This window comes from Mirounga leonina, unplaced genomic scaffold (genome assembly GCF_011800145.1).
Source record: "Mirounga leonina isolate KUSES-001 unplaced genomic scaffold, KU_Mleo_1.0 Mir_197, whole genome shotgun sequence".
NCBI lineage: Eukaryota > Metazoa > Chordata > Mammalia > Carnivora > Phocidae > Mirounga > Mirounga leonina.
This window is the reverse complement of record NW_023270494.1, coordinates 10,061,081-10,190,087: the sequence shown is the minus strand read 5'-3', so window position 1 is coordinate 10,190,087 and position 129,007 is coordinate 10,061,081. Positions and strand designations below refer to the sequence as shown.

General features: G+C 40.3%; 2 protein-coding genes across 3 annotated transcripts; both read left to right on the top strand.

Moving 5' to 3' along the window:
- The first annotated feature begins 30,316 nt into the window (after positions 1-30,316).
- On the top strand, positions 30,317-89,062 carry KCNJ16 (potassium inwardly rectifying channel subfamily J member 16). The gene is made up of 2 exons (XM_035026151.1): positions 30,317-30,377; positions 87,670-89,062. The coding sequence occupies exon 2, from the start codon at positions 87,759-87,761 to the stop codon at positions 89,016-89,018; it is 1,260 nt and encodes a 419-aa protein (XP_034882042.1). The 5' UTR covers positions 30,317-30,377; positions 87,670-87,758; the 3' UTR covers positions 89,019-89,062.
- A 30,512-nt stretch (positions 89,063-119,574) lies between these two features.
- On the top strand, positions 119,575-128,179 carry KCNJ2 (potassium inwardly rectifying channel subfamily J member 2). 2 transcript variants are annotated; one of them, XM_035026148.1, is made up of 2 exons: positions 119,575-119,732; positions 124,685-128,179. In XM_035026148.1, the coding sequence occupies exon 2, from the start codon at positions 124,903-124,905 to the stop codon at positions 126,184-126,186; it is 1,284 nt and encodes a 427-aa protein (XP_034882039.1). In that variant the 5' UTR covers positions 119,575-119,732; positions 124,685-124,902; the 3' UTR covers positions 126,187-128,179. The 2 variants fall into 2 exon arrangements, with proteins under 2 accessions (XP_034882039.1, XP_034882040.1); XM_035026149.1 differs by lacking the exon at positions 119,575-119,732 and adding an exon at positions 124,332-124,345.
- Positions 128,180-129,007: the final 828 nt, after the last annotated feature.

The following is a 129,007-nucleotide window of genomic DNA, read 5'->3' as shown; positions in this document are numbered from 1 at the left end:
AAGAAAGAAAGAAAGAAAGAAAGAAAGAAAGAAAGAAAGAAAGAAAGGAAGGAAGGAAGGAAAGAAGGGAGGAGATGAGTGGTTACTTGGGGATGAGGCAGAAACAGGGATTAACTGTAAAGGGGCAAAGTGTTCTTATTGGGGTGATAGAAATGTTCTAAATTAGAATTACAGTGACAGATCCTCAACTGGGTACATTTACTAAAAATCATCAAATGATACACTTGAAATGGGGCTGAGGACCCAGTGGGTTTTCTGTGCAGGTGTTCTAATATGGTTTCAGTATGGAAAGGGAGGTTGCCCTCACATCTAGGCAAGAGACTTGCTGGGAGTTACTCCGTTCTGGGTCTCTCTGCCACCTGCTTCCAGTACGAAACATTTATGACCAGTAAAAACAGGAAGTAGGCCATTCCTGGAGCTCAGGTTTTATATTTTCCTGCCCCAAAGGACAACATAAAATCCATGTTAACCTTAGATTTTATATACTTCAGGTGTTCAAAACAGGGTACGGTGTGATGCAGGGAACTTGAAAGGGGGGCATTTGACCCCAGCATCCTGAAATCAGGTGTGGGCAGAAGGAAACAAGACACCTGGTAATTAAAGCAAACCCAAGGCCAGATGAATAATAAATACAACAGAGAAACAGGGAGAAGTGTTACCAGTGAGGGCCAGCAGTGGGTTTCAATGTGTAACCCGTCATACTTAATGGAAACTGCATATGTTAACATTCAGATGAAATCTGAAAGATTAAAATTGTTCTTCCTTTTCACTCTGCATTTATTACAGCAGCGACTTTGGGATCTCCTTATGATAGGTCAGTCTTAAAGCAGGAACACAGTTCATTTTCTTTAATATATAGACATGTGGGTATCATTTCTGCAGGACCCTCTGCTAGATGGAGGTATGCAGAAGAGTATTAAATGTCATTGTTCTTTTTAAGAATTTGCAGTTTAGTGGAAGATGTGAGCCAAGCTGATACATAGACAAATATCTGTAATAAAATGGGAGAGCAGGTGCCAACAGCCAGGGGAATGGTGAGTGGTAGTTCCTAAATGTCTATCAGTTAATGGTTCCTAGACTGGTTGCTTTGAAATTGTTTGGAAAATAACAGCTTTCCTAGCACTGACTCTAGCCCCTTGCTTCTTGGTGTGGTCTCAGCCTGGGCATTACCTGGACACTTGTTAGAAATGTAACACTTCCAGCCCCATCCTAGACCCACTGCATCAGAATCTGCATTTTTAATAAGCTCCTGGGGCCATTCATGTGCACATCAAAGTTGAGGAAGTGCTAGTCTGAGCTGTGGAATTAGACACTCCAGGCGTAGGATCCTGAGAACATGTGTTTTTGAAAAGCTCCCAGAAGGTTCTGGGATCTAATCATCCAGGGGAAGGCAGTGCTCACTGGAGACTTGGGGCATTGCAGAGGCCACATACATAAGTGGGCTGGAGATGGGTCTGGAGAGTCGGTGGGGAGTGGGGAGTGAACACAGTTCTGCATAAGGAAAGGGATGGGGGCAGTACTGATTGTTCCTTGGAAAGTGAACTCTCATGTGGCCTCCCTATCCTCTCTGTGCCCTTGTTTCTGCCTTCCTATAACTGTTTACACACACATATGCATCTATTTTCCTTTTTTTAAAGATTTTATTTACCTATTAGAGAGAGAGAGCACACACAAGTTGGGGGGGGCAGAGGAAGAAGTAGACTCCCCGCTGAGCAGGTAGCCCAATGCCGGGCTCCATCCAAGGACCTCGAGATCATGGCCTGAGCCGATGGCAGACATTTAACCAATTGAGCCACCCAGGAGCCCCACACATCTTTTTCTTAATGGAAGAAGAATTGTTCCTGTGCTGGGTTGCAGCAATCCTTCCAATTCCCCTTTGTTGATAGATTCCATTACCTCTGCTTTCCTCTAAGATCTTGCCCCAACAATGACCCCCTTCTTCCCATATCTTCAGCTTTTCCTTCTCTACAGTCTCCTTCCCCTCAGTTGTAAACATGAGCAAATTCATGCCATTCCAAACAAAACCCACCTTTGACCTCACATCTCCCTCCAGCTACCGCCTGTCACTCTCCTACCCTCCACAGCTTTGAGAAAATGAAAACTAAGTTTCTTTTGTTTGTTTGTTTTACAAAAAAGGGATACATACTCATTATGTAAAATTAGAAAATAAAATAGTCATAGAGAGAAAAGAGAAGGCATAACTATATCAATAACTAAAGATGATAATCAACATGGATGTACTTCTGACATATTTCTGTTCATAAAAGTATTTTAAAAGCATAAAATGTATCCTGAGTTCACACTATTTTATAATGTGAAGGTTACATTTCTTAATATTGTGCACCTTGATGATCATTCAATGACAATGCATTTTAATTTACAATGTCATCCTTAGTGGCTGTATAGGTTGTATAGCTGTATATTATCTTGAACTTACAAGGCATGTGTTTCTACCCATGCACCCTCTCCAACTCTTGCACATGCTTATAACAGTCTCCTTCTCCCAGCGCCACCTGCCAAAGGATGCTATGCACACCAGTGTTAGTATTCTTCACCTGGGTTTTTTTACTGCAAAAAAAAAGAATTTTAAAACAGACTTTCATAACTCATGGTAGAGGCACTAAAGATACTAGAAAGAAAAGATTTGTGCTCATGAGTCTTTCAGGGATCTGGAAAGATTTGTGCCACAATCGTGGGCAGTGTGTCCAAGGTCACCCTGACCAAGATTCCCAGGGTCAAGGTTAAAAGGGGAGTTCAAAAGGATCGGGCTTGTGTTCTGCACATTTTGGGTTAAATCCAGGGATTGAAGAGATGGAGAGATCTGGGATTCTATGATCTGAGAATAGAGGGGAACTGGGTTCTGTGTTCCCAAAGTCCCAGCCCTACCATGACGTGGAAGATGGAGCAGAAATGGAAGTGGTAATGCCCACGAAGCTTTCTATGACCCCAGACTGGTTTGGGAGGAGGGTCAGCTTTACCTGTGCTTTTATAAACGACATGGGGATTAGATAAGCAAGAAAATGCTGGAGAATGGAAAGGGTCTTGAGCCAGGGGCACATCCATCAGTGGCCACAGCAGCGAGTGGTATGATTACCCATCAGCTTTTGCATGTTACAGTCAGCCTCCATTCCTCTCGCTCTTCGCTTTGGGAGGCAGTATAGTTTAGGGTCTGGGCTATACTGTCCTACAGACCTTGGTTCAAATTTTGTCACTTACCAAACCTATGTGACTTTGGCCAAGTTACTTGAGCTCTCTAAGCTTGTTGTAAAAAAAAAAAAAAAAAAAAAAAATCTTATTTCACAGGATTTTTTAAGTGTGAATCAAATAATATATGGTTATTTTCCCTAACTCTATATAATAACTCATTAAATGGTAGCTATTGTTCTTTTATTGTTATTTACCCAATTGGCGAATGAGACTTGCAGATTCTATTTTCTAAACCTGCACTCTTCAAAATGGCGGCCACAAATGCATATGGCAGTTAAACACTGGAAATACAGTTTACCAAAATTGAGATGTGCCATAAATTTAAAATATTGGGTTTCAAAAAAGTACCAGAAAAAAAAAGAGAGAGAAGAATATAAACTGCCTCAGGAAAAATTTTATATTGATTTTCTGTCAAATATTTTTGGTATATCAGGTTACATATTCTTAAAATTAATTTCATTTGTTTGTCCTATTTTTTAAATGTGGGTACTAGAAGCTTTAAACTTACATATTTCTATTGTACAGTGTTCTCAACATTTCTCACTCCTGTTCCATACACCCACGGACCTTATCATTTTTCTTCTCTGTTATTGTAGTCATGTCCCACTGGCCTCTGTGTCTACTCCTTCTCCCCTCTGAACTTTCAAATCCACCATCTACACTGTTGCCCGGCTGATATTTCTAAAATGTTAGAAAACCTTTTTCCGCTACCGTAAGGATAAATCCAGTCTCCTCATTTTGGCATACAGAGCCCCTGGGGATCATGGTTTCTACCTCTCTAGACTTTCCTTGGACTGTTTCTCACTTTCCCCATGGGATCCAGCCACTCAAAGCTGTTCATGCTGCTATGCTTTGGACATTGTTTCCTTTTACCTGAAAGCAACTCTCTCACCCTGTCTACCCAAAGAATTCCTTCTTCGTCCTCAAGAAGCACCTTGTTAACTGTGTGAAGTCTCCCCCACCTCTTCTTTTAGGTTTGTTTACACGCCCCTCTCATTCTCCTTCTCAGTTACTCACTATTCTTTTTGGATTTCGGGTTTCTTAAGAACTGGGATTGTAATTTATTAACTGTCTGTATCTGCCATCGGTATCAGAATATCTGTAACATCTAAGTCTACAAAATATTTAAAGACAGGAAGGATAGATGGGGGGCTTATTTAAAAAAAATGAGCAAGCAAACCATAAAAACAACAACTAAACATTCAGTATTGTCCATTTGTATATGTCCACATCTATTTGAAAAAAGAACCATGTCTGAGACATACCAATTGCCTAAGTAAATAATATAACATCTTTCCCAAAGATGATGAGTGCATTTTGTATCAGAATAGTATTTGAATTCACAGCCAAGTTTGATTTTCCATTCCCTAGTTCAGCCAATGGAAACAATTATAAATAATATACACACCTCTTGAAACAGGCAATTCTTTAATAGATACTCTAGAACTTGACCAATTTACTCTTTGGCATGATCCTATCTTCTCTAAAAAAAACAAAAACAAAAACAAAAGAAACAGTGATTACTTATCCTTGTTTGAAGTTCTATTATTGTATGATTTCTACTATGAAACTTGCATGTGTGACTCTTTCTATAAGGCTCTGAGGTTATGCTCTTTGAGAGTTTGCAAGCCTCTTTCCTTCCGAGGTATTGTGTCCATAGATTGTCTCCTGTCTGACAGAAACCTGGCCTGGGAATTGGCCTTCCCCGTTGAGAAAGCATTGAAACTGCTATCAGGTGCTAATGATTTCTGAACCAGACAAAAACAATGGAGAGATGTGAACACGGATTTCTGTGCTGTCATCTCCTTCCTAGTGATTTATTAACTGGAAGGCACTGTTTGCTTTCAAAGGAGGAGCAGTTAGGGAAGGTCTACACTCATCTCTGCAATTTCTTAAGATCCTAAAAACAGATATAATAGTATACTGACCTAATTTTCCAGGCGAGGGTTACCCAATAGGTCAGTCAGCTAATTCCAGATTTTGATGTACTGTGAAAAAGTATGGTCATTGGATCAAGAAGTCAGCTGGGGGGAAGAGGGGGGTTGGCCTTTAAGGGGAAGATAGATGACAGATGACATCATCATTGGCAGTGACCTGGCTTGCCTCTGGGGACCAAAGTTTCATAAATTACCGCAGATTAATGTTTGTGCAACACGAGTTGTATAGAGGCAAAGAGATATGATGCACTTTGTAGGAATTACTAGTACTAGGAAAGAATTTACCACAAAAAAGATATTTCTGTTTAAGTGAGTCTAAAATCATAATACAGATGCATTCCATTTTAAAACTGACTATTGTGACATAAGGCACAGAACTTATGCCAGAACTTTTTGTGCCAGAACTTTATTATGATTAGCATCGTTATGGGTGATTAAATATTGTGCTAATAGATCAGAATAAATAGATCTTTTTAAGACTGCCAATTTCACTTTTAACCTGTCATTAAAAATTCTGTATAGGGGTGCCTGCGTGGCTCAGTCGGTTAAGAGTTGACCTTCAGCTCAGGTCGTGATCTCAGGGTCCTGGAATCGAGCCCCGCATCAGGTTCCCTGCTCAGCGGGGAGTCTGCTTCTCCCTCTCCCTCTGCTGCTCCCCCTGCTTGTGCTCTCTCTCTCAAAGAAATAAATAAAATCTATAAAAAAAATTCTGTATAAACATAACTTAATTGGCTGGCTACAATAAGCATCAGCAAACTTTTCCTATAAACGGCCATGTAATAAATATTTTAGGCATTGCAAGCCATACAGTTTCTGTAACAGTTGTTCACCTCTGTCCTTGTGTCCTGAAAGCAACCATGGACAATATGTAAATGAAAACATGGCTATGTTCCAATAAAACTTTATTGACAAAGGCAGGAAAAAATAAACAGGCAGTGGACTGGACTCAGGTCTCAGCAAGAGTTTGCTGATCCCTCTGTTATAGTATAATACAGTATACTATCTCCCAGATATACCTGAATTTACCCAACCACTTTCTTACTGCAGGGCACTGAGATTATTCCCCAAATCTCCTTACTCTAATAAAGAAATTTTAAGCAAATATCTCTGTGATTAAAACTTTCTTTTCATTTCCAAAATTGCCCTTAGAATAGATTCCTAGAAGTGGAATTTCTAGGTCAAAAGCTATAAATACTTTTAAGACTTCCTATTCTTTTGCCACTTGTGGGAAGTGTGATTTGGTGTGTCATCTCTGGAAAACAGTTTGGCAATGCTTAATTGATGCCTCCCCGAGATCTTACTAGTTCTAAATATGATCATTTGTAAAGAAAGGCGAAGATAGAAAGCTGCGTGGATTTTATGTTTAAAAGAAAAAGGTGGGAGGGAAGGTATCTTGGTGTATGAATCTGTGTGTGTGACTGATGACAGTTCAACTTTTTTTCAAGTTTACTATCCATTTGCTTTTATTCTTTTTTTTTAATATATTTTTTTAAAGATTTTATTTATTTGAGAGAGAGAATGAGAGAGAGAGAGAGAGAGAGCATGAGAAGGGGGAGGGTCAGAGGGAGAAGCAGACTCCCTGCTGCAGGGAGCCCGATGTGGGACTCGATCCCGGGACTCCAGGATCAGGACCTGAGCCGAAGGCAGTGGCTTAACCAACTGAGCCACCCAGGTGCCCAAGTCTTTTTTTTTTTTAAAGATTTTATTTATTTATTTGAGAGAGAGAGAATGAGAGAGAGAGAGGATGAGAGAGGGGAGAGTCAGAGGGAGAAGCAGACTCCCTGCCGAGCAGGGAGCCTGATGCGGGGCTCGATCCCGAGACTCCAGGATCATGACCTGAGCCGAAGGCAGTGGCTCAACCAACTGAGCCACCCAGGCGCCCCCATTTGCTTTTATTCTATTACAAAGTTTTCATTTATATCTTGGCCCATTTGTTGTTGTTGTTGTTGTTTTTTTCTCTCTCTCTCTCTCCATTTTATCTTTTCCTCTCCAATTTTATTTCCGTTAGATATATTTTAGGTGGTAAAATTCTAAGAGCCCAGGTTCTAGAACCCGACTGCCCAGATTCATACTCCGATCTGTCACTTCCTGGCTGTGTGACCTTACTAAGCCTTCCTATGCCTCAATTTCCATGGCTATAAAATGGAGTCAATAAGAGTATCTGCCTTATGTTGTTGCTCTGAGAAAAGAATGTAAAGCACTTTATCCATTGCCTAACACATAATAAATGTTCAGTGAATACCATGATAATTGAAGGCACTCTTCTTTCTTTAGATAAATGTTCATGATGCATCTAGTAATCAAATGCATTTTCTTTTCACTTCATTGTGGTTTAATTTTTAAAATTTCCCTCTGTGTTATTTGGCTGTAAGTTATGAAGACAGGCTCCAAGTTGATTGGTTTTCCAAATAGCTGGCCAATTATCCCAATTTTTTTTTTTTATTATTGAATAGTACATTCCTTCTTCATTAGTTTGTGCTGTGACCTTTAGCAAATATTTTGCTTTTTCCCATTTTAGTATCTGCCTCTGGCACACCTAGTGTCTTAAATTTATCTGTTGGTTTATTCTGGCTTCTTCACCATTGACTTAATTATTGTGACTTTATAACATTTTAACACCTGATAATGCAACTTATTTGCATTATTCTCATCAACCAGATTTTTTTTTCTTAGACATTCCCGTAAGTTTATTTTCCCAATTGCATTTTTAGCCATGTTGTCAATTTCCAACAAGGATTGCTGTTGAGTGAATTTGGATCAGAAGCACATGCTACTTGTGAATAACTTGAGAATTGACATTGTTATGATAACAATGATTCTTCCCATCCTGGAGCAGAATGTATATTCTCATTTATTCAATTTTTCTTTTGTATTTTTCCTCTTTTTTTAAGATTTTATTTATTTATGGGGCGCCTGGGTGGCTCAGTCATTAAGCGTCTGCCTTCGGCTCAGGTCACGATCCCAGAGTCCTGGGATGGAGCCCCACATCAGGCTCCCTGCTCAGCGGGAAGCCTGCTTCTCCCTCTCCCACTCCCCCTTCTTGTGTTCCCTCTCTCGCTGTGTCTCTCTGTCAAATAAATAAATAAAATCTTTAGGAAAAAAAAAATATTTTATTTTTTTATTTATTTTTGAGAGAGTGCATGCAAGGGGAGGGGCAGAGGGAAAGGGAAAGGGACAAGCAGACTCCTCACTGAGCACTGAGCAGAAGTGGGGCTCAATCTCATGTCCCTGAGATCATGACCTGAGCTGACATCAAGAGTCAGATGCTTGGCCAACTGAGCCACCCGGGCACCCCTCAACTTTTATATTTTTCAATGGAATTGTGCCACTCCCCATACCAGGTAAAAATAGATAGTTTATTTGTGTGCGAGGCATTGCTCTAAGGACTTCCCATGTATTAATATTTTTAACTCCTGAGATATAAGGGAGAGGTTTGTCATTATCCTCATTTAACAGTGGTGATACAGGAACATGGAGGATAAGTGATTTGTCCCTGATCACCCTAGGTCCAAAGTCAGAACCAGAGTCTGTCTCCAAAAGCCCATGTTCTTAGATTCTGTGGTACACTCATAATGTACATTAGGTGTTAAGAAAATTGTTAGATATAGTGGCCGTATGAATGAGATCATTTTTCCTCCAAAATATTCCTTTTAATTGGTTACTGCTAACATAGGAAAAATAATTGCCTATTATTGATAAACCCTTATAATCTATAAGCAAAAATCTGCTTTGAGAGACTTTTAAAAAAACCCAGAAAATGGGATGCAGGTTATGTTGCAAGCAAAAAAGAAAGTGAAAATTGAGATGTGTCCACTAATAAACTTGATTTGTTGTTGTATTTTTTTTTCCTGCAAATTGGGAAAAGAACAGTTTGAGTATTGCAGCAGAATAACCTGGGTATCATATAACACCCAGTGCACCATGCAGTATATGCCCTCCTTAATACCCATCACCGAAAACAATGAATTGTGGATCACTACATCAAAAACTAATGATGTATTGTATGGTGACTAAAATAACATAATAAAATACAAAAAAAATAAATAAATAAACCGTTAAAAAAATTAAAAAAAAAAAAGAATAACCTGGTTAGTGTGAGGGAAAAAAAAAACAACGCTGTTTTGAAAACAGAGTTTGAGAAACATGACCAGTGATAATTCTCTATGAAAAGGTCCATGGACACCCAAGAGAAGAAGTCTGAGTTTTCCTGCAAGTTAGCAGTCTCTTCTGTAGCTTCCTTGAGGTTTTTCACTCTGTTCTCCATGAGAAGAAATTAATACTACTGGCTTTTAAGTATTTCACTACGTCTACTAGAGTTTTTCATTCTCTCAATACCTTGTTTTCCTTGCTGAATGTTATGATATCTGTCTGTACCACTTTATGGACAAATTGGGCAACTGTATGCCCCCGCCCCAACGTATATGTATGCAGCTACACAGGAGTGAGGAAGTTGTAATCAACTGTTGTCCATCAAATAATAGGCTATTCAGAACAATTAAAATATCAACCATTTGGAGATAATCTTGCCAGAAAATTTCCTGACAATTTGTAATTGCTGCATGAATGTCACTCTCAGGGAAAGGAGACGATTTCTGATTTGAAATTAGAGCTTCAGAAGATAGCCAAAGAAACTATAAGAACATGGGACTTTCTAAAATTCAGGGTGATCCATTGGTCCATCGATCTCATTAATGGGTCAAGATTTCTCTCTCTGGTCCTGGCTGCTACCCTTATAGGTTAAGAGTGAAGTGGATTATGTTATATCCAGGAGCTACGATGAGAAAAACATGATACAGGCAAATCTAACAAGTCACCTTCCTTGGACTCCAGAAAATGTATGTGTGATTGTTTTGTTAAATATAAATCCATCAGCCAAATCAAATGGTACTTATTAATTGTTGTTGCTACTTCAGCTGTTCTGCTCGTTCTTCTTCTTCCTCATCTTTGCCCTATATAAAGTAGCTACCTTTCCCTATACATCCATCATTTTCTTCCTGCTTTTTGATTGGATTCCTTATCTTCTACTATATTCAACTTTTCTTGTACCACTTGTCTCTCCCTACTACAATGTAATATTCACAGAGCAGGGAGTGCATCTAATTTTTGGTATATTCCAGAGCCTAAAAGAGCATGGGACATATAGTAGATGCTTAATAAATATATGTTGGATGGATAATACAACATTGCTTAGAGATTAAGAGCAAATTACCTCTTTGTCTTTCAAGGTTGTTCTGAGTAGAGGGATCTGTGCTTAATTAGTATTTTGATGCATTAATTAACTCCAAAAATATTTTATTTGGGCCTCCTATATCCTAGGCACCCTGATAGGTTCTCTGAAAGATTTAGAGAAAGATAAAGCCATGAGTCTTGTAATGGCGATTTTTCTAGTCTATGAACAAAGACAAACCTGTAAAAATATGTTTACGTTATAATATGGTAGGTGTTAAAAACAAACAAACAAACAAAAACCTTAGGAACAAATAGTTGGCCTATAATTAGCAGCAATGTTATAAGGACAATCCCTCCAGAAGAGGTGGATGATTAAACCAAGCACAAAAATACGGATAGGAGTTTTCTAGGATTCTGAAATGGTGGAGGATTATTATGAGATTTGTCAGAGGTATGAGGGTGTGAAAAAACATAGTCTATTAGTCTCCATGAATCTGGGATTCTGGATAATCCTTACACATCAACCTATAAGTCAACCTGAGGCTCAAAGTGAACCACAGGCTCTCTACCAGTTCCACAGCTGTCCCCAGGTTGTGTTGGCAAAAGGGGTGTGAATCTCCAGAGAGAACCAATGATGAAGTGATAAGATGCTCTCAGGTTTTTCTCTAACACTTCTATCTAATAGGAGTTTCTCCTCAAATATTTGGTGACCATGTGGTTTGGCCCAAGAAAAGAACATTTATGAACACAGCATAATATTGGCATCAGAATGTCCTAGATATCTGGATCCTAAGGGACTGATTGGGCTGGACATCAAACCAAGATTCTGATAAAAGGAGATAACAGAGACTGGCCAAAGCAGGAAAGGTGCTTTGCTTAGCCTGAGTCAGAGGTATCAAGAGATGCTTAGGAAGCAGCTGACTCAAGAAGTTTTGAGCCCGTGAATAGGTAAGTCAAAACTTTAAACTTCTATTATTTGTAACAATAGTAAAGATTTTTTTTTTCCTATTCTATTAAGTGACAGCTGTTGGCTTTGGTCTAGATGCTTCTGTCATAAGTATATTGCCTTTAATATTGTCTCTAAAATGAATGTTAATAAGAATTGTTTAATGATTATTTTTATAATCATTTATTTAATGTTGGGCTATATTGTAATTAAAGATTGTTTTTGATTTTTTCATTCCACACGTTAGAAAACTGAGCCTCCGAGAGAGGATATGGTTTATCCGAGTAACACAATTGGTCAAGGTTTGTCAGGGGAACAAGCGTCCTGACTTCTAATTCGGTTTCCTTGCTAGAATATCTATGAATCAGGTTCATATTTTGATTTATTCTGGTGGTGAGGATACAGATTTCAAATCATATGCAGTTAAGTTTGAATTCTAAGTCCATTACTCCTTATCTGTGTGAATTTAGATAAATTACCTTAAATTCTGAGCCTCAGTTTTCTCATCTGTGAAGTGGGGGTTAGAAGTTAGGGAGATAAAAGAAATCATATTTGTTAGGTCTCTAGCCCAGGGCCTTTGTTGGTCCAGACAGTAAGTACATGTTAACTGATGTTATAAGTGCCTCAAATCACAGGTTGGGTTTTGCTCTGAAGAAGTAGTCTGATTGCAAAACTGCATTTTGGATTCTACAACCATAAATGGGAACTCTCTAAGTGAATTTCAGCTGAATTTCTGTCTTGAGGTTTTGACATAAACATTCATGTTCCCTTGTCATTTGAATGGCAAAGAAGACAGTAGAGTTAATTGCTTTTCAAAATCTAGTGATGCTTCTTCCCACTGTTGCAGATCATCAAAGAGTGATAACATGTATTGAGCTTCATGATCAGTAAGAGAATAAGATACACCTTTGAAACCATTACAATGAGATATTACTTCATACGTGTTAGGACATCCAATTACCAAACACACAAGAGATAACAAGTGTTGGCAAGGATGTGGGGAGGATGCAGGAACTCTTGTGTCTTATTAACGGGAATGTAAATTGGTATGTGCAATATGAAAATCAGTATGGTGGTCTAGGAATGCCTGGGTGGCTCAGTCGGTTAAGCGTCTGCCTTTGGGCTCAGGTCATGATCTCAGTGTCCTGGGATCGAGTCCTGCATCGGGCTCCCTGCTCAGCTTCTCCCTCTGCCTGCGCTCCCCCTGCTTGTGCTCTCTTTCTCTCTCTCTCTCTGACAGATAAATAAAATCTTGAAAAAAAAAAAAGAAAGAAAAAGGAAAGAAAGAAAGAAAGAAAGAAAGAAAGAAAGAAAGAAAGAAAGAAAGAAAGAAAGAAAGAAAGAAAGAAAGAAGGAAAAACAGTATAGTGGTCTCTCAAAAAATTAAAACTAGAATTACCATATAATCCAGCCATCCCACTTCTAGGTATATATCCAAAGGAATTGAAATTAGAATCTTGAAGAGCTAATACGCAACCCCCTGGAGTTTTTCTCTCTCAGACTCATCCACATGAGCCTCCAGCAAAGATCAGGAACAGTTTCGATTTTTCTACCCCAGCACTGGTTCCCATGGAGATTTCTGCTCTGGTAACTTGTGACTCCGTATTTCCTTGTACGTGTCTCCAATTTCAGTGGTAGCAATTTGTTCTGGCAGATCTGAGAAGAGTTGTTGATTTTTCAGCTTGATCAGTTTTTTATTTGTTGTTAGGATGGTGTGACAACTTTCAAGCTTCTTATATCCCAGACAAGACCCATTTGTTTTTTTAAACTAAAAATTTTATTATGCTTTAAACTGAGGGATACATACTTCTAGAAATACAGCACTATGATACAGGGGATATGTCTGATAATATTTTTAAATTACTGGACTTGGGAGCTTATTCTTTGATTCTAATCATTTTCAATGTTATCATCTGATAAAGGAGTTAATTCATCATGTTATTAGAGGCAGGTTCCCATATACATCTGTGCAGAGTAGATGATTTTAAATGGTTACTTCCTAAAGACAATGATGAAAGGAGGAAAGATACATTTGGAAAATAAAGGATTGTAGATAAGTTGACAGAAACAGAGCCTGAATATTCTACCTAAAAACTCCATATCATCCCTAGTTTTCAACCTAAATTTATTTGAATTAAAGTTCGAATGTTGTCTCCTCAAGAGACCCTTCATATGAGTTCTGGTAAATTTCCAATTATGTATCAACCTGCAGGGCTTACAATGAAAGGGGACTGCCCACAGTGCTGCTTTGCAACCCCATCTATTGCAAATGAGCTTTGCAAAAGGAACGAAAGGGACATGAGTGGAAGAGCATTTAAGGAATCAGAGCACAATACACCAACCCAAGTAAATGAGGTCTGTGGAGCTATCGTTTGTTTTTGGTAGATTTCCCATTACTAGCCTTTAGGTGATGGAAGCTATGATTTCTCCAAAGTCTCTCAGACAGTAACATCTTTTGTTTGGATATATTTGCATCCTAATATTGCAGGAGACCTGGTAACGTGCTGGTAAGAAACAGAGCTCAGGTTGTCCCCCTCTCTTAAACTTCTAAAATTATTTCTTACCTTGCAGAAGATTTCTGGAGTTGTAAGCCCTGGGATTCATGGCTCCCTCTCAGTCCATGAGACTCACTTACCTTGAGGCAAATACTGGACATATTTTCTTAAATGCAACACTTCAGTGGGAAGCCAGTGTATCAGTCTGGTGTTGCTTTTACCTTGCTGTAAGCAGATTTCTTCAGATTTGGGATGTTTCTCTTAAGTTTTCATTGCCGGACTTGCCAGGCCATGCATGTGCAGAAGCTAAAAAAACAAAACAAAACAAAACTCAAAAAAAAACCCCCAAACAACAACAACAACGTTTCTGTATTATTCTCACAGCCTTTTGGCAGTACTGTAGCCTTGATTTATAATTTGGCTATTAAATTTTCTTTTGTACTTGGAGAAAATTTTAAACGTGGCTTCATAGTGTCTCTCTACACCCAGTGGGGTCAAAAGACTTAAAAACAATTATGTAAGCTTCAAATGTGTGAAGGCCATTTCATTTTGGGGTTTTGTTTCTCTTTTCTAGCTGACTCTCTGGAAGGTCTGTTTCTTCTCCAGAGGCAAGTGTCTTGTTGCTGGATATCACATGCATAGAGGGGGAACTTTGAAACTGAATCTGTGGACTTCTCCTTCCTACCCCAAGCCCTCTGACCTCAGCTGCATTTTTCTTTCCCAGAAATTCCTGTGAAAATGGGAATGATGGACTTTGAAAATCTAGACCATCCAATTCAATCATTTTAATCCTACCACAAATCATGGCTGCAGTGGGGATGTTATTTAAGATATATTAGCCTATATTCTCAAGGAAATTTAGTCATTTATTAAAAAAAAAAAATTCTTCAAAGGTATCTAATCACTGTGAACAGCCATTGATTTACATGTCATTCTGTTTTTCTGTCTGAGTCCCAAGATCAACTTCACATGTCTTCAAAACACATTAGTTTTGAACAGGGTTGATAAAGAACAAAGGTCATTTTTAACAGGCTAGAAAATGTGGATTCTCGTAAGAGTGCAGCCATGCCAAAGTATGAAGCTGCATTTCTGGGTGAAAGAATCATTGAGGAACTGAGAGCAAGCTACAAAATGCAATCAAAGGCAAGCAGATTTGCTCTTAGCAAACAGGAAGCCTGCTGCCTTTCCTTTGTAGTAGTATGGGAGAAAGAGTAAATAAGATCAGACTGAGGAAGTAATCTGTATCTCATGGTGCCTACCTACTCTGTGATAAAGAGTAGTTGCAAAATAACATAAGCTATATTTTTCTTTAGGGCCAAGGCATTCATTGACATGAAGGACAACCAAAGGTCTTTTATTCACTCACTTTTATATTCATTTAAAAAGTCAATATGAAATTCCTACTATGAAGTTACCGTGGAGAGTTAGAGGGACCCAGGAGGGTGGGTGGCAGTAGCCAAAATGAGGAGAAGGCCTTGAGAAGTTCCCAGTATGATGGGGAAGGATGCTGTGCATATAAATAATCATAATTTGTAGTTACAAGTGTGATCATAATGCCTTGCACAATGGGTTATGGAAGGACACATTTAGCCTGGGAAGAGGGGAAGATTTATTGAAGATGCATGGGCCTCTAATAAGTCACTGGTAAAATACAGCTAGCTGTTCTAGACTTCAAACTTTCTCAATTAGACAAATAAACCAATCCATTTTCATACTACAGTTATGAATGGCTCTGCAAGCAAGTCAAGAGTAGGACTAAGCAGCTGAGACTTGAAATGCAAAAGCAGGAACGAGGAGGTGGTGTGGGGCTAATAATTTTCATGTTCAAGGGTCCCCTGAGTTTGGGTGTTCAAAGTTAATTAGGTGGTGTAACGGGGAGTAAGAGGCACCAAAAGCTTGCCCTTTGGAAATGGGCCCAGTAAACAAACCAACCGTCATATGCATTCATAACTTCGTCTTCTCGTTATGCTTCTTATGAAGTTTAAGTTGTGCTTAACGCCTCACGGGCTCCCGCTGTGTGTGTGCACATGTGTGTGTTACAATTCTGTCTAGACCTTAGCCAGGACTTTGGGAAGAGGATTAGAAGGGGTCATTGGGCAGAGGGAAGTGAAAAACAACAGGGAGAAGTTCATTTGAAAAGTAAAGGGAGAAAAAGGCCAGCTCTCCAGGGTAGAGCAGATTCTGTTTCCTTGTTCCTCCACGCTTGCTCCTTCCCCAGATTTGTATTGCTCGCTCCTGATGGCTTGTGGAACCCCCCTTCCTGGAATGTCATTGGTCCAAGTACTGTACATCCGTAGAGAACAAAATTGAAACGCAGCTGGAGTGAAACCAGAGTATACCTATGAAATGGTAGCTTGGGACGAAATTCTGTGTTTGGTTTTCTGACATGTTGCTCTGATGATCCTGAATAATAGATAATAGATTGTATAGACAGAAATTGTCAAAAAAAATTTATAAGTGGCTCTTGTGTGCTTTAATGGGTTAATATATGAGAGTCCTTTGTATTTTTTTTTTAATTTTATTTCATTATGTTATGTTAGTCACCATACAGAACATCATTAGTTTTTGATGTAGTGTTCCATGATTCATTGTTTACGTATAACACCCAGTGCTCCATGCAGGACGTGTCCTTAAAACCCATCACTGGGCTAACCCATCCCCCCCACCCTCCTTCCCTCTAAAACCCTCAGTTTGTTTCTAGGAGTCCGTCATCTCTCATGGTTCGTCTCCCCCTCCAATTTGCTCCCCTTCATTTGTATTTTTAAAACAAACTTGTTGTGTGGATTTCAAAATATTATAACTAAAGGCTAATTATAAAAATACTATCACTTCTTGGGGTGTCTGGGTGGCTCGGTTGGTTAAGGGTCCCACTCTTGACTTCAGCTCAAAATCATGATCTCAGGGTCTTGAGATCAAACCCCAGGTTGGCTCCATGCTGGGGGTGGAGCCTGCTTAGATTCTCTCTCCCTCTGCTTCTCCCCCCATCTCTGTCTCCCCATCTCTAAAAATAAAATGAAATAAAAAAAATAAATACTATCACTTCTTATTGAACTAAAATCATTATTTTGACTTGTAAATGTTAAGTGTGTGCCTTACTTTCAAGATGATAACAAGTTACTTTAATTGTTTACTTATTTATTTAAAAGTGTTTATTTTTTACTGTTAGGATTTTGACATTGCTAAGTCTTTAAGGTTTTCCACAATTGTGGCTGTTATTTTTGTTTAATGATTAGGAAAGTTGCCCCATGACCAGGCAAATCAGGTTTTCTATGGCAGTCTGCCTATGTACCTTTATATGCTTTTCAAAAAAGGCAATTCATTAAAAAGATAATCAAATTTTATTTATTTGGAAATAAACTCATAAATCAGAAACATATTCCCCTGGACCATATATCCTGATTTTTTTTCCACAAAATTTGGTCATTTTACCCATGATTATAATAACATGAAAGGGCATAGCTTGGAAAATAGAAAGTTAAAGGAAACTTTCTAGTGAGATTTAAAATGTGGACTGGATATCGTTTGAATGGAAGTGAGCCTCTGAGGGAAGTCACTAAAAAGGATTGTTAAACATTAAGTATAGTTAAGGACTGAATGAAGCTGGGTAACTCCTGTAGATTTTAAAGTGAGGGTGATCATACCCTGTTCAGCCTTATAATTCTTTGTCTTTACTGAGATTTTGTCAAATTCTTGAATTTCAACTTGCTCAGTATAATATTGAATGAAAATCCCATTAGGTTAATCCCATAGAACCAGTTTGCGACCTTCTCTTTCCACAATCCCATTGTGGTTTGGATGTTTAGAACATCCAGAAACTTGCAGATCAGTGTCGGTTTCAAGGGTTTAAGTAATTTCAGGAAATGAATGAAGTGCCCCATCTGACCTCCAGTATGTGTGCCAGGTGATTTCTCGTGACAACCTTGAAAATCACTTCTGTGACAATGTAAGCCCTATTCTACCAGTCAGAGGAAGACAAATATTTTTTATTATTTTTTATTTTTTTTAAAGATTTTATTTACTTGCGAGAGAGGGAATGAGAGACAGAGAGCACGAGAGGGAGGAGGGTCAGAGGGAGAAGCAGACTCCCTGCTGAGCAGGGAGCCCGATGTGGGACTCGATCCCGGGACTCCAGGATCATGACCTGAGCCGAAGGCAGTCGCTTAACCAACTGAGCCACTCAGGCGCCCGACAAATATTTTTTAATGAAGTCGTGAGAGTTCAAGGAAGAAAAGTGACTAACACAACAGTATTAGCCCACTCTTGGTGAAGATGAGTCCTGAAAAAAAGCTTGGAATGTGTTACTTCCCATTTACTTTTAAGAGAGTTGCAACATCCAGGACAGCTAACGGTTGGTCAATAGCTGGGTTCTGCCCATGTGCATTTTCCTTCTTTTTAAAATACCCAGAAGTGATCTGTTTTGATTCAAAAGGAAATTTCTCATTCGGATGAAAGAGACTGTCAAGTTCACTTCTACCCCAATGACCATATGCAAAAACCTGGGTATGGGAGGAAGGCCAGTGATGAGGAGACCCCAGGACCTTTACTCGAGATGTGACTTTGAGGTCAACTTTTTCAAGGCTCATATTTTTATTTGCAAAATAGGAGTGATAATTTTGTATTGACTCATGAGGTTATAAGGATTAAATAAGATAACACACTTGAAGTGCTTAACGTAGCACCTGACCTTTATAGCAAAGCCTACAACGGGAGAAAGCTGCTATAAATAGCTCAAGATGGTTGTTCCCCTGTGCGTTTTTCTCCCTGCACTGATTCTCTTTTAACGGGATGGCAGTAATGGATTTGTATCTCTTCTGGGGAAAAATAAGGACATACGGAACCAACCTAGTTTCTATTCCTTCGTCATGATACAAGCTTTTCCTCAGAAAATGCCTGGAACAAGAGCAATTCAAATGTATAATGAGAGGGTTCATTATTTATGAATAGCTATCTAATTAAGGTAAAGACCAAAAGAACCATGGCAAGATGTCTTACTCTTGTCCTTGGTTTGCTAGGCTTAGTGGTGAGTTCTCATTTTTAGAATTCATGTCATTAGGATAGGAGTAGTGTAATTGTGAGAACTAGCTCTGAAGGAGAGAATTCTGCTCGCTAGAGAATGGGTACACTGCCTTCCCAATAAAAGAAAGAGGACTTTCTGTGGCTCTATAGTGACTCAATTCTGTCCCTCTCTGATGTTGACTGAGGCTGGCTCGAAGTAAAGAGATACTAATTCCTTCCACACACAGCGCAGGTGCTGTTTTTTGAAAGTTGGATGGATGACAATGAATATTTTAACCTCCCTGTAACATGTAGTTGACACTTCTGTGATTTGGGGAATTTTGACCCGTCTTGGCATTGTTACCTTGCTGTACATGGCGCTTGTTCAAACAATTCTCGGCTTTCACTGAGCTTATGGTTTTCCATCTGGTTGTGTTGGAACAACTTCCTTTTGTCCACTGACCACACTAACAAAGAGTAAAGGGTCAGGAACAAAAATTACTAGGATCCAGGTGCCATATTGGATGTGTTTCTATAACAGGTCCTGCTTCATTTTTAGTAAGAGTATACATTTTTTCCATTGCTCTGGATACCTCTATCACTGTCCCATGGGACAAACGAAAGGGGCAGCCTCCCTGTATCGATTCTGTACTCTACTTGAAACCATTTGTACTCAAACGCAAAATACTTCCAACTCACTTCATCAAGAAACCACATTCTTTGTGGTGGAGGAAAATTCTATGCCTGAATGGCAATGTATGTATTCGTAGCTCCATTTTTCGAGATAGGCCTGATTAGCATATTATGATATGCCAGCAATATTACTGAATATCAGAATTACGTATCATGCAGTCAACTTTAAGGTGAAATGCTTTGGCTTATTTCATTCTAATCCATTAAATTAAAAACCATATGATAGTTGGGTTGCATGTTAAAAAGAAAGCAAAGGAGGATATGTCTAAAGCTTTAGCTTATTCTCATAGAACAGTAAATTACAATTAAAATATAGGAATGTGACAAAAACTTATCCAAGACCATTGGAATTTCTAGGCTGGAAAGAATCTCAGGTTCGACTCTTAGTCATCTTAACTTTGCAGATGAACAAATGAGACTAAAGGAGGCAAAGTGGCATCTCAAGGTCACAGATGAGTAAGTGCTGAAGTTGAGACCCCAAGCTAGATCTCTCAATTTTAAGACCGGTGTTCTTCAAACTGTGTGGTCAAGCTGTGTCTTCTCTTCAACATTATACAATTCAATTTTATGTGATTTAATAAATACTTATGATTTCCTATACCTAGTTAGTTCCTGCCATCTCATATGGATACCCTCTGAAACAAGTATCAACTGGTTGTTGAGATTTAATGAAATGATCCAGAATTTACCTTTTATTTTATTTCAGAAATCATCCACCCAAGAGTTCTGTTTGGTTTTTTTTTTAAGATTTTTATTTATAAGAGAGAGAGCACAAGCAGAGGGAGGAGAGAGGGAGAAGCAGACCCCTGCTGAGCAGGGAGCCCAATGTGGGGCTTGATCCCAGGACCCCAGGATCATGACCTGAGCTGAAGGCAGATGCTTAATCGATGGAGCCACCCAGGCGCCCCACCAAGAGTTCTATTTTTCTATCTTACAAATATATATATGCATTTATATATTATTATATATATTTACAATATATCTGGTTTATATATATGTATGTAATTTTTGAAATTTTTTCTAGGATAACTGAGTGATGGGAAAGGTCATGCGTCATAACCACCTATCATAAACATGTAGCCCAGAGATGAAATACCTGGTTTCCTCTATACACTTTCTTCTTCACAGAGGCTTGCTGGGAAATGGTTATTAGTAGAAGCTATTTTGCCCATTCCTGACTAATTTGAAGGAACTGGTAGCAATCTGCTTCCCATTAATTCATGATGCATGGAGATCGGTGCTCTCATAGCACAAGCTATGTCTGCATGTTCAGATGACTCAACAGTTTGACTTTGCCAAGTTGATTCATTAACCCGTTGTTTTATTGACACATGCAGAGTGCTGGCTATGCATCAAGGGCCCAAACTGTGTTCCCCAATCCCACTGGCATTTTCCTTTCATAGGCCCAAATGGAAGTACAGAAAACCAACAGTAGACTTGCACTGAGGAGTTAACCTGGCAATGGGACGAACCTATTTGAAAGAGAGGCACTGTCTCCAAATATGGTAACCAAATAAGGATAGAAAATCCACACTCTATCTGGACAAGTGGTAAAGTACCAGGGGACAAGCCAATAGGTCAGCGTATTTCAGGGAGTGGATTCAAGCAAATCATTCAAGATCATGGCATCTAAAACAGAGCTCAGAAGTGCTTGCATATTGCATGTATCAGTACCCGAAACAGTCTGAGTGAGGAAATTAGCAATTAACAACAGCATCTATGTCTAGTTAAAAAAGCAAAGAAAATAAATAGTAATCTAAAATAAAGAGTAAAAATCTGCTACAGTAGAAATGATGAGAAATCCTGGGTATATTTTCTGCACAACAGTTATATGCTATTTCTTTATCTTTTTCCTTTATACTCAAATAATGTCGACTTACATTGGGGCGTTTCAGTTGGCCATTCCCACAGCTAAACTCTTCTGTTTCTTGCCCTCTCTCCTGGAGGAACTAACTATACAGTACGTCACCCGTCACAAGCTTAGAAGAGATCTGACAGGAGTATTTTCGACTGATTACTATCCCTTGCTCTCCTCCAGTTACTGATACCTGAGCTGGGCCCCATGAGCTGGATTTGAGTCGAAGCTGCCGAGCTGGATAATTTGCACAATTCAGTTTCCTATGTCCATTCATCTGCAGCTCTCTCTCTTCTTTTTAAAACAAATCACCTGGGCGCCTGGGTGGCTCAGTTGGTTAAGTGACTGCCTTTGGCTCAGCTCATGATCCTGGAGTCCCTGGATCGAGTCCCGCATCGGGCTCCCTGCTCAGCAAGGAACCTGCTTCTCCCTCTGACCCTCCTCCCTCTCATGTGCTCTCTCTCTCTCGTTCTCTCTGTCTCAAATAAAAAAAAAAAATCTTTAAAACAAATCACCTTAGGCACTATTGCAGGCAGGTCCTGATGGCATACTCTAATAGCTCGGTTATGTTGGTAATTACAATCATATGAGAGACGTCTCCCATGTAGACTATGACAACAACAGCCCATAAAGGCAGGACATTGGTAATTTGAGTTCCCACTTTAAAAAGAATCTGATATTTTTTGTACATGTTTTCCTTCTGTGCTTAAAATTTCAGAATTTCATGAGCAATGTTGGAGAGTTGGGGTAGTTACACAACATTCAAATTTCAAGCTCTGATAATCTCTGATCTCTAGGAAAAAAAAAAAAAAGAAGTGACTCACCAGACTCACCAGCCATCTATGGTTTATGGAATTGTGTTGTGTTACTCTGAGAAAGCAAAACATATTGACTCCATAAAGGAAATGGAAACATTTGTCTTCAAAGAGATATAGGTAAGAGGGTTTAATACTGTCAGGGAAATCATGTTCCCTGTGTGAAACATCTGCTGATTTTCTTTTCACTCAAGAAAGCCAAAATTGATCTCACATGGTATCCCCATTTGGTGATTCAAGCAAAGTTGCCCCAAAAGGGCCTGGGATTGATTGATTGATATTTGCCTATTTGTATTCAAGAAAATTAAGAAACACATGTCCCTAAATGTGAAGAAGTTTAAAAAGTTCTCTAAGGTTTCTACTTTCCTTACAATGGCAAAGAAGTCCTGCTTAGCAAGCTTATTAGCATTGAGAATCCAACTCTTCTGTTTTGCTTTGCTTTTTTACAACTGTGATCCCAAGTCTCTTTCCTCTGTTTCTCATCTATCATCCTGTCTGATCAATACACGGCCTCTGTCCCTGGATGGCACAATTTTCTGTTGCTTTCTGCTTGTGTGTAGGCTTCGGGATAAAATAGCAAGAGATTGAGACTTTCCGTGAATCTTTCAAAACTCAGCTTTCTTTTGTTTCCAGAAGTCTGCATTCATTTGATTCTATAGAAGTGGTAGGATTTTCCCCTAGTTTTAATCTTGGCTCTCTGTTTCTGGTTTGACATAAACGAGGTCATCTTAAGTGGCTATAAAACTAATGCATATTATTAACACAAAACATTCTCAGGGGCACAGGAAGTTTTGAAAGTGACCTTTGGTACTGCTTGTCTTAACCAATTCCTCAGGAATCAATTTAATCACAGAAGGGATGTTTACAAGAAGATCTGCAATGTACATACGTGTGTGCATATTTTACAGGCTGTTGTCTTGGATTATTAGCATTAAAAACACGATGGAAAAGAGGCCAAACATGGTGTGGGTGTTCCTGTTATTTTATATTTACGTTGGATCCTTGTAAAATCTTTTCCAAAGAGTGAATAAGATTCCTAGACAGAAAAGATTCTGAACTCTGCACATTATTGAAAAACCAGATGAGATATAGTGAAAAGCATTTGCTTTGGATATTTTAAGTAAGTGGATTACTGTCACAGAATTGGAACAACACCAAAAAACCAAAACAGTAACAACAAAACCCAACTTTAAATGAAACAAGAAAAGGACATTTCAAGTATAAGAGATTGCTGGATAAACTTTCAGAATGTAGCAATAATAAGTTGATAGGTTATAGAATACTGTGATTGAGATCTGGCAGAAATAGAAGAATAAAAAAAAAACTGGATAGAAGATGGCAGAGGAGTTGGAAGGGTAATATAATCCAATCAATAAGGCACTCCATCATAGAAGAAGACAGGAAGCTCTTGATCAATGTCTTCAATTCTACCATAATTATGGTCCTCTATTCTGAGTAAGGGAACGGTATTATTGGGGCCAGCTAACAGAATTTGGAGGTAGAATGATATAATATGTCAACACAACACTGAACAGCTATCTGGAAATCTCCACAAAGATAAGAAAAACTTTAACTCTTCATTTGACTGGTTAGGCATTAAATAAGTGTAATCTGAGAATATGCAGTCAGTTCTGGGTAACACTTGTTCTGAAAATGTGAATTAGTTCCACGCACTTGATATACAAAGGAAAAATGTGAGCATAACATGTAATTTGAGCAAAGCTTTGTGTTTGCCTATATGTGATTTTGTGCTGAGGAAACACTAGGTGAATGAAAACAACTGTACCTACCGCACGTGAGTGGCACAGGAATACACAGAACCAATCCGCACTATCCTTGGACATCTCCCAGTCATTTTAGGGCCCCGCATGTGTTATGGGCTCATCCCCCCATCCCCGGTATTACAACTTTCCATCAGATTTCAGATAATCTTCCTTCCACCACTTTGCAATAAACTCATAAGCTATACACTCTTCTTCTGAGGCCCACGTCCACAAGTAAACCTCAGACCTTTCTCAAGGCAAAACACCTTGTTTTTTGTAGTATTTATACATTCCTTAATACTGACCAAGTGTAAAACTCTGCCATCCTTTCAATTAGCATCCTGTTTTTTTTTTTTTAACACATTACTGACAAAACTTTTGAGTATTATGGCCCCACCCTATTTTCCCTGTATGTCCTTTTTTTTCCTCCTAGATCATGCATAGCATGGTGGATTTTTAAGAACACTTACGTCATGTTATAGCAGAACTACTACACCAAAGAGGAGACCTTAGGGGTGATGGGGATGTGCCAGGACTCCATGCCCAGAAGGTACTGTTTCCTGTGAAATAGGATCTGTTCACTGCCCTCACTGCATTAGCAAGAAAATCTAAACATGTTACTTTGTCTTCATTTGCAAATTTGCCCTCTGATCACTTTATTCCTAATGCCCCTGTGGTTTCATTTACCTAGGATGAACCTACCAATTGGCAATGCCTCACATTCTGAGATGGGTTTTCCGAAGGCCAAATGGACCATTTTCTTGTCTTTTCAAAGAGAGCCACACAGGAAGCAAAACAAGAAATTCAACTTTTAAGCTGGGCTATTCATGGCCTTTGCTAAATCCTGGCAAAGAATCATGGTTTTTCATTACAATTCATCTCACTGATTTCCTAATGGAATGAACTGGCCTTTTCATTAAGGCCATAGGAGAGCGAAGTTGGGTGACCCAAGTCATTAAGTGTTGCTATCTGATGAGTGAAAAATGGATTACTTTTCAGTATGCATTTGGGGATCCCTGCGTTTTCTTTCACTGGGTTCTATTTTGTGAAAATTGGTTCAAGGGGAACGAGAAGGTCAATCTTGCCTATTCTGCCCTGCTAGAACAATGTATGCCTTTCTGCTCTGTGGGCAGGCGAAATAAAATAGATGGGTTCAGTAATTGGAAATGTAGTGCTAACATTCTTATTTCCTGTTTTTAAGAGAGCCTAGCCATCTCACCCGCTCAAGAACATTCTATTCCTGTAACCAACAGGAATGTTACTTCATTAGTTTCTTAGCTTTTCCATCAAAGCAGACACACGCTTTGTTGCACATATATGCACAGTGACAACTCTTTCTTCTATCAAGCCCCCCTTCATAGAGATATCAGTTTGCATAAGAGAGGAGAATAGATTCATTTAAACCCCATCTAGATTCACTATTAGGAATATAATGCTCTCTAACTCTGAGCTTATTAAAATACTCTGTGGATAAACAATGTAATTACATCTTTTCTGTAATGTGAGTGCAATTCACTGTAAAACATTCTGTGATTTATAATTTATTGAAATGAATAATTTGCTTATTTACTTTATACTTATTTACTACATTTACTTATTTGGGATAGTATTAGATATAATCTCACAAAGTATTATTTATCTTATGATTTATCTTCTGACTTATCAAAGCATCTTATGAAGGTCTGGTTTTATCTTATTATAGTCTTAGTCTATAACATACACTGAACTGTTTGCATATCCAATTCATTATATTATTAAATTTTAAATAAGAAAGAAATAGGGGTTAGGATTAGGATAAGATAGTATATAAGCCATTAGATACAATGTTCAAACATCTTTATTACAGGCAAACAATCTATCATCTAGGTATTTTGTATACATCGTACTAAATATTCAGATATTTTGTAATGTGTGTTTCTGTTGTGGGGGATAGAATGTATTAATACTTAGCAACCTGCTTTTGAAACTCATAGATCAGGAAAGGAGAAATTGTGAATACACTTTCTAGAGCAATTGTGTGCAGAGGTTTGTCTACACAGTTCTGCTAAGTTTTGGCTCCTTCATTCTTTGTCCTTGTGAATCAAAGCAATAGTTGAAATGTGAAATATGTTGCTTTCTAAGCTGGATTGTGATTTACAAGGTACCAAAATAACTGGGCATTATAAATATAGTCAGCCAATTTATTGTAGGAAAAAAACCATTCAAGCTGTATTTTATCTTCAAACAGCACTATAGAAATCCACAACCAAATGCAAGATTTCCAAACCAGTGAAATTTCAAAGTAACTCCTTCCAATTCAGCCTCAATTAGATCTCTATTTTATATAGCATTAGCAACCTGGAGAGATAGCAATGGGAAAAAGAGATCTACAGAAATGTACAGAAATTTTCCATTTTGAAGAGTAATAATTGCTGGGAATATTTACATGTGAGTAATAGCAAAAACTTTGAAGACTATAGAAGTGTGACTATAATTTTTTAGTGTCAAATCCAGCTCTAATAATGAAGCTAAAACTTCAAATGTCTCCTTTGACTTAAAAACAAAAACAAGGGGCGCCACGGTGGCTCAGTCGGTTAAGTGTCTGCCTTCGGTTCGGGTCATGATTTCGGGGTCCTGGGATCAAGCCCCACATCAGGCTCCCTGCTCAGTGGCGAGTCTGCTCCTCCCTCTCCCTCTGTGATCTCTCTCGCTCTTGTTCTCTCTCAAATAGATAAATATAATCTTAAAAAACATGTTGAATCAATCGGTCCTTTTGCCTTGATATAAACACACAATCTTTTGTTGATTCATTCATTCATTCATTCATTCATTCATTCATTAGGCATGTATTTATTGAGCACATTTTACAGTTGAGGTACTGTGTTAGGCACTGACTTTGCAGTGTAGAATAAAACAAAAGACATAATCCCTGTTCTTATTTATGAAGCTTCATTATAATATGGAACAATAAAATGTTATTTATCATCCAACTCTTACTGGCATGCTAGGAAACTAAGATGCGAAGAAATAAAGTGTCTTGACAAGGGTCATGTCTGTGGTTAGTTGTCAGTACAGAGGTAGAACCCAATTTCCTGACTTTTTCTCTAATAATGTTGCCCCTGCATTGGCTGCTTGTACTTACTTGCTGCCATTGGAAAATATTATTCTCATTAAGATGTAATGAATCTTCAGCAGAATTCCTCCCACGTACTCAAATAATGAAAACTGAGAATTATCTTTGGCTGTTTTCTCCCTTATTGCTTAGTTTTATCAACTGCTAAATAACATAAAACCATTTTTATTCCGTTTATGTTTGCCCAATTCTTGCTCGACTCACTAACTTCAGCTCTCATTAATAAATGACTCCTGATTCATTCCACCCCCTTTTTGTATGCACCCCTCCTCCCGCCCAATTGTCTCTTTCCACTTAGATTTGTGGGCAGATTCCCATTCTGACTCCAGCCTCCAGTGGCTCCTTGTTGCCTCCCACACCCAACACAACATCCTCAGTGGACAATGAAGCTCTTCCAGGGTCTGGCACCACCGTTTTCAACCTCTGCTTTATTTATATATTTTTTAAGATTTTATTTATTTATTTGAGAGAGAGAGAGAGCATGAGCAGGGGAAGGGGCAGAGGCAGAAGCAGGCTCCCTGCTGAGCAGGAAGCCTGATGCTGGGCTGTATCCCAGGACCCTGGGATCATGACCTGAGCTGAAGGCAGAGGCTTATCCGACTGAGCCACCCGGGCGCCCCTCAGCCTTTGCTTTATTAGAGTTGCCCCAAACCCACATCAACCTGCAACACTCTTGTTTCCCCCAAGAGTTTCTCTGTTCTGTCTTCGTTCATGTTTTTCTTTAGGTTCAGAATACATGTATAACCTTTCCTACCTCTTGAAACTTCATGAAATTACCACTTGCATGCCGCTTTTGGGGATCTCCACCAGTGGATTAAATTGTCCCTGCTTTGATCCCTTACCAGTTGGGTTTGTACTTCTTTTAAGCATTCCTATTACCTGAAATCCAGCAGTTTTGTTGTTGTTGTTTCCATACTTAATTGTAGTTTCCTACTAGACTAATAACTTCTTGAGGGCAGGCAGGCAGGGGACCATGTCTTATTCAAGTTCATAACTGTAGTGTTATGAACACTATATACACATTGCCTGTGCCTGGTGCTCAGTAAATGTGTGCTAAATCAAATTAATATATATTAATATATTAATATATTTATAATTAATTAGTTATATTAATTATATTATATAATTACGATTGTTATAATAACAAACATAATTATATAATGTAATTAATATAACTAATAATATATCTATATTAAAGTGTGTTAATTATGTATAAATATATATTTTAGACCTAAATCCTATTCTAACAGATAAAGATGCTTTCCTAGCTCCTTCCCTTCTGCCCTATTCTTTTTTCTCCTCCCTCCTTCCTTACCTTTCATTATAATTTAGTTGTATTTGCCTATTTTATTAGCTGACCGTATTTAGAACTAGAGATGCAAAAACTGATCTCTAGTTACTATAATCTGAAATGATTTTACTTTCATCTGGGGGCTGATAAAATTCAGTCTGGGGCTCTTTGTCGATATTGAATCAAGACAATATAATTGTTGGGGCACCTGGGTGGCTCAGTTGGTTAAGCGACTGCCTTCGGCTCAGGTCATGATCCTGGAGTCCCGGGATCGAGTCCCGCATCGGGGTCCCTGCTCGGCGTGGAGTCTGCTTCTCCCTCTGACCCTCCCCTCTCTCATACTCTCTCTATCTCATTCCCTCTCCCAAATAAATAAATAAAATCTAAAAAAAAAAAAAAAGACAATATAATTGTTAAACCAAGAAAAGATTTGCTCAGCTGATAGATACCTAGGCAGAAAGAAGTGGTTCAGATCTCTGGTTCTATAGCCAGACTGCCTGGGTTCATACCCTGGGGCCATTATTGACTAGGTGTAGGGCCTTAAGCAGATACTATAAGATGCCTGTGGCTTCCTCAGCTTACCCACTGGTTAAGTGAGAAAAATAAATGAGTTAATACATCAGAAGTGTCTAAAACAGTCCCTGCTACTAGTATGCCCTCAATAAATGTTTCTTATTGCTTTTATTTAGGTTCTAATTATTATTGCTTCAGTAAAAATATGCACTTGGAAATTTCAAAAACATTTTCAGAAAAAAATTTCAGAAAAACAGAGCAATGTTAAATGCTATTTATATAGAATTTAACGTGTTGCTGTAGACATCGTCTTAATTAAATTGTTTCATTTGAAATGATACCAGTTTACATGAATATATTTCTTTCACATTTTGTCCAAATCACCCACTTTAGGAAACTATAATTTCATCATGAAAAAAAAAATCATTCTTTGAGGGGCATCTGGGTGACTCAGTCGGTTGAGCGTCTGACTGTTGATTTCGGCTCAGGTCATGTTCTTGGGAGTCATGGGATCGAGCCCCCACCTCGGGCTTTGTGCTTAGCGGGGTGCCTGCTTGAGATTCTCTCTCTTCCTCTCCCTCTGCCCCTCCCCCTGCTCACGCAGGCATGTGTTCTCTTTCTCTCTCTCAAATAAATCTTAAAAAAAAAAAATCATTCGTTGGAATATCATGCATTGTCTTCTGAAAATGCTGAACTGGATTGTTTCTTAAGAAACAAATTCAAGTCGACTCTTTCCTTGGCTCTTTACTTTTTCTTCCACTTCTTATCATATACATTCTGGAAGGCTCAGAACATATTAAAATACACAGAGCCCTTTAGTATTTAAACAGAAAAGAAAGGAAGAGATGAATGGGGGAGGGAGGCAGGGAGAGAGGAAGGGAAGAAGGAAGGGATAGGGAAAGGGAAGAAGGGTGGGAAGAAGGAAGGAAAGATGGAAGGCAGGAAGGGAGGGGAGATGGTTGAGCAGAGACTTATTTCAGGAGTCAAAGTTGTAGTTCTCATTACAATATGAAGCATTTTGATGTGTGGTTTGAGGGACTCGCTGGGTGAACTTTATCTTTACAAAAGCAAAAATCCTGTTTGCATAAGCCAAAGAATCCCATTTCAGTTATATTCCCTTTGGAATTTCAAAAGCTCTCAAGTTCTCCCTCCTTCAATTACAAACATCAGTTCAGTGAGGTTTTTCATTGGCATAGAAGAAGTTAAAGGACAAGTGACTCTGGTAGACAAAACAAGAAGATATACAGACTCACTGGAAATGTCTAGATTTTGAAAAGTACCTGATGTGGAAAAAAATTGAAAGGGACATCGGAATGGAAAATTCCTTTGCTGGCTTCCTGTTCTCCTTCCTGCTAAGGTGGGATTAGTTACCAGCTGTCAAATGAAATATCACTTTTAATTCTTATTTTGGTGGAAGGAAAGCATTAGGGAAAAAAAAACGTCTTGGAAGGGAATGAGGCAACAAGAACCTTCCTTTCTGTAATTCATTCCTGAAGTTTGACAAGAGGACAAAAGGGCACAGGGAGAGAAGGACGGAATTCTGCCTCCAGTAGGAAAAGTGAGGAAGAAGTGAAATAACTATGCAGGTAAATGGGTCTCCCACAAGTATTTCCTAACGAAGTCATCAGTGTGGTAAGGAAGTTAGTTAGGGGCTTGGGGCTTGAAGTATTCAAGTAATTACCTCAAATCTTCCCTCAGATAGACAAAGACAGAATCAATAAAAGCAAAATTGTCTCTAAAATGAGGGTGTGTTTGCAAATCCAGTCAGCTGCCTTTGATGCAATTCTCATTCCCTCAGAAGGCATGCCTCCTTGAGGAGAGTGACTGCTTCTCAACATACAAGCACTTCTTGCACAAGATTAGGATTTAGCTAATGTTTGGGCACACCTTCAAATGTTGCATCACATCTGTGGCATGCTTGACAGTTTATAAAGCTCTCTCCCGGCATGGTTTCAGTTAATGCCCACAGCATGGTATCAACCATACCCATAAATGTGGGTGGGACTGGGGTACTGGGAAGCGGGGGAACTGGGAAGCCAGCGCACAGGCTCCCAAAGATTGGCTTGACTTGTATCTCCCGATTGTTAGGAATTCCAAGGTTAGGAATGCATTGTTACATTATGACAAGAGGTCCTTGACCAAGGTTAAAAAAACAAGAATCAAAATTGCTAATACAATTTGAATCTCAATTTTATCTTAAAATTATAGGGGAAAAGCATGCAAATCATTTTACCAAAGGACACTGAGGCTTGTGATTAATCTCTATTGTTTTCTTTGCACTCTTATTCATATTATATCCAATAAACATATAGAACTTTAATACCCGGGAGAGATTTTTAAAGGTATTCTTCCAATTTTTTTTTTCCCCTCTAGGAAGGATCATATAGCTTTTAACTTGTTTGCATGATTCAATATATGAGGCTTTTCTGATATGGTCACCTTCATCATTTTTATTTAAATCATTTGTTGAAATATGGTACATCATCTTATAACAATGCTGGACTGGATTGCTCCTTAAGAAAGCAAATTCAGATTAACTTTTTTCCCCCTTTTTCCTCTGCCTCTTATGTATATTCTGGAGGGCTTGGAACACAGTACATCAGACTCCTTCAAGTGAAATGAGACACAACAAAGAAAAATTTGAGAGCTGGAATGATGAAGAAAAAACAAAAAACAAAAAAACAAGAATGTAATCACCTTCTAGTAATTATTTATTTATTTTTTATTTATTTATTTTTTATTATTATGTTATGTTAATCACCATACATTACATCGTTAGTTTTTGATGTAGCATTCCACGATTCATTGTTTGCGTCTTCTAGTAATTATGATGTTGGGTAGAGTATCTGGGCAGCAAGAGGGTCTTCAGTGTCATGACAGGTGGGAAATGGACAAGGAATGATAAGGAAGCTCAGTAAGACCTTGGACTAAAGAAAGGAGTCCAGAGGAGTTAAAAAAAATAAATAAGTGTTTTGACCCCTCCAAATATGGCATACTTGTTTAAGAAAAGCATTCATTGCTTAACATCTACCATGTCACAGCTGTCTGCATGCTTTGTTAGATTCAAAGATGGTTAAGACTCAGTCAATCCTTATCCACCAGTATTTAAAATTCAGTAAATGAGGGGCCCCTGGGTGGCTCAGTCAGTTAAGCGTCTGCCTTGGGCTCAGGTCATGATCCCAGGATCCTGAGATCGAGTCCTGCGTCAGGCTCCCTGCTCAGCGGGAAGCCTGCTTCTCCCTCTCCCTCTGCCCCTCCTCCCTGCTCATGCTTGTGCGTGGCACCTTCTCTCTCAAATAAATAAATAATCTTAAAAAAAAATAAAATTCAGTAAATGAAATGAGATGTGCAACAAAGGACTGTAATATACAAATTGAAAGGGACAGTTTGTTCTTTCTTAAAATTATTTTCCATTTTAAAAAAAATTTTAAGGATTTTATTTATTTATTTGTCAGGGAGAGAGAGAGAGTGAGCGAGCACAAGCAGGGGGAGCAACAGGCGGAGGGAGAAGCGGGCTCCCTGTGGGACTTGATCTGGGATCCTGGGATCATGACCTGAGCTGAAGGCAGACGCTTAACCAACTGAGCCACCCAGCGTCCCTAAAATTATTTTTTAAATAAAATATAAGTTGATGTTTACAGTAGGCAGAGAAGGAGTTAGTAAAAGGAAACTTGAAAGAAAGATAGGATTTTTAAAAGATGTTTATCTCTTTACAGCAATTGTAGGTTTACAGTAAAATTGAGGGAAGATACAGATTTCCCATCTAGTCCCTGCCCCACTCATGCATAGCTTCCTCCATTACCAACACCACTTACCAGAGTGGTGCATTGTTTTTTATCAAGAAGGAACCTACATTGACATATCATAATCACCCCATATCCATAGCTTAACTTAGGGTTCATTCTTGGTGTTGTATATTCTATGAGTTCGGACAAATGCATAATGACATGTATCCTTCATTATAAAACCATACAGAGTATTTTCACTGCTCTAAAAGCTCTCTGTGCTCTCTGCCTATTCATCTGTTCATGCTACCCTCCCCCAAATCTTTTCACTGTCTCTATAGTTTCACCTTTTCCAGAATGTCATATAGTTGGAATCATCCAGTATGTAGCCTTTTCAGATTGGCTTCTTTCACTTAGTAATATGCATTTAAGATTCCTCCTTGCTTTAACCACAGTTTACTTATCCATTCACAGACTGAAGAACATCTTGGTTGGTTCCAAGTTTTGGCAACTGTGAATAGAGCTGCTCTAAATGCCAATGTGTAGGTTTTTGTGTGGGCAAAGTTTTTAACTCTTTTGGGTAAAGACCAAGGAGCATGATGGCTGGATTGTACAATAGAATGATAAGATTTTAGATTATAGAGTTGACTTGTGAGTTAACCATGTATTAATCATTAACCATAAAAGAAGAACATTATCACTGGAGAATAGTGAATTGTATGGGCTAGCTGGCATAGATGTTGGCAAACATTTTTCTGTAAAGGGCCAGATACTAAATATTTTAGTCTTTGAGGGCTGCATGGTCTCTCTTAAGGCTCCAAGGGCAACTGGACTCTACTACTCTAGAGTGAAAGCAGCCATTGACAGTATGTAAATGAGTAAGTGTGGCTATATTCCAATAAAACTTTATTTATGGACCTTGAAATTTGAATATCATATAATTTCCAAATGTCACAGAATCTTCTTCTTCTTTTAATTGTGCCCCCACCATTTAAACATGTAAAAATGATTTTTAGCTTGCAGGACTTACAAAAACAGGCATCAGGCTGAACAAACAAAAACACTTTTCCAGTGACAGAGCTAGAGTGATAATACCACCCTTCTACATAAGAAGTAGCCTCTTTGTATTATCTAACTCCTCTTTAGGCCATTACTGAAATCATTGAAGAGCAATCAAGTACAAATCATTGAAAAAGAGAATTATTTATCACTTAAAGGTTTTACACTTTATTAATGAATTCTTTCATCATCTTGTTGCCTGACAAATCTTAACACAAACTTGCCCCTTTGATTTGCCTTGGCATCTCTCTCTGTTTCGAGGAAGATTACAGTTCACCAAAGTTGACCTTCAGTGAAGTTAATTTTCAGTTAAGGTGGATTTAGGAGGCATAGACATGCAACAGAAAGCCAACACAGATACCGTTTTCATCTGGCTTTAGAAAGTGTTTTTCTACTTACATGTGAGCATGGGTGTGTCTGATGTTCTGGGAATTTACTTCAAACAAAGGAATGAAGCCACGCTGTGATTTTCTGACTCAGTTGGAGTTGGGAAACCATCCAATTTCTCTATCTTGCCTTCTGTCCTGCTCTTCTCTGCGGTCTTTTTTAGGCTGTGTTTAGATGTCTCATCTTCTCAGATCAATCCAAACACTCACCCAAACAAAGCTACCTTTCCTGAAATGGTCCTCGCAGAGTTGAGGGTGTTACGTGTATCGTGGTGTTCTTGTAAAAGTTCTTTCAGATGGAATGCTAACAAAGGGAGCTCAGCTTTCAAACAAGGAAGGAATCAAGCAAAGTGATAAAATACTCACTAAATGACCAAGTCAGACTTATTATGGATAAACCACAGGGTAAGTTGCCTTGATTAGTATGCACATGTCCTATTTTCCTGGTATTCAGATTTTTTTGCAGAAGAGGCAACTCCGTGTCCATCACCTCCCTAACATTTACTGGTAATTGAAAAGATAGCTCTTTTAGAGAGCGTTCAGACTCTTCTGCATGGTACTCTGTAGCAGGTTGAAAATCAGTGCTCCGATCAGAATGTCCAATCCTTAATGATAGCTAGCAGGTTGGGGACACTAATTATCTTCCTAAAGTAGGTCGTATTTATTATTATCATCCTCATTTTACAGATGAGGCAACTGGGATGCAGACAGCGTACATAGCTCCCAATATCACAATCCTAGTGAGCACTAACATGAAAATCGTATCTTGCTTCCTCAAGTGTTCATGCTTTTAAAAATGGAAACAAAACCCAAAAACCCCAAAATGGCAACCACGGTCAGAACCCAGAAATGACCCCCTAAATTTGGAGGGCTGACCAAACTGGATGGGGCCCCCTAGATCCCCAGCTACCAATGATCTTGGGAGTAAAAAAATATATGAATTCCTTGCCTGCACAGTTTTCCTTTTGGGATCTCCTGGGTACAGCTCCCCCAGGTTCTGAAGAGCTTGGGATTGTTATTTCTTTAGTTTCTTGTGGCTGCCTTTCACATTCTTCTGGAGCTTTCTCTTGACTCTACCATTTTAAAGCCACCTTCTCACTTATTCGATTTTCTGACTTCCGGTCCACTAGCTTGACCACATGACCACTCACCATTTCATTTCATCTCTTAGGACCTATTGCTGGGGCAGAGTAATTATCAGACTGCATATCCTGGATGTGAACCACAGTGTTGTGTTTTTATTAATCATTTCTGTCCTAAGCTCTGATCCTTGGGGTTCAGGGAGGGAGGACCCTCCAGTCTCCATCTCTGTCTTCCATTTATCAGGGCTTATTCAAAGATGCTAGGCTAGTTCCTTGAAACGGTGCTGCACAGGGTACCTAATCATTAGAGGCATGTTGAATAAAGGAATGAATGGATGCTTAGCTATTTCTAGCTGTCCTGTCTCAGTTTTCATTGGCATTGGATCTCAGCCCTCACTTGCTAAGAGGTAAACAAAGAGTTCTGGTAAAAAGGATTTCTTTGCATTGGGTAGGAGCATTTCCATAGGTCATCTCACCAACCCTGTTTATCAATATTTGTTGAACATATTTCTGGCCCAGGAAATCTTCCTCCTTTATTTCCCTGACCTGGTGAAAACTTAGTCAGGGTATGCTTGAATGCCCTTCACGCTGTACCTCCTCCAGAGGGACAGGGGTGGTGAGGTAACCTCTGTCTCAGCTGACCAGCTATCGCCTGCTTTATAAGATGCCAAGGGCTACCTATGTAGATTCTCAGGTGGGACTGTAGGAACAAACCTGTGTCAATGGTTAACTCAGGTTCTTGGTTTCTGGAGTTTTTCTTTCCTTTATTATTAACTAAAGAACATTTTTACCATTGCTCAGCTGGGAGCACCCAGCTCATAGAGCCTCTGTGGGGAGAGTGAATAAAGGTAAGCATTGCTCTATTTTTTTTATTATACAAAGTCATTCAGCCTATGCTTTGTTCATGCTGGCTTCTGTTTAAGGGGCAGCAATGTTTTGTACACAGCAATGTCAATTCAATGTTGAGTTAAAGGCAATTAAGATAATTTCCTATGCAAGTGTTTTAAGTAGAGTGTCATATTCCTTGAGTTCTTTTGAAACTTTGGTCAAAAGTATTCTCAAATTGGTCTTTACAGAGTTTATTAAACAGCTTTTACATGACACTATATATGTAGATATCTAAAAGTGACTTTATCGTATTCCATATTCAATACCAGATGGAGTATTCTATAATTTCTTTTGAAAGCAAATTATTGCATCCTGCATAAGTGTATAGACATTTATGGGTATATAGCTTCAAGCATTGAAATGTGCTTTTACACACACCTTCAAAAAACTTCAAGAAAAAATAGGTTAATTTTTTCTGAGAATTGTAAATAATGATATGAGATGAAATAAAAATATATGCGTTTATAAACTTATTTTAAAATGCTCCCCTTTTTTCTGGTTGTCTGTGTGAGGCCGTTTTTTTGTGTTTTTCAAGTAAGCTTTTTGCCCCTTGAACTCACAACCCTGAGATCAAGACTAGCATGCTTTACTGACTGAACCAGCCAGGTGCCCAGTTCTAGACTTATTTTGACATAAATTAGAAGTAGAGAATTTCATTCTGTTGTGTTCACTTTAATTTCTCTAAAGGTTTTTTTTTTCCTCGTGCAATAAAATCTTAGAAATTTTATTCTTAGGTATTTATTGAGACAAGTGTGGACATGTTGATCTTTGCCCTCTGGAAATTATTAATTCTCTATTGTATACAATTGAATTGTTTCTGTTGGCATTGGGTACAGGTGGTAACCGTGAACTTTTCTACAAACCAGGTGGATTTTGATCAAGTGCATTAAGCTCTTAGATGATCGTATGAACTGAAAGGTCCTTAGGAAAATAGACCTGGATGGAATATTTCTGCTGAGCATTAATGCCACAGCTAGGCAAGTGTCAGAGCCTTAGGAAGAAAGACTGGATTAATGTATCTTTGCCACTTTACTTTGGAAACTGTAGGCCAACCACTGTCTATTCAGATCTTAACCAGCAAAGTAACACAGGAGTCTAAACGACAGCTGTTTTGTAGAATGCCATTTAAGGAGTTCTTGAAATGAAGTTAAAAAGAAGTTTAAAAGTGAACAGGGTCCAGAGTTCACGTCCATTCAAATTAGCAGAGGGAGAGGGAGACAGAGAGAGAGAGAGACAAAGACAGAAGGAGGAAGATACAGTGAGGAACTGGAGCTAACTGGTAGAAGTAACTCCTGCTTAGGATTATTTTTAGAACATGAGAATAGTGGTAAATCCAAGACATTAGTCTCATTCAAAACAGGACCATGACCACATCTGACATTGGAAGAAAAGACTTGAGGAGGATACTATTTGAAATCATTTTCCTAAATAAGTATATTTTGACTTGCAAGAGAACAAGTGTTTTCAAGGATATTGGAAAACTATGTTTCTTCCATTTTATATATATTAGTGGTGAGTCCAAGTGAAGGCTTGGATATCAGTTAGTTGAAAATTAGGAATCGGCAAAAAGTGTAGTTTTAGGGAAGATGATAGACATATACAGGATATTTAGAGCAAATATTTGGTACCAAAACAACTCATATATTTAGGTAACCTTTTTTCAAATTTATAAAACCCATCATTTGAACAAACTGTCCAGCTTTTGTCCCATATGAATTTATTCTTAAGTATGAATAAAGTTACCTCCTTGTTCTAGGAATAGTGACCTCAAACCTAACTTTAGGAATAAAATGTGCATGCTTCTCATTACCACACAATACCCTACTTTTTCTAATCTGATGAATATCGAGAGTTAATAGGCTTGATACCAAGGGCAAAGAGGAAATGCCCCCGAAAGATCTCTCGTGTGTGGTCCTTGTGCGTGGATGTGGCTGAGAACATGTAGGTCACCAATACCCTCTTCCTATGAACCTGTGAGTGATGTCTTATCCATGGATATTGTTTTAACATACTTGGGAGCCTATCATCATAACTCTGTAACTCAGCATGACTGAAGCCTTAGCCCTCAAGAATCTACCTTGATTCTTTTTACCAAGTGATGGCTGGCATTGCTTTTCTTTTCTAGGCATACACAATTACTTACGTCACATTGATAAAAGCAGTTTTTCTAGCTGGAGGAAATTTTATTTGTTTTTTTCCACTAATAGATTTTTGGGGATAATGGGAAAGAAATAAGTTAATTTTTTTTTCAGGAGGGCAATGACCTATGTTTTGTTTGTGGAAAAGCAAAATCCAGAATTTTCCCTCTCTCTCTTTTTTCTTTTCTTTTTTTAAATTTGTTTTGTTTTTGTTTTTTTACCATCATGGTCTCAGCTCCTTAACCCCTGGTAAGACACTGACATTGAGATAATGGGTCATCCTGTCATTTCCCTGATTTAACTGGTAGTGCACTTAGCAAGAGACATTTTTTTTTCTGATTTATTCATTGATTGGTTCTCTCAGCAAATATTTATTAAGTGACAAAAAAGTCCTAAAGCCTGTGGGTTGCATGGGAGATAGCTTAATGGGTGAAACCACTTTCTTTGGGAATTTAAGACTAGTGAAGGAAGAAAAACAAATGATTTGTCAATGCATGATATATCATGTATTCAACAAATATTTATTGACTGACTACTCTGTGCCAGGCATTGATTAGACATATATTGATGAAAAGGACATATTAATGAAAAGAAAAAGACAAAAATTCCTGCCTTTATGAATCTTGCATTTTATAGTAGATGTTGGGGGAGTCTATCCAGAAGTAAAATTAAAAGCATGTTAGTGGTGATAAGCAGTATAGAGGAAAACACAATGGAGGAAGGAATTACTGGGGGTGGGGCTGGAGGAGTGAGAGCATTGTATTCGTTATCTATTGCTGTGTAACAAATTTCCCCAAAACTGTGTCTCAAAGCAAAAATTGTCATCTCCGGTTTCCTGGGTCAGGAATCCAGGCTGATGTGGGTCCTCTGGATCACATGCTGCAGTCAAAGTGTCCACTGGAACTAACCATCTGAAGCCTTGCATGGGGGAGGATTCCCTTCCAAGCTCAATCACATGGTACTTGGCAGGATTGGTTCCTTTGGGGCAGTTGGATTGGGGGTGGGCTCAGTTCTCCACTAGTTGTTGGCGAGAGTCCTTCCTCACTTCCTTGCCATGTGGGCCTTGCCATAAAATATCTCAAAACATGGCAGCTGGTTTCCATTAGAGCAAGAGGCAAGTAAACAAGACAGAGACAGTCTTTTTCAAACCTAATCTTAAAAGTGATGTCCCCTCACTTTGGCCAAATTCTATTCATTAGAAGTGAGTCACTTATTCCAGCCAACACTCAAGGGGAGGGGATTTCACAAGAACATGAACACCAGGAAACAGGGATCTTAGGGAACCATCTTCAAAGCTGTCTATCGCAGCTCTACATTTTTAAATAGGATTGTCAAAAGGGAGCTTCACTAAGTAGGTGATATTTGATTGAAGACTTGGAGGTGGTGAGGAAGTGAGCAATATGGATACCTTGGAGAAGCACAGTTCAGGTAGATGGAATAGTTGGGCAAGGCTCTGAGTGTCCCTGGCACGTTTGAGAAACAGCAAGGGGGATCAGTGTGGCTGAAGCAAAGTTGCAAGGGGAAGAGGAGTTGTAGATGAGGTCACGTGGATGTGCCAGGATTTTTTTTCCAGAATGGAGAGGATTCTGCAAGCTAAATGTCTCAGAGATGGTTTTTTTGAGACATTATGAAGGACCACGGGGAGGTATCAGTTTGAATAGGTAGAAAGACAGTGAGGAAGAGCATTGTAGATGGTAGAAGGTGATGTGGATGAAGAAAATACAGAAGTGGGGATGAGGGTAAAAGAAGACATGGCTCCTCTAGTTTGACCAATGGAAGAACAAGAAGGTATCTTAATGACCTGCTCACCAAATGAGACTTGTAAGGAGCACACAAATCTCATCACCATAGAAACCAGGTCTTCTTTGGCTGCTGTCAACAGACAGGGGGCTACAAAGCAAAACTAATTTTCTTGGGCAGTAAACAGTATTAGAAGGCTTTCTAGAAGGCTTTCTCCCAATGCCTCTCCTCTGGGGAGGATGTGATCTTCTCTCAGTTTTTAGCAAATAATGACCCAGCAGGTCGTCCATCAGTCTTAGCATCTTCAAAGAGCCCCTCTGTTGGAAACCATGGGAATAAGGGATCTAAATAAACAGTCCTTCTGAGATGCATTTTGTCTCAGCCATTCAGACTTTTGTATCAAAAATACTACAGATTGGGTGGCTTAAACAACAAACATTTAGTTCTCACAATCCTGGAGGCTGGAAGTTCAAGATACCAGTATATGTAGTGTTTGGTGAGACCCATTTTCTGGTTCACGGAGGGCCATTTTCTCAGTGGGAGGACACAAACATTTAGTCCATAGCATCTATTAGCGTTGAAATAAACTCAGATAGGTTGTTTTTGGTTAAGGTTGCTAGGCCCAAGAGCTCAGCTTCAGTGGGAGAAAAATGGCTTTGTCTACACTCTGAAATGCATTGCATTGAAGGATTCCTATGTGGAGACAGTTGCTCCCTGGTTTCTCAGCTGGCCAGCCTCAGAGGACTTGGGGGAGAGATATCATCATCCTTTAAGCCGTATGTGCCCTGAATTTTGTGGTTATTAAAATGTAAGGAGTGGGTGACTTTATTTTTTTATAGCTGCTTTTGCCTGAAAAGATGGGATCAACTATTTTCCTCCAGGGTTTTCTACTCCGAAACCAAGAATTCAGATGCAAAATGTATATTGCATTTTAAAGAGGCTTTTCACTATTAAATACAACTTTTTCTAGTTACCTTGGCTCCACATTCACTTTCTCTCAAAAATAGACCTGAAACTGTCCACAGATACAAAGGAAATTGGGGAAAAGTCAATCTGAGTAAGAAACAGCCCCAAAGTAGATTTACTTGACAATTCCAAATAAAGGTGATCTTCACCTTAAATATGGTCCAGAAATATCACCTCAATTCTTAGTTTTATTTTACTTACATGAGTATAGTTTAAAAGACTTCAAATGGTTACATATCTTCAGATTATATTCCACAAGATTTGTTCTTTTAACTTAAAAACAAACATTCAGCTATTTCTTTTCTTTTTTTTTTTTTTTTAAGAAAAAAGTATGTTCGAGGGAACATAACCAAAAGCATCTTTTATTATGGTGAATTTTAATTTTTCATTATATTCCATTTTAAATTAGAACCATGTTCCCATGCAATCAATAATCTTTTATTCAATCTGGATACAAAGATAACAAAAACTTGGTCCCTGCCCTCAGTCTGGCAGAAAAAAAGACAGGTCTGTACATAATTAAGGGCAATTCAATGGCCTAGGACCATGATAAAATAAGATAGGATTAGCACACCAACCCACTGAACTTTTTTCAGGAAAGAAATAGGGGGATAGCCTTCTTTGGGGTATGTGGGTGTTGTTCAGGATGGGCTTTTAGAATTCAGGAAGTTTAAACACTGAGATATTGTGTGTGTGTGTGTGTGTGTGTGTGTTTTAAGATTTATGTATTTATTTGAGAGAGAGAGAGAGCATGCATATGTGTGAGGGGAAGGGGAAGGATCAGAGGGAGAGAATCCTCAAGCAGAGCCCAGCCTGGGGCTCTAGCCCACTGAGATCACAACCTGAGACAAAACCAAGAGTAAGATGCTCAACCGACTGAGCAACCCAGGTGCCCCTGAGATACTGTTTTTACTATGAACTGTTTTACAAGATTTTTCATTGCCTTACATTTGCCATCTTCTTTCCCTTCGTTTGGTAACTGTATTAGTCAGGGTTCTCCAGAGAACCAGAGCTAATAGGATATATAGAAAAGGAGAGACAGAAAATGATTTATTCTAAAGAATCGGTCATGTGATTGTCAGAGAAGGCCAGTCTGAAATCTGTAGGTTAAGTGGCAGGTTGGAAATTAAAGTAAGAGTAGATATTGTAGTATTTTTTTTTAAAGATTTATTTATTTTTAGAGAGAGAACCCAAACGGGGAGAGGGGCAGAAGGAGAGGGAGAGAGAGAATCCTCAAGCAGAACTCCTTGTTGAGTGCAGAGCCTAATGCGGGACTGGATCCCAGGACCCTGAGATTACGACCCGAGCTGAAATCAAGAGTCAGACGCTTAACCGACCACCCAGGTGCCCTGAAATTGTAGTTTTGAGTCCAAAATTTGTGAGTTAGACCAGCAGGCAGGAAACTAGGCAGAGTTTCATATGTTGCAATCTTGAGGTAGAATTGCTTCTCCTTCGGGAAACTTCAATTTTGCTCTTAATACTTTCAACTGCTTGGATGTGGGCCACACGCATTTTGGAGGATCATCTGCTTTGCTGAAAGTGGACACATTGTAAGTGTTAATCACATCTAACAAATATCTTCACAAAACATCCAGAATGATGATTGGCCAAACAACTGGACATCATAGCTTAGCCACATTGTACATAAAATTAACCATCACAGTGACATAGAACATTTTCAACCCTGATTGTATTTTGTCATACAGACATTCTAAGTTTGAAGCGTCAGTTTCTATAAAAGAACTTAAGAACCATACTTTATTAGTTATTACATTTTTAATTCCACAAAATAGATATGCCTAAAAATATGATCATTTGGGTAGAGCAGTAGCCATTAATTTAATACAGCATTTTCAGTGCTATAGCTTTTTACCATGCAATTTGGCCAAAGAGAAAATAATTTCTCTTAATTAAGACAAAGAATGGGTTACTTTAAAAGGCATCCATGGTCCATCCTTCTAATGGCATTGTCTCCTCTTCCATTAACTTCACATTCTACACCATATTTTTCAGCTATTATATATTCTCTCCTATATTTGCATGCAGTTGATTTTTCATGAGTAGGAGTCCTGCTTCCAAATGACTTATGTTCATGGTAGTAACGATGTGCCAGGAACTATGAGAAGCCACAAGATAAACATGGTGTACATTTCAGAAGCATTAATTTAACTCCAGAATTTTGATTGAGAATAAGAGGAATTAATTTAACTGATAAGCAGTTTAAAGAATTATTTTTGTAGTTTAGGTGTTTTGAGATACATATCCAGAATTCAAAATGAGCATAGATTTTAAAAAAAAATCCTAAGACCAGAATACTTTGAGCTTCAGTCCAATCCTTTGTGTTATATTCTCAGATCCCCCTAGGATTTGGGGAAGGGATAAGGGTAACATACTCATTTCTCTTGTTGGTTTTTTTTTTTTTTTTCAGGTTTTTCATTTAATGGAAAATTTTGAGAAGTACTATTAAAGGATAATTTTTGTGAGACCAAATTCTTGGGTTAGGTTACTACTTGATTAGTTAGTTGGCTCTGCCCCAGAAAAATATCTACTCACCCACAAACTTGGCCAGTCTTTTCACGACTATGTACTCTTCACATCTCATGTGAGAATTTTCCAAACAATGGGTAATTCAGGACATTCTGTCTCTACTTTGGGAAAATAATCCAAAGTAACCTCACAAAACAAGGCACCTAGCATAATGGCTGGACCACAAAAATTGTTCAGTAGATCTCTGATTCAGGTCTCCCCTAGACAGAAGCCAGCACATCGAGTCTGCTGTGCAAGGGCAAAATAGCTCTCGCCAACTAGCACTTACCTGAAAGAAACACTGAGCCATCTTTGATGAGCTATTAGGTTATTAATTGACCTTCTAGTGTTCTGGTAATGTACTATTGAGTTCTATTTATAGATGGCACAGTAAAATCCTTCCCCGGACTTGCACCTAAAATTGAGAAGGTGCCAGAACATTAAAGACTATGAGCCATACACCAGGATCGTCACAGCAAGAAGCCTGTTCCTGTTGTGTGTTTAGCCTGCCTTTTATTTGGGTCAGAATTGAGCCAACTTGTGGGTGGTTAGATAACACTCAAGGAGAAAGTGATGTGACTAATTTGAGCAAAGTTACACATATTTAAATTTAGGCTTTGTGGGAATAGAAAGTGGTTCCATTTCCTTATGACTAAAGTTTTATTTAGCTGTGCTCGATAACAATATTGTGCTGATGATAAGATTGCACCATTTGCATCAGGAGTTGAAAGGCTAAAGAAACTAAGGAGAGCAAAATCACAAACAAGCAGACCTAAACAAAACCCAACAGAAGCAAAATGTACTGTGCTTTACACTCACAGGAGTTAAGCATGATGGAAACCAGGGCAATGTTTCCATGCATTATATAGCTATAGGCAGATTATTTTGTGTGTGTTTCCTCTGCATGATTGCATCAAATCATTCCTGTTCTTTGCTAGTGTAAACAGTGGACACCACTTCTCATTCAGCATGGAATTTGGTTATGATCTGCTGTAGCAGCTTGTGAAACAGAAGCACAGGAGTACAGACTGAGCAGAACTAGGAGGAAGTCCAGCATTGTGTCCTGTATGCAAGAGTTATTCAGAGTCACCATGCTTCTTTTTGTGTGGAAAGTAAGGGACTATACTAATGATATACAAGCAAATACCATGGTAATTGCTATACCATTAGTATAGGATTGTGGACATGGCTGTTGTAGGCATCGAAATCATGGCATTTGGTAACCCCATTGCCATTCAATGGATAGAACATTGTCATCTTCTACACTTTGGTTTCTTGAACAAATGGCACCTCCATTACTCTAAATCAGTGTGCAATGCTCATTGCACTGAGCACTAGGTATATAAAGATAAATCTATCAGTTGGTTGCCCCTGGGAAAGTCAAAACCTAGCAAAGGAAGACACAGGCAGAAAAACCAGCTGTGCCTGGGGACTTGAGGGAAGCTGAAAGAAAGAAGAAATGTCTGCCTGATTTATGAAGAACCTGACATGTTTGGAAGAATGTGAGGAGTTCTGAGGGGTTGGCACATAGAGTTTTCAGTGTGACGGTGAAGGTAGAATGGAAATAAATGGAATAGAAAACGTGGCTTTGACCTAAGCAGTAGCTGGCATGGGAAGGGTATTTATGGCGCCCACCCTTCTCCCCCAAATCACTGAGGACTATAGTCATTAAGACTGAACAAGTTCCCCGTTACTTGGGACTGGCTCTGGGAAAGGGGGAGGATTTAATAGGAGATGTGGAGAATGGAGAAGAGAGAGGATAAACTAATTAGTGATGCTTTCCTACTTTAGAGAGGACACTGGTTTCATTGCAAGGTAGGTTTTTTCAATAAAGAGCACTCTCTCTAATCTGAAGAGCTTGATAATTCCTTATCAGCGTTCTACTTTCTTCTGAAGTTGTCCATTTCCTTTGCCTTATTGTCCTAAACTGCATAGATGTTAACTTGGTGCCCACTCTGTTCATGGAGTAGGTGGACAGAATCTCTTTTTATATCTTAATGGTGGGTTTAAGGTGGAATTAGGAATTTACCCTACATACCAAGGGATGGGTAGATAGAAAGAGGCATCATGGTGCAGCGGTGCATTGGGCTCAACATCAGAAGTCTTCAATCTCACCATCTTTACACATTTGTTATTATTTGACAGTAGCTAGTTCTCTATCATCAGTTTCCTCATCTATAAAATAAATATGAATTCTCCTAATGGTTGTGCTTCTGTAATCAAACCTTGATAATTGAGCCTATTAAATATGTGTGTGTGCGTACATGCTTGTGTGTGTGTGTGTGAGTGTGTGTGTGTGTATTTTTCTGATGCTGGAGCCTGAAGCCACAAGGCAGGCAGTTGGAAAGACAGATGCATGTGAAGTGAAGGAAAGCAACAGATGAGAACCAGTGAAAATGATCTGGAAGCCATCAGGATGAAATGGAGCTCATATCCATCTCTCACAATGCTTGAGCCTCCAATTAGATAATGAGGGTGGCCAGCAGGAGAAGCTTGTACCTGCCATCATGTAATCAGGAGCCAAAGAAGCTGAAGGAAGAGAGTTACAGAAACTGTGGGGTGACCTGCTGTTCAGTGCCAATCACACGAGGCAGCAGATCAGTGACAACCTCTGTGAATGACCACAGAGCCTCATGCCCTATGCCAACCTTCTGACGTGAAAGGAATATGGCTTGCATCTTACAAATCTCATGCAAAATGTCTCCCAGTGGGTCCAGGCTAACCTGAACTATGAGGGGAATGGAATTCTGGAACATGTGGTCCCAGTTTAGCTAAATTAATACAATCCAAATCTACTACCCTTGACACCTGCCATTCAGAATATAGAACAAATGATTGAAACATAGTTCCTACCCCCAAATAGCTATCCTTGTGGTGGAAGAGAGTCTTAATTCACTCTGGTATACGTTGTAATGGAACTGCTTTGTCTCTTTTACAAGCAAAAAGTGAGATTAATGCACATGAATGAGCTTTGGAAGTGTTAAAGGTTTAATGGCTTTTCAGAGTCTCACTTTGGCTGTGTGATGTTAGATTACCTCTATGCTTAAAAGTGAACACTGGGAATGAATTCATTCTGGATATCTTAGTAAGTTTAGATCCCCTAGGCTTTGTCTTATTTCACGTAAGTAGTGTGGTGGTGCTGAATGGATAGCAACCAAATTTCTACACTAACCCAAATCCTTTCATTCATGAGATTATACCTGTTCCTTTAAGTCACCAACCATTTCCCCACAGAGACAACGTTTGTCCTGATTTAGCATAACTTATCCCTCTTTTAAGCTGAGAAAATGGGACACATTAAACCGATAGCTAAGTTCCTTGACTGTTCATTTTTAAAAAACCATTGAAGATTAGAAATGGCCTCAAAATGTTGTGCCAGATCTGTCCTGTGAAAACTCCTTTTTAATCAGCACCATCTTGCGTAGATTGTCTCTGCTATCACTTTATTAGATTGTGTTTGACTCACCCTTTCAACTTAGCCTTCTGTCTCATTTTTCTCTTCCTTCGATGCTGCCTCGTTAGGCAGATTTTGAGTCTTTCAGAGACTTCACATTTTCTCTGTATCTCAAGGATAGTGTCACAATGATGAGGTGGCCTCATTGTTTCCACAACCCAAACGTTCTGTTACTGAAGTCATGAATAGAAGATATTTTTGCCCAATCTTCTATGAATGATATGAGACTACATGGAGAAAGTTCTGAGATGTTTCCCCTACCAATAACGAAGGAATGTGTGTCGCTTGACTGCAGAAATAATATTTTCAATTTACTGATTGATTTTTGTTTTAAAAAAGACATGCTGTGCCCCATGGTAAGTGCTTCACAGATCTTAATCCTTCCATCCCTATGATGAACTTCATTTTTACAGATGAGGAAGCAAGGACGAAGGGGCCATGCAGTGTTTCGAAGATCACACAGCTTGTAAATGGCACAGCTGATTTTGGACCAGGCAGTCTTTGTCCCTGGTATCTGTTTTTAACTACTAATCTGTGCCCTCTAAAGAACCTCAGTTTTCCATAAATTCATAGCTGCATGATGATTAAGAATGCTAAATGATATTAACACATAATTTGGATTATACACCCAGCATTCAAGAAACCTTTGTACACAATACAAAGGGAAAGCATGAGAAATGCTCAGGCATTGAAATGATAAAATAGAATCAAACCCTACCAATGGGACCCAGCTCTCTACTCTGTAATTATTGACTTCTTTGAAGTATTCTCGTTTGCATGCAGGCATTAAAGTGTTCTTTCTCTGTGGCATTTAAAAAATAAAAACAAGCCAATCAGAAACAGAAAAGAAGATATCTGCACTCTAGTTAAGGGGCAGAACCCCAGCCACACCGATACAGGGCTTTGTCATTTTCATCAAAAGTGAATAAACACAAACAGAACTTTAACATCATAAATCAATAAGAATTTTGATTTGAGCAATATTTCATTGATGGGGGAAAATGCAGTCATTCTTTATGGTCCTAATGACATATGAAAGTCTGTTGGCTTTAATACCAAATATTGAACTAAGATCAAATAAGCCATTTGTTTGAGGGAAAAGACGGAGATAAAAGTAGAGCCCAGTGGGTCTTGACAAATTTCTTGGTTTAGAGCAAAAAGTCTCTCCTGCATTAATCTAATGTAAAATAGCCCTTTTTCTTTGTGCTAGTAAATATTAATTTTGCTAGAAGTTACTGTTCTTGATATGCAAATATTTACAATGAGAATTTTCATGGAGTAGGAAGAAGCAATCTTAGTCTTTACTCCTATATTAATACCAGTGAAGATTAACAATGATGAAGTCATTTATTGAAGAGCAAATCCTGTGTTTCATTGGTTTGGCCATGTAATACAAATGAAGTCAAATGTATATTTTCAAGAAAGAGCACCAGAGGGGCGCCTGGGTGGCTCAGTCGTTAAGCGTCTGCCTTAGCGTCTGTCCTGGGATCGAGCCCCACATCGAGCCCCACATCAGGCTCCCTGCTCTGCGGGAAGCCTGCTTCTCCCTTTCCCACCCCCCCACTTGTGTTCCCTCTCTTGCTGTCTCTCTCTTTCTCTGTCAAAATAAATAATAAAATATTTTTAAAAAAAAAGAAAGAGCACCAGACAAAAGCCAACCATCAACACAATAAAATTGTATTTTTTAAATAAAATATTTTCAGTATTCTATGAAAGAAAGAAAACTGTACTTCCTAAGAAAGCTGCTAACATAAACTTTTACTATTCAAAAGTAATTACATCAGATAATAAGAATCAAGTAACATAAATAAGCATAATAATCAAATAATTAAATAATTGCATGATGTATTAATAATTTTTCAGTATTCATCATAAGACCATCTCTTAAGGAAATATGGTGTTTACTTTTTAAGTTAAAAAAAATTAGAAAAAATTTGGCTGTTGCTACCCTTAAAACTGTTAGTGTATTCATCCTAAAGATCACTGAACTCCTGAAGGTTCTAATAAATTTCTTTGTTGTGTTTGGCATTTCCTTTTACGTAGTCTCAGCTTTTAAACTAAAGACCAGATCATTCATTGGCATGTTTTTGTTTTTCTGGTTTGGTTCACCTTTATTCTTTTTTTTTTTTTTCCTTTTTGATTCCTAATGAATATAACAAAACAACACTTCATTCCTAATGAACATAACAAAACAACAACACTTCAAAGCTTAGAAAATGCTTTGACAGCAATGATCACATTTTGTCTTCAGAACACCTTTGCAAGAGTAATGTAAATACTAGAGAATTCTTCGTATAGTGATGGAAATAGTAAGGATCAGGCAAATTAAGGGATGGGCTGGTACAGGGCCAGCAGGGGAACTCAGCCACTGGGGTTTGCCTCCAGATCATTTCTCTTTCATGTACTCCTGCTTTCTTGCCTCTTCCATCTCTGCACTGGAGAAATCTTAGGAGGATAACAGGTATCTTCTCAATGTGGTGTCAGCTTGCATTTCAATATCAGACAGACCTGGGTTTTAATCTAAACTCTGCCACGTGTGACTTGTAGTCGTTCTCAAAGTGTGGTCCAGGACTAGCAGCATCAGAATTGCCTGGGAACTTGTGCAAAATGCAAATTCTCAGGCTCCACCTCAGACCTACTGAATAAGCGGCTCTGGGGCTAGAGTCCAGCATCTGTCTTCCTCACGATCCCTCCAAGTGATTCTGATCGCTATGAAGGTTTGAAAACCAGTGGTCTAGACCAAAGCATGTCACCACTGCAGAAGTTCTGTTTTGTCTTCCAGTTGGGTCAATGGTAGCTCTTACAAATGTGACACGGCACGTGGTATACAGACACTTGAGAAATGTTGACATTCCCAGGGAACTGAATTTTATTGCACGAGTTAATTCCAACTCATTCAATAAATGTGAGAACAGAAGTGAAGTGATCACCCTTCTTGAATGCAGCATTTTCTCTAAACCTAGAAGAGACAACTATTTCTAACTTGTGGGTAAACTGGATGGTACTGTGGCTATGTCTGAAGTAGTTAGTAGCTGCCATTGAAAATAAATCCAAGGAAGCCAAGTGATTTTGGTTAAAAATCAGGGAGAGGCAGGGCTTGTCTTTGTCACTACCATTTTATTTGTTGTTTGTTTATGTGATTCTGGCAATTGCGTCACGATAGCTTTGTCCAAAGGCCAGATGTCATCCCATGGCTTGAATTACTTAAAATTTGTATATCGGGAGGCACCTGGGTGGCTTAGTCGATTCAGCGTCCAATTCTTGATTTCGGCTCAGGTCATGATCTCAGGGTTGTGAGAAGTGCCCCGAGCTCAACACTCGGTGGGGAGTCTACTTGAGATTCTCTCTCTCCCTCTGCCCCTCCCACAATTCAGCTCATGTTCCCTTGCTCTGTAAAAAAAAAAAAATATATATATATATATGTATATATATACACATACATATGTATACACATACACACACACACACACATACATATATATGGCTCAATAATTTAAAAGCCCTCAGTTCAAAAAAAAATCCATAAATTCAATTTTGAAACTCAATGAAAAAGTTTTTCAGCCTGTGTTCACCCAAATATATGAAAGTTGTCCTTAGGTAGCCATATGGAGTATGTAGATATGGACAGGCAAATTAAATCAATTTCTCTTGGATTTCCCTGTTTGTCCTCTTCCCGGACTTACAAAAGCAGAGAACACTCGTTAAAAACCTCCCGTGGGCAGGTGCTATGTTGTACGCTTGGAGATTATGGGGGAGCCAGGTAGGAGGTGTTCTTGAAATTGCGGTATTCAAGCCACATCAACTGGCCACCCAAGTTCTTGGTTTTAGATGGAATTAAGAGCCTCACATAATTTGTACATGGGTCTTAACTACCAGGAAGGGGGCAGCAGTAACTTGCTTTGAGTTTAAGTTCCTGAAGTTTGAAGAGAAACAACCACCCAAAGCCATGTTTTTTTGTTGCTTATTTTTCTCCATAGTTCCTAAAGGTGGGAATTCCTAACTTGGAGGGGGGGGGAGGCAGTGAGAAAAACAAAACAAAAAAAAACCCCAAAACCTAAAAAGCCCTTCTGTTCCTAAAGCGTGAAACTACAGGGTTTCCGTCACTGTGGTAGCCTATAATCAGAGGGCACGCTAATAAAGAAGCTTACCTTCCTGGGAAGAAGGGGAAATATTTAGCTATAAACTAGACTTACAAGGGCAGGTAACATTATTTCAGAAGGTTTCCCTATCTCTGTTTACCAACGCTGCGTGTCGATAAAAAGATTAAAAGCTAGTTACTCCAGTATTTACAGAGAACACAGGGCTCTGACTAACTCTGCTCAGAATCTCTAGTTACATCGCCCTGAGATGCTCCGCCAGCATTTCATGTCCTCATGGTAACTGCTCCCGTCGCTGGGTCCAGTGTTTGTGGCAAGGACATCTCGAAGGGGGAACCAGTGGTGGCCACTTCCATTCGGCCTCAGCTATCACCTTGCCCTGCAAAAAAAAAAAAAAAAAGCTACTCAGTCATTTGCTCAGCATTTATATTTTTAGGCTCTGCCTTGGATTTAATCACTTACTTCTCTCCCTGCCAAAGTATTTGTGCTGGTAAAACGGCCACGCAAGCCAGGCAGAACCTGCTGTTTCTGCTCCTGTCTGAAGGGTCAGCCATGGAAAGGTTGATCACGGTGATTTTATAGTTGAATGGTGTCATTGTTCTGGGTTTTTTGTGTTTCCCTTTAAAGAAAATTCTGAGACTTGAGAGCTCTAAGATAAGGGGGAAAGTCTACCTGAAAACACTGTGTGCCTTCTCACCAAGCTTTTGCTGGTAGAGAACAGATCATCTTTGTTACACTTTGGCTGCATGAAAATGCACACATTATTTGGGCAATTGAGGTTAATGAAAACACTTGGACGTCATTTTCCCAGGTCCTTTCCTTTTCTGGGCTGAATTGTGGACCTGATTTAGGTACGTAGTCCTACTTACAGATTGAATTGAATTCATTGGGAGACTTTGGCATATTCATAATGCTAAAGACATTTAAAAGTCCGTAGCTGTCGTTTTGAATTATCAAATTCTATAATCTCTCTCCAATAAGCTGTGACTCATCTACTTAGGTGACCAAGAATGTGTATTGTATAATTTTGCAAAGTTGGTCAAACACAATACCTGAGAAATGGAAGGGTCATTCATTACTAATTGCCTTGATTGCCAGAAATGTAACAAAAACCTTGTTCAGAAATATATATATATATATATATATTATACATTTTATATATATTTCTTTTTAGATAGAGAGAGCGTGCATGAGCAGGTGGGGGGGAGGGGCAGAGGGAGAGGGAGAGAGAATCTCAAGCAGACTCCCCACTGAGTGCAGAGTCTGACACGGGGCTCTACCCCACGCCCCTGAAATCATGACCTGCGCTGAAATCAAGAGTCGGACACTTAACCAACTGAGCCACCCAGGTGCCCCCAGAAATGTCCTTTAAGAGATATATGGCTACTAAAAAAAGAAAAAAAAAAAAGGAGGATTCAAAGTCCTTAGTCAAGCAGGTAAAAGCTTTGCCATTTGGGGCCCGACGACATAATGTTTTGGTGTTCTCAGCTACCACTTCTCTTTTATGAATCCAGGTTTCTCACTTTACAAAAATGCTGTGTTCTTTGCTCCTATCTGGAGAACGTTAAGTCTTCTCCCTTTTGACTCTTATTTATTCCAGCATGTCTCTCAAAGTTTTAGCCAAATCCACCTTTTGCATGACACCTTACAGAATGAATTCGAATTAAACCAACAAGGAGCCTGCCCTCCTTTGACTGTTTCCTCTTCTACTCACTTGACCTTCATCCATGACCCTTTTCCATTCATCTGACTATTAACCAAAGCAAAACTGAAATAAGAATACAATTCAAGTAGTCATTTTCTGTTTCTTATATCTTGTCTTCTAAATAGCTTACAAACTTCTTGTGGACTGACATTATGTCTTAGAAATCACAAATTTGAGGGTGCCTGGGTGGCTCAGTTGGTTAAGCGACTGCCTTCGGCTCAGGTCATGATCCCGGAGTCCCAGGATCGAGTCCCGCATCGGGCTCCCTGCTCGGCAGGGAGTCTGCTTCTCCCTCTGACCCTCCTCCCCCTCATGCTCTCTGTCTCTCATTCTCTCTGTCTCAAATAAATAAATAAAATCTTAAAAAAAAAAAAAAAAGAAATCACAAATTTGCAAACAACCTGTTACCTGCCTTGAATATAGGAAGCAGGGGAAGACCTAACAAATAGCAATCATTTATTTGAGGCAAAGAATAAAAATGTTAGGCTTAGAAATGCTATAGAATAGTATTTGCCTCTTGATAGGATACACTGTAAACAAGTTATGTTAAGTTAGTTATTTTTGGGGGGGCCCTCCTTCCCTGTAGTACCTCACCCTATCTCACACGCACACACGCACACACACACACACACACACACACCTCTTTCTGATGTTTTAATGTTATCTGTTCTTTCAGTTGCTGGCCTAGTTTTTTGTTATTACTCCAGATAGGTTTTCACTTTCTTGCTATTGCCCACATAGGGCTTTCTTTATAAGACACATAGGGACCCCTTTGCTTGATTTTAACCTATACTCTCAAATCATCCCGAACTATAGCATGAAGAGACACTTCTCTCTTATTTTACTCTCTCATGTAATACTTACATTTAATTTGAGACTTTTGGGTGCACAGATCTGTATAATGAATAATGTTAACATGTCTAATACTCTGGTGGCCTGGGTGAAAGTTTAATCTGAGGCAGGTGGGAAGGATGGTCACTTGCACTGCTTAAGCAGAACCTGATTCAGAGGCCAGGAAAACAGGTGTTCTACAATACCAAAAAATCTAAAATTTGGTCTGCATCATAAATAACAGAATGCTAAAGTGTCTATTTAAAAGCACACTTAGGTGAAGCAGAACAGGCTACTCATATTTTGGATTTAGTTTTTATTGTTTTATGAGTCTCAGTTTTCATATAGAATCAAAATTACTTAATGTCTTCCAAAAATATGCTTGCTCCCTTTAGCCTGTATATTCAAAATTATGGAATAAACTATTTAAGCAGCCTCACCACCCCCCTCCCATCCAGGAAATAGACAGTCAGCGATCTGTAGATATCAGGTAAAGTTGAAGAGCAGCTTTTTAAGATTTCCATCTCCTCTTGGGAATGTGGTATGTCACAACCAGAGAGTAAGCTCAATATCTAAACAAACTCAGAACCTGACTTCCATGGGGCAGCTGTTTCATAGTTGGAAATAATTGAACTACTTACTAGTCCATCGATGCAAAGGTAGTAGAAGATCCCTCAGAGACAAAGGAACAGATGGGAGAAAATTCTAGAAGGTGTAAAATAACCTTTCAAATGCAAGTATGGGTGTTGTATTAGTTTCCTCAGGCTGCTGTAACTGGGTGGTTTAAAACAAAAATTTATTCTCTCACAGTTTGGGAAGCCTAAAGTCTGAAATCAAGGTTACCCTCCCACCACAGCCTCTAGGGGAGGATCCTTCTTTGCCTCTTCATCTTCTGGTAGCCTGAGGCTCCTTGCTTGTGGCAAAACCACTCCAACCTCCACCTCTGTCTTCACATGTTATTCTTCCCTCTGGGTGGACGTTCCTTCTTCTTAGAAGGACACCAGTCATATCGGACAAGGGCCTACACTTGGCATTTGGGGCCCGTGACTGATTACATCTGCAAACACCCTATTTCCAAATAAGGTCACAGTCACAGGTACCAGAGGTGACGATTCCAAAATGTCTTTTTGGGAGGACACAGTCCAACCCATAACAGACAGTGATGGCAGAAAAACGAGAGACTCCACACTTTCCTCAGAAACACACAGAACACACCGAAATGACGGATAACCTTCCTTTCCTTTTCTTGCCATTCTTTCTGTTATTGTGCCTTTTGTTTACGTCGGCCATTATAAAATGGTTAGATAATATTAGATGGAAGCATTTATTTTTCTACTTACTGTTTTGGATCTTTCACCTTTTGAAGAGGCACAGCCCGACTGTTCTTTTGTAATTTGTGACAACTATCAGAATTTGATTTTTTCTTTTCGTCGTCAGTAAGCAGGCAGTCCTAATGCTGATAATGAACAAAATGGAAGAAGGTATTTCACAGAGAGGAAAGGAAAAGCCAAATAAAAAGGGGAAATAAAAGGAACAGTCAACTGTGGATTGAGGAAAGGTGAAAGACATGAAGTATTCTCAGAAATAGCCAGTAAACATGGAGAAAATAGCGATTAGGGTGTTGACGCAAAAACTCAGGACTCAGATTTTCTTCCATCGCTTCTCTTGCACCCCAGACGGCCGTGCGTTCTGAAGCTTCCTCTATATTTTCCAGATTTCCTAGCCTAAAGAGAAACAACAATAGTAACATTTGCATTTACTTCAGGCTTTGGAAAATCAAAGTGAAAATAAAAGTAACCTTCAAGTAGAGTCTGCATGGAATAGCTCAGCTCTTTTGGCTAAGCCTGTCTTTTGGTCCTTATTTTCAGGGTAGCAATTTGCAATATTTTCAAACAGTGGAGGGTGGGGGGGTGATAATATCAAATAAATCGTTCTGTGATAGAAAGCATCAGCAAGCTGAAAATCCTGTTGATTGGTGAGTGCTGGCATTTGTGACTTTGAGAGAGGTGCCGACAATTAGAAGAAGTGTGTACTGTATACACAGACACCATCTAGATTAAAAGATTGGGCTGGCAAAATATTCAAATCACCACATCCATCCAGTGCACTTTATTAGCCAATGATGTAAGAAGCCACAGAAATAGAGCCAGAAGAAAAGGTGGGGAAAATGGTAAAATACGTCTACCTTCCTTTTTGTGGCAAAACAAATTTGGTTTGGTAGATTCCACAAGGCTGAAATTTATTATACACTCCCCCCTCGACCACCAAGGTTTAAAATAATTTTGGACTGTTAAAATAGAGTCACACTTTAAAGTAAACACAAAGTGGGTAAAATGCCATGTGTCTGAGAACATATGTTATGCATCCAACATGCTAGAGTTTACCAGTCCTGAGAGATGATAGGAGCTATTGTTCTCAAGATCTTATACTGCAAGGTCATGCAATTTCTCCACAGAAAAACCATTATCATTGGGTATTTGTTACAATTTTTTTCACTGAGATTGGGGAGATTCAATTATAATTAAATCAGTCCAGCTTTAATATTTAGCTAGTAGATGATTAGATTTCTAAGAAAGCCAAGCTGTCCTAAAAAAAAAAAAAGAGTGATTAAATGCATTTTTTTGAGTCCTATAATGGAGGAGTATGAATACTTTATTTTGGGAGTTTTAATCACAAATGATCCAATTTACAGGTATTATATGGAGGCTATAGTTTCAAGAAGGATATTTTTGTTAAAGTAGCTGTCCCACATTTCATTTACCACCATATTGTGGTGCTTGTTTGGGGAGGCTGGATATACAAATGGATAATGGCCAAGACCATGATGACAGTAAAAGCTTGACCCATAGCCTTTATAACAAATAGCCAAGTGACAAAAGACAATTTTTGGAGCAATGAGCCCCAAATGGTCTAGACTTTGTCACTGACTTCCAACATCCCACTCTTTCCCCCTGCTTCTAACTTAGAACCAAACCGGAGAAAACAAAATATCCTTCCCAAACCAATCACAGAGACTGTCCTGCTTCTAGTTAACCTGATTCTACCTTCCCACGTCAGTAGCCTCTGATCATATCTTTAGCTTTCCCGTTTTCACTATAAAGCTTCCCTGATCCTTTGCCTTTCTTTGAGTCTCTGCCAAACACAAGTAATCAATCATGACTGACTCCCTTGCTATAGCAGACTGTGAATGGTACCCCCTGCTTGATTCTAATTTGGGTAGTCTTTGTTTATTTCTATAATATTTATTATAATCTCTATATAGAAACCTCTAAATGGCAAGATGAGCTATCCCCAATTCAGAAAATCATTTAGGACCATTGGATATTAAGTATAGTGCCAATAATCCAAAAGCCAGAAAAATTATTAGAATTGGTTCACATTTGGGTCAAGATTCCTTCAGCCTAGCTCAGATCTGTGATGATTTGGCATCTGTATTTCTCAGTCTTACTTCTAAGTCATTACAGCAAAAGTCTCTCTGCTTGTGAGTCTCTTGCATGCAGTCTGGCTCGTGTGCTTGTTTTCTCTGTGGAACTAGTCTGGTGTAATGGACACTTCCTGTGGTTCAAATTGGCTCTCTGTCTTTAAGAAGGTCGATTTTGCCTTGATTAGCTGAGAAGCATGTGGCTTTTAATATTACAGGATTTCATTTCTAATCCTGCCAATAAATTTCATTCCTCATGTGACTTGGAGGAGAGTCTTTTAACATACTTAAGTCTCAGTTGGCTTATTTAAGCATTGCTAATGATTTTAGCACCTAACCATATGGGTTGCTTAAGAATTAAAACAGAGGGCGCCTGGGTGGCTCAGTTGGTTGGGCGACTGCCTTCGGCTCAGGTCATGATCCTGGAGTCCCAGGATCGAGTCCCGCATCGGGCTCCCTGCTCGGCGGGGAGTCTGCTTCTCCCTCTGACCCTCCTCCCTCTCATGCTCTCTGTCTCTCATTCTCTCTCTCTCAAATAAATAAATAAAATCTTTAAAAAAAAAAAGAATTAAAACAGAATTTCCATAAAACAGTTACCAAAATCCCAATATGTAATACGTATTTAATAAGTGATAGCCATTATTATTGTATCAAAATAGATGTTCATATTTCCAATGAACAATCTTCTTTATATCTTATGTGACAACATAGAACATTTCTTTTTTTTTTAAGATTTATTGATTTATTTGAGAGAAAGAGTGTGAGTGAGAGGTGGGGGAGGGGCAGAGGGAGAGGAAGACCATCAGACTCCCCCCAGAGCAGGAAGCCTGATGTGGGGCTCGATCCCAGGACCCTGAGATCATGACCTAAGCTGAAATCAAGATTTGGATGCTTAATTGACTGAGCCACCCAGGGGCCGCAACACAGAATATTTCAAAGATTTGGAAATTGCTGGCAACTTGCTCAATTTTCCGATTGTCTTAGGTATCAGATAAGCACTGTTACAAGACAATTGTACATTACCTCATATGGAGAATGAAGGCATTTGTCTTCCCAATTCCGCTGATGTACACCTTCCGCTGTATTAAAAACCAAACTCTCGGAGCTGGACTGACTGGGCATGAGGCAATCAAGGATGTTTTCACTTTTGCCTTCTCAATGGCTTCTACTGGTTGAGCAGGTTACAGCTAGTAAGTTGGTTAAGATTTTTGGATATGAACTTTGCTTCTTAGAGTGTAGACAAAACCACGTTCAAAATCTGTTAACTCCGGAGGTGCCAGAAGGCACGCGGCACAGCTTGTAGAAGAAGGTAGCGCGTCCTCTCTTCTCTTCTACAGACTATTACAATCAAAGAAAGCTTCTGACATGGTGAAATATTCATTTTGCAGGCATGACATGGGCATGTTTAACTTCTGAATCAAACAAAGGAAAAATTCTTGGGCATTTTATGTGCATTTTTCTTAACATGATCATAGAATCAGAGTTAGCCATTTAATCCCAAACGAGACATGACCTCACTGGGGTTTGGTCCTTGACTAAATTTCAGAGTTCCTCACAGGGACAGTGTGGATTGCATTGCCTCTGTGCTCCTGTCTCCTCGCTGATGTTCCAGGGTTTGTTTGCGGTGGAGGTGTGGGAGGTCTCCAGCAAATGTTTTCAGAGCAAATACTTGTGGGGATTTTACTGTTTTTGTCACAGAAGCCACTTAGTAGTCAATCTGGAAACAAAGAATGGAATGAGTTACCCTGTTAAAATTCTTCAATCATGAAGCGTTTGTTATGTATGATGGGTTTCATTAGAAATTAGAGGAACAGGTCATCAGAGGGAAGTGGGATGACCTATGGGGAGAATCAGGAATGCTTTTTCACAATACATGTATGCAGTAGGTTCTTGATCAGATGTCGCTAAGTAAGGGGCCCTTGGTGCAGCCCCACATCACATATTTTTAACTTCCCTACAATGGCTATTTCAAATGTTTTCGATTCTCTTTAAATTTCTAATTCTGTCTCCTTGCCCCACTCTTCCTTTATTTAACCAGGGAATGAAATCAGAAACCTGTTGCCACCCAGCCTATAGGCTTGATCCCAGATGCATGCATTCTTTCCTTGGACTCATCCCTGACTGTTCCCTATCCCTCCACTATGCAGCTCCTCCTTTCCTTCCCTCCCTCCCCTATGGATTTCTGATTGTTGTAGGTTCAGACTCCCAAGGATCTCTCCGATCTGTTCCCTTTGCTTTATTCCTCTGGGTTATGCAATATCTTTCTTACTGCCTTCCCTATCAGATGTCTGGCCAATCCATTCCCACCACCACTGCCAGAATATCTTCTCTGAAATGCTAATCAGGGGCGCCTGGGTGGCTCAGTTGGTTAAGCGACTGCCTTCGGCTCAGGTCATGATCCTGGAGTCCTGGGATCGAGTCCCACATCAGGCTCCCTGCTCAGCAGGGAGTCTGCTTCTCACTCTGACCCTCCTCCCTCTCATGCTCTCTGTCTCTAATTCTCTCTCTCTCGCAAATAAATAAAATCTTAAAAAAAAAAAAAAAAGAAATGCTAATCAGATTGGCTTACTCCCTTGATCAAAACGCTTTAATTCTTCCTTAGAATAAGCAACATTCTTTAACCTGACTTAACTGGTACTGCTTACCACCCCAGCTCCATCTTTCTCATACTTCTCGCCATCCTTGATCCCATGATTAAGCCAAATAAGCATTTTTATTTTTCCTGCTAATGCGTATTCAGTGCTAACATAATTTGTCTCAACCAGTTGCATTCAGTATGAATAGAGTAAAGGTGTAAATTACACCATGGGGAAATGTGACTCACGAGTAACTACTGCAAAGTGGATTCACTAGAACAAAAACAAACATATCCATGGCTTTTAAGAAAGTAGGAGCCTATCCAAGACTGAAAAAGGCTAAACAAGAAAACAAATTTATTCATTGTGGAGGTGTTTTTTTGTTTTGTTGTTGTTTTTTAGAGGTGGGGGAGTGGCAAAGGGAGAGAGAGAATGTTAAGGAGGCTCCAGGCCCAGCACAGAGCCCAGTGCCGGGCTCGAATCCCACGGCCCTGAGAGCATGACCTGAGAGTCAGACGCTTAACCGACTGAGCCACCCAGGCGCCCCTCATTGTGGAATTTTAAGTTGAATATTTATAGTTTCCTTAATGCACGATAAGGACTCGATACATGCTTACTGAATTATATGGAAACATTTAAAACTTTAAATCATGTTTTGCAGTATCCCTCTTAACAAGCCAGCAGTTTTTAATCCAGTTTCTTTTCCATTCCATTAAAAAACCACACATACACATCTTAGTGGTACATATAATTAAGCTTAGTAGTATATAATAATTGCTTAGTGGTGTGTATAATTTAATGAGAATGTACCTTAATATATCAATTTTGCAGTTGATTTTATTTCCAGGACTTTATTTCCAGTGGAGATACCAATTTTTCTTTTCTGACCCAAATATTAGAAGCTAGAGGGTTTCTCTGGGACATGGTATACGTCCCCATTCATAGACACTTTGATGTTGAATTTCGATGGAATTAGACCTTTGAAGTTGAGTTTTGAGTGGAATCTGGACTGATTCTGGGCTGGTCAAACAACACCTCAGTAATTATGAATTAAAAATATATCACATGTTAAAAGAGACCTTCAGAGGAGAACAACCAGTACACTGAGCAGATATGAAAGCCTGCCTTATGATACAGTGCTCTGTGTGAGCAGCTCCTACCAGCCCAGGAGGGCCAGCAACCTCTTACCAACCTCACCTTTTGAGACATCACATTGGTCACTTGAAATCAGCCATGGTTAGAGCATTTATACTACAGAAATTGGTAAAGTCTGCCAGGCAGTCCTTTGTTTTCCTCAGAGAGCCCTATTAAAATTTGCCAGCACATCGTTGCTTATAAATAAGTTGATCAAATACCTCAGCAGTCCCGATTGACACCTGTTGTCTTAGTGACTCGTTTTAGCATTTGTCCCTATCCTTTATGCTTTCAAAAGTGACAAATTAAATACACACTGTGCAGATCAGGAATAGTTGGAGGCTTTGGAGATATTTCACTGGAAGAAGTGAAGACTGAGTTAGAAAGAAGCAACTAGAAGATTCTTATCTGACATTGTCTGAAGAACTTGCTGTTGGAAGTGGTACAAGACTTGTTTTTCAGACGCAGAGCATGAGGACAGGAAAGCCTTGTGAAAGCTAAGGGGAGACATTTTTATCTGAGTTTAAGAAAGGACTTCCTCATTGGTAGCATTGACTCATCCTAAAACAGGAACAGAACACCTGAGGGCTCAGTGGGGTCCTTGTCAATGACAATGCTCAGAGACAGAGGGCCAACTCTAGGGGATCTGGTAGAAAGACTCAAAAAATGATCTCTTGATGTGTTAATGCCCTCTTGAGGATTCATATTTTGAGTCGAATCCTCTACTGACAGTATTTGACTCAGGCAATTCTCGGGGTGGGGGTGTCTTTCCTTGGTAACATGTGTGTTTTGTAATTGGTACAACAACCAGCTGGGAAAATAATTCCTCCAAATTCAGGAAAAAAAAAATGACCCCAAACAGAAACCTTATTAAACCTCATGTCCAGTTGGAAAATTAACTATCACTAATTTGAGAGGAAATACATGCTCACCAGCTCACGTGGATTTATTTCTGATTCCAAAACTCTACTAGGATACTCTACTTTAGCACAGTTTAGCCAAAGAGAAAAAAATAAGTCAATGAGTTTCAAATAATTTTAGTATCAGAGGTAGCGGGAGAGACTGTCATAAGTAGCGGGAGGGGAACATACTGGTGAGTAACAAGGACTTCAAGCACTTTCTCTGTACCCTATGGTAGCCAGGGTTAGAATAAGAGGAAGCCCTTAGGCCAGCAAAAATGGCACCTATGAAGGTTGTTTGGGTCTATCTGAAGGCATTCAACAGGAAACAACATAAAATTGTCCACTGGATATGGAAAACCAAGTTAAAATAAACAATTCTCTCCCTTACCTGCTATATTGTCCTTACTATACTGTACCACGTAAAAGTCAGACTATTTTTTCCCTATCTCAGATGATGACTTTCCTGAATTAGTCAGTTAGATTATCACGTGGATTATCATAAGAATCGTTTGTAGGGGTTTCCTCCTAGACCAAAGCCTCTCATTTGCACACATCGAAGCTTACCTCAAATGATTCTGCCCATCCCTTCTGCTATGCGGGTTCCTCCAATGCTTTCCATATTTTGTTTGAATTCTTGACAACCAGAAACCTGTAGTCTCATCCACCAACTCACATGAATCTCTCTTCATAGTCTCCTAATGGGACTGTTACATAACAGCACAGAGATGGCAAATGTTATTGCCTGATATTTTTTAAGTGCCTCAAACATATTCATTAATTTACACCTGCTGAGAGCTACATGAGAGATACTTTTATTATCTGTTAGAGATGAGAGCACTGAGGCACAGAGTGCCTAATAAATAGCTAGAGACAGCTTCTAATCAACAGAGTGTTACAAATCTCAGCTCTTAATCAGTATGTTGCCTCTTATTGTGATGATAAGAAATTGAGCCAATCTTAATATGATTCTCTGAAAACCAGTGTTAGCACTAATCCTTCCATGGAAATGTGTTTTATCCTTGCCCATTCTCCTGAAGCCTACCTTTCTTCTTACAAACATATTCACAAGGTTTGCGAGGTTAAAAGTCGATGTTAAAAACACTGCATTCTTTTATATACATTTTACATATGTACCTTCTCCTTAAGGAATTCACATTTATTATATTTTGTGAAAGAAATTACATTCCCATGTTTTTTGAGTCTGTTATTCTGCTATAGATTCCATTAACTAAGAGCAAATCTCATCTACTCAGTTCTTTGATTCTCAACTGGGAGGTGATTTTTTCCCCCCAAGGGACATCTGACAATGTCTAGACTGTCACAGCGGGGGTTGGAGTCATATAGGCATCTAATGCACAAAGTTGAGGGATGTTGCTAAACACCTTATAAACACGGAACATCCTCCCACAATAAAGAATTACCTGGCTCAAATGTCAAGGCTGAAAACCCAGGTCTAGGGTATTCTGCACATTTAAAATGATACCGTTGGGCGCCTGGGTGGCTCAGTTGGTTAAGCGACTGCCTTCGGCTCAGGTCATAATCCCAGGATCCTGGGATTGAGTCCCGCATCAGGCTCCCCCTGCTCTCGGGGAGTCTGCTTCTCCCTCTCCCTCTGCTTGCCACTTCCCCTGCTTGTGCTCTCTCTCTCTCTGTCAAATAAATAAATAAAATCTTAAAAAAATAAAATAAAATGATTCTGTTGAGGACATTTTATGCACCTCCTCAGTGGTACTATAAAAGCTATATAAAACTATATGCATATAAAATTAAATTGATCATTATTAATATATCAGTCTGTCAGATCAAGTAGACTCAATTTATATGTCTTATATTTTATTCTCTCTTCTCAGAAGGCTGAATGGTTTATAAAGGACACAGATTCATAATTTAGTCTTAAAACAAATGTGACTCTTACAGAAAATGGTTATAATAGCAATGAATTCCATTCATTTTTTAAAGTTTTTATTTAAATTCCAGTTAGTTAACATACAGTCTAATATTAGCTTCAGGTGGACAATATAGTGATTCAACACGTGCATAGAACACCTGGTGCTCATCCCAGCAAGTGCCCTCCTTCATTCCCTTCACCTATTTCCCCGATCTCCCCACCCACCTCCCCTCTGGTAACTATTAGTCTGTTTTCTATAGTTAAGAGTCTGTTTCTTGGTTTGCCTCTCTCTTTTTTTTACCACCTTGTTCGTTTGTTTTCTTAAATTCATATGAGTGAGGGCGCCTGAGTGGCTCAGTTGGTTAAGCGACTGCCTTCGGCTCAGGTCATGATCCTGGAGTCCCGGGATCGAGTTCTGCATCTGGCTCCCTGCTGAGCGGGGGGGGGGTCTGCTTCTCCCTCTGCCCTCTTCCCTCTCGTGCTCTCTGTCTCTCATTCTCTCTCTCTCAAATAAATAAATAAAATCTTTAAAAAAAATTCATATGAGTGAAATCATATGGGATTTCTCTTTCTGTGACTGACTTATTTCACTTAGCATTATACTCTCTAGCTCCATCCATGTCATTGCAAAAGGCAAGACTTCATTCTTTTTTATGGCTGAGTAATATTCCATAGTGTATGTATACCACATCTTAGAAGAATGCTTTAATTTTTTTAAGACTTTATTTATTTATTTGACACACACAGATAGAAAGCACAAGCAGGGGGAATGGCAGTCAGAGGGAGAGGGAGAAGCAGGCTTCCCGCTGAGCAGGGGGCCCAATGCAGGGCTCCATTCCAGGACTCTGGGATCATGACCCAAACCAAAGGCAGACACTTAACCAACTGAGCCACCCAGGTGCCCTGTATTAATTTTTTTAAGAAAGAAGTTTTAAGCATAAACTATATACCAAGTAATGTTCTAGGTGAACAAATAGTCGAGGATGAAGCTATGATTAAGTTGTAGATCAATGTTAGGATTATTTTGATTAATGTTTACTGAAAGGTTATTAATGTGGGTTTTATATTTCCTATAGTTTATTTATATCATTTTACACAATTATAAAAACAGTTTTATTTAAGAAATTAAGTGAAGTATTTTACATAATGTAGGAAAACATAGGAGAGAAAAATATTGAAAGAACACAGGTGATTATTCACTTTTCACCCAGTTAGTTGAAACTGGTGGTTAATATTATATCATGCACAGAGCAGACCTAGTTGTTGATCTAATAATAGTATTGCATTCTCTCCCTATGATTTTGTAATGAAACCATGAGATCAAACAGGACACCTTCCTCAAGTCTCCCCAAAATACTTATTTGTAATGGAAAGGACACACAGGACTAATTGTAGGACATTTACTTTATTTAAAAATTAATAAGTTGGCAACATCTTAGGCGACAAATTATAATATCTCCCATATTAAAATAAAAGAAAGCAAAAACTCTCTCCCTGAAAAATAAATCCTTGCTGTTCTGTATATCCCTTTCCATCCATCAAGCACTTTTCTACTCCATTTGACAGAGAGCTCCCTACAAATGGGATACGTACGATCTGCAGTCCCTCCTACCCTGTTCCCACCTGTTCCTGGTCTCATCAACCATCTGACTCCAGGACACTATTTAGACATCTTTCATCAGTCACCAGTGACATCACACTGCCCCAACCAAAGATCAATTCTTAGTTCTCATCCTGACCCATCATTAATCTGTGACACAGATAATTCCCTTTTTCTTATTATACTTCCTTCACTTAATCCCACAACTCAAGGTTTTCTTTCTACTTCAAACAGTTCACTTTCTTGGTCCCCTTTGTAGGATCTTCCTCATCTTCCCAACCTCAGCTTGGGTTGCCCCAGAGCTTGATCACTGGAATCCCTTTCTTTTCTAACTATTTTCACTGACTCTCTGGTCTCACCCATGTCCATGATTTTATGAATGAATACATACTATATGTGTACTGATAACTTCTACTTCTGGACCTCTCCCCTCAATTCCAGGATAATATATTGTCTACCTGACATTTTCATTTGGTTGTCAGAGTGGATATCCAGTTACCACAAGAATATCTCAACTTCAAAATCCCTTCTCTCCTACTTCCATCATCTCAATAAATGGCACCAGCATTCCCTCAATTTCTGATAAATGTCCACATTTTCATGACCAGTTCGTTCCAAATTATAAGACTTCTCAATAGGTGAAGATGGACATTGAGTAAGAAATGCATTCCCTCCCTGGTCCCAGACTTAGAAGAAGCAAGACAACAAGCCAGAAAACAAAACCGGTTTCTCAGAAAAAGATTTAAGCTTTGTCTTCGGAACCACTACTGAGGTTGTCAGTGGTCATCTAGGGGCACACATTTTCTTGGAACACGAATGAAATGATGTTGGGCAAGATGCTGTTTGCCTTAGGTATAGGATTACATAGACAGGGTGTGTGTTTGCACGGAAAAATCTTTACAGCAACAATAGAGCACCGACGCCTAAGAACACACTTGGAAGAAGTTGTACGAGTCCTGGAGGTGTTAGCAAGAGAAAATCCAGCCTTCTGGAACAGTAAAAAGTTTAGGGGCCATTTGTGGCCTTTTGGCGATTTGGGGAGATCCTAGTTGTTGAATAAGCTCACAAAGGTCTGATCACAAGACAAAGATGTCGATGGGCGGGGAGGAAGGCTATTTCTTCTAGATGCTTGTTTTCTGTAAGCCACCATTGGCAAGACTGTCTACTATGTGTAGGCATGGGAACCAGTTAAAGAAAGTGTTGATTCACTAGAGTGAAGCTGAGAACGCACTGGCCTTTGTGTGTGATGAATGTGTCCGGAAAGGCAAAGAAGGACGAGATTCTCCTGTGGGGTTTCTCATCTCCATGGCGGAAGGTGCTGACGCTTCAGAGAGAGCAGGAAGGCGTAAAGAAGAAAGGAGCCTGAGACGTGTAGTTGCGGCGCTCTGAGGAGATGAAAAGGACACGGGGTTTTAGCCTGAACTTCCTTATCTGTAACTAAGGTAAGACTATGTAGTGGGTTACGCAGTGATCCAAGCCTCAACTAATTGCTTGCCTGATCTTGATCTCCTTCTTGCTTGCGTGTACGCCTGCTAAGAGGCACCTTGAGGGTGCTTCCTTTGGCTCTTTAATGCGGTACCGTCTATGGCTGGGAATAGTCTTTCTTTCTCTCATATAATCTCTGGGGAGTGCTGAACCGAACAGATCAAGAATGTGAGTGCCATTTATAGATCAGTTAAGGGAAGTAACATTCGGAGAGAGAGACTAAAAGCATGATGCCTTAGCCAGCTGAACATTACTTATTGACGTGGGGCAACATGGAAAAGGATGAGTCTTTTTTATCTCCTGTGGAAACAATCATTCGTAAGACCCTCTTTTTTGTAGGTCTCTGTCACTCTTCCAACTATTCCAAAGCGACAACAGAGTGGCATCGAGAATCTGAAAGGGTGTGTTAAAACACGCTGTCTTTGATTTGTAATTCATTGCGTCCTTACAACTAAAAATAGAGATGGAAATACTGGAAAGTCTTGCTAGAAAAAAAGCAGCTAGAAGTTAACTCCAGTAAATAATAAGCTTCTCGGGCAGTGAAGTCTGGTGAGGTAGAAAAGCACTGGGCTTTCTAACTTTTTTAAAGGCTTTCTTCGACTCCTTGTTGTCTTTCGATTTGCAATCTGAACTGTTGCTATGGAGCAAATAGCATCTGTTCCATTCCATGCCTTCGGCTTCCCACTTGGCCGGTGGAAGGAGCAGAGGCTGAGATAATGCAGCTCGTCTACCTGGAAATTCCAAGACTGCAGAGATGCATGGCCACGGCTTCAAACATAAATATGTCTTATGGATGAAACTCCTGAGGCTCTTTTTTTTAAAAGCCCCTTCCTGTGCTCTTTCTTTTATTTTTATGAGCCTTGACATAATGCTGAGAATTTAGAAGAAGCTGGGGATAATATCCCCAGGGGTTCTGAAAGCCCATAATCCTGCAGGTAGAGCCCAAATTGGCTGCTTATCAGAAGTGTGACCTTCCCAAGTTACTTAGCTTCTCTCTGCCTTTTGTTCGGACGCCTTTAATAATGCCTGTCTCTTAGATATCACTGAATCTCGTTCGATAGGGCATCTGGCACCAAGTGAGCACAAACTACGTGGAGACAATGGTTAATGGCTCCACGTTAGGAGGGAAACTGATGTAGACGTGATAGTGGGTTAATAGCTAAGCTCGGAGTAATATCTCAAATGACTTAACTCCAAGGAACGTACCCTCTGGTTCTCAGGCTTGAGAAAAGGCCAGCCAATTGCAATTTCATCATGAGGAAGGTAGACTACTGTTGCATTGTCCAAGGCAGTAGTCCTGGCAATTTACACCAGCCTCCACCTGCTTCTGACTTGGCTTTCTGACCAGTAGTATTGAACATTCAGACATCCGCATTCCAGCCCTGGGCCTCACCTCTTTGATGAGCCCAGTCTCTGCAGGCCAGCGATGGCAGGGGAGGTCAGGGAAGATACGTTGTGCCAGCATGGCGGGTAATGGAAGCCAACGAGAGAATGAGGGGTGTTCTTTGGTGTAGACCTAGTTTAATGAAGGCGAATCAGTCATTTCACATTTTGATCTCTTAAAATCAGAACAGCTGTCTCTCGCATGGTCACAGTAGCAGCTTCAAATCAGTGGGGGCAAAGTTCCTAGTTTGTCCGAGTGCTAAGCTTCGGGTGAAAACTACTGACATTTACGGGACACCTACTCGTTGACAATGCTCTCTGATTTAGTTCTCTGAATTACCCTTTTTGAAGGGATGGGGATCAAAGAGGTAAAATAACTACTCTGAATTCAGCTAGGTACATGGTGGAGATGAGATGTAAAGAGAAATCAGTCTGACTCCAAAAATCAAATCTAAAGGATGAAGGCAAAGGCACTCTTTTGTTTCCATTATATAAATAATATCTCTGGAATGATAGATTGTGATAGGCCCTTCTAAGACCAGACCATCAGAACCTGAATTTGGTTCACCTATAAGAGATGGTCTGCCCGGGGCGCCTGGGTGGCTCAGTCGCTTAAGCAACTGCCTTCGGCTCCGGTCGTGATCTCAGGGTCCTGGGATCGAGCCCCGCATCGGGCTCCCTGCTCCGCGGGAAGCCTGCTTCTCACTCTCCCACTCCCCTGCTTGTGTTCCCTCTCTCTCTGTCAAATAAATAAATAAAATCTTTAAAAAAAAAAAAGAGATGGTCTGCCCAACCTCACAGTGGGACTCAGGGGCATCCTGGAACACAAGATTGAACTGATCCAGAAGCATTTCCTGCCCTTGGAAACTTCCCTGTCAACCATTATCCTGGGTTTTCTCTAATTTTTTTTTTCTAAGAAAAATTCATGATCCAGGCAGAGGGTTTTTTGTTTGTTTGGTGTTTTTTGGTTTTGTTTGTTTTTAGTTTAGGGCATGCACAGAAATACAAAGTGAAAAGAAAACAGATCAGCTAAAATAAAGTCAGTGCAATGAACAAAAAACATGGGTCAGTATGATCTTTCCTATTGTTATGAAATATGACTGATAAGATTTAAAACAAATTAGAAGACTCAAGTGTTTTTACTTTAAGGAGACAATGAGGTCTTTCTGACACTTTATGTTTAATCCTCTTGGACAGTCTTTTACCACTATTCATCTCATAGATTTGGAGTAGATGCTATTTACTAATTAATGAAACATAACACAAAATCCTTAAATCTTTGTGAACAAAAGAGACTTTCAGAGTTACATAGTTGAAACCTCCTATCAAATTCAGGAAACATCTATATATTCTTCAAGCTGATCACCCAAATTCTGAGTAGAGAGTCCTAATCTTCACTCAGTTGTTAGAGATACTAACAATAAAATAGTCTTGATGCAGATATTAAATCTGCTTCCCTGTAAGCCCACACCCAGACCCTTGCCCCACCCTCTGTAACATCACACAGCCAACGCCTTTCTCTCTTGATGGATAGAAATGTCCCATCTCTGCATTCAAGCCGATGAACTCCTTGGGGCAGAGTCATGTGATGATCTCAGTACAACCAGTTCACAGTACAAGGGATATAGTTGGTACTCAGCAAAGGTTTTGAACACATGAGACTATATTTTCTTCGATGTTTTCTTCTTCTTCACTTCTTCCTATGTTCCACTTCGGACCATGATAGTGACTTCTCTTAAAAAGCAAGATACCCAGAGTTGAACATTACACTTCAGATATGAATTGTCTCCAATGGAACAAACTTTTATGACTTTCACTGGAAATTCTGTGTGGATGAAAAACTATTTTTGTTGAATTTTTGCCTTGATTTTCTGGGAAGATGTGTTTTTAAGCTCATTTAAGCTTTCCTAAGTGCTCACTTCTGGGCTTGAGACTGATCAGCTTTGAGGGAAATCATTTGCCTACATTTCCCTGCTGTGAATTATTCCGATCCCTAGAACTAAGGGCATTGACCCTACACACGTGCACTTCTGCTCCCGGTTTTGAGATGGGTCAATCCATAGAGCACCTAAGGGGTTCTAAAACACACCTTACGGGACTTAGCCTGTATCTCTTGCAGTTAGCTCTACTCTGACCCTGTGCCCAGTCATAGTGACTTTTTCCCCCCTGAAATCAGGTCCAGATACCCCCTTTCATCCTGGTTCTGTTTCTAATAGCTCCTCTTCTTAAGGTTTCAAACTTAAGTTGTGGAATGGTATGAATCTCTTGTAGTCTCCCCCCGCCCCAATATTTACTCTCTGTGTGACCCTGGATAGATCTACCAAACTAGTTCAGCTTCAATTCTGCATCCTTAACATGGGGATAATGCTGACAACTGGTTGCCAGAATTTGGAGAAAAATTAAACAGATACATGGACATACAGTGCCTGGCACTTAAGACGGGTTTCTTTTCAGGCTGAGGATTGTACCTGACCCTTACGCTTTCTCTGTCGGGAGCCCAGATCCTAAACCCCAGCTCCACACCGAGAGCCCTGTGACTTTGGGCTATCCCTCTTTAATGTGAATGCTTGCCTGCCCAAGTCCGAACTTGCTGCCTCTTCTCACTTCTCTTAAATTCCCCACCTCTGTGTGTTCCCTTCTTTGTTGTCCCTTGGCCTCTCCCTGGGTGGCTGTTAAGCTGATAAACTGTAATTCTTTTCTCTCTTTATTCTCCTCCTGCAGCTCAGCTGAAGTTGTGTTCTTCAGCAATTGCGTAGCTGGGCCTGCCTCCAAGCACAGCTAATGCCCCACTCCAGCAATCCTAAGTCCTTAGCTTTGACCTTAAGACTCTGGCCATTGTATTACCTATATCCACATATATCTGATTTGATACTTAGAAAGACATTGCTATCTTCTCCCTAAGTAAGTGCTCACAGCCATTTGGGGTGATCCTTTCCAAAGCTTCCCAGGCCCCCATCCTGAGAGCAAGAAGTTTTGACAGTGGTCCTCTATCACCAGCTGCTTGGTCAGCTTCTAGGTCAAGCCTAGAAGACTCAGAACATGCTGTCGTTCACCTACAGTGTTACAAGATACCTCTCCGGAGTGGAAGGCGCTACTTCCACCTAAAAATTCTGGCCTGTAATGGGCAATACGTTCTTTACTCTTGTGGAGTTTCTTTTGCCATGAAGATGGAATTGTGTTTTTTCCCATCCCAACCTTAGGTGGTTTTGCATTCTTTTATGAGATGGTCAGGTCGGGTCCCAAGAGCGCACAGCGTCGAGGCTCAGGAAAACACAGTTTATTATACTCACAGGCCCTCAAGACAGGAAGCTCAGCACTCAGCATAGGGCCACAAGGGAAAGACCCCAGGGTGGTCGGAAGACAGAAGACAGGAGTGAGGGGATGGTCGAAGCCATGACCTTTATAGGGATTTGTGTGGAGAAGGTAAGGCAGGACAGGATGCCTAGTTTAGTATTGGCTAGTTTAAATAATTTTGGTGGGCTTTGGGCTGTGGGAGTGGTCCTTAGCTCCTTGATACCTGGCCCTAGGATGACTAAGGCAGAAGAATATTGCCTCCTTGAGTGTATGGGCCAGATGGATGAGATAGGGCTCTGCATCAGTTATTATAATCAGAAGCATGTTCCAGCCAGGGTCCTTTGTTATCTCTAAGAATTTCCTAGCCCTAGGAGGGGCAGTCTCTTCCCACAGAATGTTGTGTTGTTTTGTTTTGTTTTCCTTTTTTAGGACGTCAAGATATCAAAATACACAGACAATTTAAAAATATTTACAATGCATAGATATTCTTTCATCACTGACTTGACCTGACAAATAGACTCTCCTCAGTCATTGGTTATGGCATGAATGTCTCTTTATTTTAATGTTGCTGGGCTGCCACTGACAAAAAGCCCCTTCTGTTTTGGGTCCCTCGTCCCTACACCCGCCTCCCCATATCTAATAATCACCATAATCATATGAGAAGGCAGATTTCCAAGTGTCCTCGAGGAGAGCAAGCCCAGGTTCTGTCTTCCCCAGTGGAAATGGCCTTTGCCTACTTAGAGGGATTCATAAACAATCTTGAGCATGTGTGGAGGGGAGGTGGGGGTGTTGATTTTCTAACTCATAGATCAGGAACCAGACTGACAGACACATACCCTCCTCTCCAGTGCTGAGTCTTTATGATTAGGACTGATCCCTCCATAAGAGTCAAGCTACTGGCTGCACAAGGAATTCATACCAAAATAAGTCTGTGTTCTTTGGATCCAAGCAGTAGGAAGCGTTATCCTTGCTGCTTTCCTCAGGATGCTCTGTGACATCATCCACACTAGATTGTTTTTCCCTTTGTGTTCAAACACTGGCTTCATTCCAAAGGGCGTCCAAAGCCAACAAGCCCACCCACTGGCGGTGTAATCTCACAGTTGGAAATATTCCTGTCCATGAAAAGGCAGCGCCCAATAAGCTTTCATTGACAGCATTCCCCAACACCCCCCCCACACCAGCTCTGAATTTCCTCTTTCCTTGCTGACACTTCTTAATGGTTCGATGAGGTGGGATTATCCTGCTTGATAGTCATTTATGCTCGTGTATCCTGGTGTGCACATCAAGGGCTGATCTTATCTGTAAAGTGGGTAGATATATGTCAGGAAAGCTTGAAAACAACCACAGATGCTGAAATATTTCCCTACAACTCTGGTGTTTGGACTTCCAGGAATAGCACACAATCTCCCTGATTCTAGAAGATCTGGCTCGAGCCTTATATACAAAAAAAACCATGTACATCCAAGAGCATGACATTAACCTTTATGCACCACTTATAATTTAGTTATGGAGACCTGGGCTGAGGCCTACTTCTTTAGTAGACAACTTCATCTCTCTAAGCCTTAGTTTGTTAATTTGCAAAGCATAAAGGATATAATAAAATTTGCTTTTCAGGATGGCTGTTAGGATGAAGGGAGCGTGACACAGCATTGAGACTCTGAAAGAAAAGATCCAGCTGGACTGAGGGGAAGATGTCACTAAAAGTAGAAGCAGGGAGCACACAGAGAAACTTTGATTAGCATCACAAATTGCCTATTGGCTGGAAACCGAGGTTGCACCACACTGAGCTCCTCGGTGGTGTTTTTTGACTTCCTGGCCATCATTGTTTAGATCATTGAGATTTTTATTAGTGCTGTTCTATTGAACTGACTGTAAAGTCTCCTTGGGGAAAGGGACTAGGGAAATACGCCTCCAGATGGGCAAGGTCACAAATCCCAATGTGTTGTTTCCATACAAAGAGTGCTCTTTGATTCAAATGACCAGGATAGAGGACATGAAGGGCACTGCTGAGGTGGGGAAGTGGAGATCAGTTTTGTTTGTTGGCACACGCATAGATCTTGTGTTGCCAAGACAAGCCTGGGACTAAGAACTTAAGAACCAAGTGGAAGTTCTGTGTTGGTGGTGCTGGAGAGGAAGGGGTGGGGCCTTTGGTTTTCACGAGATTTTAGTGCCATTTAGGCAATGATGAATGACTAATAGGACAAATATTCCCTCAGCCTATTATGTTCCCTTTCTTAAATGTTTGTGGATATGGAAGCTGGCACTGGCCTGTTCACAAGTTGTTGAAAATCTGCCGTTGAGGATTGGCTTGTAATTTTTTTTTTTTCAATGAGGGCATCCAATCTATGTCTCTATTGGAAAGTCACATGAAATTTGGAAGTTCAAATGCCAATGCTGTTTACATTTCTCAGTTAAAAAGCCAATATTTCTTCCTCTGCTCCTAAACTCTATGAATGGAAAAAACTATTTTAGTTCATAACATATTCTTTCCATTAAGATTTTAAACTTCGGCAGTACTGCCAAGACTCATCTATTGAATGAGTTTTTCATAAATGTTATCTATCAGACATGGGTGCAAAGTGGCATTTTTATGAAGTTGAAGCAAAAGGTGATTATATTACCAGAGAAAGCATTCGTTTCCATCCCGTCCTCCAATCAGTCTCAAATGAAGAGAGGCCATGTTGGCTACAGTTACAATTGTATGAATAATTTTTAATAAAATCAGTAGCTAAAAATTGTTGAATTTTCAAAACACATTGGAAACCTTCTTACATATAGCTATGCTGTGTACATTCTTGGCTAAGAATGAATTTAGATTTCGATGTGGGAAATCTATTTGTTCAAGCCAAGCACCACTTAAATTTCCATAGGCAGATTATCTGCTGGATGAATTAGCCCAAGAAATTAAAAATAAAAATTCCTAAACTGCCTTTTGCTCAACTGCCCAGAATGTTCCCCTTGATTACATCCTGCCTGTCTGATAGCTTGAATTCGCGGAACAGAAAAATCATTTTAATAGCCTGCAAAGTACAGAAATGGGGCATTCTTTCCAAAGCATATGATTTATTCCAAGCCAAATGCAAATTGATTTCTCATTGCTTTCCTCCTGTGACTTATCTATAGCACCATCTTCCTTCATTAGCCTAGAAAATCAAGAACTAACCAGAAAAGCAAAATGCTGGAGAAGCACCGTTGCACCTTAGATGCTGGGAAGGTCTCAAACCCAACCACCTTTCTTTTGGATTTACAGCATAATGCCACTTTATTATTCTACTATAGATACCTCTGTTCTTCAGCGGGTTGACAAGATGTCTGTGGTGTACTTGGCAAATGGAGGCTCCTCCAGGGCAGTAATAGTCTTCATAATGCTCAGTAATAGCCCTCACAATGCCTCAGATACAGTTGAATGTTAATCGAATTGAAGAATACACTAAGGTTGTTTCCACGATTTTTTTCTAGCTCATTACAGGCATTAATATAGTTTAGCTGAATGAAACAGTCTCTTTTATGATGAAGGTTTAAATATCTTAGCATAGGTGTCCCCATCTGCCCCACACTGAACTCCCTAGTGTCCATCAAGATAAATATACTGGGAATAGTATCACTTCTCTTTTTAAGAGATCTATTACTAATTTGGGTCACCTCTGTTTGCATAGGCATTCATAGATAATAGAATCAAACCTTCCAACTCAGGGTAGGATGATTCATTCTGCTTCTATAACACTGTAGTGGAGACAGAACTATAACTGGTGGAGAAAGTGTAAAAAACAAAATGCATGGAAATTCAAGAGTCTATCAAATACTCTAACTTCCATCAGCTACTTAAATCTTCTATTATCTGTGATAAATGGCAATGTTTTTTTGCCAAGTACCCTTGAAAAGGCACAGGCTAATAGAAAGCTAATCTCCTGTAATAGGCAACAGGGAGCTCAAGGTACTGCCCCAGTAGGCTACCTATCTGGATCTTCCCAGGGAGATCTTTTGTCTTACATTTTAAAGGCCTTTTCTCAATTTATCCGTATCCACAAGGGACAATGGAAATTGAGATAACAGCCAATAACAGTTGCTTTCTTTTCTTCCTCAAAGAAGATGTCCTGAGTTTTCATTTTGACAGCTTAATGTAGAAACTCGATCATTTAAAGGGTAAAGAAGTTATAGACACTATTCAGGGAGTTCCTGGTCCACTAGCAAATCATGTGTGTGAGTTCAGTGATTCCCAGATTGAATAGGCCAATCAGTAGATTCTCTGTGCCAAAAAGGTCAATTTGCAGGCAGTTTGCACAAAATGGGAAAATGCCAACAGAGAGACAGGACTGGGTTTTCTGTTGGAATGCCATAAATACCAAACTTAAAGAAGGTCAAAAGTCATGGCACATATGTTTTCCATAGATGACATTTGTTTTGGAATGCACACCTAGGTTCAATCAAAGCAGTTCCCAAACCAGACTATGTGGAAGCTACTAAAGGTCAGTCATAGGTAACCCGGTGTTTAATGACTGAGCCACCCAGGCGCCCCTGGTAACCTGGCATTTAGAAAGCAAGGTGGGTGACTAGAACATAATGACTCCTATTCTTAATGATACTTGTAGCTTTCCTGGGCAGATTTGCCATGTCTCCCTGAAGGTTATGTCCAGACAATTAGACTCTAGAAGGGAACTTTCAAACAGGTCTGGGAAATTACCAATCTAATAATTTATGGTTAAAGAAAATGGCAGCCTCTCTCTCTCTCTCTCTCTCTCTCTCTCTCATCATTTAGATCTATACTTGAATGGACTGTAGTCATAGCTAGAAGCACTGAAATTAAATATGTATTGAGTACCAGCACCGTGAAAGGAGATTTGGGAACACAACTTCATTTAATCTTCATGGCAATTGTATGATTTGCATTTTTCAGATGGGCAAATCATGGCTCAAAGAGGATAAGACACTTATGCACAAGTGCCTAGTCTCACTAATGATTAAGCAGATATCTGAACTCAATCTCAGTGTCTCAATTCTTGAAATGCTAAGATAGTAGATCTCTATCTTGAGGATATATAAGAATCAGCTGGGGCTGGGGAGAGGGGGAAGGGGATCAAAATGATTGAGGTGAAGTCCAAGGATCTGCAGGTGTAACGTTCTCCCCTAGGATTTTGCAAGCAGGTTGGTGGTAGACTACACTTTAAGAAACACTGCTTTGGGGGCGCCTGGGTGGCTCAGTCGTTAAGTGTCTGCCTTCGCTCAGGTCATGATCCCAGTGTCCTGGGATCGGGCCCCACATCGGGCTCCCTGCTCTGCGGGAAGCCTGCTTCTCCCTCTCCCACTCCCCCTGCTTGTGTTCCCTCTCTCGCTGTGTCTCTCTCTGTCAAATAAATAAAATCTAAAAAAAAAAAAAGAAAGAAAAGAAACACTGCTATGTTCTACTGCTTGCGGAGGTACCTTAATGAGGTTTTGGAGTTCATGAAAATGAATTATTAAGAACTGGCTAGGGCCATCTATTTAGGTAAATCTACATCATAAACATCTGACCGCCCTTCTTAAATCCACCCATTTCAAAGGACCATTTCCTTGGGTCTTAAAATCTAACAACATAGGCCTTAAAGTAGTAAAGTTGCAAAATAGCACAACTTTTAACATTTTCTTTCCAAAGTTATTGAAAATATTAAGATAAAAGAAAGATGCCTAAAACAGACTTTGGAATAGCCAGCCAAGAAATGAAGGTATTAACAGTTTAATATGTTTTGGAATGGGGAAGGGAGAAAAGCGGGCACTGAGAGGGAGGATTGCATTTGATGCCTGTTTAATTTTAACTTTGCTTTATGTATCCCTGATTTGTTACCAACTGCTTTCATGATTTCTGCAATTGGTCTCCAGTGGCCAAATCTGACCCGATTCCCTCTCCATCCCAACCCCCCCCCCTTGTTTTAAATGAGATCTGGTTTTACTTAGATGAATTAAATGTCACTATATTTGTTTCTGTGAATTGTTCCAGCAAAAATTACAGCATCAACGTCTGACTTTAAATGTCTGTAGGACTGTCTGCCTCTCTGGGCTGTTTATAGTTGCCTTTTAAAGGCCCTAATAAATGCTTTTAGATTGCTATTGGTTTGCTTTCCCTTTTGGAGCCTTAGAATTAGTACCAACTGAAATTACCTGCTTTTCTTCCTTTGCTAAAGCAATGCATGTTCCCTGTAAAATATAAATAAGCAAAGAGAAGAAAAAAGAAGAGCAAAAAATCATCATACCAGACAGAGAGGGCCACAATTAACATTTTGTTGTACAGCATTCAGTCTGTTATACCAAAAAAAAAAAAAAAAAAAAAAAAAAATCATGCAAGCTGTTTTACAGCTCTTTTTTTTTAGCCCTGTTTTATTTTTTCCACCGGATGATATATTTCACAATGTTTCTCATTCTACTCCATCACTTTTAATGGCAATATTAAAAGTACCGAGTAATATTATGATTGTACCATTATCTATGAAACAATCCCACATTTAGTAGATGGCTAGGCCAGGGCCAAAATTTGCTACTACGAATAGTTGTACAAATTAGCTATGTCGCTATGCTCATCCCTGATAATTTCTTTAGGATAAACTGACACAAATGGAGTGGCTGGATCAGAGGCTGTTGCAAACTCCTAGATGCCACTTCGTGCCATCTTACCTCCAGAAACAGCTCAAATTAAATAGCATAATATATATTATATTTGAACATATCTTTAAAATGACGATATAATTACATGCATCAGTGTTGGGAGAACCACACTTCTAATAATGCAATCGTTGCTTTAATAAACTTTACGAAATACTTCCTAGTGCCAAGATCATTTTTTTTTTTTTTTCCCAACTCCAGATTTCCGGAGTTCTGCAGCACAATTACGGGCATTAGCATAGTGAAATCTGCAGTCCTAGGGAAGCTGCTAGCCTGAAGTAAACAGTATGATATATATATTTTTTAACTATGTGTGAACTGGAAGCTAGGATGGGGAGAAGCAAGGTAAATGGAAGGAACTGAGAGCTGATGTTTGCAGAACCATCAGCATTGATGTTTTAACACTTCGAGGAATGCTGATGCTTTTACTAGGACTAAAATCTCCTTAAGGATGTATTAGTTCATTCCTTCAGTGTCTACTTAGTGAGTACCTGCACGTTATGTGTTACTCTGGCTGCTGGAGCTACAGTAGCAAAGAAGTCAAGGGGATCTTTTTTCATGAAGCTTACAACCTATTCCATGGGGCCATCCAGCCAACAAACAAGTCATCAACCAGTCGCGGCAAGCGTTTTGAAATGAAAGTCATGTTTACGATTCAGAAAATAAGGATGTGGGGGAGGATTTTCGTTTACCTCTTCTTCAGACATGGCCTCTCTGAAAAGGTGACATTGAAGAGGAGACTTCAGTGATGAGAAGAAGTCACGCAGGCAGAAAAGGAAGTACAAAGGCCCTGAGGCAGGAATGGGCTGGTGCGTTAGAGTGGAATTTAGCAGACTCTTTCTGTAAAGAGTCAGGTCATAAATATTTTGGCTTTGTGAATCACATTGTTTCTGTTGCAACCACTCAAGTCTTAAGTAAGTAGCTGCAGACAATTTTATAAATAATGGTCTGAATGTTGTGTTCCAATAAAACTTTATGAAAGTGACCAGTGAGCCAGATTTGGCCCTTAGACTATAATTTTTGGACCTTTGTGTTAGTGAATGAGGGAGACACAGTGATGCTAGAGAGTGAACAGTAGGAAGAAAAATGGTAGGAAGTAATTTCTAGAGGTGAGCAGAGGTCAGAGGTATCTGCTCTGTATACAATACAGATTATGCAAATTCCTCTAACTGCAATGGGAAGAGTGGGAAGATGCTGGAGGGTTTTAAGCAGGAGAGTGACATGTTTTGATTTTATTTTTAAAAAGGCAAGATAGAAGTATGACAAGGGCAGAACGAGAAAATCTCTTAGGGGTCCGTTGAATACGTGGGGGCTTTGACTACCAGGAGACATGATTAGATTTAAGATCTACTTTGAAGGTGAGCCCACAGGACTTGCTGCTGGTTTATGTGATGGTTGTAAGGGAGAGTGATTAGACCATACTCTTGCATCTGGGAGATATTTTTAAAATGCAAATGAAACTGAATTTTAACTGAATTTTCTCTGTTTCAAGCGATGAAAACTATCCCTGGGTAACACAAGCAGAAGAGAATATTATTGGAAAGGTAACAGGTAGCTTATAGCATCAAAGGAAGGATGAAAAGAGAAAGCCTGATATGAGCCAAAGCAGGGAGCAGCACGAAATGAAAATCTTATCTCAGGAACTGTCTCCCCAGGAGCTGTGACTTGTGCCCTTCTCAGGAGCCACTTAGATGCTCTGCCACACCAGTGACCTCCTGACTCCATGTAGTTGCCTGGAATAATAGGCTTTCGCATCCTTGCATCACTGCCTCAAGAAGCAGTCTTGTTTGTGAGGTTCTGATTGGTCACTCCAAGGTCATGTGACTCTGCTCCAGGTGCAGGTGAAGAAACATTCCGGTGATAAGTGGCTTCTTCCATTTCCACCGCATCATCCTAAACCTAGCCACCATCCTCTCTTACCTGATCATTGAAATGCCTTCCTGGGTTACTCCCCGCGTCAGCTTTTAAATTTCTCCAACCGATTTTCCACTGGATTGCCAGAGTGGTCTTTTGAAAAATGGAAATATTATGCTGTGCTCTTAGTGAAGGTACTTCAATTGCTTTTATTGCTCTTGGGAGAAAGACCCAAATCTTAAATTCTCACGCTAGGTCACTTATGCTCTGTCTCGAGCTCTCTTTCCAGCTTCGACCCCCCCCCCCCCCCCCCCGGCGCCTCCACTGCCTGAATTCAGTTCTTTGGAAAGCATGCCGTATGCATCCTTGAGTCACAGAGCCTTTGCAAATGCTGTTTATCTGCCTGGGAAACTCTTTTTCTCTTTCTTCCTATTTGGTTAACTTGTACTCATTTTACAGATTGTAGCTCAGACAGCCATCTCTTCCAGATTAGATAAAGACCCAGTATTATAAGCTATTGCAAGAAACAGAGGAGAAATATGTATTCAAGTTAAGGGTTAAACAGAGGCTATAAATAGGGACAGCTTGCAAGATGCTGGCCGTGGTACTCTTTTATATTATGCCATTCATTCTCTTCCAAAAGGTTTTGAAAGAGTCAACCATTGTCCCTATGTTTTATTTATTTTTTTAAAAGATTTTATTTATTTGAGAGAGAGTGAGAGAGAGCGAGAGCAAAAGAGAGAGCACACCCAAGGGGAAAGGCAGAGGGAGAAGCAGGCTCCCCACTGAGCAGGGAACCTGATGTGGGGCTCGATCCCAGGACCCTGGGATCATGACCTGAGCCGAAGGCAGACACTTAACTGACTGAGCCACCCAGGCGCCCTGTCCCTGTGTTTTAAATCAATAAAAGGAAGCTGAAAGATATTTGTAAGATGCAGCTGAGATGTGGTAGAACCATGACTAGAATCCAAGTCTTTGATCTCCATACTTTTGTCCTTTAACAACGCTAATGTAAGACCAACCATAATATGGAGCATGGATGGGACCCACGGTAGCAGGAGAAGGGTTATTTACATTTCAGGTTCGAGCTATCGCTCTGTATGAAAGTAGCAAGAGATGAGTTAGAAGGGTGTTACGGAGACCAGGTAAAACCAGGTTTTTACCTGATCAGGAAGGCCTGATTTCAGTGATTAAAATGCAGATGAGCTCCTGTAATGATAGGTTCTTGTGAGAACGAGGCCTTAAAAAAGCTTAGAACAAAGGGCCTAGCATCCAGAGTACACCTGTAAATAGCGAGAGCCTTAACAACTAGATAGTGACTGTGTCTCAAACAAGCAAAATAGGACGGAGAACAAGGCCCAAGTTGAGAACATGTTTACCAAAGGGCACAGGCAGGAGCAGTGACGAGCATGCTCTCACTTGAAGGTCAAGTCCTTCACCAAACGCTCTCTGATCACCCTGGCCAAAAGGCAGCCTCCCTCCTTGCTCCAGCCCTTCTCCACGTGGATGCTTCATTTTGACAGCCCTCAAAGGCACATTCCACAGAAGCAAGACTCTTACTAATTCCTAAAGTGGGTGGTCCTGGCACACAGTGGGAGCTCGATTAAAAACAACAACAAAAAAAGACAAAACAAAAGAATGAAGACAGCAACAAATTCTCATTGGAGAGTTTTAGAGATCACTGGGGAACCTTCTGCACCAAGAGGAAATTGAACTGTGGTCTTTAAAAAGACATAAGATCTCATGATACCCAGCTTCTGTGACCAACCCAGATACAGCGCAAAGTAAGTCCTGAACAACTCAGGCTGGTATGCACTCAAGACAGGGATGGGCTGATTATCACAATAAGAATAAGAGAAACCTACAGAACCATCTTCGTAAAACTTGCCCATACCACTTAAGACAAAGAATAAACATGATAACCACCCTGTGAATTTCTTTAACCTGTTAACTTTGCCAAGCTTGTCAGTCTTGTTCCCTTTAGCTTGGTTGTTCAGAGGAAATAGCAATCCAATTTTTTTTAAGCAATACATTTTTAAAACTGAGTTGAAAGCATGTGTATGCATATACATGCGAGTGTGTGTGCGTGTATGTGTGTGTTGGGGGGAGGGGTGCGCGTGCGTGCATGTGTGTTGAGGACAAGGAATAGGGGATTTTCCATTTGGTGACAGTTGTGAAAAGGAACGCTAAATGATCTGGTCCCTGGAGCTTTGGGGAGCTAGTGTAAAGACAGAGAATTGGGCCACGTGGCTTAGTGGTAGGAAACAGTGGTGCCATCCCTGAGCTTAAGTAGAAATACCTACTGGGAGCCACATTGTCAGCCCTTCTGTCATGCAAGTGGAAAGCTCTTTGACAGGGTTCAAGCAGATGCTCTGATATTTTACAGCGGGGGAAACTGAGCCCTTGTAGGATTCAGACTCATGCAACAATTACTGAGTAATTACTATGAGCTTGGCCCAGTGAAAGATGTCTTCCCAGTCCTTATCTCACTCAGACTCACAGTCACTCAGTAACATAGGTATTCTTATCCCTGTATCATGCATAAGGACACTGAGGTTCAGAGAAAAGTTACTTTCCTAAGCCACTCAGGATGTTGGGGACAGACCTGGAACTGGAATCTGCCTCCCAATTCATGACTTCTCTGCAACACCAAAACACATTTTATTTCAGACTATTGCTTATTAAGGTAATTTGTTTTTAAGGCAGGGTAATTCAGATTTATAATTCTTATTATTTTGGTATGATCTTGACATCCAGAAAATGGGGAAACATAATCCCAGCCTCTATTTTTTTCCTACTTCTTTATAAAACACAGCATCATTTGGGTTGCAGCAGGATTTACAATCAGGATGTAGATATTACTTGCTCAAGAAAAAAATGGACTAGAAAGAGGCTCTCCAGGTAAAGTTACTAGCAATGTTGTAACACCAGACTTCTGCTTCCCCTTCCCAGCTCTGGATTCAGTTCAGTTGTTTGCTCATTGCATAGTAGAGAGCCCCTTTCCTATCATAAACTGGCACAAAACTTTTTTTTTTTTTTTTTAATTAGAGAGGGAGAGGGAGGGGCAGGGGGAGAGGGAGAGAGAAAATCTTAAGCAGGTTCCACGCCTAGCTCAGAGCCCGATGTGGGGCTCAATCTCACAACCCAGAGATCAGGACCTGAACTGAAATCAAGAGTCAGACACTTAACCCACTGAGCCACCCAGGTGCCCCAGCACAAAACTTTCTTATACCGATTCAAGAGAAATTGTAGAGTTATATCAGAAAAGAGGTAAAATTCCTTGTCACTGAGAATTTGGACCAGGGTTGGAGGCTACGGGTTGGGACGGAGAAGAGAATGGAGAGGTCAAAGGCTATAGCTTAATCGGAGACCTGCTTTGAGCGGCTGAGAAGAAACACGAGAACGCCATAGATTGTCAATAAAGGAGACATTGTTTGACATTCTGGAGACAGGGACTATTTGGAGAAGTCTGGGCAGCATCTAGTGGGTTCTGAGTGAAGCAGGTGTTCAGTGGCTGAATGAAGGGCTCCACCTAACTGTGTCTGAACGTCTTCTGAGAATTTCAGGTAACACAAGGCTCAGGCGTAATTCCGAGGCAACAAGTTGTGGGACAGGTTTTGAGCAAAATAACCCCAACTTGTTTGGGTTCTGTCCTATCCCATTAACACCCCTCTTTCTTTCCTCCTTAGCATCCAGGGCCCACCCACAAGTGCCATCTGACTACACCTTCTCTCACTACCCGCCTGCCACCCCTGCCCTGGCCCCTCCACGCACCACAGAGTGGCACCCAAGCCAGTCTCCAAAGACAATGACCTGCACACAGAATCTAGGCCACCCTTTCTACTCTCTGCCTCTTCCTCTCTGGTGTGTCCACTAAAATCTCTCTCATTGCATAGTCGCCAGGAAAGTAACTTGATTACCGGTGACTTCATGTTAACTCATGGACATGCTAAAGATGGTACTTGTTAATATCACAGGCCACGGGCATTAATAATTGAATTTCACCAAAGATATTTAGAGCATTGTTTGTGGTGTGTCTCGAATTACAAAAAGCCAATTCGAATCACTATTAATATATTTAAAGTAAGCAGATGCTAGAGACAAGATCGAATTTTATTTTTGAAGTTGACATGGGATTCCAAAGTTTTAACCATTACGTTGCACCTCCAACGTGCTAATGAAAAGTTTTAGTTTGAAGAACCACCTGCAAGGGTAGTCTGCTTGGTAAAGAGCTGAGTTTGAGAGGATATAGCAAAATGACAGAGGGATTGCCTCAGAATGGGTGAGTCTGACTGAGGCACTCCTATGCATTGAGAACCGGGGACAGGTATTCGGGATGGTCACTTGTTTTGCTGAAAATATTCCAACCTGTATGTAGCCCATTTGAAACATGCTGAATCAGTAAAGGTTTCTCCTTGAATTCATACAACTATCTAGAGCACTGAGGACTAAAAGCAGGTCCCATTAGTGCAAGTGGATTAAGCAGCTTTTTTTTTTTTTAATGTCTGAATTTAATACAATGAGTAGCATCTGAGAATAGTCACTGTCAGAATTGGGTCTGCTGACCCCTCGAACTTTCTCTCTCCGCGTCGTCTCCGTGGGGTGGAGTAAATTGTAATGACTTTGATGGCATTCTCGGGAAACGACCCACCATCCTGACCCTGGCTGGCCTCTCACTCTAGCCACCTCTATATTAGAATTCCATGTCATGACAAAGAAATCGCAGTCTTTTTTCTGCCTTTGTCATTAACCACCTGGCAAAACACTTTGAAGCTGGTACAAAGTGGGACTGCAGATTCTGCATTTCCTTTAGCACTTTATATTCCATAATGTTGTCATTGCGGTGCTCAGATTCCCATTTTTAATAAAAAAAGGAATTTGCCCCCAATGAAATAGCCACCATCAGTTTCTAGAGAGCAAGGAGAACAAGACGCAAAAAGAAATAGAGAAGTAGGAAGGTTGCAAATGCATTTTTGTGATGGAATGGAAGGTGATAAGATGGTTATGAAAGCACAGAGATGCTTTGAAAGCCAGGTTTTAATCCTAAGTAACACCACTGTTACACAAAGAATGTCCACTCAATAGGCAAGTCTTATCCTCTATTATTTAATAGCAAACAAGGAGGAAAGTGTTCAAATGAACACAACGTATGAAAGAAGATACTAATAAATAGTTTGTCTAGTCATTTTGACAAAGGGGGTCCATAAAATTCTTTGCTCATTGGGTAATCTGAGAAATGGTTAAGACTCAATACAATTAGTTTGGTTATAATCTGGCATTTAGCTTAAAGACAAGCATCTTTTGGAAAATGTCTCATTTACATGGTTGGAGAATCAAAGAATAGATGAATCAAGGGTCTGCCACCTGAACAGAATCTGAAAGCTTTTCTCTGGTTAAGTTGAAGTGAATGAATGATCAATTCAACATGGTGGGCCGTGGTGGGGACACAGGGCATGGTGGGTTTAGGACAGAATTCTCACAGAATTCTCATGATTACACTATTCAGAAACAAACTTTGCACATCCTCAAATTTGCTCAGTTACAGCTTATATTAATTGAAAATTCATTCCCCAATTAGCATACCGTTGAAGGTGTTTTTAAAATGGCTTGTTTGTAACAGTTGGGCACCGCTGGAATTCACACTGCATGCCATTTCAAATAAAAACCTTTCTTTTCTCTTTTGGCAGCAGAAAAGAGCAGAGTCACACAGTAGCTCTTGATTTATGAACTGTGCTTTCTTATTCTCAGACTCTCACAGTGTGTGCCGTTCCCTTTAAGGAACGCGACTGGAAGCATTTAACAGGGAAACAATTCTATCTCCACATCTACTTTTTTTTTTTTTTAAGATTTTATTTATTTATTTGACAGAGAGAGACACAGCGAGAGAGGGAACACAAGCAGGGAGAGTGGGAGAGGGAGAAGCAGGCTTCCTGCAGAGCAGGGAGCCCGATGTGGGACTCGATCCCAGGACCCTGGGATCATGACCAGAGCCGAAGGCAGACGCTTAACGACTGAGCCACTCAGGTGCCCCCACATCTACTTTTTTTAATTTGAAGTCATATGGGCCTTTGATTATAACAGGTCCCATTCTCATGCCTGCAACAATCAGGTAAGAGAATGAAGACCCAGAAACCTTGAGCAGCTTCTTGTGTTTGTCAAGTGTCATTCGATGACAAATGGGACAGGAACCTGCAAGAATGATATATGTTGTGGGCAAAATTTGTGGAAACGTTTTACATTCAACATTCCGGTAAGCATTTTGTCAGCCCTGGGTCACATCCTGAAATTATACAACCGTCTCCCCCAAAACCCGGTTGAGGACAAAAGAGGGAATGTAACTACTCAAAGCAAATCTGGAGGACGAGTGGGCAGAGTGGCTGGGGGTGCGTGGATGGACAGAGAGAAACTCGTACACGCCTTACAGCATTTTCTGGCTGAAAGCAGAGTTCATCCTTGCAGTGGTCCACCAAACAAAGTGTTTATTGTGAAGTGGGCCTGATCCCTGGAGAAGAAGAAAAGTGATTCCTATTGACTGGAAGGAAATTAACTCTTTCCTCCCTTTTTCAGGGAAGGTGTTGGATAAGTACTTTGTGATTAATTTCCTTGGTCGGTTTCAGGGGGTGGTGGGTCTCAATGTCAGCAACAGTATTGACTCTTAACTGTAGTTTCCTTGCAGTGCTGGCTGGATTCTCTAGTGGGAAGTCCTTTCTCCCCCTTATCCTCCCTTCCCTCATCTAGCACAGGCAGGTTATGTGGAAAGCATATTCTAATAATTACTAAACCATTTCATTGGGCTGCAGTGACTTTTTTTTTTTTTTTGCATAGAAGTAACTAAAGACCATTTAACATTGAATTTTTAAAACTTACTTTCAGACTTGAGCTGGGAAAACCACTGGCCAATTCCAAGGATGATAAAAGCAATGGAACTGTATGTTCTGCCTTGATCTTTTATTTATTTATTTATTTTTAAAGATTTTGTTTGTTTGACACAGAGAGAGACACAGTGAGAGAGGGAACACAAGCAGGGGGAGTGGGAGAGGGAGAAGCAGGCTTCCTGCAGAGCAGGGACCCCGATGCGGGGCTCGATCCCAGGACCCTGGGATCATGACCTGAGCCGAAGGCAGATGCTTAACGACTGAGCCACCCAGGCGCCCCCTGCCTTGATCTTTTAAAGATCGAATTTGGAGGGGAAAAAATGATTTTGCCTACGGATGGCCTTGAAAGCGTCAGGAATATGCTGCAAAGCTGGAGAGAAGAGTCCAATTGTAGTATGCTCCCTTTAAGAGGGAAACAAGATTAGAACTTTGGCAAATTTTCGGCTTCTATTCAGAGGGAAAGAGAAGAGATGGCAGTGTCCAGAAAAAAAAAAAAAGTAAAAGGATGGTTGTCCTGAGACAAAAGCAAAAGCAATTTTATACCTATTGAAAGCTTACCTGGGCGTGGTTTTAACTCCTCTGGGGTTAAGAACATTTTTGCCCTCTTAAAACTAAAGGAGCTAGGGGAAAGGACTTGAACCTGAGAGAGTGTTGCCGTCGGTTCTGTTCTGTCCTGGGAAGTACAGGAGGAAGAGAAACCTCGGGGGAAGAGAGAGAGGACGTGGCAGGGGCCGAAGGGGAGGGTCTGTGGCAACCAGTATGTAAGTTACATGTCAGGATGAAGGTAGTGATGCTTCCTAGCATCCTTCTTAGAAAAACCATCTGACTTCAAGAGTTAGAAGGCTTATAACCATGCTAGACAAATATCTGAATTCTATTGTGCCTTTCTACATTAAAGATTGCTTTGTGTTCTAAGTGCCCTCATGGCAGAAGAGTCTATAAAATTAAGACTTTTGTTTATGTCAGGTCAGAAAAGGTAGTGAGGCTTCATTTGGGATAATCATAGTGTTTACCCAAGCCTTTTGCATAGATAAAAATGTTATTTTCTCTAATTGCATATTTTGTTCCTATAATGACTGAGTTGAATTCTAAACTGAAATGAGTAATCAATACTGAATGTCTCTGTTGTTCAAATGAAGGCTTCGCCATTTCAGATGGCATAAAATTGCTTCAAATTTGGCAAATTACTATAAAGATGGAAATTAAAAGCTAAAGCATATTTAATTTTCTTTTTTTCAGGTTTTAACTGAAAACTTAAATCAACAAATAGCCACAGAACTATTACTAGTACAAAAATCCACCTGGATGCCTGAAGGAGAGAGGAAAGAATGAGCTATTACGGCAGCAGTTCTCCAATTGTCAACGTGAACCCCAAATACCCGGGCTACCCCTCAGGGCACATCCTAGCTGAGAAGAGAAGAGCCAGAAGACGTCTGCTCCACAAAGATGGTAGCTGCAATGTGTACTTCAAGCACATTTTTGGAGAATGGGGGAGCTATGTGGTTGACATTTTCACTACGCTTGTAGACACCAAGTGGCGCCACATGTTTGTGATATTTTCCTTATCTTACATTCTCTCCTGGTTGATATTTGGCTCTATCTTTTGGCTAATTGCCTTTCATCATGGCGATCTGTTAAATGATCCGGACATCACGCCTTGTGTTGACAACGTCCATTCCTTTACAGGGGCGTTTTTATTCTCCCTTGAGACCCAGACAACCATAGGTTATGGTTACCGCTGTGTCACCGAAGAATGCTCCGTGGCGGTGCTCATGGTGATCCTTCAATCCATCCTGAGCTGCATCATAAACACCTTCATCATTGGAGCTGCCTTGGCCAAAATGGCAACCGCTCGGAAGAGAGCCCAAACCATTCGGTTTAGCTATTTTGCCCTCATAGGCATGAGAGATGGGAAGCTTTGCCTCATGTGGCGCATAGGTGATTTCCGGCCAAACCATGTGGTAGAAGGCACAGTGAGAGCCCAGCTTCTCCGCTACACTGAAGACAGCGAAGGGCGGATGACGATGGCATTCAAAGACCTGAAGTTGGTCAACGACCAGATCATCCTTGTCACACCAGTAACTATTGTTCATGAAATTGACCACGAGAGCCCTCTGTATGCCCTTGACCGAAAAGCAGTGGCCAGAGATAACTTTGAGATTTTGGTGACATTCATCTATACTGGTGATTCCACGGGCACTTCTCACCAATCCAGAAGTTCCTATGTTCCCCGAGAAATTCTCTGGGGCCATAGGTTTAATGATGTCCTGGAAGTTAAGAGAAAGTACTACAGAGTGAACTGCTTACAGTTTGAGGGGAGCGTTGAGGTATACGCTCCCTTTTGCAGTGCCGAACAACTGGACTGGAAAGACCAGCAGCTCCACAGCATGGACAAAGCACCTCCAGTCCAAGGATCTGGCACGTCGGACACCATGGTCAGAAGAAGGTCGTTTAGTGCAGTTGATATTGTCAGCAGCTGTGAAAACCCAGAGGAGCCCACCACCTCCACCACGGACGAGTGTAAGGAAGCACCTTATCAGAAAGCTGTCTTGACTTTAAATAGAATCTCTGTAGAATCCCAAATGTAGTTCAAATTGTGATGACCAGGGTTACCCCGCAATCATTTTACTCTGTAGCCAGTCACCTTAAGGCAAGTAGTTCTAAGCAGGGCTTTTAAGGAGTGGGATAGCGATGTTCGATGGTGATACGGGAGAAGAAGAGCAGGTTAAATCTGGTAAGAGATCATCTAAAAATTACATAGTATCCAATTGTGTAAACTTTTATTTATTTTTTTGTGCTAGCAAATTTGGTATTAGGGATGCTATTAAGAGCCTAACTGATTAATTTAAATTTCATCTCCTTGTCTTATATCACACACTTGCAACTTCAATTGGAGGTGTCATATTCAGTGATGGAGAACAAAGGTAGGATACTGGCATAAATAAAAATAGGAAGACAGGCAGCCAGCAGGAATAACAACTTTTTAAATGTATCAACATTGATAGTAGTTTCCTAGGAAAACATTATGTCATCTAACCAAGATATGCAAGATATGCATCCAGTAGATTATAACATTGAGGTATTTAACTGAAATCACCTGGCAGGTTTGATGTCTGCCCCTCATAGTCTCTTGGTATCGGCAGAAAGAGGTAGAGACTGTAAGAAATAGACACCCTGCCACTCGTGCAGGTAAGGATCAACGAACGCTGGGAGCTGTTTTTTGTTTTTTTTTTCTAACTCATAAGGCAGGAGAAAAGTTGACATTATTCAGAACAGTATTTCTCTTTCAAATGCCCTGGGTTGCCCTGCAGCAAATGGCTTTATATGGAAGAGCAGAAATAAGGCAACAATGACATTTCTAGTTTCTCCAGCAAGGGGGCTTCCTCTGCCCACCCCCATCTTCTCCAAAGACAACATGAAGAAATTGGATCACAGAGATGGGATAGGGAATAGATGGCAGTGGGAAACATTCTCAGACCGTTGGAGAGAAAACCCGTGCTCTGTCCTGAAAGACTGCAGCAGCTTTTGCTGGCTACGTAAGGGATGGAACCATTTTTTTTTTTTTTTTGAGGAGGGGGGCACGTGGGGGGACAGCAAGGGGAAAGACATTTTGGGGGGACAGCAAGGAGAAAGACATTTATTTGTGTCCAGAAGCAGTTATGTATGTTTCCTGTCTTGGTCACTTTACAAGACATAAATGACTTAAATTCTAGATTTTCAGCAACACTCCCATTGAACTTGGAACGATCATTTAAATGGAAGATTTTGTGAAATATAAGGTGATTTTTATTCACATTATTAAACAGATAAGTGTTATGGAATTGCTTAAATTTTAGGAAGTAAATTTGTATGCTCTATATCTGTGCTAAAAGATGTTAATCATGATTACTTTAAGCCCAAGTCCCTATGAGTAAAGTCACTTTCAGCTTTATAAATTGAGCAGTTATTAGCTTCATTCAGAATTATGCGTTTCTTTACTCATTACGTATATGCCACAGTTTTTCCTTTGTTTATTTAAATACATGTACACACAAATCGTTTTTGCTGTTTCTGGAAAAGCTCCCCACCCCCCCTCCATTTAAATTAAAGCTTACAAGTAAATTGAACTGAATCATACAGTCTGCGATTGCCAATCAAAGTAAAATATGTAGGTATGTAAAGTGTTTTTCTTTTGTTTTTCTTTTTTTTTTTCCTTCCTTCCTTTCCTTCTTTGTTTCTTTTGACCATGAGCAACGAGGTTACTTTTTTAAATGCACGTGTGCGACTCTTTTATTCCTGTTGTTTTATGGATAAGAGATTTGTTCAGCTCCCAGGTTGTAAAACTGTCCTGCAGCTTAATACCGGGGATCTAAAGAATGCAATTTTTTTTCCTGTCTGGCTTCAGAAATGCAAAACCCATTTTTAAAATTATACATGCGTTGTAGATTTGGATTTTGTAGTGGCAATTACTCAGCTAAATTAGAGTACCACAATCTGCCAAGTAGAAATCAACCAACACTACAACAAACCCAGATGCCCTCCCCCCGACTTTCTAAGTTTGTTTCACACACGTCTAGTTTTCATTTCACTTTGCTTTGCTTCCTGGACTCTGTCAGTCCATGATTCCGGTTTTGTTAGTTAATATCAGAATAGAAGTATCAACGTCCAATAATTATATTTCCCTGTGCTATGTGCTCCCACCAGCAAATACTCTTACCCTGAGTAGAATGTAAAAGCTGTGTTCCCATGTCACATTTATTTCTAATTTTCTGTTTAGATTTACAACATACTTTGACACCCCCGATGAGTTACTTAACAATAAAGATCTTAAAGTAATGCGGAAATTGTGTGCATTTGCCTATATTTCAGCTTAGTGTAAACTCTTGTTGACGTGCTCAGCACTGGGTACAGGGCACACAAAAATGAGACCGCTGCCTCACAGAATTAGAACGTAGGCAGAATTATAAAGCGTTTTTATGGGTTTTTAACAGCTTGTAGAACAGCTAGATCTGAATTAACAGTTTTGCTTCTGCAAGCTCTGCAAGAAGGCTCCCCACAAAACGGCATTTCTAGTTTCAAACGCTCAGTCCACGATGAGAGGGAGGCCGAATATTTCTTTTCTTTCTGATGGCAGCTATTTTTCTCCCTAAAGATGAAATTCTTCAGTGGGACTTAATTAGATGGGAAAAACATCGTGGCGTCAAGGCATTCTCCACTGTATGCTCTGTCTGTGAACCGGGCCCTCGAAGAGGGAGGGAGCACCAGGAGAGAGAAGGAAACGCTATTTCACGTACCCCCCCTCCCATCAAACACCCTTGGGTGCTTTGTACACATACACTTCGTCCCCACAACAAAACAGTGGGGTGGATATTTTTAATTTCCATATCGTCAAATATCTCAGTCTTTGCTTCTTCCTGACTATTAGGACAAGAATGTGCCAGAAAAAAAACCAAAACAGAACAACTAAGCTTCTCAGTCTCCTTTGCAGCTGGGGGTGGCAGGTAGGGTGGGGGTGTCATTCAACTGGTGTGGATCTGGCCCATGAGATGACAGTAGAGCTCTCTGGATGTGACCTTTAAGAAAACTCCTTCCCTGGGTCTGAATTAGTTGGCATATGTCCCTTGACTCCCTGCATCCATCCTTCTGCCCTAGACCTCAGGCTCTGTAGCTGAAGGTCCTGCAACCATCCAGAGACAGGGGCAATCGAGGACACCCCTTGGACAGGGCACGTCAGAAGTGTAGGAAAGAGGGCAGCCCTAGGTGGCATATCTCTGGACTTCTGCGGGAGTGAAAAGAAATGATTTCTCACCGAACAACAAGCCGTAAGGAAAAAAAAAAGGATGTGCTGGTGGGGTCCAGCTCGTACTTGTACTTGACACTGGACGGAGTTGGTCTCTGTGGAAAGTACGTATTTTCTGGGGACTTGAGGAAATGCCACTATATTGTAAAACAAACATGAAAGAATTACTTCAGGCCTGGAAATCCCTCTGAGACACGGATAGCTGAGTGACCTTGATAAGAAGATTGACCAGGCCTGCTGTGGGGCTGCCCTTTATCTCCTTCCTCTCCCTCCCCTGGAATTACATCAACAGGACTTTTACTAGGGCAAGTAACCGAAACCCACCGAGACTCAGGCAAACTCAGGCAAGCAAGCACGGTGCAGCTTGGTAAAAAAGCAAAACTCTGCTAATACTCGGCTCAGCCCCCCAGTAAGACCAAACTGCATCCATGTATTCAAGTGGAAGATCTTTATTATACACGCCAAGAAATCTAGATCCTCCCTTTAGATATTTGTACTGAACTACTTCTGGGTTGGCCAGGAGATGTGGGAAATAGATTCTCTGGGCCTAAATAATGAGGCACTAAATTCTACTTGGTTTAGAATATTCTGCGGCACCTGGATGGCTCAGTCGTTAAGCGTCTGCCTTCGGCTCAGGTCGTGATCCCAGGGTCCTGGGATGGAGCCCCATGTGGGGCTCCCTGCTCAGCAGGGGGTCTGCTTCTCCCTCTCCCACTCCCCTTGCTTGTGTTCCCTCTCGAGCTGTCTCTCTCTGTCAAATAAATAAATAAAATCTTAAAAAAGAATATTCTATGAGTTCCATACATTACAAGCATTGATTCTTCTGAGTGTTCTGTAAGGCATGTGTATAAGCTCCCCCCCCCCCTTTTTTTAAGGTAAGCTTCCACTGTGGACTCCCAGAAACCACCCGTATCCACCCCGGGTACCCTATAAATCACAAAGCCCTCCCTCAATTCCAAATTTGGCGTGGCCTCTCTGGCTCTCTCCCTTTCATTTTTAAATAAGCAGCCTGACCTACATTCTGGAAAAAAAGGACTTTGGGTGCCACATACAGAAGGCGAGAACGGATGATGACACAGACACACAAACAGCCCTAGGGAGGTGCTTGGCAAATTCTCTGCAGAAGTTTCTCCAGGATAGGCGAAAGCTTGTAACAGGCTCCGTCCCGCTGAATCTGTGGAAGCAGGCAAGGCCTCCATTTTCCTGAAAAGGCAAAATCACAGTGTTGCCGGGAAACCATCATCTGTCTGCCTTGCTTTGGAGCTTTGCTCAAGTAAGAAAAATCTCAGGACCCAGTGGATTCCCAAGTTCTCTTGCGCAGAGCCTATTTTCCTAAAGCGACTTAACACAATCCTCTTAGGACTGTGTGATTGGGTGATGACATTTGGCTGAGGGCAAGCCCCATCTGTCCCATCAGGTCACCCTGTGCTCCTTTCTTCGGGAGGGGCCACGCCTGTGGCTGGGGATCTTTGGTACAGAGTCTGGAGAGTTCAGCTGACATGGCGGGGCGTTGTGAAGTTCACTAGATTCTTAGTTGCTGAATACCGAGCTGGGAAAATTTTTAAATAAACTAAGTTAAGTAAACGACTGCCTTTTGCTGCTTGGGCTCATTGATTTATGCTATTTTGTAAATACTGCAAAAAGAAAAGAATACTGTATCTAGAGCCTGTCATCCCAAGAAAAAAGCAGCTGGACTGAGATGGAGGATCCTCTAAATAAAAAAGGCAACCTGAGCTGGGTGATCACCGAACTCAGGCCCTTGATGCAACCTTTGGAGTCTCTGGAAGCTGCAGAGAACAGGTTAGTCATTTTAAAGTTTTCAGCAAGCCCAGTGGATGAAACCCCAAACAGATCAAGTACTGCCGAATTACACGGCCAAGGAATGCTTTTTCTCTGTGCTATCATTTACCACAAGGGCCTCTAAAACATCCTTAATCACTATCTAAGTAACTTGAACTTGAGACAGAAAGAGCCCCGAGAGGTTTAGACCCCGTGAAAACGTCTTTACAGAAAGTTATCGGAAACCAACAAATTTCCACATAAAATGCATCAGTCACATGCACTGTGCACTGTGAGTAAAGAGGGCTCTTTATTTGAATTAGAAGCACATATTAGAGATCAATTATTTATTCTGCTATTTACTGGTTCTATCTGATACCAGTTTGCGTGGGAAAGGGGGGCTAGCTACTGGGGGCTGTTTAAGGGGGCAGGTTAAGGGTAGAGCTAGCTTCTACCAGCTGCCGATTCCAGAACCAAAGACCTTCCGAACTTCAGAGAGGTATTAGTTCATTTAATCAGATTCTATTTTACGAATGAGGAAACCTCCAACTTTAGAGAGGCTATCAGCCCACAGAGACACAGCCACGGAGAGGCAGCAGAAAGAAGAAAACATAACTATCAATGCCCAGGACTCTTTCTGAATAGACAGTGAGCAGTTCTGATGCTGCCTGAGGTTGAGCTATTTTCATTCTGTAATCACGAAATGGGAAAAGCGATCATTCCAAGACCCTTTGTCAGATAGAAGCTCATTATTTTCTAGAAGTGCTTCTTCTGAACTGAACTGTTAATTGGTCATTGATTATTTAGAGAGACTGGACAGTGAACAAGAAAAAAAAAAAAAAAAAGGTGAGAGTGAGAAACAGCCCATAAGAGCCACGATGAGTGAGGATAATCTTCTCCAAGATGTAAACAAAAATGATTGCATTAAAAAAGGCTTCCTCTTTCCAGGGCGATGTTAAGGCTGAGTGGGGTAATCTGCTGTGCACTAATCCACTGTCACCAAGCTTTTTGCCTTGGAGGCAGGAACCTTTAGTCCTCTAGCAGGGCTGGCCTTAGGGAATAAACAAACACAATGTGGAGTGGGATTTTTCATCCTTTACACGGACACTGTGGCTTTTGAGGCAGGACCTACAAGGAAAGGGGGCCAACCTGAGAGAGTTACACAGATCTGAGCTGACAGTGTTTGGTCATCTTATTAACTGTGCAATTTGGAACAACCTGGGTAGCATTTCTGATTCTTAGTTCCCTACCCTAGAGTTTTTCCTGCTGTATTAAGCTGTCATTAAGAGTGCAGGCTTAAGAACCAGACTGCCTAGGTTTAGATCTCGTCTCTACTATGTTCTTGCTATGTGACTTTGGGCACTTTATCTCTCTGTGCCCCAGTTTCCTCGGCTATGAAGTGAGGAAAATAATAGAACCCACCTCACAGTTGTTGCAAGGATTAAGTGCAGTAACATTTGTAAAAATGCTCACAACAGTATCCGGCACATGATGAGGGCTAATAAACAAGCCATGGTGTCTATCGGCAAACTCTTCATCTCTTTTAGGGTTTTATTAATTAATTTACATCCCTTGACTCTTGACATTGACTCAAGCCCCTTCCCACACAAAAAAAGAAGAAAAAAGAAACAAAAGATATTAAAAGGAGCATGTAGTAGAAGGAATATAAATTTTTCCCATCCAAATGTAAATGATATGTATCCTGTCTTCCCAAACCACTTTGGATTACGTAAACCACACTTTCTCTCCATTGTGTGAGGCATCAGGATTGAGTAAAATGGTGCTTTGAGAATAAAAATACTACTCTACTCATCTACACAGAAGGCTTCATGAATAGTACCAACCCAGGGAAAAATCAGACTGCAGATCCTCCAGGATACTCTCCGGTGTAAATTGCCAACGAGGCCTCGCATTTAACCTGCTTCAAAGACTATTTAACCACTTTATATCATAATATCACGCATCGTATTCAAACTTCTCAACATGTTCCACCAAACTAAAGGGGTTCTGGGAGAAGCACGCTCATTTTCCAAAAATGACTCATCACAGCCCAGTCAAGCTGTGGCTTACTGAACTTGGAAAACCTTGCTGGCTTACGACGTGCGGGGCCCCATGACTCAGCAAAGCGCCCAGAAGACGCTTCATGTACCAGGAAAGAAGTGTGTCAAAGTCTTCTGGGATGAAGGAAAAACAACTTTTGTTCTCTAAGGTACGACCTACGGTAGTACGATGATCGTGGACTTGAAATCAGACAGAAGTGGGTTCGAATTCCAGGTGTGTCCCTTGCCAGCTATGTGAACTTGGGCAATTTCTTAGTTGTCACTGAGCCTCTGTTCCTGCATGAGTATAAATGCAGATAATAGTATTTACCTGGTGGACCAATCGTGAAGTGTGTACCAGGATAAACACACACGTATGTATATACAAACATATACATAACTATCTGATACATGGGATTTGCTCAATAAAACTGATATTCCCTGTTTTCCTTCATATATATCAGTAATACTAGCCTTTTCTTTCTCCCAGCACTGCCGCTAATTAGCTGTGGGATTTCGGGGAATTACTCAACCTCTCTGGTACACTGTTTCTGAACACTTATGGTGGGGACGTTGCTTTATGTTATTCCATAATTCCTTGGAGGCTGAAAATGTAATGATTCTCCCTCCCTCTACTTCTCACCCTGATTCTTTTTTTTTATTTCTTGTTGACTTTTATGCTTTTCTTCATTAGTGTATGTAATTTACTGCAATCTTCCCTATTCTCATGATTACTGTACTAACTGAATTTTATAGGAAAAGTCTATTTCATGTTATTTTTCTGCTTTTTATAAAATTCTTCTTTTTGGTGGGGGGAGGGGCAGAGGGAGAGGGAGAGAGAGAATCTCAAGCAGGCTTCACACCCAGCACGGAGCCTGATGCGGAGCCTGACTCGGGTCTCAATCTCACAACCCTGAGATCATGACCTGAGCTGAAATCAAGAGTCAGGACCCTTAACCGACTAAGCGACTGAGCCACCCAGGCACCCCTATAAAATCCTGCTTTAATGTGCAACTGTGATGTGCCTTTTTATTTCCCGCGATAATACATCGACAATGCAGCTACAATAATATTTGTTGAACTTAGTTTTCAGGTCTGTCATTACTGTCTTTTTCTGAAATAAGATCTATTTTAAACAGCAAAATTCAAGGAATTTTTTTTTTAAAGATTTTATTTATTTATTTGAGAGAGAGAATGAGAGAGAGCACATGAGAGTGGGGAGGGTCAGAGGGAGAAGCAGACTCCCTGCCGAGCAGGGAGCCCGATGCGGGACTCGATCCCGGGACTCCAGGATCATGACCTGAGCTGAAGGCAGTCGCTTAACCAACTGAGCCACCCAGGCGCCCCAAAATTCAAGGAATTTAAAAATGATTCAAGTCTGATTTTTTTTTTTTTAAAACAGGTAAAATATTCCTTCTTCATTACAATGGCAGGAAGCAGGTAGTGACATGAAAAATGTGGTAACTAAAGTGGAGTACTAGAATTCTCATGGGGCCCACCTAAATTTATGACAAACTCACAAAGGGCATCAAATATGCTATTGAATTGTGTGAAATGTCAGAACACTTGTTCTATGGAAGTTGAGGAAAAAATTTTCAGTGAAGGATGCTACTAACCTTTCGTATTACTACTAAAAGGTGTTTCTTCAGATTGGTGATTTATGCAGTGAACAACTGAACAACTGCACCTGGCTGGCCCTTGCTATGTTTCCAGTTGGGAAAAAGTGGCTGCTCTTTTATACCCTCCCAATAACTATCACGGCTTATGATTGCAGCACCTTGCTTCCCAGACTCTAATGGTCTCTGAGTCCTGTGAGCATGAGGAGAGATTGTCTAATCTCAATACCAAACAATCATAAAAGAAGTGGACAGCACGTTAGAATCTCCTGGGTGCTCTTCCCAAGATCATGTCTCGTGTTGGACAAGAGAAAGAGCAATTTGCAAATAACAAAATTGAACTTTGTACTGTGAACTGAAGTATCTAGGATGGCTTTTGTATTCTTATATACAAATAAATATTAGAATGGTCATAGGATGACTAAAACTAAATCGAGAACAATGTCATCTACATCAAACAATATAAAGTTTTGTTTATCCTTCTCCAGATATGTAACTTATTATTTAAGCCATTACTCTTTGGTTTAAAGCTTTGGTCAATTATTAAATATAGGATCTATACACCTACTTGTCCTTCCTCGGGTTGGGGTTTGGGAAAAAGCAAAATATTAATGATTTTTCAGGCAGAAGGAAGATGATAAAAAATAAATAAAAGCACTTTATCTTTTCCCTGAAGGCTAAGGTGATATGTGGATCTTCTGAAATATCGTAATGATAATAAGACACAGTATTAATAATAACAATTATGTAAAAGCTTCTGGTAATTGCAATTCTATTAGGATGTTGAATATTCTTGGTCACCATTGTGCCACCTTGTGGTCACAAGAGAACACATTTTTTTTCCATGAAGGAAATCGATTAAATTTTTATTTTCTCCCCGCTACTATGGGAGGATATTTGGAAGGATAAATTGGGAAGCATATTGCCAATAAGGACTATAAATAAAATATAATGGGCACCACTCAAATCAGAAACTAGCATACACCGAAAACCAACCAGATGGCCTTGGTCTAGGTATGAATTCCATGTACTAGATTTTCCCTCTGCTACCTCAATGTGAATTATGTATTTAGAAGATGAAATTGAGGTTCATTAGGTTCATTAGGTTCTTGATCTAAAAATATAGAGATGGAAATCTGAATCATGTCCATTGAGAATCTAATTATTAATCCAGCAATCTACTTATAGTAAGAGAAAGCAACCAGAATTTAAGTATCAATCACCAATACTAGATTAGAATAACCACATTAATGCATATATAGAAACAGCTTAATAAACACAATTTTTATCATGAGTAAAGATTTGCTTTGTAAATATGTTATAATCTCATAAGTTTTATGCTTTTCAAAGAGTTGTGATATTTGTTTAAATGATTTTTCTTTTTTTTCTTTTTTTCTAAATTCCACTATGTCAGCATCCAGATGTGAAGAACAGAGAAAGACAGGATTGGCCCCCTTCCCACAGAGTACTTGTGGGCTTGGGACTAAATTATATATTTTGTACCAAATTCAGAAATTTAATGGCCACTGGTTTATATTATCAGTGCTTGTTTGATCAAGGCTATAGCTTTTATCAAGGATGAAACTAGTAGAAAATAATGAAGTTCCAAAGCTCTCTCATTTTAAGTAGTATGTGTGTGTAGAGAATGAGAGAGAGAGAGAGAACCAGAGAGTTTAACAAATTCTCACAGAGGTATTGTCATGCTAGCATGCTTGTGTTTTAGCTAGCCTTGGTTTTCTCTTCATCTGTCTCTTGGTCTCTTATTTCTCGGTCTTCTTTATACCTCTCAATTTCCCTGTTTCTATCTCTGATTCTCATTCTCTATATGGTAGTCTCTCTGCATCTCTCTTTCTCTGTTACACGCTCTCATTTAATTTAGACTGAAATCCAGGAGGTCTCCTGCTCTAGATTGGAGTCCCAGCTCTGCGGATTTCTAGTAGTGTGTCCTCGCACGAAGTTCTCAAACTCCGTTTCCTTATGTGTTAGGGGTACAACTGTTGTGACAACTGAATGACTCACGGCATGCAAAAGCACGTAAGACAATACTTAGCGCAAAGAGTACGTGGCCAGTGCGTGGTGCCCATCTCTATTTTTATTGTCTGGAAAACAAAAGTATCCATTCTTAATATTCAAATCCATGTCATCATGTTCCAACACGCCTCCGTTGGAGGCATGATGTCATCGTAAATTGAGATGCAGCTCACAGAATTTTGTAACAGAAATATCTTCTATGTACTTCTTCTCACAACTTTATCAATGAAATGCTAAGAATCAGAAAACACCTTGCCCACAGTCATGTAATTATTAAGTAGCAGAACCCAACCATGATCCTTATCTTCTATTTGTACATCTTTACCCAGAGTTTGTTGCAATGAACAATAACCCTCATTCTAAACCATGGTTTTATTTTTTGATGAGTTTTACTTTTTCCCTCTCTCCTTGCCTTCCTTTCCCTGTAGCTTATCTATCATTATCTAGCATCTATCATTATCTATCTTTCATCTATCATTATTTATCTATCATATATCTATCATTATCTATCTTTCATCTATCATTATTTATCTATCATCTATCTATCATTATTTATCTATCATCTATCATTATTTATCTGTCATCTATCTATCATTATCTATTATTATCTAGCATTTATCATTATCTATTCTCTATCTATATCTATCATCTATCTATCATCTATCTATCTATCTATCTATCTATCTATCTATCTATCTATCTATCATCTATCTATCTATCTATCATCTATCTATCTGTCATCTCTCATCCTTCTATTTATTTGCCAGGACTAGAATTAATGCAGTCAGTGAGATAAAAATTTTCCATTGCAATCCTCATTTTTCTAACATTCACTAATTCATGTATTCATGTATTGAACACCTACCTCATGTCTGGTCATTCATAGACATTGTGAAGGTAATAATGAACTAAACAGAAAAAAATGATCTTTCTAGGAACTTGCAATCTAGTAGGAGAGACAGAAGTAAAACAAACAAATGAAAAAAATAAACAAACCAAACATAATTTAATGCCAGGCACAGTTAAGTTGCTATGCAAAAAAATAAAATAAAATAGGGCGCCTGGGTGGCTCAGTTGGTTAGGCGACTGCCTTCGGCTCAGGTCATGATCCTGGAGTCCCGGGATCGAGTCCCGCATCGGGCTCCCTGCTCGGCAGGGAGTCTGCTTCTTCTTCTGACCCTCCTCCCTCTCATGCTCTCTGTCTCTCATTCTCTCTCTCTCAAATAAATAAATAAAATCTTAAAAAAAAATTAAAAAATAAAATAAAATAAAATAAAGGAATATACCTGTGCAGAGAGTGATGGGTGCCATTTTAGGTAGAGTAGTCAGAAAAGGCCTCTCAGTGAAGGTACCATTTGCTCAAAAATCTAGAAGAGAGAAAGTAAACCATGTGGCTAGCTGGGGAAACAGAGTTCCAAGCCAGTGCATAGGTCTTGGAGCAGAAACAAGTTTGAGAGCCTGGGGGAGAAGCAAAACTTAAGAGTTCAGTTTGGACCACGATGTGTTTCGAATGCTCTATTGGATGTCCCCAAGTAGAGAAAACAGTAGGAGGTTGTATATGTGGGTTTGGAGAAGCTGTGGGAGAAGGTCAGACCTGAGAATGGAAATTTGGAAGCCCTCTGCATAGATAGGTCTATAAAGGCACAGGCTTGCTCGAGATCCCCCAGGAATTGAGTGTAGACTCAGGGAGGGGTGTTGGATGGTCCCAGAGCCAGGGACACTGCAACATGGGGAGGTTGAAACAAATAAAAGTCATTAAAGGGAGAGAAAAAGGAGCTGTCCTGTGAGGTAGGAGAAAAGACAGATGAGTGGTTCCTTAGCCGAGTAAAAAAAAAAATAGTGAGCAAGTGATTGTCAAATATTGCTTGGAGGCCAAGTGTGAGGAAACGAAGTTGATGGGGGCGGGGCGTTTAAGAATGGCTGGGGGCGTGCCTGACTCAAGGAGACTTGATGGAGAATTTGGGGGGAGAAAACAGGGACACCTTTTGAAAAGTTCTGATAAAAAGGGGAAGAGATAAATGAAGTAGCGGCTGGAGAAAGGTACAGGGTCAAAGGAAGCTTTCTTTCTTTCTTTCTTTTTAATTTCCTTCTTTGTATTTTTCTTTCTTTTGTTAGTGGGAGGTAGTTCAGCATGCTTATGAGCAGATGGGAACGATCCCATAAAGAGGAAAAAATAGACAATGTAGGAGAGAGCGGATAAATAAAGAAGAGGCCTTGAATAGATGAGATGAGAAGGGGCGGCACCCAGTCTACAAGAGGAAGGAGGGGATCTTCCAGCTACAGACCCGGAGGGAGAACAGCATGTCCAGGTGGGGATGAAGACGCAGGTGTGTGCAGGGACCTAGAGGTGGAGGAGGTACCCCTTCTCTCTGCTTCCATTTCTTGATGAGAAGCAAGGGAATCAGCTGAGAGTGAAGCGGTTGTTCCAGGTTTGAGTGGAGCTGTTAATGACTCCAGGACCCCTTTCAGAGCCCAGGAATGTGAATGGACCAAGAAAATATAATGGGGTCATCGGATGCTCCCGAAGTCCCTCGGAGGCATGTGACCATGTTGAAAGTCACATCAGCCAGCATGGCTGGGTGTTTTTGAATTCGTAAGAATTCACCAATTTAAAAAAAAACCAGATTACAAAACAACAACAACAACAACAAAACAAAACCAAAAAACCCCCAAACCTCCAAAACCCCCAGCTTTCGAAATGAACACATCTCATTTCTGTGAGTAGTAGGGGGTGCTCACACAATTCAATAAAAGAACTAATTTTATCTGCCATGGAAACATTAGTTGTGAAGATCCAGAAAGAAGTGGCTAGATCACCATTTCGGCTCAGGAAGAACATCTGACTAGTCACGTAAATATACCAAGGAGAAAAAGCCTCTGACTCAACACGCTCGCTCTCCCCCTCTCTCTGTTTGGTCCTAGATTACAACCAACTGTCGAAGGCAAATGTGTAAAGTGTGTTGGGACTCCGTCCTGGCCCATGGGTCTGTATACTATTTCACAAGCTTTTTAGGATCTGGCATTAAAGTGTAGTAAAAGAGGCTGAGTTGAGTACTTGAGCTAGAGGACAAGAGTCTGTTTGGAGCTGAGGTTTTTCTCGAACTTTGGTTACCTCGCTGCTGTGGGTTGGTGCTGGAGCTAAAGGGCCATCAACTGAGGGACACGATTTTTAATCATACATTTGTTTGTCTTCTTAATCATACATTTGTTTGTCTTCATGATAGTTTAACTTTTATTTTTTTCCATTCATGGGTTTGATTTTTTTTTTTCCCCACCTATTTGCTTTTCATGTCAAAACTGGTCTTTTCAGTTAAAGTCAGCCCCATCTCCCTGTATCTACCCTGGATTGTGATTGATTACCTCTCCAGTGGACCTTTCCGTGTCCACTCTTTTTTGGGGAGAAGGGAACCGATCTTAATGGATTTGGTCCTGCCTTGGCTTGGGATATCCTTTTAAAACAAAGTCCTTTTAAACTTGTTTTTTGGGCGCCTGGGTGGCTCAGCGACTGCCTTCGGCTCAGGTCATGATCTTGGAGTCCCAGGATTGAGTCCCACATCGGGCTCCCTGCTCGGCAGGGAGTCTGCTTCTCCCTCTGACCCTCCCCCCATCTCATGTGCTCTCTCTCCCCCTCTCTCTCATTTACTCTCTCAAATATATAAATAAAATCTCTAAAAAAAAATTAAACTTTTTTGTTTTGTTTTGTTTTGTTTTGTTTGGAGGGGGCAGGTAGAGAGTGTACATGCATACAGGGGGAGGAGGCAGAGGGAGAGGGAGAGAGAGAGAATCTTAAGCAGGCTCCACGGAGCCCCGATGCGGGGCTTGATCTCATGACTCTGAGATCATGACCTGAGCGGAAATCAAGAGTCAGAGGCTTAATCGACTGAGCCACCCAGGTGCCCCTAAATTTGATTTTTGAATTTACTTTTCATGCTTTTAAAATTTGCTATTACAGAGCACGTAGTTAAGCGATGCTAAAATCTAATAGGGAGATTTTCAATCAATCAGTGGAATATACAAACTGGAGAAGTTCATTTTTCATTGAAAGTATTGTAAAGAGAAAGGGTGATGGCTTCAAGTGAGATAATGGGTTTTTCAATGAATGCATTAACTATTTGTAAAGTTATGTTTGGGTGTGTATTAGGGCATGCATTATTGTATTGATTAATGAAAAATGTTCAATGTATACTCTTAGAGGTATTGAGAATGAGGCCTTTATGATGTAAACAAAACTCTGATGCATAATTTGTGGTTGTCATTGTAAGTTCAATTGTAATATTTGGACGAGGGTTGTACTTATATTTAGTGTATATTAAAGTTGCTGTTTATTGGGTAGCTACGGTGCATTTGTTGATTATTATAACATGAACAAGAGAGAAGCTCACAAAAACTTGTTAGTATGCTATTTACAAACAATTACAAAGGGAACACTCTTAAAAGCATCAAATGCACTATATTCTTATTTTTTGTGTGTTTGCAATGATAGCTGCCATCTAATTAGTTTTACCAGGAGACTGTATGAAGGAAATCCATAATCCTACAAGAACATTGTGTTGGAAAGACAGGACATCATGGTTTTTAAACTCACATACAATTACTGATCATGAAGAAAGAAAGGGGTAGTCTTTAGCTTAATATTCTCTGAACTGGAAACTACAATGATAATTATGATAATAATAGTAATAATAGTAACAGCACCTTTATATCAACCTTCAGAGCTCATCAGATTAAAGTAACTGCACAAAAACAAAGAAATATATATTGATGTCATATTGAGTGTCATAGGACTGAAACCACCCAGGTCATGGAGAACTAAGGTAGTAGCTCATACTTAACTGAGTTTACATCTTAATCATTTAAATTATATGACTCTCAGAGGACTTACATTCATGCAGAAGTTTTGAACAAAGATTATAACAATTTTATTTCTAGTAGACGAAGTTAAGAGGGCCAATAACATAAGGTAAAATTTCTGCCATTTTAGTTTGGCCAGAGAGATCACAGAAAAATACCTTTGGACAGAATCGCAAGGAAAATCTTGTTCAACCCCCTCTTCCATGTCTGTACAATATTAAAACAGGATAAAATAAGATCACTGATTTTTATCCGTGGGTTTTTGATGAATAATATTGAACCCCAAAGATCACTAGTATCACTTTTTTAAAATAAAAAATAATTGAACTAAATATAAAGGATGTGTGTGGGGGGAGGATCCTATATTATTTGAGAGAATTAGTATCACTATTACAATTTCATTGGAGTTGATTCTAAAACTCAAAATTCCATGGAAATTCAATGGGCTGGCTTTATTTCTTTTTAATGTTTGATGAATTCTCTTCCTACAATTTCTCAGGAAATGCAATAATTTATTAGTTTTTAAATCCCATCAGTATCATATATGATTTTTCTCCCTATTGTGTTTTTCTTTCATTGATTTCTAGAGGCAATTCTGAACGTTTTCTCCATGCCACATGTTTTGAAGGGCTAAATTGGTCTCTGTGGAAGCACAGCTGTTATGCTACTATCTAATTGGGTTAAGGAAAATTAATGTCAGGTGACAAGCCTATCAGAAACAAGCTCTCTGGAAATCAATAGTTTCAGGAAGACTTTCACATGTTAGAATCTGGTTCTCAGGGTCAATCTGTGGGTTTAGCATTTCATATTATTAATAGCGTGATGACAAACCAGGGGCAGGAGGGTTAATGCTAGGAGTATGTGTTCCTGCCTCTCTCCCTTTTAAAGGAAGTATTCAAATGAGCGGAAGTCCAAAGCCCTATTTATTTAATACTGAGCTTCTGATATTAAAATAAACAGACAATGTAACTTTTACAGAATAGGATTAAATTAGGTTTATAGGCATGTCTAGTGGCTTTTGGGGAGAAAAGATCAAACTCCTATTAATTCTTAGAAATTCCTAGTGGGAACAAGTTTTGGTGACTTTGTACTTCTGTTCCTTGAAGGAATTTACCAGGATTTGCCTTCTGTGAAGTAGGGTGGTAAAGGTGCACATTGCATTATATTAAAAATGTGCATTCTGCTTTTTATTTTTTCTTGTTAATCCCAGGGAGGAGTTTTCCTTCAGCCTCACCAGTGAACTTCTATTGGCTTAGAACAATTTCTGCATTCACACATTTAACAGCTAAACAACAAAATATTATATGAATGATTTAGTTGTGTTTCTAGACAGATATAATGTTTCTTCCCTAGTGAGTGTGGAAATATGATTGCAAAGGCTGCCTGCACCGGGAGAGCATTTACCCAGTATTCTCTGTTGTCACCTCAGCAAATGAAGGATCAAAATGCCGTCTTGGTCTTAATAAAGAAGACAAACTCTTAATAAAAAAGGAATGGCATCTTTGTTTTAGTCTTAAAACTATACAGTGTACTAGGTCTTGTTCTTTATTAATAAATAATAAATATTTAGAGAAAAATGAGAAAATGCCAATATACAAACATAAGAAAATAAAAAATTATAATCACATCTACTACATTGGGGCCCCCAGCATACTGTCTGCGGAGTACCTGTCTCCAGATGTTTTTACATAGAAGAGAAATAGGTTTGTATTTTTTTAATGTATTGATATTTTGAGTTTTTCTATTGCAGGCAACTCCAACAAATCTGAATATATATAACAATTTTGACCTACCTTGTTAATCATGGATTATTTTGCATTCTTATTTTTTAAAAAATTACGCATTAAACTATTGCTTATCTTGATTACTGGGTTGTTGTTGTTGTTTTTCTGTACCTCTTAAAATTCATACTTGAGGTGTGTAGTGCCTTCTTTACCACAGCCTAATCCCAGCACTAAAGACAAATATAGAAAGAGGTTCAGATTTGGAAACTGATTTAAATATAAAGATTTTTGTTTTCTCAAAGAAATGGAATCATATGATATAATCTGCATTCAAAATTCAAAGTCCTTAAACATTTTTCAGGACACAGTTTCATTTTTGCAAAATAATCCATTTTCTTCTATTATTTATTGTGTATTTTTAAAATATATTTATCAATCACTAAATACTCTTACATGCAACACTTAACAATTGCTAGTGAGATCAAATTCAAGATTCCTTGAGTTGAAACAACTCAAAGGGAAAAACTTGTCTGATAGTTTCACAGACTCTCAGGTCCGCTATGGATCTGCAAGCCTAAAACAGGCTAGCTATAGATGTGCAAAAATCAGTCTCCACAGAATCAGTGTTGACGTTCACTGATTTTTTTAAGGATTGATATAAACAGTAACCTTAATTTTATTTTAGGAGTCTACTTGGAAGACACTTAATTTTGACATGTAAGTGAACTTGATCAAAATATGTCAACTACAATTAGTTTGAACAGAAAATATTTATTGTTTGAATACATATTTTATATTCCATATATGGTTAATCCTAAAAATAAATCTATGAGCATTTTCTCTCCATTTTAACAAGGAGGCACCAACAGTTAAATAAATCCTACCATTAAATGTCTTCAACCTGCTAGTACTAGAGCTGAGGAATGGTTTCATACCCTTTATACTCAATTTGGCCTAATGCCCATAGCAGTATTCTGGACCGGTGGCCAGCAAACTTTTTCCGTAAGGGGCCAGAGAGTCAGTATTCTAGGGTTTGTGGGCCACATATGGGCTCTGTCTCTTCTACTCAACTCAGTTTTTCTAGCCCAGAAGCGGCAGTCATAGACAATCTGCAAGCTAATGAGTGTGGCTACGTTCCAGTTACAACTTTACTAATGAAGATAGAAATCTGAATTTTATAAAATGGTCAAGTGTCACAAAACATTATTCTTTCAATTTTTTCTGCCTACAGTTAAGAACTGTAAATCATTCTTAGCTCAGGAGCTGCATAGATGGTGAGCCAGATTTGGCCTGTGTGCTACTTTACAGATCCCTTGCTCCAGAACAGTGGAAAGGGTGATATCCTTGATTTAAAATATCAGAAAGGCCCTGATTTCAGGAAAAGGTTTTCATTTTCTAGGGGTCTTGTAATAGAGGGACATTTGCATATGAATCACATATCTTTGCTCTGGTTCCTTTTCTTGATGTAGATACTCTCCCATCAAAATGCTCAATCCGATATCGTTTTCATGGACAAAATAAAGGGGATTTTAAAGTAAAATTCTAGGGGCGCCTGGGTGGCTCAGTCGTTAAGCGTCTGCCTTCGGCTCGGGTCATAACCCCAGGGTCCTGGGATCGAGTCCCGCATCGGGCTCCCTGCTCAGCTGGAAGCCTGCTTCTCCCTCTCCCACTCCCCCTGCTTGTGTTCCCTCTCTCGCTGTGTCTCTCTCTGTCAAATAAATAAATAAAATCTTAAAAAAAAAAAAAAAAGTAAAATTCTACACGAGGGATCAAGTTTTTTGAAAAGCTGATATTTAAAGGAAAAAATCTCCCAAGGACACTATCTCAAAATGTCTCATTTTTTTTTCCTGGGTTGCTACCTTTTTCATTTTAATTGAATCCTTCATTAGTACTTCTAGTACAATTAACTGTATTGAAAAGTCCCCAAGACCACCTCTTCCAGATATCTGCTGATCTAGATATTTGAGCTCCGTTGCCAGGAAGCGTCATAAAGGTTTTTCCTTGAGACGTTTGTATAGGAACCGCAAGGAAGGCGGAGGACCGAGGAGGAAGAGAAGAGAGGGACATTGGTGGGACATGCCCCTGCAGTGCCACTCATCAGTGGGCTCCATACGCAAATACATGGTCACCCAGATGTAGCCATGGCCAAGTGCAAACGTGCAACTTTTCCCATCAGTGTGACAACTGATGTCCTTGCTCTCCAGCTGATGGAAAATTCCTAGAGGAGAAAGGGAAAACAGGAAAGGGGACTGTTGGGCGGGGAGGGAGTTAAGAGATGGGGAGCAGGGGTTAGTCTAGCCCCGCCCACTTTCTATCGCCACGCCCCTCCTCCCCCAACCCGGGCCCTCTACATAGAGACCTCAGTTTACAACTAGTTTGCTCCCATAGGGAAGCCTCCACTGCAGGATTAGGACCTAGAGGACTGCAGCGTCTGGCTCATTCACTCTTTGGAGCATTTGATCTCATCTATAAGGGAAAACAAATGCATGTCCCCTCTTTTTCTCCAGGACCGTTTTTTATTTTGGTTTTGTTTGTTTGTTTGTTGGCTTTTCTCTACTCATAATTCTTTCTGAAGTCAAATCCTTTGGCTATTGAAGGCATTCCCCATCCTCGCAGTTAGGTTAAAATCGGGACAAAACTGTTGTAATTCTAGAACTTGTCAGCCAGAATCAGGCCATCACAAACCGATCACACAAGGCTGCTCTCTGCTCCCAATAGTTGAGATTATTTTTCCATGATGTAATGAACCCTTTAGATCCCTTTGAAGAACAATCACCAGCAAGTGCATCTCTCTGTCTAGAGATCCTTTCGAACCAGAAGGTTGTTGCGACGGTTTTTTAGACCAGAAGTATTAGTTATAGATGTTGCCATTGTTGTTCCTTGCAAGGAAGAGAATAAAAGTGTAATCGTACTAGGTCATGTGTAAATTTATGCTGTTTTTACTGGCTCTTAACCCTTTTCCTTCCAGGAATTGTTAAGTTCCTTTGCAGTCATATATCAGTCCTTGGGTACGTTCTCAGCAAGGGTGACCGTTTGACGGTAAGGTCTCTCAGTAGACCAACAGAATAGAAGTCGGGTCACATAGCGGACTCCCTGGAAATTACGTAAGAGAAATAAATACCCTGGTATTTGCCCAGAGAGGAAATTAGGAAATTCACTTTGAGCATGAACTCATAGACTCTCTCAAACTCTCCTGTGAGAAAAATTTTTCTTGGTCTGAGGGGGTCTTCAGTGGAGTTAGCGGGTGAAACCTTGTAGGAGAGATCTCCAGTCTCTATGTTGCTCGAAACGGGGCTGCAGGTCAGGCTGCCTTCCTTTGCTGGTGGAGACTCCAAAGGGGTTCAGGAGACAGGAGAAAGAACAGGACACCTGTCTGTGCCTAGGGGTCTTCCTCTTTTTCCTGTTCTTTCTTTCATTTTGGGGTTTTATGTCATGGCCCGTAAGTCAATTCACAGAGAATTGCTCTCCCTTGTGGAAAAATAATTTCAAAAATGGTTTTTATTTTATTTTTTTATTTTTATTTTGTGCTGCCTGGACTATTTTACCTGCAGGGTATGGGTTGGTTTTTATATTAAGTGTGCTTGAGGCTTTTCCGGCAACTTGCTTTGATGGGCTGTGCTTTTGTAATGGAGCTTGCGGGGCTGGAATCATGCAGATCCTGAACTGCATTTGCAGAGATGAACCAAATGCTGAATAATGCTAATAATACAATTCTCAGTGCTCTGCCTGGATCACTGGCTATGTCTGGGTCCTCTTTTCTTGTAGGACTTGGAAAAAATGTGCGGACCATGGAGAGGAAAAACGAACCAAGGCGAGCGTTGCATGAGGAAAGAAGAGAGAATACAGAGAGGAATGAATTAATATCTGTGCATAATTCACTTAGGGAAGAGCGCCGATTCATTGTGATCCCAGGATTAAGGAGACTTGCATACATTTCCATTATACTGCCTAGATTTTGACACTCTGAATATGGCACCGGTGACAGTCTTTTGTCCTAAATGATGCTTTGACCAGGTAGATGTTCGGATAACTTCTGCCAGGAAATCCAAGTAACACTTTCATTTTCTGCTCCTCCAAAGGAAGAACTGCTTGAGTTATGTGTACTTAGCTAGCATTTTGCAGAAAGATTGAAGCTGTTTAGCCTCAGAGCTTCATAGATTATTCTATTTTGGGAAAATCCTGAGAGAGTCGCCACTATCTGCTTTGAAAGTTTCCTATTTTCATGCATAAGAAATACGTGTGCAATGGGTGAGTAGATAATGTTTTAAATTGCAAATTGTAAGATATAACCGAACTCTTAAAACACCATAAAATCAGAATCATGAAAGCAAGTTGCCGAGAAATTGGAGTCTGGAAGCTGACTACGGCTCTTTTGCCAGAACTAAGTGACTACAGATCAAAATTGAGCCGTCTTCAATGTCTTGTGAGGTTTTTAGATACCACACCACTGAGGTCAAGAGGTAGAACTCTGTGTGTGCGTGCATTTTCATGTTTATGCACTTTGATTTTGCTTTGTGCCCACTAATTTATTAAGTACATTCCTTCTTTTACTTAATCCAGTACTAAGGAGGTACTAGATTTGTCTATAAAAATAATAGGCATTAAGAACAATAGCTTTGGGTTTTAACCTTTGCCCGAGCGGGAAATACATCATCATCTTCCAAGAATTTTTCTTTTGGAAAGCGTTATTGCAGGTTAAGTTAACATGTATAAGAGGTTTAATCTCAATGGGAAAGCTAAACTCTTAATTGATTTTTTCCCTCACGTTGACTTCACGGGTACAGTAGGAGTCTTTGTATTTCAGTTTATAGGCAGGAGGATGACCAAGAGGTGACAAGAATGCATAATTTATCATGTCAGTTCCTGCCCTGCTAAAATTTGATGATTCAGTTATACCAACCATATAAACGGATAGATTTAGCATAAATACAAGTTTTAAAATGAGATCTCCTTTGCTGATGAGAAGATCAGAAGCTGAAACACCATGACAGAATTTAAGTCTGTTATAAATTCAGTTTCTCTGTTGCTAACCACATAAACAATTTTCTGAAATGCTCCTTTCTAGGGATCATTCCTTTGGATTTCTTTAACATTTATAATGGACTGGATGAAGCTCAAATCCAAATGGAGGAGAAGAAATATCTGGATTTGATCCTAATTAGTACATTAAAATATCTAAGTAAGCACCTATAAAATGGGCAGTAACATAACTTGGGTTTTCTTTTAATAATCATATAATGCTATTAATGCTGTTTTTCCTATTATTATGAGTCATTAATGTTATCGGTGACTATGAGGTATAGTATTTGATTTCTGCATAGTTGTGATACAAGTTACTTGTCTGTAACTTATACACAGGACTTTGAATATTAAAAGGTAAATTAACCAAGGGCCAATGAAGGCTATCTACCTGCAGAACACAAGTCAATGAAGGAGGAAACGATTAACCATCGCCTTAGGTACTGATTGAATTTATTTTTATTTTATTTTATTTTATTTATTTTTTAAAGATTTTATTTATTTATTTGACAGAGAGAGACATAGAGAGAGCAGGAACACAAGCAGGGGGAGTGGGAGAAGGAGAAGCAGGCTTCCTGCTGAGCAGGGAGCCTGATGCGGGACTCGATCCCAGGACCCTGGGATCATGACCTGAGCCGAAGGCAGACGCTTAACGACTAAGCCACCCAGGTGCCCCGAATTTATTTTTAAAATGGAAGAAATCTCTCACAGGGAAGCATAAGAATTGAGCCAGACATTTGGAAATAGGTCTTGTATGAGGAGTGCAAGGCCAAATTTTATGTATTACAGTCAGTGTAGGAACCATTTGGGGGGCATTAGTCATTGGCTGCAAAAATTATCAGCCCTGTTCTATGATTTCTAGATTTGTCTGAGCACAGATGCCATGAAAAGTTATCCTCTGCAGAAAGCAGAGGAAGGAAACTTGGGCTTGAAATCTGCAGGCTTAGAGGCTGTATTAACCCATTTCCCTATCAATTAGGGAATTCGGGAAATTGTAGGAAGAGAAATCCGGAAGAAACGATCACATGGTAGGACCGCAGCCAGAGGCAATGGACAGAGAAATGACAGTGAGATCAGTGTTCTAAGAATCCTGCTCACATCTCTTAGCCTTGCATTCACTCATCTGCAGATCCCTCCCTGTCTAAGGAAGAAAGTATCACTCCTCACGCTTATCTTACAGGTCAAAAATCTGGCCCGAATTTAATGTTCAATCCCAATATCCTTTTCTTTTTCTTTTTTTTTTTATTATTATGTTATGTTAATCACCATACATTACATCATTAGTTTTTGATGTAGTGTTCCATGATTCATTGTTTGCATATAACACCCAGTGCTCCATGCAGAACATGCCCTCTTTAATACCCATCACCAGGCTAACCCATCCTCCCACCCCACGCCCCTCCAGAACCTTCAGTTTGTTTTTCAGAGTCCATAGCCTTTTATGAATGTATTAAAATGCTGACCATCACCTGGAAAATCCACTTTGCTTTTCTCCCTCTAACACCAACCCATACTTCCATACGGCTATGAAAATGTTGCTAAACTCCTCAGATACTTACCTCTTTATTTATGATTTTCCCACTGAGGCAGGCACTGCAACAGCCTGCTATGTTATTTAAAGGCTTATTATATATAAGTATCTCTTGAAGATATCTTACTCCCCCAATTAAGTTATTCTATTTATTAACCTCATCATCCTTAATAGCAGTACCAAGAGCTAGTGTAAATAATTCCACTGCCTAAGTGTTCATCATGTGTCAAGCATTTTATGTGCATTATTTCTAATCCCTAAAACAGTCTTTCATAGCTAACTGGATCAATGTCACAAACACATAGCAGGACGACCCAAAGCCCAAACTCTCCCCACCGTGCAATGCCGTCACCACCTTCAAGATCACACAACTTAGAACATCCTTGAAATTCAAAGCATTGGGATTTAACCTGAAAGAATGCAATAAAAAAAAATAAAAGTTTCAAGAGAGCATACCCTTTGACCTATAATTCCACATTTGGAAACCTAACAAAATAGTAGGAGATGAAGATAAACAATCTATAAGACCAGTTAATGTATCTTTATACACAAAACAAATACGAATATAAAGGTATAAGAATAGGTGATGATTCACCAAAGTATGGTTCATACATATTAGGACATAAAATACATGTAAACATTAAAACATATGCTTTCAAATGAATTTTAATTGCATGACAAATACTTACATATAAAAAGTATGATACTCATGTATCAAAAAGTATGACACAATTGATCTAAAATTATAAAAAAATATATAAAGATATAAAAATAGAAACAGAAAGATAGGAAAAGGGGGAAGAGATATACCAATGTATTTATAATGGTGGGAATATGGATTTATTTTCTATGTTTTCTATATTAATCTACATTTTTAATGTTTATCTTGTACATTTTCCATAATTGCTTTGACAATTAAAAAAAAAAAGACCTATACAGACTCAATACTTGAAAAACCACACACACACACACACACACACACACATACTGTTAAAGCCAATATCCCCAAAACCTAGACATTCAGGTATGTATACTTTCTTTCAAAAGTAACATGACAAAAAAAAAGTAACATGACAGTATCATTATTGACATTACTCAAAATATGTTTTGTATATTCTTTGTATCTTGTGGCATATTCCTGAAATGTCTCCAATGGTGACTAGCTTTGGTTGTCTCAAGTTGCTTTTTGTTGTTGTTAGTTCTGGAGAATGCCAAGTTGCAGGCATTTTATAACAAGGCTACCTGACCTAAGGAGCTGCCATCCACTTTAACAGAGAATGAACCGGGACTTCAGGTTCATTAGCTCTGAGGCAGCTGGTGTGTCACAGACAACACGGATGAAACGGTCGTCGTAATCCCTGTGTTAAGAGCCACGGTAACGGGGGGTCTGGATAAATGCAGCATTTTCAGAGTGTCATTGCCTCACCCACATGAAATACGTAAAGTCTTCCAGAGCACGACAGAAGAGTAATTTGCTAAATAATAATTTAGCTGTTCTGCAAGTGTGAATTAAAAAAAAAAATGATCCCACTTATTATTGTTGGCTTTAACATATTTGATGGAAAATAAAGATCATATTAATGGACACAGTAAGCACTCTGATGATTTCTCAATAAATGACTGTATGACTTTGTTCTACATGTAAACAAATGAACATTTGCAGACACAGAGCTCCCTCCCTTACCCAGAGGTCTTCCTCAACGATTCATTACACAGTAAATGCAAGGACTAAAGCATTTAAATGCTCTGAGAAGCCAAAATAGATGTCATAAATCCATATCCTGAAGCTTTTTTACCCAGAAAAAGGAAACTGACCAAAACAAGGTAACTCCAAATTTGGCATCTGCTCATACTATTTTAAAAATATATATCCACTTTAAGCCCTTCAGATTGTATTTGCTTTCACTTTGCATATATTTTTAAGCAACCTTGGTTATATAATTTCTCAGCCCAGTACAGATTAGAATCAACAAATTAGACAGAGCATGGTGACAGCCTGATATATTTGGCAGAAGCAAAAATGAGAAGTGAAAGCTGTCATTGGTGGAGAAGAGGGAAAAAACAGATGATTAAATAAGCTTAGTCTATGGTCATTTAACGTAGAAGACATTGCCCTCACTGCATCAGGATAGTCCCCCTCTGTTGCAGGTAAAAATGAAGTAGCTTATGTTTATCATAACGATACTGAGTCATTGTTCAAAAGTCGTAGTCTACTCAAAAATACTGTTAATTTCATTCCATCATTCAGCTGACATTCATTGAGACTGATGTATTTCCTTGGCCGTGTGCAAGGCAATGAGGATATAAAGAGAAAAAAAAAAGACATGGCAGTGGATTTTGAAAAGTGGAAAACATATAGGGAAACATATTTGTAATAGCATGAGAGGAACAAAACATGCTCTGGTAGAGATAAATACAGAGTGTTCCAGGGGCAATCAGATAGAGTTCAAGGATGCATACGGTATAGTAGAGAAGATGACTCTCACCACAAAGAAATGTCAATTAGTTAGAAAAGCTATTATGTGATATGCTGCATTCCCAGGTATGCCAGAAAAATAAGGCATCACCACTGTGTGTTACAGTGGACACTAATGGCCAATAAGGCTTGTGGAATAAAGCCCACTGCTTTAGAAGAAAAAGTGTTGGTGTAGGCAGAGACATGCAGCCTTCGTAGAAGCAGCTTATCATTTATACACACGATTACATGTATATAGACAGATCTGGGAGCAAAATGGGTGCTTTATGACATAAATTGAATGAAGAGGCAATCCTGTCTTCTGGTTTGCTCTTAGCATCCTTAACCCAACTTTACATGGTAATATGTCACACAGATTAAGTCCTCCATTCTAAACTTGACCATGAAGTCTAGTTGATTTCAGTCCTCAGAAACTCTCCAGAATTTTTTTTTTCCCTTGCATGATCGATTTTAGCACTTCAGTCACAGCCTGCCTTAATTATACTGCCATTTGGCCATTTGATTTCACTTGTGCATTGCTTGTCTTCTCAACGGGAGATTGTGAATTCTCAGAGGGAGGGAACTGCTCCTCGCAGGGCTCTTAAGCCTCCCATATCACTCAGCATATCGCTAAAGTACAAAGTATTTACTCAACAAATACATTTATTGAATTCACTATGAAGATGAAATCTTACCAGTATGGTAAGTGAAATTGCCAAAGCTGTTTTCCCATTGATAAGATTATATTCAGTCCCCAGCACCTGGGTGGCTCAGTCGCTTGGGTCCTGGGATCAAGTCCCACATTGGGCTCCCCGCTCTGCAGGAAGCCTGCTTCTACCTCTCTCTTTGCTGCCCCCCACCCCCAACTTGTTCTCATTCTCTCTCTCTCAAACAAATAAATAAAATCTTAAAAAAAAAAGATCACATTCAGTGCCTTAAAATACCACAGTCAATGGCTTGTCCTCATTGCAGCAGATTGCAAACTCATCCTGCCTACACTTTAAGTTCATCTGACATTTATTTTTTATTGCTATTAATTATTACTGTGAAGATTAGAAACGGGTTCTCAACACCAAGCAGATGCAAGTGACAGGGATTTTCATTTCTCATCATTGTAAAATTGGACTGCGTATATGGTTAATAGAAGCCTGAAAATATATTGGATTGCTAGAGATATTTATATAAGTGCAAAGGAAAGATTTGTGCTGCTAGTAGAACAATCACCTTCTGCGTCACACCACCATTCATAATTGGACTGCAGATCTAGATTATGACTAATATTTGGCTCTAATATTATAGGTGGTTACTGTGGAGGGAATCAGTAAGAGCATAACTGTCATTTCCTTGGAAAAATTTAATCCACAGATGGATCCCAACACCCAACTGCATTGGTGTCCAAAACTAATGGGGATTTTTGCTAAATAAGGACTGATTCAGCCAAAAAAAGATACACTTTGACTAGAGAAATCTGTATCATGCATCACTCCAAAAAGCACTGACTGCTTTGGAACACTAGAATTTCCCTAATAGGGACATAGTGAAAAGTCACTTACTAATTAAAATGCACATTTATTTTTTTTTCCTTTTTAACATGAAGCAGTGGAGTTAATCAAAGCTATCATGCATTTACAAAATTTCATTTACTTATAAAACAGAATCCTTCATTTTCCTTATTTAGTTAAATAATTAAGGTAACACTTTGATTCAGGCTGCGAAGCTGCTTATTGCAATAATCAATTTTTCTCTTTCTATTTCAAGAAATAAGCACTGCTGCCTATCAGCCCATGGTGGGTAAGAGTGATGTTGATAAGAAAGATTAGGGTATGTGTATTCATTTGCCCCCTCCCATAACTAAATTTACACAACCAACCATAATCTTATAACTTTGTGTTCATTTCTTTAAAGAGTCTTCTATTAGGGGTGCCTCGGTGGCTCAGTCGTTAAGCGTCTGCCTTCGGCTCAAGTCATGATCCCGGGGGTCCTGGGATCGAGCCCCGCATTGGGCTCCCAGAGGGAAGCCTGCTTCTCCTTCTCCCACTCCCCCTGCTTGTGTTCCCTCTCTCGCTGTGTCTCTCTCTGTCAAGTAAATAAATAAAATCTTAAAAAAAAGAGATTCTTCTATTATATGAAACTATCTTGGCCTATGGGGTACTCAGTTTATTTAGAGTAGAATATTAAAGTAAAACAATTTCAATCCATGTTCCAGAGAAATGGCATCCCTTTCTGGGTGTTTGATTTTCAAAAAGAGCTCATTACCTGGAAATAAAAATGCTGCCTCTCTGAATTCACATGGGTTGGGAAATTCTTAGCCATCTACAGATGCACAGATTGAATCATGTTAAAGAAGAGACATACATAATGATTAATTTCCTCTTTCCATTTAGGCTTAATATGTTTTAAGGGATTAACTGGACCTCTCCCACCTGTTTCTTAGAAGAAATCCATGCAGAAACACATTTCAGAAGAAGTCTATTGTGGTGGAGCGAGATGTTACTCGTTCTCTTTCCTTTGACTACATAGAATTAGCTCCTCTGTCTCCCAGTTTTTAGCTTTGGGCCACAGCCTGGGTTTCTATACATCCGTCGATTTTCCAGAGTTAATTCAAGCTGTTTAAACGTAATACATTACTTAATAAATATTAAAGTAGACAGACACCAACCCCTCACCCCCGCCCCCGCCCAGTGGTGTGAGGCATTATTCCCCCGCATACAGGGTTTTAAAAGGCAAGGCGGTTACGGGGCTTGCAGGGCTGTATAATCTCAGCGAGTGGAGTGGAACAGCAATACGTTCGGCTATCAAAGCAGATACATCGCACGCTCAACTTATTGCACACTTTTAATTTCAGTATCTCGCTCAGCGCTAGGAAAAGCGGCACACTTGCTAAAGCGGGGTTAAGTACGCATCTGCAAAACCTAGCAAATCTCACCAGCACCTCCTAGGGGCCATGTGGGGGTATGAAGCTAGGAAGTGGGTACCCGCGCAGACCCTTCCCTTGAATTGTCAGTTTCACGTCCCCTGCACACAAAAATCCACCGTGTCCGTGCCGCCCCGAATACGAGCTAGATTGGCGAAGCAGTTCAGCGACTCTAGGGAGGCCGTTGAGAGGTTTAAATAAACTGCACGAAAGACGCATTTGCTCGCTTGAGCAAATAAAACATTACACACACACGCAGGAATTTCAAACTCTGTGTAAGGAAGACTCCTAAATATATTGTGTCCTTTAAGAGCAAAGCTTCGTTACGACACCACAGCACTCAGAGGTATATGCACTTACTCCATTTACACACACACACACACACAGACACACACACGGACACACGGACACACGGATTAAGCTGCAAAGTTCCAGGATCCAGACGCGGTTAACACTGAAGTTGACATAGGTTTTTAAAGGGTCTACATGCTCTTGCCTGGTTGCTGGGAATGAGGGCTGGGAGGCGCTGATGCGAGGGCAGAGCTGAGCGCCTGTAGGAGTTGCTGTTCCAGAGAATTCATTACTCTAATTGCTCTGATTTTAGATCGGTAGAGCGTGCCGGGCGGTGGTGGAGACAGAGACTGAGGGCGGACAATGCGAGAGGGAACGAGTCGTTCACCCTTCAGGGAAGTCCAGGCGCTTTGTAAGTAATTCACCAACAGCCCGGAGCAGGAAGAGCCCAGCGGCTCTGCAGTTGCAACAGTTGTGCGCGTCTGAATCCCGCCGGGTTCTGCGCGCCGGTCCGGGTCCCTTTCCCCAGTGGATTCGCGGCTCCTCCGCGCACCGCAGGTTCTGCGGGGAATTCGGGGGGGGGGGGGGGGGGGGGGGGCTGGGGGGGGGGGGGGGAGCGAGCGGAGAGGGAGACGCGCTTGGGCTGAAAGGCAATCCTCCCCGCCTGCAAACGTGTCGTCCGGCCCTGGCACCTCGCGGGCCCCTCGAGGAGCCCGCACAGCACAGCCGCCACCGAGGGGAGGACAAGGGCAGTGTGGGGCTCGGCGAGGGCGAGGAAGCTTTGCCCAAGGCCAGGCTGCAATTAGGCAGCCGTAAAAAGCCCGGCCGCGGAGCTTCCCACCTGCTGCTGTCCCAGCCGGGGCGCAACCTCCTCCTCCCCGGCCGGGGCCGGACTCCCAGACCCGGCTCGCAGGGCGGAGGGGGCGGAAGCGGCGGCAGGTTCTCCTCGCTGGCGGCGCCGCGGGCCGCGGGTGTAGCATCGTCCCCTCCCCGCCGCGATTCCCGGGGCCGGCCGAGCGGCCAGGCGCGCTGCGATTGGCCGGCCGAGGCCGGGGGGCGGAGCCAGGCGGGCCGGTATCTCAAAAGAGCCCAGGATATTGCAGAGCGCACTGGAGCCCAGGCCAGCGCGCAGCCTTCCCCGACGCCGGCAAGCTGGGCTCTTGGGGATTCTGGTTTGCTTTGGCTCACTCGCTTTTTACAAACTACTGGATCTTACATGCCTCTGTACCCCCCACTTCCACTTCATGTCCCCATGCTCCTGCGCCAGCAACAGGTAAGGGCTGCTGTGTGTTTTCTTCCCTCCTTGTCTCCCGCTGCCTGTGTGTCCTGGGGAGTGGACTCGGGCCGCCGTCCCCAACCCTACCCTGCCCCGCTGCTCCAGAGGTGCCCAGCTGTCACGCTGCTGTAGCGCTTACCCACGCTGCGGAGTCCCAGATCATGCCTATAGAGTTTGTGTGCGCACCAGAACATCCCCAGAGCTAAAAATACTGAGACATGCTTGGAACAGTTGAGCAATAGAAACAGATTTCTCTGCAGCATCTGTTTGTGCTCATAACTTCCAGTGCACCAGCTGTAGCGAGATACTGAGTTTGGAGACAGGGGCGAGGGAGCCTGTGTTCGATTCTCGCTCTAAGGGGAAAAAAAAAAAAAAGGCGAGGGTGGGGGTGGGGAGTGCTTCTAGAGCACTGGTCTCAAATCTTGGCAGACTTGGGACTCAGCACTAGTCTTGATCCTTGGCGTCTTTTTTTTTTTTCCCTTTGTCATTGCTTCAAGTATAGCATCGAGTTCCAAACAGAGCGAGCGTCTGAAAGTTGCTTTGCTGGGGAAAGAGAGCACGAGCCCGAGTTGGATTTGAGCCCGAAGACCGCAAAACTTTCACATCATATGTCACTCCCTCTTAAGCAACGTATTATTCTTAGTAATAGTAGCATTAATACCTAAGTTGAAGACAGCGTGGTTTCAGGAAAGAGCACAGTGGTCAAAAAGACTGGATTCTGCAAGAAGATTGCATCATATCATAGACTCGGCATGACAGTTGAAAAAAAAATCGAGATAGGAAATGGGCAGTTTAAGTGTCTGTGTCTGGATGAGCCTTACCAATGGGATGGTAACTAGGATACGGCTGTGAATCCTGGGGATTTTCATATACTCAGAATTACCTGTTAGGAAACAAGGCATTGGAAACGTGTTTAGGGTATGCAAAGAATGCATATTGCCTTTTACCACTTGCTTTCTTTTCACATTAATAATCAATACGCTGTTAGATCTCCTCTCACTAACCACTGCCCTAGGTCTGCTATATATTACCTGTTGCCAATAGCTGGAAAAATCTCAAGGCTCAAGGAGTAATACATGTTACCACAGGGATGGTGAGAGGGGTCAAAGTTGGGGTCAAGGTCATTTAACTTTGCTTTTAACCCCTCTCCCTCCTGTTTTGATGGCACTTTCTTTAACATTATTGGTATCCTTAGGGATATTTATTCTAAACTCTTGTGAATTTGGCCTTTTTTTTTTTAAGGACACACAGTATTTCTACTCTCTTCAGATGCCCCAGGTGTAGAATCTCTGGGTAACTGTAGAGTCCTTATGTGACTTCTCAGTAGTATGAAAGATTGGCCACATCTTTACCTGAACAGATAGACCACTGCAGGGGTTTTTTAATCACCAGGTACGTATATTTCTCAGCATTTACAAATGCTGAGTGATGCTACGTGCACTGTTGAGTATAGATGGTAGATAGATAAATGCCTATCCCTCTACCCTGCCCCTATTTCCCCTCCCCCTCCCTTCTGTTTACTGAGCTTCTAAGAGGTTGCTTTCTTAGCAGTTGTGCTCACATAGCAACATGTGCCCAGAGCACACTCAGGCTGGTCTATATGGCGTCAGCTGGGGAATAACTGCTCTGAACACTCATTAGCAGACCTCTCTCTCAGCCCAGCATGCTTTCTTTTACTATCCTTATTTGCTATCCATAGTCAGAAACTTTCTTATCCACTGCACACCATGACCATATTATGAGACACATTTATTCTCATTTATTTCTCATAATTATGTTTTTCTAGTTTTTTATCACCCAAATTGGAAATATTTCCTATATGGGGACAATGATTTAGATTCACTCATTTATACAGTGTTATCTCCTTGACCTTGAATTTATCTATAGTGCTCTCTCTCTCTTTAACATCTACCTAAGGTTGAAACGGCTGAACTATTTTTTTCCATTGCTTATGCTTAATTTTGGCTCAGCCTATAAATAGTCTTAACATGAACAGCACCACATGTAGCCTCTCAATTTCCCAGAAATACTTTCTACCTCATTGGTTATAGCCTGGGTAAAATGATTATTTGTATCTATTAAATTTATATCAGGCCCTTAAATATTTTGGCTGAGAGGGGAGTTTACACATTGTTCGTCAAACCGAATGTGGTTTCTCCTGAATTGCACCCAGCAAGGAGTCAGGTCACTTAGTGTTCTCATCTCCTCTTAATCGAATGTTTCTCAGAGAATTATTTTGAATATATGCCTAAAATAAAGCTGCACAAAAGCCCTATTCCTAATGAAAGTTTTTTTCCAGATGCTCATGAATTGGTGATTTTTAGTGAGAGAAAAGCAGGCAAGGAAGTTTTCTGCTCGTCTAGAGCCACTTGGGCATGTGGGCAGGTCAGCGAGGAGGGCGTTCTTCATAATGAGATGTTAAGACAATTACCCTAGCAAACTGTGGCAGGTTCCAGATTTTTGCTATGTAGTCAGCTCCCCAAAACTCTGAATACACATAATGTGTGTGCACACATATACACACATAAATCTGTTTTGGAGCATATCTATTGGAAGTGACAAAAGCTTCCATTTTGCCAAAAGAATCTTTCCCCCCCACCTTTCCAGGCAGAATGGTAAAATTTCTAAATGATGCTCCACATGTGGAACAAATTCTGTCATTAACAGTGGAAATAAGACAGTAATAGTCATTCAATACAGGCTATTTTCAAAGTTCTAAAGGCAGAGAGCTCTTGGTTAGGAAGCTGGTATAGTGTGTTTTGTGGAATTCAAACTAATGTCCTGGGGTCAAGATTTTTGGAAGGTCATAATTCAGTCTTTAGATTTCGTATGGTTGTTATGCTTTAATCTGGACAGAGTGCAGAAATAAGTCAGAAGAAATTTGAAACTGTCTACTCATGGTCCCTAATGGTAACTCAGATGGAAGGATTGTTTTGAATGATAAAAAGGGAGTTTCTTGGTGTCAACTTATAAGACTCTGAAGTCATTCAGACCTCAAGGATACAAGCACTATTTAAATGAGGCGCCCCCTTCCCCTGTTTTGGAGAGTACACCTGCATCTGATGTTCTATTCTTATCTCTCTCTGGTTTTGCATAGAAATCCTTGGCAATTTCATTTGAGCCCAATAATCTGAAATCACTGTTAAAAAAAATTCTTTCCACGTCCAGGATCTAGAACCCTGAGGAATAGGAATCTTATTTCTTTTGTCCAAGTACAAACTTCATAGGGAAGCAGACAAAACATTGAAGCAGGTGGAAGACTGGGAAGGCACAGTAACTTCTTTTTATAAAGTAATTCAAAGGCACTTTCAAATCGGGCATCATTTACGTGTCAAAAGCTGCCAAAATGTAACACACATTGCAATTTTCACAGATGACTAATCTCAGGAAAAATGTGTTGGGGCACATTCTTGCATAATAACTTGGATAAGGAGGGAGAAGTGAAAAGACTGTAACAAGGCATTTTCAAAGACAATGCACCTTGCCTCTCCTTAAGGGGGTGCGCAAAAACAAGATAAATGACTTGCTTGATTTGTTTGCAGGTGGCTCGGCTGAAATTGGTTCTGTTAACTACTTAATCTCAGTGTGGTTTGGTGGGGAGAAAGAAAAAGTGGAGTCTTCATTATCAGGGCTGCAGCGAATTTCTGTTCCTTTCCATCTGTTTTCCATCGTCCCCCTTTACTACACGAGATCGATTGGGTTGTTGGACGAGTGGAGAATCACTTCTGGTTTTTCGTTCTATGCTGTATTCATTTTGTTAATTTCTATTTGATACAGGGAAACACTTTGGACTTTATCTTAGACTTCTGTGAGTCAAGGAAAAAATAGTTTCTGTGGAGTGAAGATGGGAAGTTAAAGTAAATAGGTAGTTATTGAGGTTAGGATGAGGCTAGAGGAGAAAACTGAAAACTACTGTTTGTTCACATGAGGTAAAGGTGAGTGCCTTCTCCATGGGAACATAGAGCAAACAGTAGCGCTCGAAGTGAAAGTAAGCTGACTGACAATTACGACCTACTCCTACAAAGTTGTCTCTGTTTGGGAAAACACAGAACTGGACCCACATGAAATGAGTTCCTGCCTTATCACAATCCGCTAAAGACCTGGTCCTTTGGCACAAAGGTGCTTACTTCCTAGCCTGTCATTACACATGGCGGTCCCCTCTCTGGAGAATTTCAGGACTCATTGCTAGGCAACAGACTCGCTCTTTATCCCCCAGAGCAAACCTACGCCTTCAAGTCAGAATCACTTGCACTAACAGAGATGTTATCGGGCATTTCTGCAAAGGGGCTGCTTGCAGTGTGTGAAGTGATGAAGCAAGCCCAACCAGTCTCCAGAAATCGGGGCCGATTTCAGGGCATTATAAGGGCTGCCTGCTCAGTTGTCTTTTGTTTTTGGTTTTTCTTATCATTTAAACAAAATAGTCTGTGCCTTCTGATTTTCACCTTGTCATCGAGGGCTCCGGTGTCCTCCCATAATGCACCTGCAACTCAATTAATATTAATATTCTGCCTTGATGCAAACTGTTCTCTAGACGTGTCTGAGTTCTCAAAGCCTCGTGACAAACCTTGGACTTAGCAAGTCTTTCTTCTGCTGAATAACTTGGGACCCTAGTAAGTAGAGAAGGCCAGCGAGAGAATGAAAGGGGTTTATCTGTAAAAATAGAATCTCCTAGATTGCTGGAAAGAATAGGGGAAAAAGAACCTGAAATTTTGATTGAAAGACTGTCCCAAACAATGAACTCTCTTATGCTTAATGACTTTATGCTTTTAAATACAGTAAAAAATATTTTTAGGGTACAAGGAAATTAAATACCTTATAATTTACTGCGGAGTATATTTATCTGTATCTGGCTGTGTCTTGCTAGGAAATGTTACCTTAGAGAGTAGAACCCATTAATAATGACTTCTTTTCTAATGAATAATGTCTTTTTTTGTTGTTCTTGTTTTCAGGACATGTACTCTGGATGTCAGCTGAGTTACTGAGGTAGTTCTGCATGTCCGTAGACAGACCTTGGTAGAACCTCGAGAGGCTCCTGGAAACCCCCAATCTCTCCTTATTCTTTTTTGTGTGTGTCCTCACTGAACATTCAAAACTGTTTCTCCAAAGGGTTTTGCAAAAACTCAGACTGTTTTCCAAAGCAGAAGCCCTGGAGTCCACGGCAGAAGCGATGGGCAGTGTGCGAACCAACCGCTATAGCATTGTCTCTTCGGAAGAAGACGGGATGAAGTTGGCCACCATGGCAGTTGCAAATGGCTTTGGGAACGGGAAGAGTAAAGTCCACACTCGACAGCAGTGCAGGAACCGCTTTGTGAAGAAAGACGGCCACTGCAACGTTCAGTTCATCAACGTGGGGGAGAAGGGACAACGGTACCTTGCAGACATTTTTACCACGTGCGTGGACATTCGCTGGCGGTGGATGCTGGTTATCTTCTGCCTGGCTTTCGTTCTCTCGTGGCTGTTCTTTGGCTGTGTGTTTTGGTTGATAGCTCTGCTCCATGGGGATCTGGATGCGTCAAGAGAGAGCAAAGCTTGCGTGTCTGAGGTCAACAGCTTCACGGCTGCCTTCCTTTTCTCCATCGAGACCCAGACAACCATAGGCTACGGCTTCAGGTGTGTCACAGATGAGTGCCCGATTGCGGTCTTCATGGTGGTGTTCCAGTCAATCGTGGGCTGCATCATCGATGCCTTTATCATCGGCGCCGTTATGGCAAAGATGGCAAAGCCAAAGAAGAGAAACGAGACCCTGGTCTTCAGTCACAACGCTGTGATTGCCATGAGAGACGGCAAGCTGTGTTTGATGTGGCGGGTGGGCAATCTTCGGAAAAGCCACTTGGTGGAAGCTCATGTGAGAGCCCAGCTGCTCAAATCCAGAATTACTTCCGAAGGGGAGTACATCCCCCTGGATCAAATAGATATCAATGTCGGGTTTGACAGCGGAATTGACCGCATATTTCTGGTGTCCCCGATCACGATAGTCCATGAAATAGATGAAGACAGTCCTTTATATGATTTGAGTAAACAGGACATTGACAACGCAGACTTTGAAATTGTGGTGATTCTGGAGGGCATGGTGGAAGCCACAGCCATGACGACACAATGCCGTAGCTCCTATCTGGCAAATGAGATCCTTTGGGGCCACCGCTACGAGCCTGTACTCTTCGAGGAGAAGCACTATTACAAAGTGGACTATTCCAGGTTCCACAAGACTTACGAAGTGCCCAACACTCCCCTCTGTAGTGCCAGAGACTTAGCAGAAAAGAAATATATCCTCTCAAATGCTAATTCATTTTGCTACGAAAATGAAGTCGCCCTCACAAGCAAAGAGGAAGATGACAGTGACAATGGGGTTCCAGAGAGCACCAGTACGGACACACCCCCTGACATAGACCTTCACAACCAGGCAAGTGTCCCTCTAGAGCCCAGGCCCTTACGGCGAGAGTCGGAGATATGACTGCTTCTTTCTCTGGAATATTTTACTTTAAAATAACAGTCTGTTGGTCCAAGGCCCCAAGCAGTTATTCAGACGACGGTACCGGTGAAGAGGTGGGTCCAGGCAAGTGGCCACAGAGGACTGAGGCTAGCACAATGGTTTCCAAGAAAGACTGTAAGCTCGGAGATGAACATAAAGCACTCAACATGCCTCCCCCCGCCCCCCTCCCCCGCGACCCAATGGCACATACATGTTGTAGAATAAGTTATGGGGTTTTTATGTTTTGTTTTGTGTTTTTTACAAAACTTGAACTTGCAGGCAAGCCTTGGTTGGGTATTTGACTAATCCAGAATGCTTCTCTTTAGGGAACAAGAATGTTTTTAATGGCATAACAAAGGCAAGACTCTGCCTTAATTTTTGAAAAGCTGCTAACTACATGAACACAAATTGTATTTTTGTTGCCGTGTAGTTTTTCTTTCGTGTAATTTAAAAGTCAGTGTTGAACTTCGTTGAAAGCTAATGATATGTACTTCAAAGTGGCAAGTATTTGGCTACTAAGCTGCCAAAACGAGAGCCTGATTTTTTTGAGGCCAGTAATTTGTTTGCTAGAATTGATTTTCTCTCTCTCTCTCTCTCTCTTTCTCTGGTTACATAAGGGCATTATGTAACACTAGCCAAATGGTAGCCTCTGGGTTTTGTTTTGTTTTTGTTTTTTTTTTCCTTCCATGATGTTAATGGGTTATCTCAAATTTTAAGTTAAACTACCTAAAATAAATACCAAAGATAATGCACATTTTTGCACAGTGGAGCTTATACTAAAAAGGATAGAAAGCCCCACGGCTGCCTTGAAATCAAGAAACAATAACTTTGAACCTCAGCAAGACCTCAAACTGCCCTCTCCTTTTTCACCTTACTCAGAAAATAGAACATCATACACACAAAGTCTAGTAAGTGTCCGTGTTTTTTCGATTTTGCTCTTTCATACAACTTGTGTTTGATAGGGGAAGAAGAAAGGTGAAGTAAAATTCACACATACACAATCAAAATATCTTTTCTTTCCTGCTTGGTAGGGCTGGCCAGGCCAACGCATAAGGTGAGAGATGGTGATGTGCTCCTAGATTTGTCTGGATTTCCCCTGTTCGCACATTCCAAAATTTATTCCGTAAGATAAGACCTAAGTTGGAGTTAGTTGGCATCTCCAAAAGCTGAGCCACCCAACATGAAAGATAGATAGGTTTAAACTCTTGTGGCTGGATGCATTGCCCCAACTGTCAGGACATTTCCAACTTGACTTGGCCTTCGAGAAGATGCCATGCCTGGCCTCTAGGCTGGTTCTTCGCATCAGTCTGTCTGGAGCGAATCCTACAGTGTCTGGAAGGCTGCAGATGCCAAAGGGGGGGCCGGCACGGTGTGGACCGGCCACTTTGATGTAAGCACATCAGCTCAAGTATTTGTGACGGAGAGGAAAGTGACTTTATTTTAATGGTAGAGGGTAGGAATGAAAATGTCACAGTATTTGGGGGCCAACAAGAGCCATACAAAATATAACACAGCCACAAGTAGGAGGAGATAGCGATCCAAAGGGTTATTTCTCCTTTATGTATGCACATTTGAGATTGGATCCGAGCTGATCCTTCTTGCCTGTGGAGCCCTAGAGCAGGTTACTAAGGACACATTGTTTTCCAGAAGTCTCTCCTGCCTGGCTGCCTGACTTGATTGAAACATTTTTTTTTTTTTTTTCCCCTCCCTGCTCTAACTCAATCATGGAACTCTTTTTTGGTTTAAAGTTCCTTATGTGTGAATTCTGGGGGTTGCTGACTTTTCTTTTTCACTGGAGTCTCAAAATCAACTCTCTTATGGTATTATATCCCTGTATGCCATTAAAAAAACAGCTTGTTCCGGAATCCTGTATTTTGTAAACTGATGTGTGTGATGGTCTCTGGGTCTTGAACAGCCATCTCTGAATGCCGTGCCTGCAATAATATGAGAGTTTCTGCTGTTCTCAGCCTTCAAAGCCGCCGGGTTTGAAAACTGTGGTGTTCTTTTCATGGAAACCGAGACAGAGATGTCAAGCAAAGGGATGCTATTTTAAATCCAAATTTAAAGGCAGGTTTGGGAAGTTGTTTAGAGAGCTGGACGAATTGGGATTGACTGGACAAAAGGATTGACAGACGAGGGAACAATTTGGCCTTTGAGGGCGAGAGGTTACTGAGGGCTTCAGCTGCTGCTATTTCGATATTTTGCAAAGGAAAATAATCAAACCAAAGAGTATTCAGTGATATGTAAATTAAATGAAGATGCAGTGGAGCACGGAGTGACCACTAAGAGGGCTCCTCCCAAATACACAGTGTTGCCACTTAAAAGGACTTGAGACAGTTGAAAGAGGGTGGGGTCTGGGGGCAAGAACGAGGGAGGGAAATCTTTCAACTTCTTTCTGAAAAACAGAAAAAAAAAATCTAAAATTTCTGGTGCACAGGTTTGTTTTTGTTTTGTTTTGTTTTTTTCCAAGAAAATTTTGCAGAAGCTATGTTTTTAAAGTGTACATTTTATAAAGTTTATCAGATATTTTCATATTTAAAGCCAAATGTAAATAGAAGTCTGTAAAGGGAAAAAAAATGCCATAGAAAGTATAATTTCAGTGCAGCAATTTCGGAGAGCTAGTACCTCTATGCTACAGGTTAGCATGGTCTTAGCAAATATTTACCAGCCTTATAAGGTTCGTATTGCTATGTTCTGTTATTTATTTCAGCATGGACTGTTCCTTTGAAAGCTTTTCCTAGTTAGTAGTATTTTAACAATTACAAGCTTTAAATGGCGATTTTTTTTTTTTTTTTTTTTTTTT

What these genes read in the sequence shown, in the direction of transcription:
- KCNJ2 (XM_035026148.1), top strand. Translation starts at nt 124,903, where the DNA reads ATGGGCAGTGTGCGAACCAACCGCTATAGCATTGTCTCTTCGGAAGAA.
- KCNJ16 (XM_035026151.1), top strand. Translation starts at nt 87,759, where the DNA reads ATGAGCTATTACGGCAGCAGTTCTCCAATTGTCAACGTGAACCCCAAA.